The sequence below is a fragment of the Amblyomma mixtum genome, chromosome 3, assembly GCF_055824585.1.
Source record: "Amblyomma mixtum isolate Tamu chromosome 3, ASM5582458v1, whole genome shotgun sequence".
Taxonomy (NCBI): domain Eukaryota; kingdom Metazoa; phylum Arthropoda; class Arachnida; order Ixodida; family Ixodidae; genus Amblyomma; species Amblyomma mixtum.
Window position 1 is genome coordinate 310,432,440 of NC_143014.1, and position 112,469 is coordinate 310,544,908.

Below are 112,469 nucleotides of genomic sequence, written 5' to 3' on the forward strand. Positions count from 1 at the left end.
CTGTGTGGGCACTAAAACAAAAAGTTGTCGATAAGTTTACTGAAAAGCTTAGCATCACCTGCCAATCTATCGGAAGAATTCATAGGATTGGGAAACCAGGAAAACCAAGGCCGGTCATAATATTCTTCCAGAACTACAACGAAAAACAGGAAATTATGAAAAACGCATTCAAACTTAAAGGAACGGACATATCGGTTCAGAACGATTATTCGCGCGAGGCGCTCCGCAAAAGAAAGCTTCTTTGGGCTAGTGCTAAGCACGAAAAACTAGAAGAAAAGAAGGTCTCCCTGATAAACGATAAATAGAAAGTGAATAGTACAATTTATGCGTGGGACGACGCCACATGTGCAAGAGTTGAACTGTCCAGTCGTCAGTCGAGTTCAGGCACGGAGTGACGCCAGCCGCCCAACGATAAGAACCTACGGCTGCTGAACCTTAATGCCCGTAGTGTAGTAAATAAAAGCGATCAACTAGAAGCCCTAATCTTAGTTTATAGTCCGCATATTGTAGTAATCACTGAAACTTGGCTGAAAGAAGAAATAGATGATGCTGATGTTTTCCCCCTTCGTATAGCGTATACCGCTGCGATAGACAATCAAGAGGTGGTGGTGTTGCTGTCTTGGTGAAGCACAGTATTCAAGCTTTTGTGTTACCACATCTTCATGATCACGAGAGCGTCTCGTTAAAAGTATGCTGCTGGGGCCGGCCTTTATTTCTATTTGCGGTTTACCGACCACCTGATTCGTCACAGCGGTTCTTCTCTGATTTGGCTGATCACATGACCAAATTCACTCATGATAACATTATTCTTCCTGGAAATTTCAACCTGCCGGGAGTTGATTGGAATTGTCCTGTTTCTGTTTCCAGCCTAGGCACGCATGGCATTTTTGATATTATGTTACAACACAATCTTCAACAGGTGGTTACAAACCCAACGCGTGTCCAGGGCACTTGTGCCTCTATACTTTATCTTGTTTTCGTCACCCGCTCAACTGAAAATTTTTTCGTCTCGGTGGAAAATGACCTTTCTGACCACAGTATGGCGTATTTTTCATGTAAAGTTCAAAAACCCCACAACTCTTCCCATGCTAAGCTTGTTTGTGTGAAAGACTTTTCGCGTGCCAGGGACGAAAGCGTACTTGATTACCCTGATCTATGCCTGAGTGATTTTCAAGGAAATGACGTCTCTGTGCTATGGAATAAATTTAAAGAAATCTGCAAGTATTGTCTAAAAAATTTTATTCCCAACAAAGTAAAGAAAACACGCAAAAATAATCCCTGGATTACGCGTAAAGTCTTGCACAACTAAAGCGATTAAAACGAACACGTGCCTGCCGAAACGCTATTGAAGCTGCGAAAGGTGCTCTACGACAGGCTGTGGGGCAATCAAAACGACATTATTTTGAGCACACGCTACCCAGCTTCATTCAGAATGCTCCGCAGAAGTTTTGGAGACACTTGTGCAGGAAAAACAAACCTGTCGACCAAATTCTGCCCAATGGTGTTCTTATCACCGATAAAACAAGCATTGCTGGGCATTTTAACAGATATTTCCACAGTGTTTTCACGAAATAAAATTCCCTCTTATGTCAACCTGCTATGTCATGTCATCATGAACGAAGCATTGTATCTTCTGCAGGTGTGTTTTCAATGTTGTTTAATCTGAAAACAAAAGTGTCTCCTGGTCCGGACGGAATTCCAAATATGTTCTTGCGCCGTTATAGTGAACTTTTATCCCAATTTATAGCCATAATTTTTCGTGCCAGCCTGTTCCGTTGGATTTGAGTTGCGCGGATTGTGCCAATACTGAAAAAAGGTACAGCCTCATCTGTTACTGATTTTCGTCCGATATCACTTACATCTTCTTCTTGTAAACTAATCGAACACATTGTAGCCACTTATATAACTTCCTTTCTAAGTGACAAAGACATTCTATCGTCACACCAGCATGGATTTAGAAAGGGCTTTTCGACCGTCCCTCAATTAACTTCTGTTGTACATAGTTTTTCTGACATTCTAAACAAAGGAGGGCAGATGGACGTCATTTTTCTAGAATTTAAGATAGCGTTTGACCTTGTTTCTCATGCCAAACTAATATACATGCTTGAAAATATCGGTCTTCCTTCTTTCATAATTTCCTGGGTTTCTGCATACTTTTCTAACCGCGCCCAGTTCGTCAGTATTGATGCCCATTCTTCCAGTTACCTTCCGGCCACATCTGGCGTGCCGCAAGGAAGTGTGCTTGGACCATTACTGTTCTTGGTCTACATCAATGAAAATGTGGATGTAATTAGTGAACCAGTGCAAATCAGGCTTTTTGCCGATGATTGTGTTTTATTTCATGAAGTCAGATCCTACGAAGACCAAGTCATCAATTAATTCTAACCTTCACAACATTCACTCACGGTGCAGTCGATGGGAGATGGAGCTTAACAATGACAAAACAGTCTTTATGAAAGTGACCAATAAACAAAGTAGCCTATCATTTCCGTATGCCCTTCCAAATCATCCACTTGAGGAAGCTAACGAATACAAATACTTAGGTGTTACTATAACCAATAAGCTTAGCTGGAACAAACATATAACCAACATATGTACGTCATCCTTTCGGAAACTGTGCTTTCTTAGGCATAGATTAAAGGTGCCCCTTCTAGTGCAAAGCTTCTAGCCTACACATCCATCATCAGACCGAAACTTGAGTACGCATGCACCGTCTGGGACCCTTACACGAAACATAACATTGAGGCACTGGAAATGATCCAGCGAAAGTGTGTTAGATTCATCTTTAATAAATATCGTTCTACTCACTCTCCAACCACTCTTATGGCACAAAACAACACACAGACATTGCAAACACGAAGAAAAATTCAACGATTGGAATTTCTTTCCCTACTCAAAAATAACACACTCTCCATGAGCCCAGATTTATTTCTTAAACCGATCACAACGCGACTAACACGACATCGTCACACGGAATCACTGACACCTTACAGCGCTAGAATCAATGCTTTTAAATACTAATTTTTTGCTCACACAATAACTCAATGGAATGAACTCCCGCCTGAGGTTGTAAACAGCATCGATGCCATTAACAAAATTTCTTATTGATAATTGCTGAGTTGTTGTTGTTGTTTTTCCCCTTGTTCTTTAACCATGTTCTATTACTGTTATGTTAGTTTTGTGCTATGTAATCTGCCGCGCCTCTGTTTTTTTGTGCTTTTGCCCCTCCTGCTTGGACCCATCTTAGGGTCTGCAGTATTCTGTAAATAAATAAATAAATAAAATTTGGACAGCATCCTTAGCAATGGGCGTGTCCACTCCAGCAATCGTCAGCTGTAAGGTGCCTATCAATTGTTTCAGCATCACCCTGATTTGATCATCTATTGTAGACACATCCAGCGAACGCACACGCGGACGTGTCACAAAGCTTACAGTGCGCGATGGTAGAGGTGGCCACTCTGCGGAGTCCTCCTGGGTACGTTTAAATCTATCTTATCCCCCGCTCTACTCCAGTTTTTGATGTCCAATATTTATGTTAAATGTCTGCCAAAGTCATTCACGAAAAGTGACAGTGATTTAATTCCAAAGAGCGATGCTAAAATAACTCACCAATTTGTGGCCTACTACAGATCTGTGGCGTTCTTCAATTTAAATTGCAAAATTTTCGCTGCAGTTTACACTGCTTAGTATGTTGTAACTGTACAATAACAAAGGCGGCACGTCAAAGAACCCCAGGTGGCCGAAATTGCCGGAGCCATTCACTACGGCGTCCCGCGTAGCCTGAGTCGCTTTGGGACGTTAAACCCCCATAAACCTAAACCTAAAACCACATGTATGGCTTTGAGGGGTCGATGAATGCAATCTAACCTTCACTTATTGCGTACAGTTATGGAGTAAGTTGAAACTCTCGGAAGAAATTAGCATTCCTTCAAATCGACTTGACAACCGCGTTTGATCGTGTGTGGTATTATTTTCTTTGTGTTAGATGACGTCTTTGTGGGCTCAGTTGTATGCAAAGGAATACCTCTTGGTCATAAGTCCTCCGCACCCTTGATCGCTAATGATTGTTGTTACCAACCTGCGTCCATTAATTCCTATGCAAAGCAAGGTTGCCGGGGAACACTGTCATACAGTCACAGCACAGTCTGACCTCAGGACGAGAGACAAAGTGAACCCGATCCCAGGAAACATGCGTGTACCGAGTACCATGCAGAGAGAAGGCAGGCATTAGCAAAATTCTTTCATTAAAAATGCGGAAATCTCACACACTTGCAACACACAGACGGGGTGCAGCATGCCTCCCGACCTGCAATGGTCTACTGCGTCGTCCACCACACCCTTCAGATGGTAGATAGCAGTCACCACCATATACGAACCTCCAAAACCGTAGAGGCAAAGGAGACGGCCATCGCTCTCGCAACGGCCTCCAGCTGCGCGAAAGACAAAATCCACGGGATCTCAGACACCCAAGCGGCATGTCCAAATTACGCAAATGGCAGGTATCAGCAAATGCACACTGTATCTTAACACGAAAACGCCAACTTCCTGAAACTGTAATCATCTGGTCGCAAGGCTACGAGTCTTTATGCGGTAATAAACACGCGCGCGCCATAGCCCGAGATCTTACAAAGTGGTCTCAGAAAGAACAGTACATTGAGAGCATCATCACCATCATCATCATCAGCCTGACTACGTCCACTGCAAGGTAAAGGCCTCTCCCATGTCTTTCCAATTAACCCTGTCCTTTGCACGGTGCAGCCAGCGTATATCTACAAAACTTCACAATCTCCTCCGCCCACCTAACTTTCTGCCGCCCCCTGCTACGCTTGCCTTCTCTTGGAATCCACTCCGTTACCCTTAAGGACCAGAAGATATCTTTCCTTCGCATTACATGCCCTGCCCAGGCCCATTGCTTTGTCTTTATTTCGAATAGGATGTTATTAACCCGCGTTCGTTTTCTCTCACCCACTCCGCCCGCTTCTGATCTCTTAACGTTACACCTGCTACCCTGTGTACGCAACGCCTTAATGGGGTCATATAGTTACCATCGGAGTAAAAGCGTGATGAAAAGAAATGCGAACAGCGTAGGGCCTAGGCTCCGTTCTGAGCGCGTTTCTATCCATGCCCCTGTACTTACGTGCGCTTGTATTGAGAGTAGAGATGCTTGCAGTATGAAAGTTAACATAAAAGTTCGTAGCGCTGCTAGCCGCATGCGTGCCTTTGGCCGCTCTAAGAACGAAGGCAAATGCCATCGTTGGCACTTGTTGTCTACTGGACAATGCAGCACATCAGTACACGCCAAACGACTCGACTGAAGCGTAGTGTTGTTCATGGAATAGGAACCAATTTTTTAGATCTGAGGGAACCCCGTCGTGCTTATGACCAGCGTGCGGCCCGACTGCAGTGCCATGCTTTCGCGGGTAGACTCTCATATTCCCCACAGCTGGTGTCTGCTGACGCGTGCGCAACGATAGCACTGACACTGAAGCTGGAGTCCTCTAGTACCTCGGGCCGTTTCATGTCCTATACGGGTGTCGAGCATCGTAAACTCTTGGTATCCACGGTTCCGCCGAACTTACCCCATTCACCCACCACGCACCCATCTTCCCATTCAATAACCCTTTAACTTTTCTTATTCCCGCTACACACGCACACACACACGCACACACACACACACACACACACACACACACACACACACACACACACACACACACACACACACACACACACACACACACACACACACACACACACACGCACGCACGCGCGCGCGCGCACGCACGCACGCACGCAACACTTCAAGCCGGTCAATCCGCCAGAACAGCAAGAAACATCATGGCCTCGTTTTTGAGCAAAATGATTAAATAAAGAAACGGTAGTTACGGATATTGTGTTAATTGCCACATGAGCGATGCTATAAAAAAAGGGCCACAAGTGGCCTGTACCGCACAAGACGGATTTCAGTTGTGTGATGGTGGAACGAGTAACTGACCCTTCAACGCTACGGTTTGTTCCAGGACCCTTTTCCCGGGCACTTCACCCCTGGAAAGCCGAGCACCAGGCCGGGGAAAATCTTGCTGCCATCAGAAAACCACTGGGCACCCGGTAGCACTGGGAATCGAGTCTAGCAGCTTCCGAATGCGAGCGTAATTCTTTTAGGCGATTCTTCTGCGCGAGGACGCACAGACAGGGTCTCGAGCCAAGTCTTAGGAATAAAATGGTTTATTCTCACGTGATGTCGTGGCAGGGGGGTCAGGTGTCGTCGTGGCAGAAGGTCAGGGGGTCTCCGGGGCAGGAATCAAGAGGCTACCTCGGCGATCAGGCTCCCCCTTAAATAGGCTCCACCATGTAACCCGGTTCCCCCTGTCCCACTCAGGAGAGGAAGGGGGATCGAAGAAGGATGATCGAGAGGAGCGGGATTTGAGTGAGTGGCCCGCTATCGGGCCCTGCAGTCTTATTGGCCAGCATAGGCGCAGAGGCAGCACGGCATTGCCTTTTGAACGACGCTGGTCGGGTTCGAATCTGCGGTCGATCAAGAAAGGTACTGCTCGTCGCAGCTTGCGTAAGGCATCGGTCAGGAGCCACTGTCAACCAATACTTACATGGGCGCCTATTGGAGCCGGCCGGCCCTGCGAGTCGGGCTCCTTTTCGCTGGCAGGTTCGGGCCCGGGGGTTCCAAACACGCACTCGCCGGTCTAATGCTATCACGTTTTCTGGTAGAGGTTATGATAAGCGAAAAGATGGCAAAATAGGAAATTTTCTGACTGTTCCTCGAAACAATATTTCGAGGGCTACATTGCTCCATGGCAGATTGAAGCGTTCTGCATATATGTTTATGAATACTGCCCATTTCTAGACTCGAGGTATACTACGGACGACTTAATTTCATGTTTAGGAAAGTACACTTTTATTATGTTGACAACATGCTAATACCGCATATATTTTTTTCACTATTTGAAACATGATGACATGAGTGAAACAGCGCGAAAGAAGCGCGAAGGCGAAACAATGAACCAACTAGCCCAGCAAAAAGTTCTGCTTGAAACATGATGGAAGCATGCTTTAGGTGAAGTATTTCAACAAATTTTAAGAATATATTACGAATTCCGAGCAAGAAATTGCCGGAACATACTTCCTAGATATTGTTAGTTCAAAATATGCATAAAATATAATATGCCGCGTATATTCTAAACGTATAAATTGCGCTAAAGGTCCTCTCCAGCTTCAAGAAGCGGATTTTCCACAATTGGAACAAAGCCAAAAGACTCGTTGACTGGTAGGGAGTCGTCTTCAAAGTTTTGTGTCTTCAAAGTGAAAGCCGATTTTTTTCAGCACCGACGTGCGGAGCGCCAACGAGTGAAGCGCTAACGTGTGGAGCGGCGAACTGTGCATTGCCAAACTGCTCAGTGTCGACATGTCCAGTGCTGAACTTAGCAGTCCCAACGTGCTCAGCCGCAGCAGCATCAGCAGCAGCAGCAGCAACAGTGGCCGCAACAGCAGCAGCAGCAGCATCATCATCATCAGCAGCAGCAGTAGCAGTAGCCGCAGAAGCAGCAGCATCAGCAGCAGCAGCAGCATCAGCAGCAGCATCAGCAGCAGCAGCAGTAGCCGCAGCAGCATCGGCAGTAGCATCAGCAGCAGCAGTAGTCGCATCATCATCATCAGCAGCAGCAGCAGCAGCAGCAGCAGCAGTAGCAGCAGCAGCAGTAGGAGCAGTAGCAGCAGCAGCAGCAGCAGCAGCTGCAGTAGCGGCAGCAGCAGCCGGCCTCGGTACTGCCTTTTCTTTCTCAGGTGCCATCACCACAGCGACTCTGCTCAAATCTGCTCCTTGTGGCGGGCAATGTGGCCGAATCTTGGCTTCAGGAACCGTGTCCTCATAGCTGTCGGTAAGTGGCGCTCCATTCGGGTCTTCTTTATCCGACGTCTCCACACTCTCTGCAGGGTTTGGTGCTACAGCTGCAGGCGCTGGCTTATGTAGTGTGTCCTTGGCTTCTGGCTGAGCAGGCCCGGCGAAAGCCGAAATGGCTGCCGGGGGCGAGGGCAGGCACCTGGCAGCTTCTTGGATCAGGAACTCTGGCAGCAGCGCGTTGCTCTCTGGGCAAGATGTCTGACCAGCTCCCGGTCCCAGTGCCTTGTTCCCACCTATATCCCGGTCGGCATTACTGCGTTGCACACTGGGAGTCGGCTGCAGACTGGGACGAGGCTGCTTTGGCGTCGACTCTGGAGAGCTTGCCGGTCCCGGGGTGCTGTATTGCACATCAGTGCCAGAATTGTCACTGTCTCTGTCCTTGCGAGTCATGAACTGGCTGGATCGGTCACTGGAGATTTCTGTCTTCCTTGAATGCCTCGCCTCCTCTTCGTCACTTGCCCGCACCTCAGGCAGAGACTGCATGTAGTAGTCTTCTAGGGTCTGGCCAGTGGTGTGGAGGTCAGGGCTTGCTCTCGAACTGTCCGAGTGTGACATGGCAAATCTGAGCCTCCATATAGACAGATCTGCTGGCATTGGCTGGACGTCCTTGCAGAGTTCTGTGGACGTCGGAGAGGTGTGAGCACGTTCTTCACCGGAGCCGGTACGAAGAAGAACAGGCGTGGAAACAACAGGTGGGAAGTCCACGGGTCGCCACGTCAGGATGGAGGCAGGTGCGCTTGTTGATGGTTCCACCGCGGGTGTGGTCCGTCGTTGATGACTCTCCCACAAAGTGGCGGTAGACGTGCACAGAATCGATACCGCATCCTCCAGCAGACTTTGCGGGGTACAGTGGTTGACAGCCGGGGTAGACATTGAGGCACACGATTCACTCTCAGCCGCCCTATCGGGAGCAGATGCCGTAGCGGGGGGCTTTGAGGTATCTGCAGCATTCATGGTGATCCTAACAGCAGCCACCAGCGTTGTCAGGCGGACTGTGGTGCCCTTGTGAGGCACACGAGTGGGCACAATACCGAGGTATTGCACTGGTGCACCAGACTGGTTTCGTCCGCGTGCTGCTGTATTCAGCTGCGATGCTCGCAGTGGCATCGACCGCATGAAGTTCTGCACGAGCTCCAACGTGGTGGGCACGTTCTGCCGCACCTCGGAAGGGTATGACCGCTGCGTCCTCCCGTCCAGAAACAGGTCCAGAACGCAGCCGGTCAGTGGCAGAGCGGAATGGGGACGTCGGCATTGCAGAACGTGCAGCACCACGTGGCAAATCACGGTAGGCTCGGCCAGCTCCCGGAAGCAGCTGACCAGCTGCTCTTCCTCCGTGCCAGATAACGGCACTTGAAGAAGTAGCGCCACCTGCTCACGGGCTTCCCACAATTTCGATTTCGCGGTCAGTGCCATAATGCATCGCAGCAGCTGCTCCAGGCTGGAGAGGTGGCCTTGCGTGCGGACTGGCTCAAGTTGTTCGACGACTGGACAGTTGGCCAGCAGCACGTCCAGCTCCAGTGCCATCTGCTCGGGTGTGGAGGCCACCTGCAGGTAGTCGAGGCAGCGCATGGCCAGCGGGGGCTTGCTCTGGAGCAGCAGGTGCACGGTGGGGCCCCACAGGGCGCCCAAAAGCAGCCGCAGTTCAGCACTGGCTTCCTTCTGCGCCTGGAGCAGGCTCTTCCTCCCTTCCTCATAGAGTCCATGGTCGGGATGCCAGGTGACCTGGACAAGTCTCCCCGCGTCAATGCTGAGGTCAGACGCAGACGGGAAGCGCTTCACCTTTTCTGTGGCCGCTGAATAGTTCTGGAGGATGGGGGCGCAGATGTGCAGCAGGAGGTAGTAGGCGAGGACGTGCGCCGCCCAAGGCTCGAAACCACGTACGAGATAGATGTCAGTGGCCCTGTGAATACTTGGTAGTGGGCAGCCCAGTCGCAGGGAACTGCCGGGGCCGGCCGGATCTCCCAGGGCCGGCTCTACATGCGCGATGTCCACGAGCAGTTTCCTGCCCCGGTCACTCCTGGCCTTCTGGCACCAGGTCTGGAGGGCGGTGTACGGGTAGGCCAGGCAGCGCTCGCTCACCGTTTGGTCTGGCAGCTCCTCGAACTGCAGCAGAAAGAGCAGCACCGACAGCAGGCCCGCTACGTCGTGGCACGCTGCCACCAGCCCTGGGTTGGCCATCTGCTTCCCCTGGGCTTCCCCCAGCAGCCTGTGGAAGACGCGAAAATCCTCCAGGCGAGTCAGCATGCTCAGTTGTCGCCTCGTTCTGACCAAAACACTCAAGGAGCGGCCCAGAATGGTCCGTATCAGCGCCACGTCTGGACGATGGGATCGCGCGAGGAAGACGAAGCGACACGAGCTGCGTGACGGAAAGGCTCGTGCTCTGGCTTGGCTCGATGAGGTCAGAATTAAAAAAAACTCCTTTCATCCGACGGCCCCTTTGATACGGTCGAGGTCGACCTATTCGGACCACTTCCACTTGCCAAGGCCTCCGATACTTACTTACCTGCGTGGACGAGCGACGGCACACTCCTGCCAAAGGAATCTCGGAACTCTACTGCGCTGGTGCCCTGGCAGGAAGCACAGGGGAAATTTTTTCAGAATTCGAAGAACACTATTCGTCTTTTTCCCTACACTTCAAGGACTGCTGATGTCGATTCTGCAGCTCGCTTAATTCATCTCAGGAGAATTAGAGAATGCCTTTGATCAACTACCGCTTTAAAAACGCCTCGACCTGATGATGTTTAGGTGAAGTTTACAAGGGATTTGAGAGTGAAAGGAATTTGAATGAGAGGAAAAGAAGGAGAGGTCGGCCGATGGTAACATGGCTCAGGCCTTCTACTCCACATCGGGGAATGGGAATGTGTGAATGAAGGTTGATGATGGCATAATACAATAAGTTTCATTGGTGATGCCCACAAATACGCGCACACTGGCTGGCACTGTCATCGCGGTGAGTAGACGCTCGTGAAACATGTCTTGAACACACACACCGACACATATAATTAACACATACTGGAGCAGGGGCTCCATGAAAACACAAATGTAAACCGTGTAAACTGTGTAAACCGTAGGTAGTGCACGGGTGGTCACAAACTGGTATCCAGGCATGTTTCACACAAAAACTTGAGCACGGCCTTCGCCGCGCGCCATTAATCAGCACGTTTCGCCCTGGCGCCTAGAAGAGTTTCTTCAAAGAGAAGGTGAGAGTCCAGCTGTCTCACGGTCGCTTCCAATGTTCTCTCATCAGCGTAGTTCGGGCTCTCGCAAAGAAGGTGTCCAATAGTCTCTGGAGTGTGCACTGTACGCAGTTTGGGTTAGTTTCAATTCCGATCTTGTTGAGGTAGTGTTGGGTGTAGGCAACGCCAAGCCGTAAACGGTGGAATAGAGTCCCTTGACGTCGTATTACTCTAGATGGCATATGAAATCGTGCGCCGGCGTCAAGCTTACAGACGCGGTCCTGTCGATGGCTCGAATCGTCCCGGTGCAACTGCATTGCGGCTTGCATTAGATGCGCTAGCAAGGCTCCAATGTCAGATCCGGAAAAAGCTATTTCAATGAAAGCACCATCATCCTGTGCCAGCCGAGCCTCGGCATCAGCACGCTCGTTACCCGCTATGCCGCTATTGCTCGGTATCAACTGAAGCTCTATCATATGGCCGCGGTGAAAAGTCTCAGCTAGCAAAAGCACAATCTGTTGAACCAGCTGCTCGCATGCCCTTGCTCTTACATAAGTTTGTATGACCTGTAATGCCGATCTGTAATGCCGAGAATATAGTCCATTGGTGCGCTGACTGGTGACCAATATAACGGACGGCCTGTCGTATGGCTGTCAATTCGATGTCCGTAGATGACGCTTTATGTATTAGCCCGAAACGGGGACATAAGGCATTTCCTTGCACTGTTAGCCCTGCAGCTGAAGAGGTGGTCGTCACGGATCCGTCCACAAAAACTAGCTGGGAGTCACCATACATAGATGTAATGTATGACAGCGCCAGCTGTTCTAGACAGACTGTTGGGACGTGCGTCTTCTTTGTTATCCCTGGAATTGTACGTATATAGTGTTTCGGTATATACTGCCCAAAGTGGCACCTCTAGAATCTGGTGTGGCATGTAGTTCGAAGGCACCGCATTGCACTGCATCCAGAGGACTTTGTAAAAGGCTGAATCTTGACGCACAGCACTAATATTAGTCGGGGGTGACGACGATGCCTGGTCAGATGTCGAAAATGCTCACGAATTGGCTCCTGTTTAAAATAAATTCTTGCTGGGCAGGTGCGGGCCCCGTAAGATGTGCCCCATGTAGAAGTTTTGCGTGGCAAACCCAAGCATACTCTTAAAGCACGAGCCTGCGTGCTTTCAAGCGCACGCAGGCCTGATAGTCTTACCCCCCAGAAAACCGGTGCACTGTATCTGAGAAGACAGAGTACCAGCGCCTGGTACACGTGAAGTAAAGATCGCTCAGAGGGACCCCAGGATTTCCCTGCCATGCACCACAATGCTTGCAAAGGAGTCAGGCTTTTGTTGCGGAAGCAACACTACGCTAGGTGTGAGCGATTTCGCGGAGCCCCGGAGAGCTGCGCATGCGCGAGGAGAGAGTGTGAGAAAGTTACTGCGGAATTTCCTTTCCTCGAATACAATTTTCATTTTCTTCATTACGGTCCCTCTCTCTCGTTTTTCTTGCGCTAAGACTTCCTTCCTTCCTGTACGTTGCGGTTCAGGTGTCCACCGAGATGACAGAGAATTACTGCGTCATTTCTTTTTCTCAAAAAGCGTTGCGTTCAAATTTCAAAGCATCGCGCCGAACGGGTGGTGGCGTTCCGTGAACTCCCTGGCAGCGCTACAACACGCCATCGCTTTCCACTCCTAAAGGCGAAGCTTAAGCTTCATTAATTAGCAGTTAATTAGTATTAGTCATTAATCAGTCATTAGCCGTTAATTATCAATTTGTAATTACTTAGTAATTATTATATGATTTTGTGTGACGTCAGCCAGTGGTGACGTCATCAGTGCCACAGATGAAGTCAGAGTGGTGCGGAAAACGCTTTCGCCTCTACGCACTTTACACAGAAAGTGCCACCTGAGATGCCGCCGCCGCTGCGATTGCCACGCCCTTGCTTCCGCAGTTCTACTCGGGATGGCCATTGGTCAGACCACAGCCATTTTTTTCCTTGAGCAAAGAATTGTGCTTAGTCGAGGACAGGTCACGGTCTATCGTAACATCTAAGAATTTGTGATGCGTTACGTATGCAACAATTTGTCCGCCGCTTGTGACCGGATACCACGCCATTAACTTGCGTGTGAAAGCCAAATTTACGCTTTTAGTTGGTGAAAGTTCAAGCCCCTGACGGCGGAAGTACGCAGACGTAATGGAAACCAAACGTTGCAATCTTGCTTGCACTTGGGGACGCGTGACACTTGATGTCCATATGCAAATCTTGTCTGCGTAGGCGGATATCGAAACAGTGTTCGGTAGTTGTTTGAAAAGGCCGATAACATGAGATTAAACAACGTTGGACTGAGCACTGCTCGCTGAGGATCACCATGTGCAACATGGTGTTCCTCATGAGTCTCCGTGTAGACTGTTCGGTTGGTCAAATATTTTGCAATCCAATTGTGCAGATGTCCACCTATACCACATTCTACGAGTTCATTTAATACTGCATCGTGCTGAACATTATCGAATGCGCCCTTGATGTCGAGGAAAAGAGCAGCATTCAGCCTGTGACGGCGTATTTGATGTTCTATACTGTCGACACAAGATCAAATACACTCGATGGCAGACCGGCCTTTGCGGAAACCCGTCATTGTGGAAGGGTATAGTCCACATTTTTCAAGGAATCATTCTAGACGGGTTAACACCATACGCTCCATCGTCTTGCCAATACAACTTGGAAGAGCTACTGGTCTGTAGGATGTTAAGTCGAGTGGCGATATTCCTGGTTTAAGCAAGGCCACAATGAGGCTTCTTTCCCACTGTTGTGCAACTGTGGCAGGGGCCCAAGACTGGTGGAACAGTGTTAAGAGGGCTTCTATTACCTGTGGGCCCAGATGACGAAACGCGTTGTACGTGATTCCATCAGGTCCTGGGGACGCAGGATGCGTACAAGCAGAAAGCACTGCTTTCAGTTGTTGACTTGTGAAGGAAATGTGGAGGCGATCGTCCATTGTGGGAGAAACCATTCGATCCTGCCGAGGGGAAGAAGCGCTTCCTTCAATTCTGGAACAAAAATCCTCCAGGACCTCTATTCCTTGCCGTTTTTCATAAAGTGTCAGTGCACGGAAAGGGTGGTGCTTCTGGGGAAATTTCGGGAGTGCTCGGACGACGAGCCAGGTTTTGTAGAGTGGTTTGCGGGGATCCATTCTGTTGCAAAATGACCGCCACCGTTGTCTGCCTAGATTCTCCAAATAGCGCTGTATTTGCTTCTGGGCACGTCGAGAGGCCCGGAGCCTCTGAGACATCCTTTGTCCTTCGTTACTTTCTTTCTGCGCGCTGACGAATCGCCCGAAGCTGCGCGTAGATCACATCCACTGGAGCTGTGGAACTGAGCACTGAGATGTGCGTTGTGTCTTGCATGACCGCAATAATAGGCTGCTCTGCATCTGTTGGGTTAGCGAGGTTCTCACAGCTCTTTTCTAGAACAATGCGGAAAGCACTCCAGTCGGTGCAGCGTATTTTGGCATGGGGAAGACGGTGAAAACACCGTAGCTGCACATACGTTGGTATGTGGTCACTTCCATACGTTTCAATATCAGCACACCACGTTGCGGACGACGAGAGGAGCCTGGATTCAAATGACAGCCCCAGGCAGCTGCTGTAGGTAGTCCCGCTCGAATAGGCCGGCGTGCCATTATTGAGCGAGACAAGACCTGCACTGTCTGTGAACGTGGGGATATCCCGTCCTGGAACATTCGTAACGGCGCTTCCCCAGCAATGGTGATGCGCATTGAGAACACCTCCTACTACAATATGGGGCTCTGAAACCCTGTCGAGTAGCGATTTCAGTCGCAGGACGTCAAATAATAGAGGTTGTGCGCGCATTCAAAGTTACAGTGATTGCTCGTTGGTACTGCCCCCAGGAATTTGATTCCGAACGTAAGTGAGGTCGCGGCGGACGCATAGTAGTACCTTGCTCAAATGCCCAGCCGCTTCACAGAGGAAATTCTCATAAACGGACAGTCCAAAAGGGGATGTGATACTCGGGTCACATATTATAAGCACAGGAAGTCGGTACTTGAAAATCCTCTGCCGGAAATTCGCTCGGCGGCCTCGCAGACCTCGAGCATTCCATTGCATCAGCGCCGATCGAGAGATTCTCTCCTGTAGTAAGGGTGCTGTCGACAGTAGCGCCATAATTTCTGAGTGCTGTTAAGGAGTGTCGAGCACGGGCTCATTAGTGTTTAAGAGTGGACACGGCGGGCCAAGCACTAGCATTTGGCCTAACATGCGCTTCCTCTGCTTCATGCAGGTTTTTCTGGTTGGCTTTGCCGGAACGCCATCGCAGCAAGATGGACCAAAGTTTGGTGCATGCTCGGCTGCGTCGTCTGTATCAGCAATGCCCTGTTGCTCCTTTCTTGTACATCTTGACATCACAAGTTCAGCGCCGTCTACCAGCGGCGTGACGTCATCGAGCTCTTTTATAAAAAAGGATCTGCAAGCCTTCGAGTTCGGTGGGCACGGCGGGTCAAGCACTAGCATGTGGCTTAACATGCGCTTCCTCTGCTTCATGAAGGTCAGTGATTATTATGGCACTATTGAGAGTGATTGCGCCTGTTTCTTGGTTTTGCCGTGCCCACGTCAGTGCATTTCTATTGCTTGTGAAGTGTTTAGCGTGTGCAAGCTCATTCTGTGCGGGGATGTCGAGTTAAATCCCGGCCCAAATACGGGGGACCCCAGTGCCAAAGATCTTCTAAAACAACTGCTGGCTGGTCAGAATAAGCTAACAGATGATGTTGCAGCCCTTCGAGCACAGCAGGCAAATCTGGAAAAACTTATGTCTGACTTCACCTCCAAGTTCGCTGACTCAGAAAACAGCGTAGCACGAATCGCGAGCATTGAAGAGACACTAAACAAACTTCAAGCGAAAGTCACTGATTTGGAGGACAGGAGTAGGCGCGCAAACTTGATGGTTTTTGGGTTATCTGAAGACCCGGATGAAACTGTGTGGGCACTAAAACAAAAAGTTGTCTATAAGTTTACTGAAAAACTTAACATCACCTGCCAGTCTATCGGAAGAATTCATAAGATTGGGAAACCAGGAAAACCAAGGCCGGTCATAATATTCTTCCAGAACTACAACGAAAAACAGGAAATTATGAAAAACGCATTCAAACTTAAAGGAACGGACATATCGGTTCAGAACGATTATTCGCGCGAGGCGCTCCGCAAAAGAAAGCTTCTTCTTTGGGCTAGTGCTATGCACGAAAAACTAGAAGGAAAGAAGGTCTCCCCGATAAACGATAAATTGAAAGTGGATAGTACAATTTATGCGTGGGACGACGCCACATGTGCAAGAGTTGAACTGTCCAGTCGCCAGTCCAGTCGTCAGTCGAGTTCAGGCACGGAGTGACGCCAGCCGCCCAACGATAAGAACCTACGCCTGCTGAACCTTAATGCCCATAGTATAGTAAATAAAAGCGATCAACTAGAAGCTCTAATCTTAGTTTATAATCCGCATATTGTAGTAATCACTGAAACTTGGCTGAAAGAAGAAATAGATGATGCTGATGTTTTTCCCCCTTCGTATAGCGTATACCGCTGCGACAGACAATCAAGAGGTGGTGGTGTTGCTCTCTTGGTGAAGCACAGTATTCAAGCTTTTGTGTTACCACATCTTCATGATCACGAGAGCGTCTCGTTAAAACTATGCTGCTGGGGCCGGCCTTTATTTCTATTTGCGGTTTACCGACCACCTGATTCGTCACAGCTGTTCTTCTCTGATTTGGCTGATCACATGACCAAATTCACTCATGATAACATTATTCTTCCTGGAAATTTCAACCTGCCGGGAGTTGATTGGAATTGTCCTGTTTCTGTTTCCAGCCTAGGCACGCATGGCATTTTTGATATTATGTTACAACACAATCTTCAAGAAGGTGGTTACAAACCCAACGCGTGTCCAGGGCACTTGTGCCTCTATACTTGATCTTGTTTTTGTCAGCCGATCAATTGAAAATTTTTCCGTCTCGGTGAAAAACGGCCTTTCTGACCACAGTATGGTGTATTTTTCATGTAAAATTCAAAAACCCCAGAACTCTCCCCATGCTAAGCTTGTTTATGTGAAAGACTTTTCGCGTGCCAGGGACGAAAGCGTACTTGATTACCTTATTCTATGCCTGAATGATTTTGAAGGAAATGACGTCTCTGTGCTATGGAATAAATTTAAAGAAACCTGCAAGTATTGGCTAAAAAATTTTATTCCCAACAAAGTAAAGAAAACACGCAAAAATAATCCCTGGATTACGCGTAAAGTCTTGCACCTAAAACGAAAACTAAAGCGATTAAAACGAACACGTGCCTGCCGAAACGATGTTGAAGCTGCGCAAGGTGCTCTACGACAGGCTGTGGGGCAATCAAAACGACATTATTTTGAGCACACGCTACCCAGCTTCATTCAGAATGCTCCGCAGAAGTTTTGGAGACACTTGGGCAGGAAAGACAAACCTGTCGACCAAATTGTGCCCAATTGTGTTCTTATCACCGATAAAACAAGCATTGCTGGGCATTTTAACAGATATTTCCACAGTGTTTTCACGAAATCAAATTCCCTCTTATGTCAACCTGCTGTGTCATGTCATCCTGAACGAAGCATTGTATCTTCTGCAGGTGTGTTTTCAATGTTGTTGAATCTGAAAACAAATGTGTCTCCTGGTCCGGACGGAATTCCAGATATATTCTTGCGCCGTTATAGTGAACGTTTATCCCAATTTCTAGCCATAATTTTTCATGCCAGCCTATCAACCGGCACTGTTCCCTCGGATTGGAGAGTTGCGCGGGTTGTGCCAATACTGAAAAAAGGTACAACCTCATCTGTTACTAATTTTCGTCCGATATCACTTACATCTTGTTCTTGTAAACTAATCGAGCACATTGTAGCCGCTTATATAACTTCCTTTCTAAATCACAAAGACATTCTATCGTCGCACCAGCATGTATTTAGAAAGGGCTTTTCGACCGTCACTCAATTAACTTCTGTTGTACATAGTTTTGCTGACATTCTAAACAAAGCAGGGCAGATGGACGTCATTTTTCTAGATTTTAAGAAAGCGTTTGACCTTGTTTTTCATGCCAAACTAATATATATGCTTGAAAATACCGGTATTCCTTCTTTCATAATTTCCTGGGTTTCTGCTTACCTTTCTAACCGCGACCAGTTCGTCGGCATTGATGCCCATTGTTCCAGTTACCTTCCGGTCACATCTGGTGTGCCGCAAGGAAGTGTGCTTGGACCATTACAGTTTTTGGTCTACATCAATGACATTGTGGATGTAATTAGTGAACCAGTGGAAATCAGGCTTTTTGCCGATGATTGTGTTTTGTTTCATGAAGTCAGATCCTACGAAGACCAAGTCATCCTTAATTCTAACCTTCACAACATTCACTCATGGTGCAGTCGATGGGAGATGGAGCTTAACAATGACAAAACAGTCTTTATGAAAGTGACCAATAAACAAAGTAGCCTATCATTTCCGTATGCACTTCCAAATCATCCACTTGAGGAAGTTAACGAATACAAATACTTAGGTGTGACTATAACAAATAAATTTAGCTGGAACAAACATGTAACCAACATATGTACGCCATCCTTTCGGAAACTGTGCTTTCTTAGGCATAGATTAAAAGGTGCCCCTTCTAGTGCAAAGCTTCTAGCCTACACATCCATCATCAGACCGAAACTTGAGTACGCATGCACTGTCTGGGACCCTTACACGAAACATAACATTGAGGCACTGGAAATGATCCAGCGAAAGTGTGTTAGATTCATCTTTAATAAATATCGTTCTACTGACTCTCCAACCACTCTTATGGCACAAAACAACACACAGACATTGCAAACACGAAGAAAAATTCAACGATTGAAATTTCTTCTCCTACTCAAAAATAACAAACTCTCCATGAGCCCAGATTTACTTCTTAAACCGATCACAACGCGACTAACACGACATCGCCACACGGAATCACTAGCACCTTACAGCGCTAGAATCAATGCTTTTAAATACTCATTTTTCCCTCACACAATAACTCAATGCAAGGAACTCCCGCCTCAGGTTGTAAACAGCATCGATGCCATTAACAAAATTACTTATTGATCATTTTTGAGTTGTTGTTTTTCCCCTTGTTCTTTACTATGTTCTATTACTGTTATGTTAGTTTTGTGCTATGTAATCTGCCGCGCCTCTGGTTTTTTTTGTGCTTTTGCCCCTCCTGCTTGGACCCATCTTAGGGTCTGCATTATTCTGTAAATAAATAAATAAATAAATAAATAAATAAAATTTGGACAGCAGCCTTAGCAATGGGCGTGCCCACTCCAGAAATCATCAGCCGTAAGGTGCCGATCAATTGTTTCAGCATCGCCCTGATTTGATCATCTATTGTAGACACATCCAGCGAACACACACTCGGACGTGTTACAAACCTTGCAGTGCACGATGGTAGAGGTGGCCGCTCTGCGGAGTCCTCCTGGGTACGTTTAAATCTATCTTATCCCCCGCTCTACTCCAGTTTTTGATGTCCAATATTTATGTTAAATGTCTGCCAAAGTCATTCACGAAAAGTGACAGTGATTTAATTCCAAAGAGCGATGCTAAAATAACTCACCAATTTGTGGCCTACTACAGATCTGTGGCGTTCTTCAATTTAAATTGCAAAATTTTCGCTGCAGTTTACACTGCTTAGTATGTTGTAACTGTACAATAACAAATACGGCACGTCAAAGAACCCCAGGTGGCCGAAATTTCCGGAGCCCTTCACTACGGCGTCCCGCGTAGCCTGAGTCGCTTTGGGACGTTAAACCCCCATAAACCTAAACCTAAAACCACATGTATGGCTTGGAGAGGTCGATGAATGGAATATAACCTTCACTTATTGCGTACAGTTATGGAGTATGTTGAAACTCTCAGAAGAAATTAACATTCCTTCAAATCGACTTGACAAACGCGTTTGATCGTGTGTGGCATTCTTTTCTCTGTTTTAGATGACGTCTTTGTGGGCTCAGTTGTATGCAATGGAATACGTCTTGGTCATAAGTCCTCCGCACCCTTGATCGCTAATGATTGTTGTTACCAACCTGCGTCCATTAATTCCTATGCAAAGCAAGGTTGTCGGGGAGCACTGTCAAACAGTCACAACACAGTCTGACCTCAGCACGAGAGGCAAAGTGAACCCGATCCCAGGAAACATGCGTATACCGAGTACCATGCAGAGAGAAGGCAGGCAATAGCAAAATTCCTTCATTTACCCTTTAACCACCAACCCCGAGCTGTACTCGTCATGGGAGATCGTACCAAAATCGCCAATGACGAGCCACACTCGTCCGGCCCGATATTGCGGTGCTGCCAGCTCAAAAGACGAGTTACGGTCGTCAGTTGCATTGGTTGCGATTTTGAACACTAGAGGGCGGTAGTCGATCATAAAAAAACGCATTTTGCGCCATTGGCGCGTAATTGAAGGCTCAAAAGAGCCATTTCACAATGGCGTCATCCATGAGGAATGCCGGCGGGTGGCAGTGTCCCGAGAAATAAACTGCTTCTTCAAGCAGTTGTGACAGGAGCATTTCTGAGAATATGGAATTTGTTTCTTAAAGCGACTCGGACTTTGTACGTGCTGGAGTCGGCTTCAGATGACGACGAAAGCGGCGACGACGACGAGGGTGAGTCGCTGCACCTGTGTGGCAGCGTGAGAGCACGAAAAACCCGCCGCTCGCGCCTCCACGGTTTTATTTTTCTTCAGTGCCTGGGATCTTGCGCCAGCCCACTGACGAGCGCGATATTATCGGCTGGTTTTAGGTATTTTTTAGACTGGGACCACATTGACGTAATCGTCACAGAGACGAACCGCTACGCGGTAGAATACTTTGCTGCTCGGCGCTCTGCATGGAAACCGGCAGACCGCGGTGAGATCACGGTCTTCCTTGCTGTGATAATATTGCAGGGTATTATTGGTAAACCTCGAGTGGAAGTGTACTGGTCTACAAAACAAGTTTTCCAGACACCAGTGTTCAGGAAGGCCATGAGCAAGAACCGCCTCCATTTCACCATAATGAAAACCGTGGATGAAGCGACCCACCCGCAGCCCAGGCTTTGAAAGGTGTGGCCCGTGATCTAGAGGCTGAACGAGGCCTTCCTTTAAGGACAGAGCAATGTCTATGCACTTCTTTTGTGTCACAGCGTATAATATGAAATAAATACGCGGTATTTCAATGCGTTCTACCCATTACTACGGCATGCACTGTGGGAAAGCCACCCTCACAAACTGTTTTTCTTTTTAAAATTTTTGTGTCAATTTTGACCTGAAACCATTGAAGTAATATGTTTTCTGAAATAGAACTACAAGGAGAAAATTATGGTCACTTAAAAAAAAATTGGCGATTTTGGTACGTTTTTCGGAAAATAAATTGGCGGTTAAAGGGTTAAAAATGCGGAAATCTCACACGCTTGCAACACACAGGCGGGGTGCAGCATGCCTCCTGACCTGCAATGGTCTACTGCGTCGTCCACCACACCCTTCAGATGGTAGATAGCAGTCACCACCATATACGAACCTCCAAAACCGTAGAGGCAAAGGAGACGGCCATCGCTCTCGCAACGGCCTCCAGCGGCACGAAAGACAAACTCCACGTGATCTCAGACTCCCAAGCGGCATGTCGAAATTACACAAATGGCAGGTATCAGCAAATGCACACTGTATCTTAACACGAAAACGCCAACTTCCTGAAACTGTAATCATCTGGTCGCAAGGCTACGAGTCTTTATGCGGTAACAAACACGCGCGCGCCATAGCCCGAGATTTTACTAAGTGGTCTCCGAAAGAGCAGTACATTGAGAGCATCGTCATCATTATCATCAGCCTGACTACGTCCACTACAGGGCAAAGGCCTTTCCCATGTCTCTCCAAATAACCTGTCCTTTGCACGCTGCAGCCAGTGTATCTCAAAACTTCATAATCTCTTCCACCCACCTAACTTTCTGTTGCCCCCTGCTACGATTGCCTTCTCTTGGAATCCACTCCGTTACCCTTAAGGACCAGCGGATATCTTTCCTTCGCATTATATGCCCTGCCCAGGCCCATTGCTTCGTCCGTATTTCGAATAGGATGTTATTTACCCGCGTTTGTTCTCTCACCCACTCCGCCCGCTTCTGATCTCTTAACGTTACACCTGCTACCCTGTGTACGCAATGCCTTAATGGGGTCATATAGTTACCATCGAAGTAAAAGCGTGATGAAAAGAAATGCGAACAGCGGAGCGCCTAGGCTCCGTTCTGAGCGTGTTTCTATCCATGCCCCTGTACTTACGTGCGCTTGTATTGAGAGTAGAGATGCGTGCAGTATGAAAGTTAACATAAAAATGCGCAGCTAGCCGCATGCGTGCCTTTGGCCGCTCTAAGAACGCAGGCAAGTGCCGTCGCAGGCGCGTGTTGTCTACTGGACATTGCAGGACATCAGTACACGCCAAAGGACTCGACTGAAGCGTACTGTCGTTCGTGGAATATGAACCAGTTTTTTAGATCTCAGGGAACCCCGTCGTGCTTATGACTAGCGTGCGGCCGGCCCGCAGTGCCACGCTTTCGCGAGTAGACTTTCGTATTACCCACAGCTGGTGTCTGCTGACGCGTGCGCAACGATAGACCTAACACTGAATCTGAGGTCCTCTAGTACCTCGGGCCGTTTCATGTCCTATACCGGCGTCGAGCATCGTAAACTCTTGGTATCCACGGTTCCGCCGAACTTACCCCATCCACCCACCACGCACTCATCTTCCCATTCAATAACCCTTTAACTTTTCTTATTCCCGCTGCGCACACGCACACGCACGCACGCACGCACGCACGCACGCACGCACGCACACACACACACACACACACACACACACACACACACACACGCACGCACGCACACACACGCGCACACACACGCACGCACGCACGCACGCACATGCATGGACGCACGCACACGCACGGGCACGCACACACACCTCTTCAAGCCGGTCAATCCGCCCCAACAGCAAGAAACATCATGGCCTCGTTTTTGAGCAAAATGATTAAATAAAGAAATGGTAGTTACGGATATTGTGTTAATAGCCACATGAGTGATGCTATAAAAAAAGGGCCACAAGTAGCCTGTACCGCACAAGACGGATTTCAGTTGTGTGATGGTGGAACGAGTCACTGACCCTTCAGCGCTACGGTTTGTTCCAGGACCGTTTTCTCAAGCACTTCACCCCAGGAAAGCCGAGCCCAAGGCCGGGGGAATTCTTGCTCCCATTAGAAAACCACTGGGCCACATGGTGTTGCGGCAGGGGGAGGGGGGGTCAGGTGTCATCGTGGCAGAGGGTCAGGTGGTCTCTGGGGCAGGTGTCAAGAGGCTAGCTCGGCAATCGGGCCCTCCTTAAATAGGCTCCACCACGTAACCCGGTTGCCCTGTCCCACTCGGGAGAGGAAGGGTGATCGAAGAAGGGTGATCGAGAGGCGCGGGATTTGAGTGAGTGGCCCGCTAGCGGGCCCTGCAGTCTATTGGCCAGCATAGGCGCAGAGGTAGCACGGCATTGCCCTTTCAACGACGCTGGTCGGGTTCGAATCTGCGGGCGATCTAGAAAGGTACTGCTCGTCGCAGCTTGCATAAGGCATCGGTCAGGAGTCACTGTCAACCAATACTTACATGGGCGCCTATTGGAGCCGGCCGGCCCTGCGAGTCGAGCTCCTTTTCGCTGGCAGGTTCGGGCCCGGAGGTTCCAAACACGCACTCGCCGGTCTAATGCTAACACGTTCTCTACACGTAATGTAATTAGGTGGTTATTTCCCTGCTAGAAGTTATGATAAACGAAAAGCGGGCAGAAAAAGAAGTGTTTTGACGGTTCCCCGAAACAAGATTTCGAGGGCTAGATTGTTCCATGGCAGATTGAAGCGTTTTTCATATATGTTTACGAAGACTCCCCATTTTTTACAGTCGAGGTATACTTCGGATGACATAATTTCATATTTAGGAAAGTACACTTTTATTATATTGCCAACATGCTAAAAGCGGATATATATTTTTCGCGCATTTGAAACGTGGTGATGGACACATTCTTTAGGTGAAGTATTTTCAAGAAATTTTAACATATTTCGAATACCGAGCAAGAGATTTGCGGAACCTATTTGCTATATGGGCAAAATATTATTAAACTACAATATAAACATCCCGTCGTATATTCTGAACCTATTATTCCGCTAAAAGTCCTAGATTCAACAAGAGGACTGTCCACGATTGGAACAAAGCCAAAAAATTCGTTGACTGGTATAGATTTGTCTTCAAAGTGAGATTGTTTGCCGATGTCATCAGCGTGCCTTATGAGCGGACACAGATCTTTGGGACAGATCTCCCACTGCCACAGGGCAGAGAGCATCATTCGAAAGATGCTTCACTGACCGCGACGGCTGCATGTTACTGAGCTCATCTAGTGGTGCCTCAGTCTCTCTGGTGCTCGTGCCAGAGCTCATCGATGAGCTGACCCTTGGCCTTTACATGCGACTGGGCTGGAATTCCATAGACTATTACGAGCATATCGGCCAAAGTAACATAGTTCTCCTCCTCTTCTTCTTTGTCACATTCTGAGGCTTCAGAAACACTGATGATGACTGCGTGCTGCTCAATAAAAGGTTTGTTTTCTTCCTCGGGAGTGTGTTGTTCCCCACTGACTGCGAATGCTGGTAAATGCAGGGTGACTTGACGCCTGAGAACAGGCTCCGCTTGGGTGGTCTTCTACTAGGTAGGTACCGTCATTGTCGCCGAGGGGAATGGGCCCTTCCGCTTCACCAGTCATGCGAAACTGACCACAGCTGACCTGTGCAATGGGTACATGTGCAGTACCGAAGCTTGCAGTACCGACTTGTGGAGCACTGAGATGTGAAGTGCTAACGTGCGGAGTGCCGAACTGTGCACTGCCAAACTGGGCAATGCCGGCCTGTGCAGTGCTGAACTGCGCAGTCTCAACGTGCGTAGCAGCAGCAGCAGCAGCAGCAGCAGCAGCAACAGCAGCAGCAGCAGCAGTAGCAGCAGCAGCAGTAGAAGCCGACCTGAGTACTGCCTTCTCTTCCTCAGGTGCTGTCACCACCGGGCCTCTGCTCAAATCTGCTCCATGTGGCGGGCAATGTAGCCGAATCTTGGCTTCAGGAACCATGCCCTCATAGCTGTCCATAAGTGGTGTTCCATCCAGGTTCTCTTCATCCGACGTCTCCGCACTCTCTGCGGGGTCTGGTGCTACAGCTGCAGGCACTGGCTTAGATAGTGTGCAATTGGCTTCTGGCTGAGCAGGCCCGGCGACAGCTGAAATGGCTGCAGGGGGCGAGTGCAGGCACCTGGCAGCTTCTTGAATCAAGAACTCTGGCAGCAGCGCGTTGCTCTCGAGGGAAGATGTCTGATCAGCTCCCGGTCCCGGAGCCTTGTTCTCATCTGCATTCCGGTCGGCACTACTGGCACTGGGAGCAGGCTGCAGACTGGGACGAGGCTGCTTTGGCGTCGACTCTGGAGAGCTTGCTGGTCCCGGGGTGCTATATTGCATATCAGTGCCAAATTTGTCGCTGCCTCTGTCCTTGCGAGTCATTAACTGGCTGGATCGGTCACTGGACATTTCTGTCTCCTTTGAATGGCTTGTATCCTTACCGCCACAAGCCTGTTCCTCAGGCGGAGACAGCATGGAGGAGTCACCTAGGATCTGGCCAGTGGTGTGGAGGTGAGGGCTTGCTCTCGAACTGTCCGAGTCTGACATGTTAAATCTGAGCCTCCGGACTGATAGATTTGCTAGTGTTGGCTGAACGCGCCCTGCGAGTTCTGTGGGCGTCGGAGAGGTGTCAGCATGTACTTCTCTATATCTCTTACGTAGGACAACTGGCATGGCAACCACAGGAGGGAGGTCCACGGGTCGCTGCATCAGGAAGGAGGCAGGTATGCTTGTTGATGGCTGTGCGGCAGAGGTGGTCCGTCGTTTTTGGCACTCCCACAGAGTGGCAAGAAACGTGCACAAGATCGATACCGCACTCTCCTCCAGTCGACTTTGCGAGGTACACTGGCTGACAGTCGGAGTAGATATTGAGGCACACGAATCACTCTCAGCTACCCTGTTGGAAGCGGATGGTATAACGGGTGGCTTTAAGGTCTCGGCAACATCCATGGTCGCCCTCAAACCAGCCACCTGCGTTGTCAGGCGGGTCGTGGTGGCGTTTTGAGGGTCCTGAGTGGGCACAATCCCGAGGGACTGCGCTGGTGCACCAAACTGGTTTCGCCTGCGTGCTGCTGTATTCAGCTGCGATGCTGGCGATGGCAGCGGCCACATGAAATTCTGCATGGGCTCCAGCGTGGTGGACACCTGCCGCACCTCGGGAAGGCACGACCGCTGCGTCCTCTCCTCCCAAAATAGCTCCAGAAGGCAGCTGGGCAGTGGCACGGCGGCATGGAGACGTCTGCACTGCAGGAAGTGCAGCGCCACGTGGCACATGCAGGTGTTCTCTGCCCGCTCGCGGAAGCAGCTGACCAGCTGCTCCTCCTCCGTGGCAGACAACGGGACTTGCAGAAGCAGCACCAGCTGCTCGCGGGCTTCCTGCAATGTCGTTTTCCCGGTCAGTGCCATAATGCATCGCAGCAGCTGCTCCAGGCTGGAGAGGTAACCTTGCGTACGGACCACCTCAAGCTCTGCCATGACTGGACAGTTGGCCATCAGCACGCCCAGCTGCAGGGTGATCTGCTCGGACGTGGAAGGCATCTGCAGTTGGTCTAGACAGCGCAGGGCAAGCTGGAGGTGGCACTGGAGCAGGAGGCGCACGGCGGGGCCCCACATGGCGCCCAAAAGCGGCCGCAGTTCAGCACTGTCCTTATGATGTGCCTGCAGCAGGCTCTCCGCCCCTTCCTCATGATTGCCACGGTCGAGTTGCCAGATGTCCTGGACAATGCTGTGAACGTCAGTGATCAGGCCAAATGTAGACGGGAAGCGCTTCACCTTTTCTTTGACCGGTGGATAGCGGTGGAAGATGGTGGCGCAGATGTGCAGCATGAGGTAGTAGGTGAAGACGTGCGCCGCCGAAGGCTCGAAATCGCGCACGAGATAGATTTCGGTGCCCCTGTGAATGCTTGGTGTCGGGTAGCCCAGTCGCAGGGAACTGTCGGGGCTGGCCGCATCTCCCAGGGCCTGCTCTACACGCATGATGTCCACAAGCTGTTTCCTGCCCCGGTCACTCCTGGCCTTCTGGCGCCAGGTCTGGAGGGCGGTGTACGGGTAGGCCAGGCAACGCTCACTCACCCTTCGGTCTGGCAGCACCCCGGACTGCAGCAGAAAGACCAACACTGAGAGGTGGCCGAGCAGGAGGCCCACCAAATCGTGCCAGGTTGCCACCAGTCCTGGGCTGGCCATCTGCATGCTCTGGGCTTCCCCCAGCAGCCGGTGCAGGATGCGTAGCTCCTTGATGTGAGTCAGCATGCGCTGACCGGTCGTCGCCTCGTTCTGACCAGAGCAGTAAAGCAGCGGCCGAGAACGTTCTGCAGCAGCGCCACGTCTGGACGATGGGAGCGCGCGAGGAAGACGAAGCGACACGAGCGGCGTGACAGAAAGGCTCAGGCGCCGGGTCGCCTCGATGAGATCAGAATAACATAAAAACACTTCTTCAGTCCGACGGGTGCATTGGTAAGGTCCAGATTGACCTAGTCGGACCATTTCGAGCTTGCGAAGGCCATCGGTGCTTACTTACCTTCGTGAACGAGCGCCGGCACACGGCTGCCAAACGAAGCTCGAAACATTACTGTGCTGGCACCCTGGTCCGAAGCACAGGGGAAACTATTGCAGAATTCGATAAACTCTATACATCTTTTCGTCACCACTTCAAGGACGGCTGATGTGGGTAATGGAGCTCGCTTCGTCTCACGAGAATTAGAGAAAGCCTTTGATCGACTACCGCTTTCGAAAAAGCCTCGGCCTGATGATGTTTAGGTGATGTTGACAAGGCACTTAAATCTATCTTGTGCCCCGTCCTACTCCAGGTTTTGATGAGCAGTAGTTATGTTGAAATTTTACCACAGCCATTCACGAAACGTCAGAAAGATTTAATTTCAAACAGCGATGCTATAAACACCAATTTGTGGCCTACTACAGACCTAGTACGCTTTTCTATTTAAATTGCAAAATTTTCGCTGCAGTTTGCATTGTTTAGAATGTGTTATCGCTTAATAACATATGTTTTGCTTTGAGAGGTCGATCAATGCAGTCTATCCTTCACTTATTGCGTACAGTTACGCAGTATTCTCAAACTCTCGGGAGAAATTAGCAGCCCTTTAAATCGGCTTTGCAAACTCGTTTGATCGGTTGGGGCATTCTTTTCTCTCTCTTAGTTCCCGTCTTTATGGGTTCATTTGCATGCAATGCAATACGTTAAGCGGGTTTCCAATTGGGCTAGTTTTTTTTTATTAGAGATGTTTGCCATTAGGCATAATGTTAAAGGGAAAGAAAGTTATAAAAAGGAGTGTAAACAAGCCTCGTTTAAAAAGTGGCAAAAGTTGGTTGGTTGGCTAGTTGGTTGTTAACGTGGTCATGCATAATTGCGCTTTTGAAATGACAGGAACAACACAGAAACAACACCAACACTGGTGCGCTGTCAACTGAACTTTATTGCGGTGTGCGCACATATACACGCTTTTACAAGTAAAAAATAAATAAAAACACCGTTGAAGAGTTGAAATCTGGGTTAGTTGGTACATTATACTTAAGAAAAACCAGCCAAAAAGACGGGGACAAAGGAGAGACGAGGCACACACAACGACTGGACTATCAACTGTGCTTTATTGAAAAACAGCCAGTCTCCGAGAAAACAAAACAGAGCATGCGCAGCTCAACGGCACCGCAAAACCAGCACAAAAAACAACAACAGCGAGCTCGTAAGATAGTCAAGCTGCAGTGTCAACGGGACAAGTAACCTAATTCTTTCTGCATCAACGTGATAGAAGCCGTGCTAACACAGTTATCTCCATGATTGCTAATGTGAAATGCTTCGAGGATTTCCCGCTCAACCTTGCCCTTGCCTCTACCGAGAAAAGTGACATTCGAAAACAACGGGTAGCACCCGCAATCGCGGCAATGGCGAGGCAAGTTTGCTCCGTCAGCCGGAGTCAGAGAGTTATGGTGCTCTCGTAGCCTTTCATTTATACACCGGCCAGTTTGGCCGATGTAAACTTTTTCGCATGTCAGCGGAATCTTATAAACCACCCGTGTCGCACAAGGAACATAGCAGTTTTGATGCCGCGTCGAACAAACAGGTGGTCTAGTTCTGCCACGCGCGACACGTGAACAAAGGCTTGAAAGTTTGCAAGGAGCAGAAAAGACAACATTGACACCTTGTCTTGCAGCAACTTTTTTGATGTTGTGGGAAGCCCCATGCAGATAAGGCATCACATCAAATTTTCTTCTTTCAGCCCTAGTAGGGTCAGCCACCTTTTTGTCACGGCTCTTAATTCTTTGCAGCAACGACTCTGCCACAGCATTCAAAAGCGGTTTTGAGAAACCGGCCTCTTGCAAACGCTTAACCTGGTTGTCGAAACTTGACTTCATGCTATGGTGGCAACTCTTCTGCAGAGCATTGCGAAAGCAGCTCATGGCAATCCCTCTCTTGACGACTTTTGAGTGTGCAGACGAGTACGGTAATAAAGCCTTCTTACTCCTAGGTAAAAAACACCAGCATACATGGCCATCGTCACGAAAAGTTAGTTGAAGTTCTAAAAAACGAATCGACTGGTTAGCGGGTAGTTCAAAGGTAAAAGAAAGGGAGCTTGAGCAAGCTTTAAAATCTTCTAAGACATTTTCTACAACCTCATGCAAGGAGTCAGTCGGTGAAAGATTTAACATTATCAAGAAATCGTCAACATATCTAAAAACTTTGCACACTCGTTTGTCAAGAAAAGAGCCTAAAAGTGTGTTGTCAAACTTCGCTAAAAAAATTTGGCACAAGAAAGGAACAGTCAAAAGTGCACAGAGGCTCTGTTACCTATCTGGAAGGAACGTCAGTACCTAAGGCAATTGATGACCTACTACAGAATGGGCCCAAGTTCAGTATGGAGCCTCGTGTCAGCAGACATGAGCTCCTTGCTACTGTACATCGTGTGGCAGAGAAAGCCGAGAGAGACGAGAAGCAGAGGTGTTTGTCTGAAGGCATTGACGTCTTACGCAAGATAGACAGTAAACAACAAAGGCACATGGACCCTGCTCTTCACCAAGTGGTGGACCACTTCATCGAAAACAAATTGACACTTCTTCAAGCGGACAAGGAAGGAGGGTTTGTGCTTCTTCCTACGAGCACGTTTGGTGATAAGGCTTTGGCAGCCGTACACAAGAATTTCCTTCCTACGAAACGCAAGCCTTCAAAACTGAAGACCACAGCTGTGAGACTCCTAGAAGCCAACAACTTGGATAATCTGGCTCAGAGGGTGAAGAATTGCAAAGGTAATCGCCTCCAAATCTTTTTCTCCGCAAAAACGCACAAGACGGACTGCCCTTTGAGGGCCATTGTGACCGAGGCTGACACCTGGCAAAAGTTACTGGGCCAGTATTTGCAGCGACACCTGCAGTCCCTTGATGTGCAGGACCCCTGCTACGTTGCAAGCGCAGCTGCTGGGGTTGAAGTACTCAGCGACGGCATTCCCGGAGCCAACGCTGGGTTTTCTATTGACATCGAAGACTTGTTTTACAGCATCCCTCATGACGAACTATTTGTTGCAGTGCGTGAAGTGATTGAACAGAACGGACTAGTTGCCTTCCAAAATGCTTGTGGCATCTCCATCGATGCGTATCTTTCATCTACCCTTGTAGATTTTAAGGGCGGTCTGTTCATACAGAAAAAAGGAATCTAGCTGTATTGGTGCTAGCGTAGCTCCTAGCTATCTTGTGCCAAATTTTTTTAGCGAAGTTTGACAACACACTTTTAGGCTCTTTTCTTGACAAACGAGTGTGCAAAGTTTTTAGATATGTTGACGATTTCTTGATAATGTTAAATCTTTCACCGACTGACTCCTTGCATGAGGTTGTAGAAAATGTCTTAGAAGATTTTAAAGCTTGCTCAAGCTCCCTTTCTTTTACCTTTGAACTACCCGCTAACCAGTCGATTCGTTTTTTAGAACTTCAACTAACTTTTCGTGACGATGGCCATGTATGCTGGTGTTTTTTACCTAGGAGTAAGAAGGCTTTATTACCGTACTCGTCTGCACACTCAAAAGTCGTCAAGAGAGGGATTGCCATGAGCTGCTTTCGCAATGCTCTGCAGAAGAGTTGCCACCATAGCATGAAGTCAAGTTTCGACAACCAGGTTAAGCGTTTGCAAGAGGCCGGTTTCCCAAAACCGCTTTTGAATGCTGTGGCAGAGTCGTTGCTGCAAAGAATTAAGAGTCGTGACAAAAAGGTGGCTGACCCTACTAGGGCTGAAAGAAGAAAATTTGAGGTGATGCCTTATCTGCATGGGGCTTCCCACAACATCAAAAAAGTTGCTGCAAGACAAGGTGTCAATGTTGTCTTTTCTGCTCCTTGCAAACTTTCAAGCCTTTGTTCACGTGTCGCGCGTGGCAGAACTAGACCACCTGTTTGTTCGACGCGGCATCAAAACTGCTATGTTCCTTGTGCGACACGGGTGGTTTATAAGATTCCGCTGACATGCGAAAAAGTTTACATCGGCCAAACTGGCCGGTGTATAAATGAAAGGCTACGAGAGCACCATAACTCTCTGACTCCGGCTGACGGAGCAAACTTGCCTCGCCATTGCCGCGATTGCGGGTGCTACCCGTTGTTTTCCAATGTCACTTTTCTCGGTAGAGGCAAGGGTAAGGTTGAGCGAGAAATCCTCGAAGCATTTCACATTAGCAATCATGGAGATAACTGTGTTAGCACGGCTTCTATCACGTTGATGCAGAAAGAATTAGGTTACTTGTCCTGTTGACACTGCAGCTTGACTATCTTACGAGCTCGCTGTTGTTGTTTTTGTGCTGGTTTTGCGGTGCCGTTGAGCTGCGCATGCTCTGTTGGGTTTTCTCGGAGACTGGCTGTTTTTCAATAAAGCACAGTTGATAGTCCAGTCGTTGTGTGTGCCTCGTCTCTCCTTTGTCCCCGTCTTTTTGGCTGGTTTTTCTTAAGGAAAAACACCGTTGTAGCACCCACTTGCTATCATATCAACAAACATCAATAGTATGCTTTGTCCCAGCGGAGCAGTTTTCATTTGTTTTTACTTTTCTAATAATTGTTTTTCTTGTTTCGAAAGCAAAACAGATGGGCCACTTACAGAAGTCTCTTCGATTCCCGATTCCATACAATAAGCCTCCCACAGCTCCCTGATTAACTTATCTCTGGATTTCAGCGGATCTGTAGTCTGTTGGAAATGTATGTCTCGCACCTGGCGCAATGTGCCGACAGATTTCCAGGTGAATTAATCTGGCCACAGTTGCGGTTATGCTAAGTCTTTCATTTAGACACCTGCTGGTCTGGACCACATATGTTCGACCGCAAGACAGCGGTATCTTGTACACCACTCCTTCACAGCATTCGGGGAACCTATTTGTGTGCTGAGGCCACAAGACGCCTCTTCTCTAGGATTGCCTTCACCATTTACCTTCAGCAACATTCCTTTCGAGAGGACTACTTGTATCAGTAGCAGAAGAAGCGCTTAAAAGATTTGTAAAAGGAACGGACCAAGGCAAAACGAAAGAAAAGAAAAGGCCTGTGGTTCTACCGTACATTAACGCACTTTCCCGCAACTTGAAGAAAGTTGTTGAAAGGTCTGAGGCGCAAGAAGGTTTTTCTGCGCCAAGAAAATTGAAAGGAAAGCATTACCGCAACTGTGGCCAGGTTAATTCACCTGGAAATATGGCGGCACACAGCGCCAAGAGCTAGAGACGCAAACCTCGCTTCCAAAAGTCTAGAGTTCTGCTGAAATCCAGAGACAAGTTAATCAGGGAGCTGTTGTAAGCTCACTGCGTGGAATCGGGAAACGAAGGGACTTCTGTAAGCGACCCATCTGTTTCACTTTCGAAACAAGAAAAGCGGTTCTTAGAAAAGTAAAAAGAAAAGAGAACTGATCCTCTGGGACAAAGCATAATACTGATATTTCTTGATATGCTAGAAAAGTGTTTGCTCTAACTGTGCTTTACTGTTTTTTTTTTACTTTTAAAAGTGTATATGTGTGTGCACACCACAATAAGCTTCAGTTGACAGTTCACGCATCCGTGTTTGCGTCGTTACTGTGTTGTTCCTGTCATTTCAAAAGAGCCATTATGTATTACATATAAATACCAGCGCAAAACAGCAGGACACACGACGAAGAACGACGACACACAAGCGCTGCTTGTGTGTCCTCGTTCTTTGTCGTGTGTCTTGCTGTTTTGCGCTGGTATTTATATGTTATGGATCACCAACTAGCCCGCACCCTTGCCCTACTGAATTATGTATTAGCAATCGAATACGTTTTTGTTATAATAAGACATCCGCGCTCTATCGCTAATGGATGTTGTTACCAACCTGCGTCCATTAATTCCTATGCAAAGCAAGGTTGCCGGGGAACACTGCCATTGAGTCGCATTAGAGTCTGACCTCAGGACGAGAGCCAAAGTTAACCCGATCCCGCGAAACATGCGTATACCGAGTACCATGCATAAAGAAGCTACGCAAGAGCAAAATTCCTTCATTAAAAATGCTGAAACCTCACACACTTGTTACACACAGCCGGGGTGCAGTATGCATCCCGACCTGCAATGATTTCCTATGTCATCCATCATACCCTTCAGATGGTATCAGCCACCACCATCTACGAACCTCCAATACCACAGAAATAGTTCAGACAACCTACGCTCTCACATTGGCCTCCAGATGCGCGAAAGACAAAATCCACGTAACCTCAGGCTCCCTAGCGGCATGTCGAAATTATGCAATCGGCAAATGCACACTGCATCTTAACGCGAAAACGTCAACTTCCTGAACCTGTAATCACCTGGACACCAGGCCACGAGTCTCAAAACGCTAATCAACTACAGCCCGAGATCTTACTAATTGGCCTCCAAAGGAAGATTTAGCGGCCCCGGAGCCGGTCCCACAACAGTACATTGAGGCCCTTATCCACCACAAACTAAATAGGCGAGTCTACCGACCACCACAGATGAAGCTGACGCGAGAAGAAGCCGTAGCTTGGAGGCAGCTACAGGCGAAATAACACCCACACCTTAGGCTATTACACCACATACACCCCACGTTATACTCAAACATATTACCGCAAACATATTAACATATTACATATTACCGCGGTGGCTCAGTGGTTACGGCGCTCGGCTGCTGGCTCGAAAGACGCGGGTTCGATCCCGGCCGTGGCGGCCGAATTTCGAAGGCGAAATTCTAGAGGCCCGCGTGCTGTGCGATGTCAGTGCACGTTAAAGAACCCCATGTGGTCGAAATTTCCGGAGCCCCCCACTACGGCGTCTCTCATAGCCTGAGTCGCTTTGGGACGTTAAACCCCTATAAAGAAACAAACAAACATATTACCGCCATTCGGAGAACCCCCCACACTGTATCACACTACATGGGCTAGCCAAAGCATACGGGCTGCTTACAAAATCCCAAGTGAACAAGACGCCGTGCTGTCCGGCTCAAGCCTAGAAGACCAAAGACAACTGTAAAAAATATGTCAAATCGCAGATATTTCTCAGGAAATTTCGGTTGCCACATAGAAAACATCTGTTATTGACCCAATACCGAAACCTGTTAACGAATAAAACAGAAGTTTTCTTTCCTCACAGCAGCTGCACTCGGAGTACCAGTCACGTGGCCCTCCGCTTTAGAAAAAATTCCTGGGAAAATTCATGCAACTCATTGTAATTCAGTTTGTATATTTGCACACTAAAACAGCGAGCATATAGTAATTTTTCGCATGAATTAGCATGTATTGTGCGGTCGTTTGTTTTTATTTATTTATTTTCAATACTGCAGGCCCCTTTACGGGGCCCTAGCAGGTGGGCATACACAACAGTTACACTGAGGCAAGAACTACATCACACAACACAAGGAAATTTCACAATGCGGCAAGAACACATGCCAAGATAAATCTGGTAGAACAGTGGTTCATTTGCCTACCTGAGGACAAACTATGTTAAGTGGTGAGCAGCCTTGTCTAGAGCGCTCGGGCGGTGCACTTCCTTACAAACAAATCCAGATTTTGTGGCAGCCTCTAGGGTCCAGCTGCAACGCTTGCACGTAAGTAGCGCCAGATAGCCTCGTAAACAAAGCAGGCACGAAAACTTTGCCCTGTAATGAGGGGCTGCTCTCTAATTTCGGTTTTTGTTACCAAGTGCGCACTGCTCAAACGCTCTAGACAAGGCTGCTCACCACTGTACAATCGGCTCTAGACGAGGTTACCATATGAAGCGATCAAACACGGCTAACAGTGAACAACATGCACGTAGAAACGAAAACAAAAAATGAAAGAGAAAACCTTGGCGCTCAAGACAAGATACTTATATGATGGAAACAATAATAATACTGACATCTGTCCCCATAGTCATGCGCTGATGCGCTCAGACATCTGTCCCCATAGTCTTTCGATTTTGGTCAGAGCAGCGGCCTGTAAGCTGTTTCTGGCCGCTAAAATTTATTATGTTATGCAAATTATTCACTGTGCTCGACTTGATATACAGTGCTTTCACAGAGTGCTCGCAAATTTTGTATGGGATTTGCTTCTTCAATTCAATGAGACATGATTATCTTTTGTGGCCTGTCAGCGCTGGTGGCCTTGTTTTAGTCCATCCTTATGTCCGACAGATTGTTTCGCCTTTAATGTCCTTGAGAGATACTTCCCGTCCATAACTTCGTGCTTATTTCCAAGACAAAGTAGTGGATGTTTTGCCTACTCTCATTATGTCTTATGGTATTTGGGATAGTCCTTGTTTACAGGGCTTTATATATTATGTTTATTTTGCTGTAGTTTCTTACTAGTTGGTATTTCTGCCGAGTTCTTGTTTACGGTGTCGCGCAAACAGATGTATAAGGATTTGAGTTTTATGCTCACCCCTCCGCCTGTGTACCTTTCAATATTCGCCGCGAGATCTACCTAGGTGGAGGCTCCGTCGCTCCACTATATAGTGTGGATCGGCAGCCGGTGGCGCCCGATGAAGCGTACGCGGTGGCAGCTCTTTGCGGCGAGTTTTCTGCCGAAGAAAACGTGGCTTCTGCGATGAATGAGTGATATACTGCTTAAAATGTTTCGATTCTGTACGCAAAAGCGTAGAATTGGCAAACGCAACGTGGAAGCAGCACGGATTCCAGGAAAACAAGGAACTGGCCCGCAACAACACAACGCTTGTTTTGTGATTTGCTCACGTGGTTTGTCAAGCGTTTTCCTTGTACTGTGCTCACGAGCTTGATATAATTATTGTGTCACACATTCCTGAAGGCAGCTTTGTTTTTTCTTCGCCTTTTCACCAGTGCCCGCGCCACTGCCCGACGCTGCAGAAGTTATATATAGTTACACGAAGTACAGAAAGGCAAATTTTGTATCGCTTCCATCGGGTGCATTTCACCTCATAAGGTCTCACCGTAGCGACACAGTGCTATACACTGGGAAGAAATGTACCATTTGGACTGTACCATTTGGAATGTACTTTTTCCAACAACGTACAACGCATGGGCTTTCCCTCCCCTATTTTTCTAAAGTGAAGCCGTTATGCCTGTTTTCCACGACAGGCGCTTCGTTGGGCACAGATGCGGCGAACTGTGGGACGATACATTATCATAGTTGCTGGGCTATCATTGTCTAAACCCACGCAAAGGCTCACGTACTTTCCGCACCGACCTGCCTCAAGAAAGGAGACACGGTCTGGTTCTCTAAGGCTCCCTTGAGTCAAGGATTAAGGGGATTAAATGCAGCACAGAGCACTGCCAGGAAGGTGTGTCGACACATTTTGAGCGCACAAGTATGGTTTGGCTGAAGCTGGCACTTCGAATTATCTCCCCAAAATAGGATCGTGCCCGCAATTTGCAGGAATTGTCACTGCACAGGAAAGCTGACTGTTCATGTGTACAGAGTGAAGTGTTTCAGCCCAGTGGAGTGAGTTCGCCGAACTTACTACGAGGCTATAGCCTCACTGGATAAGGTTCCAGCGTTAAACGTTGCCAGGTTCCGTTTCCAATGGCGGCCTGTCCGGAGCTAGAGATTCTTAGCGCCCTCCGCTGCGTCACAGATCTGACCGCCGCCTTGGTCACTTGCTCCGCAGCCGCTAGGGACGGAGGGCCCAGGGTTAATTGGTTAATATTTGGGAGGAAAAGAAAATGACGGTTCTAACGTTGACAGATAAGAAGAGGGCAGAGTGGGTCAGGGAACTAACGCGGGTTAATGACATCCTAATCGAAAATCAAGAGGAAGAAATGGGCTTGGGCAGGGCATCTAATGCGAAGGCAAGACAACCGCTGGTCCTTAAGGGTAACGGAGTGAAGGCAAGCGTAGCCGGGGGCGGCAGAAAATTAGGTGGGCGGATGAGATTAAGAAGTTTGCGATGATAGGGTGGCGGCAACTGGCGAAGGACAGGGTTAATTGGAGAGACATGGGAGAGGCCTTTGCCCTGCAGTGGGAGTAGTCAGGCCGATGACGATGACTATATGAGACGATCACCTTTGCAGCCAATGTCAATGACGTTAATCGTGCGACGCTGTGCGAATAACTCTAACGCGAGTGTCACTTACTGAAAATTACAATTTGGCCGTGTGACAGGAGTATTACACACTGAGCAAAATTTTAGCTTCTGCAATTAATGTTTAATGCGTTGTAAGTGTAAGCTACTAATTAGTCACCGCTATGCCAGTGTTAATAACTGCGTGCGAGTGCGGTTAGGCGTGTGCTAGGAGTTTGGAGGGAATGGAGGTTTCTTTAGCGCTGTAATTATTGGACATTGCCAGTCTTAGGCAGAGCATAATTCGGGAGATATTTGCAAAACAGGTACGGGAAGAACTGAAGATTGGGCGAGTTGGTGTTCCATGGCGACAAGTACATATAAACAGCGCTATCTCGTCCTGTTGTTTAGCGCTGTTTATAGGTACGGGAAATAAAATTCTCACTGCTGACAGATGCGCAGTAGCCTTCAAGTTTAACAGCGATAAAGAATAGATAAACGCCTTGGATCTGCTTTTAAAAACCGATTTACGCAGCTAGAAGATAATACTCAAACAATTTTATCATGCAGAAAGAGGGCCCAGAGCAGCCCGTTCAAACAGCCCTCTGCTTGGCAGCAATCTTCAAGTGACTTGTGTGTCAGGCGTGCTCTACAATTCTGGACAAAAGCATTTTTGAGCGGGAAAGAGTTTATGAAGGCAATTTTTTATATATTGTGAGATTTCGCTATATAGCAATCAATATATCCGCAGATATACCGTCGACAGGCTTGCTTTTTTTGCTATTAACATTTTTGCTATCGTCAGAAGAGTTCCCCATTGGTTTTCTATGGCAGCCTTAACTGTTCGATGCGAGCGATAGAAAAAAAAATTAATAGAAAGATTTTGCTACATATCGGAAGAATGGACCGTTACCTCCAATATTTCTATTACAGCATTTTAAGATATTGCAGTATTCAAGATTTTTGTCCAAAAATGTTGGACACGTGCCTGTTGGATCCGAAACCTGATAGGAATAAACAGTGACTGTCACCTAAGATTTTGCACAAATTTTTAAAACTTTTTGAGTTAGAAGAGCGCTTTCTTCGGAATACTTTAGTACATCAGAATGCAGCTCAGATGTGCTAGCTAGCAGGCTGGTGAACTAATATTAAATAGTTAACTTTCTAACTGTCGCTATTAGGTTCCTTAATTATTGCGAGGTGTGTAGCCCACCTTAAGTAATATCGATATCAGTTTTTGGAATTTCGAAAACGCGGTTACCCCCAGCGCTGTGACCCAACAAGTTCTGGCTATTTCGACGAGTTACGTGCACTGGAGAGGTTTCTTTGACTGCAAGGTTCTCGTAAGCGCAGGCATTTTGGCGAAATGTAGCCGAAACTTGTTGGGCCACAGCGGCGGGGGTAGCTGCTTTTTCGAAATTCTAAAAACTGATATCGATATTACTTACGGTAGGCTACAAGCCTCTCAATAATTAATCAGCCTAGCAGTAATAGTTAAAAAGATAACTACTCAAAATTAGTCAACCATCCCGCTAGTCAGCACATCGTAGCTTTATTCCGATGTACTGCACCGCTGACAGTGATATGCTGAAAAAAGCGCTATTCTAACTGAAAAAGGCTATCATTAAAAATTGTGGAAAGTCTTAGGTGAAACACCTTGTATATAACAGCTGGGCGGCTGCATTCAGTTGTACGGACGGCAGCGACCTGCTCGATTTGCTTTCACACAACACATAACGCCGTCGTCGTATCAGCCGCACGAACGTGCACCACGCTTGAGCTTGTCATGAACAAGGGGAAGCTTCACTGTGACATCCGCTCATATACGCCCCCCCCCCCCCCCCCCTCTTCTTTACACACCAGTGTGGTTGTTAGTCTGCGCAGCCGCCGTCGCGGTTTCATGCGGAGATTACGCCACCATTTCAAACGCTAGCCCAAAAAGACTTCGCATGCTTCACCCCCTTAAATTCGTCGAATTGTAAAACCTCTTAAGTGGCACTGTATGCTTCTAAGTCCCAATAAAGCCACAGCGGATGTCATGAGAGATAGCGTGAAGCGGAAGACTTCATTTCGATGACCAGATATCTGTAGATGTAGCGGGCATCACGTTTGCTATATAGATGCTGCTATATAAGTCCTTCATCCTCACCGATATTTCAGCAGAGGATACTGACTTATCCGAAATGCGTGGCACCGAACTCAGCTGCAGGACACAGCAGCCGGTGCTGCGGGCAGAGACGCCACGGAGTTAGTGCGATTTGATGGACGTCGCTGTTCGCTCTCCGCAGGCGCGAGATTTTTGAATGACGCAAAAAATGGCCCAACTTTGTCGAGCCACGGCGGCAAAAGGGTAATGGCGTTTTCTAAATTCTAAAAACTGATATGGATGCCACTTACGGTGTGCTAAACGCCTCTGAATAAATAAGCAGCCTAAGGGTAATAGTTAAAAAGTTAACTATTCAATATTAGTTAATCAGCATGATAGTTAGCGTGTACGTCTTAGCTGCGTTCTGATGCAGTACACCCCTTACGGTAGTATGCTGAAAAAAGCGCTTTTATAACTGAAAAATTCTACCTTTAAAAACTGCAAGAAATCTTGGGTGAAACACTCTGGTTACCAGGTGTTTCAGCGAACTTTTCAAAAACTTTCAAAACTAGGCTTTTCTTCAGGTTAAAATATGGCTTTTTCAGCACAGTATTATTAGTCTTGGCGGGCACCAGAGAACGGTGAATTGTCTTAAGTAGTAAGCTGGTGAACTCAGTGGTTACGGCACTCGGCGGCTGGCCCGAAAGACGCGGGTTCGATCCCGGCTGCGGCGGCCGAATTTCGGTGAAGGCGAAATTCTAGAGGCCCATGTACTGTGCGATGTGAGTGCACGTTAGAGAACCCGAGGTGGTCGAAATCTCTGGAGCCCTTCACTACGGCGTCCCTCATAGCCTGAGTCGCTTTGGGACGTTAAACCCCAATAAACCAAAACAAACCTAATTTTAATAATTAACTTTTTAACTAGCAGAGTTATGCGCCTAGTTGCCATTAGAGATTTGTAGCCGGTCGCTAGTAATAGACATATCAGTTTTTAGAATTTTGAAAACGCAATTACCCTTGGCGCTGTAGCGCGACGAAATTTTCTTTTTTTTACTAGTTACATGCACAGGAAAGGTTGCGTTGGCAGCATGCTTTTCAAAACCGCATGTATTTTGGCACGATGCAGCCACATTTTGTGGAGCCGCAGCGGCAAGGCTCCACAAAATGACCACAAAAAACACTGATATGGCTATTACCAGGGGTGTAGCCAGGGGGAGAGTTTCGATGTCAGAACAGCGCCTGAAATTTTCTGAGCGCCGCTCCCCCCCCCGGGAAATTTACGGTAACGGAGGTGAACGGATGATCTTAAGCTTGTAGAGGAACTCACAGAAGTTGCATTCATTGCCGCGACCATATTTTAATACGCTATTTTTCCTCTCCCGACAGTTCCGCGTTGAATTGCAATTAGTGGCCCTTAGTGTTTCAGTAATTATTCAAGAATTTTCTGTGTTGTTTATTCTCGAAAAGATTTATGCACGTAGTCGGGGCTCTATAACATAAAGCGGAAGTTATTGCAGAAGAGAGTCACTCTTCCTCGCTATCTCAGGACGTATGACACTCCTTTTAATTGTAGGCACAGTTGACCCAATTAAACATTCCTTTTCACGTCAGGCTAGTTTGTCATCATTTGCATTGTCCTCAAATGATTATAAATTATCGCGAAAATAAAAAGTGCTTTTTTTTTCAAAGTGACTGTGCGGCCGGGCGCAGGTTCGCATGCATGGGGCAGAAGTTATGACAGATGCCATTCGTTCGCAGTGCTGACTTTGTTGTAGAGCAGAAGCTTTTGTGTTGTATATTATGCGAAAAATATTGTAAATAGCGGTGATTTTTCATACAAGTGTTTTTTTTTTGTGAAAGAATATATGTTCTTTACGAATCAAGTCCTCAGAATGCTGTGTGCACTCGTATTGTTATGTAAACATTGTCGCGTAGTGGTGTCTGCAGTCCGGCGAGCAGGAAAACAGCGAGAATGGCTTCTAAACGAAGCTCTTTATTTAGGCAAACTTGAGCCCACAAAGAACTGAATCACTCGGCGGTCGTCGAACAGAATGCCGGCCGCTCTCGGCCGTGCACTTTTTAAAGCTGATAGCGAACTTTCGAGATACGGAGTGGAAATTTACTACAACATTCTGGAACAACGTAGAATCGGCTCCGCCTGGATGCGATCCATCGAGATAAGTCTAGGCGCGTCTTGCATCACAAACAAAGCGATAAAGCGGCCTGCCGGGAGCTTTAAAGAATGAACAAACACTACAAACATTCGCTGCAATATCGGAGTGAACGAAACAACTAACCCTTCGGCTTTATTAAAGCAGAATAATGACTAAGATATTGTTTGGGTGTAAACTCTCTCTTTATTTTTATCTTTCTTTCTAATCACCGGCGTATAAACCCCCGAAAAATATTTCTGGCTACGCCACTGGCTATTACTAACGAGCGGCTAGAAATCTTTAATTGCAACTAGGCACCTATAGCTCTAATAGTTAAAAAGTTAATTAATAAAAATTAGTTAAACAGCTCACTACTAAGGACGGACGATTCACCGGTTTTCTGGCGTCTGCCAACGCTGGGAATACTACGCCGAAAAAGCCATATTTTTACCCCAAAAGGCCTATTTTTGAAAATTTTTGAAAGTGTTCGCTGAAACGCCCAGTCTAGTGAGTATAACCTTCGCTATACGGCGTGCCTCTACAGCGCTGCTTTGGCGCCATGCAATTATTGGATATCTTTATGAGCAAAAGAGAAAAAGAGACGCGACAACGACACAGCTGCAGGCACAAATTGTTCACCCCATTTTCGAACACGAATGCGGGGGCATCCCTTCCAGCAGGTGGGTGGCCGAATGTGAGGGCGTGCTCCTCGCAATAAAGCGATCATTCAAAGGATGCTGACGTCAGCGCCAATCAACACAGCTCGTGCATTGGTGCTTTGTCGCGAGGCTGTGCCGTGCGGGAGTCGCCTCTTACGCTCGTAGCTAATATTCGCACCGGCTGCCATTTCCAGTCAAATTTATAGCGTTCAGTTGTGTTTCGCGTGAAAGGGACACCTGCTGCTAATAACTTCAATTGGTTCACCCCTTATAAAAAGGGACTATAGATTTTCTATAGACTTTTATAGACCCTGTAGCCATCCCTTAGACTTTTCCTCTTGTGTATAGACAAACTATAGACCATCTTTAGACTAAAGTCTATAACACCCTTCATTTCCTTTTGTCTATTGACAATGTATAGACTATAAGTTTATAATAGCCTTAATTTGCGCTGATTTTCGCAAACGAATTAATTCAGCTCGTGCTGTGTTATTATGGATGCGCCTGTGCTTGGAGACGTTAATTGTTTCACTGAAATAGTTGCAATTTGGAACCCGTTTGTTCCGTTCGTCTGTACTTCTAGTAATTAGGTGCGGGTAGTTGCATGCAAGAACCACCTCTTTACTGCGCTGCTGAGGCTGCACTTGAAAGAAGAACTAAATTAATTTGAGACGGTGTTGCATCATGACGTTGCGTATGTGGTCTCAAGCTCACGTCTGCTTTTGAAACGACGGAAATGCAGTCTCTATGTGCTGGTTGCGTTTTTGTGGATAATGCGCGCGGCATGGAAGCGCTGCAGCCCGCTTGTTTCTAAGAGCGCGCGCTAATGTATGACAATGCTGTTCCCTCTTCGTGCTTCAAGTCGTGGGCGCGAACCTGTGGTGAACTGGTTCGCAGTCTGCCTGGTAGGTTTTGCATGCCTTGTGCCCGTCTGAGTATCGGCGTACGTGCCAGGATTCACGCAGCGCGCATTCTTGAAGGCGCTTGTTTAGTAGCGGGTATCGGAGTATTTTCCTGTTGGGATCCCTGTGTAAGGAATATTGAATTTGCATTTTATGTGGTGCTATTTTCCACAGCTCGTAGTGAGTCAGTGCTGGTATGGGGCACGATGATTAGCAGTCTTTTGTTCCAGTCTAAAAGGAAAGCCACACAGAGATCAGTATTGGCAGTAGGTATTCAGTGCAGAAGGAGGGTGCTCCAGGGATTATGGATCTTTGTTACAATATTTTATGAAAAGCATTTAGAATTTGGCATGCGTATTTCCTGATATGATGAACCCGGCGCGATAACTCAGTGGTTATCATGTTAGTCTGCTGACGCAAAAAGACGCAGGTTCGATCCCTTGGGGGTCGCATTTTGATGGAGGCGAAATGCTAGAGGCCCGTGTACTATGCAATGTCAGTGCATGTTAAAGTATCCCAGGTGGTCGAAATTATCAGCAGCCCTTCACTACAGCGTCCCTCATAGCCTGAGTCCCCGTGGGTGATTGAATTCTATAAACCAAAATGATCCAGATTACCTTTCTAGGACTGGATAACCAAGATATGACCTGTTGTAAACACCTGTACACAGATGCAGTAGAGATTTTGTTTTCAGTTACCATTGTATTATTTGCTTCTTTGTGCTGTACAGGTCAACATGCCCGTATGACTGACACAGACGACAGGCCGCAAAAATGCTTCTGAGGAAACTAGCCGGACCGTTGCTTTCAACTTTTAATTGTGCGATATGGTGCATTCCTGTGGTACATGTATTGCACATTCCCAGCTTGGATAGCTTAAAAAAAATGGCTGTGGCTTAGCTTGGTTAAGCCCGGTAATTGCGAAAGCAATATCCGTAGCTACACCATGGTTCACCATGGTGCTTGTGGTTAGAATTGTGGTGATGCATCAGTTATACAATCCAATCCAAACGAATCCAATCCAAATTAATCAAAACCAGAAGTACTTGTATTTGGGCGTGTTGGTTCATAACTTTTCAGGAGGACACAGGGGCGCAATAAAAGACACGGACATAGAAGTAGACAGGGACGAGCGCTTACTATCAACAAGCTTTATTCGACGTAGACCGTTAATATACCTTCGCTTACCCAAGCGAAGCAGATCGTCGCCGATCTGAAATGGTTTTCTTAGATAGATTTCTGTAATCGCCTACCTTTGGATTTCTTTTGGTGTTTTCTGGTACCCACGTGCTTGTGATTCGCTTCGGTAAGCGAAGGTATATTAACGGTCTACGTCGAATAAAGCTTGTTGATAGTAAGCGCTCGTCCCTGTCTACTTCTATGTCCGTGTCTTGCGCCCCTGTGTCCTCCTGAAAAATAGTCAAAACCAATCCAATCCAAACCAATCCAATCCAATATGCTAATTTGGTAGCTACCGGTTTCGCTACGCGACGAGCTGAAAGTGCAACTAGTATTGTTTTCGCAATAATAAACTAAATTTGCAAGTATATTGTTACGAAGAAGACGACGCTGGCAGTGGCTCGGGACGAAGTTCTCGCGCTAGGCCAGCGGCCATTAAAATCATCTCTTATCCATGGTTCACCACGCCTCATTCTTCGGCTGGCCGTCACGTTACATTTGGTGGAGGTGCTGGGGCCCCTTCGTCGCCATCCTGGTCACGGAGCTTTGTGGTGTTTGTCTTCTTTCAGTCCTCGTTTCATTCTCGTGCGCTCGGAAAATTTTTTTAGTTACTTTGCCGTTACTCCATGGCCATAAATTTTAATCGGTGCGTCTTCGCTGTAACTGTAACCTATAACTCGTCTTCTCTGCAAGGCTTGTTTTCCAACCAAAAGATCTCAAACCCTGACGATGCGCTCATATTCTTCAAGCGAATGGAAACTCCGGATGGTCGCACTCTGCTTGCAACAGTCTAGGCAGGAAAAGGAGGGAGGCCGTGCTGTGGGGAGTGCGTTGTTGCTTGTTCTGGCTAGGGGAGAAAGGGGGGTATGGCTATGACGGGAGAAAGTTGGAGCGACAGTATTGTTGAGCAAAAAATTTTTAGGAAGTTTAGTGTGAGGTAGCTCACTACCGCCGGCACAGGAATTAACAAGGGCCCATTTCCTTTTTTCCTCTACTTCGGTGCTACAGCCAGTTGACTGCAATCCCCTTTTCTGTGCTGTGCCATCGTACTCTTTCAACGGCTCTCTTGGGGCCATCTTGAAGTAAAGTGGCGACATTCCTGAGTTTACTAAAAGAAGAGGGAACTGCTTTCACAAACAATGCGAGAGTGTCGCCTGAAAACGAGACCTTTTGGTTGGAAAACAAGCTTACGCAGAAATTGACTTACAGATTTCTGCGGCATGCGTCCGCTCTTTAGAGAGTTGTGTGTGTGAGTGGTTTGGGGGTGAAGACAAGTGTGTGAGTGCGTGTCCGTGATTGTTTTTTAGTTTAGTGCGTCGTCAAGGGCAGGTGTTATTTGGCATGCATGCGAGCCGCAACAAGGGTCGTCGAGAACACCGGTAGATTTTGTTTATTAAGGCGAAAGCCTTTAATGTCTCATCGTTGTAAGCAGCAGTTGTCGACAGAGAATGTCACGCTTTTCAGTTGGTCGAAACGGTCGTGACGTCACAGTGCGCCAATTTCAAACGGGGCCAATTGTACTTTGGCTAGTAACCATGCAACCAATTGAAGGGACCATATAGTGATGCTCCAAGCAAGTGGGACTGAGCTTAGTTAATTGCTTAATTGCCTAATTAGCCTAATTAACTTCTCTAGTCAGGCCATATAAATAAGTAAAACCTAGTAAGAAATTGGTCGAGCTCAGGAATCGAACCCCGGTCTTCGGAGTGCGAGACGAGCATGCTATCCACTCCGCCATGCCAGCTCGATGGTTTGGAATGAACAAAGGCACGTCTAGTGAATACGGTGTCTTCGCTCACTGCCATCCTCCTCCCTTCCCTTCCGGTGATGTTTAGGTGTCCACCGAGATATGAGAGAGAAATACATTTCCTTTCTTCAAAAACCAATTTACCGACGAGCGAGGCGTAGAACCGAACGGGCGATGGCGTTCTATGGACTCCCTGGCAGCGTTGCAAGACGCTCTCGCGTTCCACTCTTAGAGGCGAAGCTTAACATCTTAACCACACATCAGTGACCACACTTTAGGTCAAAAAAGTGCACCCCCCCCCACCCCGCTGAATTTTTACGGGTGTCCACCGAGATATGTGAAACAGTTACTGCGTAATTTTCTTTCACTGCGTAATTTTCTTTCCTCAAATACAATTTTCATTTTCTTCATTACGGGCCATCTTCTTCTTTCTTCTTTCACTCCCACTTCCTCCGTTCCTCTACGGTGCGGTTCAGGTGTCCACCGAGATGACAGAGATTTACTGCGCCATTTCCTTTCCTCAAAAACCGTTGCGTTGAAACGGCAAGGCATCGCGCCGAACGGGTGGTGGCGTTCCGTGGACTCCCTGGCAGCGCTACAACACGCTGTCGCGTTCCACTCCTAAAGGCGAAGCTTATGCTTAAGCTTAATTAGCAGTTAATTAGTATTCAGGCATTAATCAGTAACTAACCATTAATTAGTGATTTGTCATCACTTAGTAATTAGTACTCAATTACATGTGACGCCACCAGTGCCACAGAAGCACTGAAAGTGGTGCGGAAAACGCTTTTGCCTCTACGCACTTTAGACAGTCAAAGTGCCCCCTGAATTTTTGCGACATCATTTTCGGCGTTTTTTTTCTGAAAAAGAGGCCGAGGGGGACAATCGAAATAAAAAGTAACTAGTAACGTGACACCTCACGTTACCGAAAAATGTTAACGTAAGTACGTTACCCGTTACAGTTCCGAAACGGTAACGAGTACGTTACGAAGTTACCGAAAAAAGTAACGCGTTACCGACAACACTGCTGAGCGATCATCCCAGTCGTTGACAAGGGGACGCGCGAAATGGTGATGTGCTTCAGATGATGCGAAAGTAGAGATGGCTATGTGGTGTAGTGCCGGCCGCCACGATGAAAGAGATGAGCGAATGAGTCCTGGTCCACGTAGCTTCCGAGTCACTCGTCGCCAGGAGCCGACGGCTATATAGGTCCTTGGATGCGCCGAATGGCATGGACAGGGGTACAGCGTATTCACTTGTCAGCGGCGTCCCGGGTCGGTAGGTCGGGTCGGGTCGGTCTTGGCGTCGGCTTCAGTTCGTCGTGTCGAGTGGTCGGGGCGGGGGAGCAACGGCGAGGTCGGTTCAGGTCTCATAGGGTCTGACAGGCTGGGGCGCGGCCGGGCGACGAAGGACAAGAACGCACGGCTGAAGACACGGCTGACGCAGGACGCCGAAGATCCAAGACCATGATGCCGATGATCACCCAGCACTTCCACCAATTGTTACGTGGTGGCCAGCAGAAGAATTAGGTGCGACGAACGATAGGCAAGAGATGATTTACTGGCCGCTTTACTAGCGCGAGCTCTCTGTCCCGCGCCACTGCCCAAAGTTTTTAGCCACTGCCAGCCTTGTCTTCTTTGTCGTAATATATTTAGGTGTTGACACTCCGCCCGACGGTGCAAACAGATCTTGTTCGCCGCTCCACGTGCTTCTTTTGAATACAGACAGGTGGCGCCAGGTGATGTAGGCTTGTGAAGTCGCCGAACTGCGGCGGCCGGACTGCAGGTGCTGCGGGATCCTACGACGCCGCAGCGTATACATGTGCTTGTTTAAGTGCGGCAAGGTCCAGAAGGATTTAAACTGCTATATAGAGCGAGTCATTTCACGACTTCTTGGTCTACTTGCTGAGACTGCATGAATGGGTGGAATACAGCGAGTACGCGACCCTGTGGTCCTTCGGAGGTCGTTACCGAAATACGTTGGAAGCAAGGTTGTTTCGCTCATCTGCACGACTGTCGATAGCGAGCATGGTTAACTATACTGCTTCTTAACGATAAACTGTCGGCCTCAACGCGCACACTCCCACAGTTGGTCTAAGGTTACGCGTACATTCAAACGTTGTTTGAGCAGTGTGATGCGACAACGCTGTGAAGAGAGGAGGCCTGCCGTGCAGGGAACATGGGTTCCTTGATGTGCACAGAAATCTCAACGGCGTTTCCGGATTTCGCCTTCGTCACAGTTACTGCCTCCGAATCTGGGAATCCAGCCGCACTCCTGAGCTCAGACCACCTCGCCGCCGCGAGCGATCGCCGGGACAAAAAGGAAACCGAGAGCACATTATGGACAGTTTAGTGGCTTTCATGCAGTGCACTTTTAGCTACGCGACGCGAATATGATTTACGAAATGGCCCCTGATGTTCCTCCCACCAAGCTCATTTTTTACGCCGACACCGAGGGTTCTTAGCGGTTGGCTATCTCAAGGAAAGACCGGCATGCGCGACAAAAGACAAGATACTTATGCGGCTCTATAGACTGGGTTTGGTGGATGTCAGTTGAGAAGAATTGCAGTTCGCTTGCTAAGGGACTACGTTACCCTCAATAATTTTGCGCCACGGAATTCTCCACCGAGTATTTGAAACTCTTGAAAATTATGCACCGGCATATTTGTATATGAACGTTGACGGCATATCTTCTTACTTTCATAGCACTATGTTTTGTGGCACGAAAATCTACAGCGGGGGCAAAATGCTGGAGGCTGCGAGATCGCCGCTCGAAATCAATTGCTGCACTACCATGGTGTCTCGCAACAAGCGTGTCTACGTAGATGCTTCTTACTACGGCGCTCGGAACTGCAATATTCTATCCACTCTGGGGATTGGCCGGTGCCAGTGTTCTAGGCGAGCAGGCTCCGACGGAGCCTCAAAAAGTTGCACTCGATCCGAGCAAGTTTGCTATCCCTACCTGCAGCTGGGTACGAAGCACTTCCTGCCCATTATGGCGTCGATGCGGCATCTGGATTCGGTTGTACTTTAAGGTATGCCGCAGCAACAACCAACAGGTCACATCCATCCAGGACACAGGCCACGATGACCGTCCACGGGGTCGGCCCGCGCCACACGTGAGTTTGCGCAAGGATAACCAGCGCTGGTACAAAACGGCAACATGAAAGGCTAGTTCTAGCAAACCTTATTCGTGCATGGTGCTTGCTGAAACTTAGAAGCACAGAACCTAACGTTAACATCGTGTGATACACTCTGGGAGCACAAAACACAAACACAGCTTGAAACGTCACCGAAAGCTAAATGATCGGGATATATCAGTCGTTGAAGACTTTTCACCAGCTACTAGGCGTAAGCGCAAAAAGCTAATAACTGGAGAAGAAGGGCAGATTGACCGACTAGGTAATTCATAACGAGCTTCTTACAACGGCGCTTGACAGCAGAACATTGTCCGTCCACGAGGAAGGTGGCACTTCACCGCTCTCCGGCCGCCGCCACGGCCCGGAGGGGCGTGGAAGAAGGTGCGCGCTGAAACTTAGCTGAAGGGCTTTGGCGGTGTCTCAGCCTCTGGCACGTTGTCATCTCGTCGTGGGGGTCGAGAGAGCGCATGGCACGGACTCTGGGGCCGCTGAGAGGTTCGGGCGGTGAGAGGCGATGCTGTAGTCGCCCTCGCCCTCTCTCTGACTTCCGTGCTTCAGTTGCTACAACTGATGTGTCCCACTGCAGCTAACGCTGCAAAAGAAGCGCCTTTTCCGTTCGGCAACGACAAGCAACCAAAGCGACCGTTGGGAAACATATTTTGCAGCTGCAGCCGATTACTCGAAAACACTGCATAACACTTAAGGTTACTCTTTTTTTTTTTTGCAGCACCACGCCTAGTACTGATTTTGGATTTTGGTTTTTGGACGGAAATGACGCAGTAACTGTCTCGCATATCTCAGTGGGCACCCTAACCGCGCCCTAAGGGAAGAGATAAAAGGAGGGAGTGAGAGAAGAACGGAAGAAAGAAGTGCCGTAGTGGAAGTATTCGCAATAATTTCGACCACCTGGGGATCTTTAACGTGCACTGACATCGCACAGCGCACGGGCGCCTTTTGCGTCTCGCCTCCATCGAAACGCGGCCGCCGCGGCCGGGTTCGAACCCGGGTACTCCGGCTCAGTAGCCTAGCGCCATAACCACTCAACAACCGCGGCGGGTCGCTAATATGTTATCGGGTAACCCAAAAAAGCTTTGGGATGTTGTTCATTGTTGCCTGACCGATCGCGTTCAGTTTACTGCTGCCGATAATAATCATTCGCTTATGACCAAAGTTCTTTTTGTTTTTAATCTTAATAAACGATCTTCCTGCTGGCATTTCATCGCCCATCGGTATTTTCGCAGATTACCGTGTTTTATACTGTCGCGTAACCACCAACAATGATCAGTTACTGCTTCAAAATGCAAACAACTGAAAACTGGTGTTCCGCTTGGCTAATGCAGCCCAACGTATCCAAGAGAAAATGTATGCAGGTAACACGCAAGTGCTCTAAATTCAGCTACGCATAGGCAACCCTGCAATGCAATGCTACCCGTGTCGCCACCTAGTGGCCGCAAGTATCAATGCTGAGTCGGCCAAGAAGTGCTGGGGCTATTAGTCGCTGCCACCGCTTTGCTTAGAAAATGTGCATTTGCGTCGAATTAGGCCGGTCTCAACTTCATTGGTCTGTTTGGGATCATGTGACGCTGCAACTGCCACAGTTCCAAAGCGGAAGAAGAATAGGCGCCGGTACTGCTGCGTAACAGACTGCTGCAGCATCAAGCCACAGTCGCGGAGGAGACTGTTATGCATGGAATGCTCTCCTGCCTAAGTGGATTAGCACGGACTCCCTCGACAGGGGTAACCATGGCGGCGGCGACAGCAAGCCCCTCTGCGAACAGTGCATGGCGAAGATGCCAAGGACAGCCGTAACTGACCCTCCCGAGAAAACCCGTGTGTCAGTCACCTCGTGTTATCCATAGTCAAAGGAGAAGTTGACGGCGAGCGGCTTCCCTACCCCGCGTGGTCTTGCACGTAGCCTTGGGAACAAGTGCGACCACCTGCAGACCCGGGGAACGCAAGTTCCATGTGCGGCTACCTGCAGATCGTGGGACCGCCACTCGCGCTGCCTGCGCGACATAGATGGCATCCCTCTTATCCTCAAGCAAGCTCATCACATGACGGGGGTGTGCCCACTCGTGAGAGAGTGCGTGATGAGTGCCGAGGAGAACGTTGCAGGACACGCCCTCCTCGGCAGGCCTGGCCTCCATTCATGGATTTTAGGGAACGAAGACGATATAAAAAAAAACCGAGAGACTCCCGTTTGCGAAGTTCCCACCTCACCGAGACTCCCGTCTCCTAGGATGCACTGAGAGGCACTCTCAGTTGCTCTTACTTGTACATAATATAAATACTTGTATAAAGTTTTCCTTGTTTTCTCTTTGTAACCCCGTCTCCGATCTTCCTCGCCCCTTCTCGGTCCCGACCACGCTACCCGATCACAATAAGACCCAGGCGAGAAAAGATCGCTGCCTGTCGAGACCGTGGGAAACTTCACCGGACGTTTACGCGTTCACCCTAGTGCAGATGCAATTTTCAGCAACAGCAGATGGATTGGCGCGTAGTGCTCATGCCTGTCAGAGTGTCATGTCACTCGATGGAGGGGTGTGCATCTGGGCTGCGTTTGTGCGCCTACACTCGCATTAGCGCGTACTTAAAAGGCCCGTGACCACCCTCTGATTTGATTTGAATTTTTGCAGGTTTTCGGGGCGCGCATGGCTCTAGTATTTTGCAGAGGTTATCTTCTATGCCTCATATATGCAGTGGGCTTGTTTTTCAAAAATGTCCGGACCCTGGTCAGTGGCCCTTTAAGCTAAAACATGCGTTTTGCTGAAAGAGTTGGAATAGACCGGTGCGTTTACCAGTCGTGTGGTATGGGGTGAGTAGCGGCAGTAGCGGTGCGCGGAACGGGGTTGCGCGGTCATGGACACCGACAACGTGGCCGGGATTCCAAGGAACGTGCTGGCGACGGGTGTACATCGCGGCTATGCATCGCCTTCCTGGTGGTCGACTTCTTTACTCACTCTACGCGCTGCGTTCGAACATAGCTGTGAGGGGACTCAATACCCTTACAGCGTTTAAGCACTTCACACGGCGAGAAATTCTTCTATTTTTTCTGTCAACGAATGGCATTGTTCTTCGCTAAAACCAAAAGCTGAAAACTGGTCATTAAGCAATGATACATAGCTTAATCTGCTATGGCGTGGCCTGTTTAACTTCCTCTATCGTGTGTCTGTTGTGAAGTTTAGCTGCGCAAGGTTTCGCAAGCACCTACGCTGATGGCGCCACGTGTGCAGCGAGCGGTCAGAGACTACTTAGATTTGATGGCAAGCCAATCATAACCCCGACATAAACGGACGGCTTGGTGCAGAATGAAAGCGCAGCATAGGAATGCTGCGCACAGCCGTGTCACAGCAGGTAAAATATCGCGGCGAGCGGTTGTGCGTTGCATCCTTAACGCATGTACACCATATCTTTAGAGTTAGTTTAGTTTATGGGGTTTAACGTCCCAAAGCGACTAAGGCTATGAGAGACGCCGTAGTGGAGGGCTCCGGAAATTTCGACCGCCTGGGGTTCCTTAACGTGCACTGACATCGCACAGTACACGGGCCTCTAGAATTTCTCCTCCAAAGAAATTCTAGCCGCCGCGGCCGGGATCGAACCCGCGTCTTTTCGGTCAGCAGCTGAGCACCATAGCCGCTGAGCCACCGCGGCGGCCCATATCTTTAGAGGTATCTGTTCTTGCTTACCAGCCGGCTTCACCCGCGCTTGCTCTGCGCTCGCTAAAGGCGTCCGCTCGGGCTTGTTAACGAAGCAGTGCGCTACTTCCAACCCGTGATTGCAGTCATCACAGCAGACGGGTCGGCAGTTGCACCTGCTTGCATCTGACCTTCGCGGCATTGTCGCGAGCTGCGAGCAGAAAACATAGGTATCAGGCATGGTGCGAAATAGCAGCACGGAATTACGAGAAACTCTCTATAGGCTGCCGCGAAAGATACCACAAAAAGAAGCAAGAGGTATCGTTACCACTTCGTTCTCGCTTTCAAAGTTTTCTGTGGCAAACATCACACGAGCCGATTTATTGAGGCTACAGACGTAAGGTGTGCAAGTAAGCAAACATAAATAAAATGCTTTGTTAAGTTCAACGTCGCACGCATCCTCATTTCGTTGCGACAGGCGCTTCGGCGTGAGGGCCTTGCCGTTCTTGCACGCTAAATTTATAGGTGTCTGTTTTTAAACAGTCATCGTCCTCGAGGCAATATCAGTGGCCGACAACAGTTGAAAGGACCCTTATTGGCCTTTACACCGCAAAAAAAAAGAACAATCACCACGTCCTTATGAAGCTCCTTGCTGAACTGCTCGACGGCTGCTTCGAAAGCAATCCGACCGCTCAAAGTTAGTCGTCGCCGCCATTAGTCATCGCCGAGCTCAGCCACCCTTAATCTATACTGCCATTAACCTTACACAGTCCAAGCACATCATGAAGCTTGCAGCTAAGGCTTCGCTATTTATCAGTTTTCCCTCTCCTTCCATGTGCCTAGAAAACTATCATCCAAACTAAACCTGAATTTTCCACCCTAATTTGGAACCCACACCAACATTGATTAATTGACTACGGCACCTACTCCAGCATTATCAGTATAAAATTATCTCTCGAGACCGAGCCTCTGGCGCAAAGGCTGCAAATCGCCCACTTATCTTTGTTTCATAAACTGTACCGTACCATTTTCCTTCACTTCGGGGCTCTATTCTTCTCACCCCTCAGAACGTCACCGCGTCGTGTCTTCCACTCCATGAGCATTTTACGACTCCATAGCTCCTCTAACATATTAAACAAATCATTTCTGCCTGTTTCCATAAAAGAATGGAACGCGGTCCATGTAAGCTATAATTGAAAACCTAATGTGGGTTACTCTTGCCTTGACGTTTTTCTTTCGTTTGCCATCCTGTGCATGGCCACACCTGTCTGCAGGGTTTATATACCTTTTTTTTCTTTTTGCATCCTGCCCGACTACGATTTTGATACTAATTGGGGCATATTATATCAGTCCGATGCTCTGCCCCCCCCCCCCCCCCCCCTTCCGCATGCATGTAATATCCCAGGGTCTTTCATCTTTAAGGGTCAATAAATTGCGATGATGGTGAAGAACCCTAACTAGAATACTGCAAGTTCACTTCAAGATGAGTCCGGTGAGCATCTCCGCTCTGCGGAATGACCCGTAGTGTTCCACAACGTTTTTTCCCCTCGGCTTTTCTTCATCTACTATGAATACAACATGCACTGTGCCGCGCATTAATTGTTGCTGCATGTTTTCCACGTTTATTGGTCTTTACGGTATTGTGAAATTAAATGATTCATTGAAATCTTGCTCATCGTGTGGAGTTGAAGATGTTAACTCGAAGCTCCTAAAGAAAAACAAGATATACATCTTTTTTAGAAAGAAACTCCGACAGTCACTAGAGAATGAAACGCTGCCCTGAGACTGAAAATTATATGGGAAGACGATTCCATTACACAAATCAGATAACAGACATTCACTTGTGAACTCTTACCCACCTCAAAAAGAACCATTCCTTGTAAACTAATGGAACATACTGTGTATTATAACATACAGGGTGTTTCACCTAAGACTTTACACAGTTTTTAAAAATAGGCTTTTTGAGTTAGAAGGGCGATTTATTGGGCATAGCATTGTCAGCGGTGTAGTACATCAGAATACAGCTAAGGCGTGGTAACTAGCAGGCTGGTTAACTAATAATCAATAGTTAACTTATGCCATTATGGTTAGGCTCCTTAATTATTAAGAGGCGCCTAGCCCGTCGTAAGTTATATCCATATCAGTTTTTAGAGGTTTGAAAACGCGGTTATCCTAAGCACTGAGGGCAAACAAATTTTGTCTACATCTCGCCAAAATACATGTGATTTCGAGAAGCTTACGTAACTCGTCGAAATAGCCAAAATTTGTTGGGCCACAGCGCCGAGGGTAACCGCAGTTTATAAATGCTAGAAATTGATATGTATATTAATTACGGTGGGCTATATGCCTCTCAATAATTAAGAGCCTAACAGTAATTATTAAAAGTTAATTTCAACGAGCCTACTAGTTTGCACATCTTAGCTGTACTCTGATGTACTACACCGCTTACAGTGCTATTCCGAAAAAAGCGCTCTTCTAACGCAGAAAGCCTATTTTTCAAAATTGTGCAACGTCTTAGGTGAAACACGCTGTATATTGTTACGCGGCGGCCAGACGAAGAATGAGGCGTGGTGAGCGATGGCTATGAGATGGTTTAATGGCGGCTGGCTTAGCGCGGGCGCTCCGTCCCGCGCCACTGCCAGCTTCGTCTTCGTCACACTACCCGGGGCCTCCGAGCGATCGTCCCGATCGGTGACGAACAGACGGCGAAATGGCGATGGTCTTGAGTGAAGGATCGAACAATATGTAGAAGATGGTGCAGTGCTGGCCGCCACGATGAGAAAACTGGAATAACCTCCCTGCTGAAGTGGCCACCATCATGATTCACCGACTTTTCAAGACCACCATCGAGGAAGCCCATTCATTAATGTAATTTTTGTCCATTTTCTTATTAATGTATAATATTTTTTTTTTGCCGTGTTATCCCACCCCTCATGTAATGTCCCGAAAGGGACCTTTGAGGAATAATAAATAAATAAATAAAAAAACTGGAGAAAGATGAGAGAATAAGTCCCGGTCCACGAAGCATCCGGGCCGGAGGGTGCCAGGAGCTGACGGCCGAGGTCCGTGGACGCACCGGACGGCTGGGGCAGGGGGGCGGTGTCTTCACGTGTGGGTCTTGGGTCGGTCGGGTCTCGGGTCGGTGGGGTCTCGGGTCGGTGGGGTCTTGGGTCGTCGTGTCTTGTGGTCCGGGCGGGGGACGGGGCTGGGGTGAGCGGCGAGGTCGGTTCAGGTCCGGCGGGCTGGGGCACGGCCGGGCGGCGCGGACCAGGCACTCACCGCCGACGTCCACGGCAGGCCCAGGACACCGAAGCTCCGGGACCAGGATGGCGATGAAGGGACCCCAGCACCTCACACCAAATGTTACGCGGCGGCCAGCCGAAGAATGAGGCGTGGTGAACGATGGCTATGAGATGGTTTAATGGCCGCTGGCCTAGCGCGGGCGCTCCGTCCCGCGCCACTGCCAGCTTCGTCTTCGTCACAATATTAATGATTTGCCTAATTGCGTTTCTTCTAGCATACATGTGAATGTCATGTGTTTTATATTGAGAAATTAAAAGCGACGAAGACAAACGCTGTCTTCAATCTGATCTGCAAACATCATCCTTTGGTGCGAAAAATGGCTAATACAACTAAATCCTCGCAAGTCGACACTGTTGAAAGTTCCCTTGCAAAGCGTTACTCTCTCTGAGTATACTCTGAATAATAATCCTGCTGAGTCCGCAACATCATACCGGTACTTCGGTGTGCTTATGTCTTCGTCACTAACCTGGAGACCATATATCGAACTATTTATTAGCAGTGCTAACCGTATTTTGTGATACATCAGAATTCCAACAAAGCCCCTGCTAGTTTAAAATTGGTACTTATAAAACACTTGTTCGTTCAAATTGGAACATGCCACCCCAATTTGGTACCTTCACTCATTACGCGGCATTGGAGCTAGTTCAGAGTAACGCAGTTCTTTTTATCCTCTCGAATTATGACCGGAGCGCGAGTGTTACACCAATGAAGAGTTACACCTTTCCCTTCCGTGTCTGGCACAACGCAGAAAGTTTTTACGCTTGTGCCTTTTTCATCAAGTTTATCTGCGCCAGTCATTGCACAAGTATTTAATTACTGCCAGCGCTTCCTCAATTTTCGCAATGAAAGCCGTCGGTACGCCTCATTTCAGCTGGTTGCCGCGCTGTGGCACTAGCCAGATAGTAGCACTGCTTGCGTCTACTACTACTCCAGGCGTCTGTCAGATTCTTGCTTCCTGCCCCTTCTTGTGTAGCTGTCGCTTCAACCGTGGTGCGGCGCTTTTTCTAACGACAATCGGCTGGAGGGAGCGGCAGCTTTGCTCGCCGTTTGCAGAGGTGGGCTGAGGCGTTCGCTCCGCTTATCCCTTGAGGATGGCGGCTGCATAACTGAGGCGCTGCTTGGGGTGTTTGCGCCACTTATTGCTCTTCCTTATTGCGTCGTAAGTTGTTAAGTTCGTTCGTTTCGTGGCACCACGGCTAATGAGAATTGTTTTGCGCGGGTAAAGGGCGTAGTCCGCGAAGCTGACGAGGTGTGTTTGCAGCATCAGAAAAACGGCACCGCTCAATTATGTGCAGTACGGCTGCTGGTTTCAGTTTTGTGTCAAGTCTGGGAGGTTTTAAGTTCATTTATGCGGAGCGGAGGAACTTCGCTGCACATACTGTAGAAAAGAAGGGGACGTTTACGCGCATTTATTTACATATATTTACACCTATTTACAGGAATAGCATATAAAGCATATTTTGCATGTATCTGCGACTATATAAACTGCAACTTTGTATTTATAGCCGTTTAACTTTATAAAATTTGTGTCTATTTGCTGGTATTTACACGTATATTTACAGTCATAACAAATTTGCATTGTAGCGCCACTTTTGCTCGCGCGAGGAGGACAAAGCATCTCGTGCGCGAGCTGAACACAACAACAAACGAAACAAAACACACCTAACGCCCGTGTGGAGACGCCAGTTCGTACGCCCTCGTGTGTTTGATCGCCCTCTTCTGCATGCGGCTGCGAGCGACAACGACGGCCATGAGACGCTGACGCGGCGCCAAAGAAACGCTGCCTTGTGATTCGGCCCAACGTTGTTCGGCCTTTACGGTGACTGCCCGTGCACACCTGCTGAAGCGAACTTGATTTCAGTTTTATCTTGCCTCCTTTTCTTCACGCGCATTTTTTTAGTTTAGCATCATTTTATTCGCGCATGGTTGTGCACGGCGCAGCAGCATCAGCTGCTGCGCCGTGCATTTGTGAATGGAGTTCACTTTTCTCTTCTTAAAACGATCGTAGCTGTAGGCTGCCACGGACAGAGAAAAATCCTTACCTAGTTGTCGCAACGATGACAGCTTACCCTGAAAAAAGTACAGCTACGACTTGAAAGCTATTGCTACCTGGTGGCTTCAAAAAATGCTCACTCGGGAATATTTACCGTGCCTTCTTTATTTCATTCTCCCATTTTTCTTAGTGAGCATGACTGAATCGCAAGCCAAAATAGCATAACTTATTACTGACTACATTTGCCATCTGGTTTTATATTTCCGCCAAGCGCTTTAAGTGCCTCTCCCGGAATGATTCAGCGTTGTAGCTAAAAGACCAACATGATTACATTAAGCCGCCACAGCCTTTCGTCGCAGTGTCAACGCCGCTGCGCCGCACTTTGTGGCTCCTTTTAAAACCAGCGCCTGCACTGGTTTCACGATGAGCAGCGACACGGTGAGCAGCACTACGAAGGGCGCGACCTATGACGCGCCCATACCTGAAAGGCAGCCTGACGATCATTAGTAATCATGAGAGATGCAGTGCGCCGCCTCACGAAGAAAGAAGGAACGTTTCAAAAATTGTCTTCGTCCGCTTTCCGTCGTTTGACGCCACTCAGGTGGTACTTTCCCTCACCGGAGTAGAGCAGGCCCCGAAGGCTAGCCGGTGGGGGAGAGTAGGAAAGGATGATAGGAGAGGGCCTTGGACGGTCGGATCGGCCGGGAAAATAGAGGAGGCGTTGTTACTCCGACTTTATGCTCTCTTGTCGGCCATCAGCGCAAGGCTGTATTCAGTTTTTGCCACACGGACACTTCGTTCAACTCTTTTTATCACTCGCACGCTGAGAGAGAGCAACAACCTTCCTGCATGCAGTCGTAGCTTGCGTACCTTTCTATATGAAGACTATCGTCGGGCCCTGATGAGGCTGCTTTGAGGCGACAGCACCAGTTAGTCATTCTTGCTTTGTCATTTTCGTTGTTTCATTCATTTTTAATTCCAGTGTTTTTTTATCTGTTGCGTAGAGAAAGAGAGAGAAAGCTTTTAATGAATAGAATTCTTGGCTGGGCCCTCATTCCAGGGGGCCATTGGCTTTTGCCGCCGCTCTTGCCTGGTTCACTAGCGAAAGCTGGTCTTCCGAATCTAAGCTGGACAGCGCTGCCTCCCAGTCCTCAGCTGTTGGGTCATTGATTCTTGGTGTAGCTGGGTTTTTCTGGTATGCCCATGCCATATGGTATAAGTGCAGAAGGCGCAATGCGGATGGTGCGAATTTAGAAACATGTTGCTGAATTTGTCGGGATTTATCTAAGTATTCGATTACAATTTCCTTAGGATGACCCTTTGCTCCTTGTTTATATTTTTGTGCGGTTCGGTGAATACTTTCCTCTCAAATATTGTAGCAAATCCCTAAAGCTTTCTGGCTGTTCTGAGCAGTTATCTTCCTGCGAATGTTGGGGACCCGGGGTAATAACGCGCAGGCAGCGGCGTGAGCGCCTTCGTTTCCAACATCCGCACAGTGTCCTGGATGACTATACATTTAAAGTCTTCATGTTCTGTAGTCAGACCCAACAATTCTGGACAGAAGCATTTTTGAGCAGGAAACCAATTATGAAAGCGATTTTTTCATGTAATGGAAGATTTCACTATAACAATCAATATATCCGCAGTTCACCCGACGGAAGTATTGCTTATTTTGTTCTATTAACGCTTTTGCTATCACCAAATGCGTTTCTCGTTGGTTTTTTAAAGTCAGTATTAACTGTTCGATGCCATCGATGGAAACACTTAAAAAAAATATTTTGCTACTCAGAAGAATGGACCATTACCTTCAATATTTGTTACAATTTCCAATTTTCAAAATTTTTCTCCAAGAATGTTGGACGTGTCTGAGTATAATGTTTGCCTGTTTGCCAATCCTTCCTCTGGTATACTTACGACATGCACTCTTGGAGTATGTAATTACACACGAGACCTTCCGGGACACCATCGCCAAAGCTATAGCCACCTCCTCCGCCTGGGCGACTGCCTAGCATCGAATTGATGCCCCGTCAACTAATTTCGCTTGCGCATCGTTCGGTTACTTTTTGTCATCCTTGTTGTATCATTTTATATATTTTTGCTTGGAAATATTTAGTAACTTCGTTCTCCTTTTGGTGCATACTGCACAATTTTATGCGTTTAATTTGTAGTTTTAGCTTTGCTGATTTCATGGCGTTATTTCCTTTTCTTTTTATGTTGTCGTATTACCTGACACATGTTCCTTTTCTAACTTTGCCTTTAACTATAGTTTTGTAGCTTATATTTGATTTTTGTTGTTTTCCCCACTCCCCTCTACAGCTCCATAGCGCTTGAGGGTATACGAAGAGCAAACAAATATGAATCGCTCGGAATGCATTCAACGAAAGTTTTGTGAACAGGATTTCTCCCATTCGGTCTCTGGTATAACAGGAACCGAAAAAATTAAAGTAGGAAATTGGATTTCCTCTCTCCTTTTAAAATTGTCCCCGTGCGTGTCTCGCCTCGAAGCTGCAGAAGGAAAAGTTGTTTTCTTTTTTAACGCTCTTCGTACGTTCGTTGAAAATGGCTGGGGGCATAATTTCTTTCTAAACTTGACATGCGGCCAAAAAACAACGCACGCGCCATCCAGGCAACTCATCCAGGCGTATATGTTTCTTTTTTTTTGCGTGTTTTCAGCGTGACGACACAAGCACACCTGGAATTAGAGCTAACGTTCATCAGTACCCGTGGGACAACAGCAAAGTGTTTTCGACGTCATCCACAAATGTCAGTGAAGGGGTCTGACGAAACCGCGGACATTCACGTGTCCCGCTCCAAAGGGTAGCAGTCGCTGCCCGCGTCCAGTGCACTGGTAGAAGACCGACGTCCACCGACTCCAGGCCCAGTATTGCTGCGCGGTGCACAGGCAGACAGGTAAGAACGTGTGACGCTTCTATCTGAGCCAGAGCCAAAATTTGTTTTAAAAAGGCTTTTGTGTAGGGTTCCGTTTGGGAGATAACCAGTCGAGCAAACTTGTTTCGCTTAGTAAAAAGTGGAGGGCTCAGTTTGGCCCATTTATTTCTGCTACAAACAGTGTCGAGGTGCGTGCTCTTAAGAAATCCAAGTGATTTTTTTCTGCTTACAGTTCTCCAAGTTCGACTGTGTCATGACTTACCTTACTTTTAGGTGTCGTCTAAAAGCATCAAACACAGAAGGCTGGGCGTTGTTGCGTGAAGTTGTGTCGGCTTTTAATATATTAATGGATAGATTCGCACTGGAATGCCTATGTTCTGTGACCGGAAAACGAGTCAGGAAAGACTTTCTTGATATCAGGTTACCAGTTCCTGTTTATTGCGTAATCCTGTTTACAGATTACAGAGACATTTTCCTTGACTGCTGGGATGCAGTATTTCTCTTGGACATCTTGCAGTGGACTTTAAAAAAAGGACCTGCCAGTTACATCACGTGGTATAAGGTTTCTGGCTGTCGGTAATGAAAGGGGTGCGCCATACGTCTTATTCATATGGCTCTGCCACCGCACTGTATGGAAAAGACACGCTGATGTGGATGCTTGCTCAACGAGGGAGTATTTCATCGAAGTATGGCTTATCAAAAAGAACTTTGCAATGCTCAGAGCGAACAACCTTAATGGATGCCAGTGTTGAGTGACCTGGCAAAACTTGGAACGCTTTTGAATCACACCGCAGCCTACTTTGATTGTTATTGTATTGTTGTTGTTACTTTTCTCTGCTACTGCTGTAATTTTTTTTTTACTCAGAACAAGAAATAAAGAAAAGAATGTGTGACCTGTGTGTCGCATGCTCCTCTCGCCATCTGAAAGTTCTGGGTTCAATTCCCCGGCACCTCCGGAAGTAACTTTATTTTTCTTTGCCTGGTCACGCGGGTTTTGGGACGCAACTATTTATGGACATTGGGTTTCGTTGCCGATGAGTCATATAATGCTTTCGTACTAAAATAAATACTGCCCTATACGACGCAGCGACCTTTAGTGTGTGCAATCTTTTCAGACGAATTGCGGCAGTCAAATGCTTCTCTCTCAAATCCCGAACGTTCTTAATTCGCACAGCAAGTGTTCAAGACCTGACATGCGGTTTCATCTTTTGTATACCTTCGGATAATTAAAAAAAATGTTTGTGTATTTTCGTTTTGCGTGTACCGTTGGTGTTATCTGTGCTGTGAATATTTAATTTCAATGCGAGATATGGCTCATCGGCAAAGAAACCCGCCGTCAGCGTTGACCAACAGCAGTGGTCCCAAAAATCCTAGATGACGTCACCGTCGTGTCAATGAGAAATATAATTTCTTCCGAAGGCGCGGGGGATCGCACCCAGGACTTACAGATTGCGAGGCCAGTGCACAAAACCGCGAAACCGCTTTGCATTTTGGCGAACAAGGTTGAGCCTAGTGCGTGCGTTGCCTTAAGACTGTATGCTATTGAGTAGGTGTGTCATTCGAAAGAACGAGAAAAATGTTTAAAATAAACAAAATAATGAAAAATAGAGAGTAAATAAAAATACAAAGAGTGCTTTCGTATTCAAAGCACGTAAGTAGTCTTGAATGTCCTCCGTAACTTTTGTTGGAAGAAAATTAGGCAATGTCTAGCTATGTGTACTAGCATTTTTTTTTTGTCCATGCTTCGTTACCGTCACCTTTCTATTGCGAAGGGGTTGCACTCCTTTGTCAAGCCAATCATTGGCTTTTTGGGTCCACCCCTAACATCACACATGATGTTTAAATAAAGGCATTTGTATTTATATTAGTGTTGTAAACGAGCTAGCTTTTCGCAGTGGCTCAGTTTGTCAACCCCCTCCCTCCTTTCTGCTTGCCTGCTGCTGATAGCCGAGCCGAAAGCAGCCGCTCGCCTTTTCTTGTTATGTCTACCGGAGCATCCGCCCAACCTTCTTCCCTCCCATACACTCTCAAGCCCAAAATAGGACTCTGTGGCCAGTGCCAGCGGTGCGGCCTCCGGTCATGAATTCTTAGCAATTAGCCTAGAGAGCGGGCCATCCAGGCTGAATTGTAAGCTCTAAAGGTGTCATTACAAATTCCGCGCACTTTGGAGGGAGCCTAAACTTGATCACGATGCTCTCTTGGCGCATCGTTCAACCAGGAACAGCGAGAGGGCATCAGTTGAATGTTTATGTATACACTTTCGTTTGCTTTGCGCGCAGACATGGACCAGCAATCTCTGGTGGACACAATACGAAGCGAGTTCTCCCCGGACAGCTACCCGGCCCACTCGATCAAGATACTGCCCATTCTGGATTTCATCCGCAGAGAACTGTACTCCATCTTCACGTCAGGTACTGCGCACCACTGTCGCGTGTGTTAAGACTAAACTCATAACGCTCGCTCTGCACGCAGGTGTCACGGAAAAATGGTAATTCACTCTGAAGTCACAAAAAATTTGCGATTTAGGCGGCCGGCGGCCAACAGCGCGTACGCTGACTACGAGAGTGAAGCAACGGTTAAAACAGGGCCGGTTGGTTACACTGATGCATTAATCCAAGTTCAGTTGACGGTACTAATTTCAGAGACAGCCACTCCTCGCATTTACTTTTGGTTTATGTGGTTTTAACGTCCCAAAGCGACCCAGGCCATGAGGGACGCCGTAGTGAAGGGCTCCGGGAATTTCGACCACATGGGGTTCATTAACGTGCACTGACATCGCACAGTACACGGGCCTCCAGAATCTCCCCTCCATCAAAATGCGACATCGGAAGTTTGTACCATAATATGATAATTTCAAAAAACAACGGAACAGGGGAAGGCACTTCTGTGGAACCTGTTTCTACGTAAAGCGTGCAGCAATATACATTAAGCATTGGGAAAGTTTGTGCGCACGCTGGAAAGTTATGAAAATAAAAATAGGTTTGGCAGACTTTTTGATCACGCCGGAACGGTCTTGTTTGAAAGAGCATCATCCCGCTGCTGTTAGTGCCGTTTTCTACCTGCAGAAACGCCCCAAGCTCTTGCTAGGCTTATTCGTGACTGAAACTTCGCGTCTTGAACGCACAGCGCTACAACTACATAGAGGTGCAAAATTTCAAGAAATTAGAATGCTAGAAAAAAAAACGCTTTTCTTTTTTCAGGTACTTTTCTTCAGAAAAATTAGAAAACGCAGCTCATTAAGGGTATTTCCTTTGTAACTCCGAAATAAGTAAAGAATCATGTTTATGAACCAAAACAAATGTGCTGCAGATCCTTTTCAGGAAAAGATGGTGGCATATTGCATAGACTACAAACGACGCAAAGTATTGCATCAGTGCAGCTCGTCACTACTGGGTAGGGAAATGCTTTCTTGCGCTCTCACTTTGAAATTCGAGTGCACGTACTCGAGATTTTGCACACGCTCGCCCGAAACCCTGTTGTCCAGCTCCGTATGCACATTACCGAACTGCGACCAGTTTCTTTGAAACGACACCGACGGTATTGGAATTCGGAGTTGGCGACATTCGACTGACACCACCGGTTGGTTGCTGCAAAGATCTTGCCACCATGTGGACAGGTCAGAATGCTTGGCAAACTCCTAAACCTCTGATTGAAAACACGTATTAGAGTGCGCAGCCTAGCGAGATTCTAGCGAGCGCAGCCTAGCGAGCCTAGCGAATAATTTCGTTTGGAAATTTTTTCGTCTTTTTCCCCTTCTTAAGAGCCATAAGAAAACAAAAAAAAACCGTTTTTTCCCACAATTTTGAAGGTTTTTTTTTTCAGGCATACACGTCTCTAATGAGCTGCACAATGCTCGAATTTCTTTTTTTTTCTTGTCGCACTACAGCCGCAGGACAATGGCAGTAATTTGGCGTTGGCAGTAGATAGCTTTAGCACCCTCATACGGTAAACACGCTAACCACGACCGTACGACAAATGCGGGCAAACACGTCGCATCTGTAGCAACGACCATGCGTTACCGCATTGGCCAGCCGCGTGGCTGTGCTGAAAGAGTCTAAAAGCATCAAAATCTGTAGGCACGCAAAACACAAGCTTTTATTATGAGGAAGCACAGCGGTGCTTTTACCGTCGGTGGCTTACATTTCTCTGTGATCTCAGGGGCGCCTGCCAACACTATAGCTCCTTCACACGATGGATCGTCTTTGCCAAAAGCAACCGGGAAAAGGTGGTTTGTTTCTTCTGGCAGCCCTTAAGCTCTGAATTTCTGCAAAGTAAGGTGAGCCCTTGGCCTCACGTTCTGACACCCTTCGGGCTTTAGGGGCGCCGAATAGGCTGCACTAAACGGCTGAGAAGCAAAAACCTGCTGCTCGGTTACCTTCGGCAAAGGGGGACGTGTTTTTATTCCAGAAAGCGCTGGCCCATTTTAAATGTTTCTACGAAAAATTAACTCCAAATTCGTCACTGGACCAGGCAGTGTTGTTGAAACAATTATCTGCACACTTTCCCTTGCGATGCCTTGAGTTTCTTGTTATGCTACTGAGCCTACTACGCCGACGCCGCCGGAGCTATCCTGCAGAACTCTCACCTCCTCTCGCTGGGTGGCGCTGGCTGCTAAGCGATCGCGGCGGCTCCTAGCGAAAGGCCCGTTGCATAGAGGCTATCACGTAGAAGACAGCCTGCATGACGAAGGACGACGAGTTCATGATCATGCCACCTGGCTTTGTTCGGGACCAGAAACTCTTCAACGAGTAATGGACACTAACAAGGCAGCAAATTGCTCACAGACATCCACCCGAGCGCAGCCATACGGCTACAAAGAAAAGTTGCACAGTTTCCACAGAAACTCCGTAGTTGAAGGAAAATTCGTCCTGGCCGGGGTTCGAACCTGGGACCACCGCTTCACCGGAACAGTCGCTCTACCAACTGAGCAAACCGGAGCGGCTAGCATATGTTAGGGCTGCAGCGAATTGATTGAGAGCTCGAGTGGCAAACTAGTCACGTGTATCTATGGGATGTTGTAGTGTTTTGCGACGCTCGTTCATAAGCTCTAGGCAGGGCTGGACGCTAGCGAGTCTCCAGGCATTACCGTGAAGCTTGAAAAGTGCCGCTTCGCCTACCAGCAGCTGCTGTTTCTCGGCCACATCATCAGCAGAGGCGGAGTACACCCCAACTCGTAGAAGACGGGCGCTGTTGCTCAGTTACTGCAGCCTGACGATGAGAACGCATATTGCAGACTGGGCGCTGCACCGTGTTCCACGCAAAAACACGTGGTGTGCGCCGTCGTCCGACCACCGATTCCATAACTGGAAACACAGCGCTGCGTGAGCGGAGGTCTGTCTGCGGTGATCACTGTGAAACTCGCCCACGCGTCACCCACGGGCTGCCTCCCGCGATCCCCCGATTAGCGAGGCAGCCGTTCGCCATGGACGCTCCGCTGCGTTTGCGGCGGCGACCGTGAAATGTGCGGCACGAGGCGAATGGGCCGCGCCGCCCACGCCACTGGCACCGTTCCTTTCCTAATATAACCCGTCTACGTGTATAATCATGATACAAAGTGGTCTCGGCAGTTCTTTCTAAGCAATGAGCAATGCAATCGGTGGAAGTGCTTCCTTTGCCGCTGCTGCTAAACGAGCTGCCCGAGCAGAGGCTCAGCGCCGCCGACCCTGCCGTTCGCGACCGCAGAGCAGCAGCTCATCGCTCATACCTCGGTATATCGCAAAAGTGTCGTAATCGTCCGTGAATTTGTTCAAAAACTTTTCACGCATCAGCGAACCTCTGACCCAGCTGACAAAGACACTGACATTCAAATTGGAAGCGTCGTAAGCAGAGGCATTCAAGAAACATAGCTTCGTTTACAGTCCCTTCCGGTCATTCTAACGAAGACGCCGAGGCCTATATTCATACCGACACAAGTAGCGTGGGCCCTCTTTGCGAAAAACGACGGCTATAGAGGATGTGTGTGTGTGTGTGTGTGTGTGTGTGTGCGTGTGTGTGTGTACACACACACACACACACACACACACACACACACACACACACACACACACACACACACACACACACACACACACACATATATATATATATATATATATATATATATATATATATATATCAAAAATTATTTCTTGGCAGCTGATTGATTAATATAAGATAAAGTCACCAGAACTTGAAAACATAACAAGATTTAATTCACGACGTTTCGGCTGGAGGACCAGCCTTTTTCGAGTGTATTACAGTATTTGAAACAAGCATCTTTTATAGCATCCGCGAGGTACAGGAAAAGTGTAAAACACAAATGCAAACAATGGTGAGGGGAGAGGTTTAAAAAAAAAGAAAAAAAAAAGTTGGTTACAACTTGAAAAGGCGGCTGGTGTTCGGAAGGTGGTAACGACAGAAAAGTCGATGACAAGCGCATCAACATGTCTTGGATAATTATTTGGTACTCTTACACCCTTAGAGTACCAAATAATTATCCAAGACATGTTGATGGCAGAGACTGACAGAACAGGCGGCAGAAAGCATAGCAAGCATTTCTTTCTTTTTTTTTTCATGTCACATGCATTGTCACGTATTTAGTGTTTGTTCCCCTTTTCTATATATTGTTTCTTTTTTGCTTTTAAGTATTTTTGTATTGTATTGTCATGCCTTGTATTGCATTGGCACGCATTTCTCTTCTGCGCGCGCTCACGCGCAGTGAAGAATTACATTTGTCTTAACACGGTACATTGTACTTGCCACTGACTGCAGTTCGTTTCTGGTATTGTGTGTGTGTGTTTGTTGTTAGCCTTGTGTCTTTTTCTTTTGTTGTGTATTGAGTGGTTGCGTAAGGATCCTTTTTTTGTGTATTGAGTGGTTCTGTAAGGATTCATTAGAAACTTGTGTTTTTTCCTAATGACCTATCGCGTATCGTGTTGTGCTGCCACAACCCTTCTCTGAGTGGGATTTTTCATATTCTTGTGCAGCAGCGTTTTTTTTTCTTTTATCGGAGGGTTTTTCTTTGACATTCCTGCGGACCCCCATGCCTAGAACTTTCTCCTGAAATGTTGCCTTCTCGCTGTGCGGCTGCCAGGCGCTTCGGGCTTGTCGCCGCAATACGTCATGAAAGCCATTTTGTAGTCTTGTGCAGTAAAGGTGTTTTTTTTTGTCACAACCCTGTGGCAGCTGTGCGCTGCAGAGCTTCGCGCTTGTCATCGACTTTTCTGTCGTTACCTCCTTCCGAACACCTGCCGCCTTTTCAAATTGTGACCAACTTTTTTTTTTGTTTTTTAAAAACCTCTCCCCTAACCATTGTTTGCATTTGTGTTTTACACTTTTTCCTGCACCTCGCGGATGCTATAAAAGCTGCTTGTTTCAAATACTAATACTCGAATAATACTCGAAATAATACACTCGAAAAAGGCTGGTCCTCCAGCCGAAACGTGGTGAATTAAATCTTGTTATGTTTTTTCAATTTCTGGTGACTTTATCTTTTGTATATATATATATATATATTGTTGCGGGAAAGAATATATTTACAGATATTTACAAATAGACAAGAACAGCTGCGAGCGGCACCGAAACACAGTCTGAACTTCGTTGTCCTCTTCTACTCTTCTCACTCGTGCCATCACTCTTTGTCGTCGTCGTCCACCCGCATCAGGACCCCCGGCTGCGGAAACGCCGTCTCGGCGTTAGGGCGGCGACGTATGAGCGTCGTGGTAAGGTTTAAGGCGACAGACGTGGACGATGTCGGTGGTGGCGCCAGATGACGAGGGCGAGGTTTCAAGGGGAGCAATTTCATAGTTCACGTCGGTAACACGGCGCACGACACGGTAAGGGCCACGGTAGTGCGAAAGAAGCTTCTCGGAGAGACCGACGCTGCGAGAGGGCGTCCAGAGAAGGACGAGTGATCCTGGGGTATATTCGACGTCCTGGTGACGGCGGTCGTAGGCTGACTTCTGGGAAACTTGAGAGGCTTGGAGCCTACTACGTGCTATTTGGCGCGCCTGCGTGGCCTGGGAGATGGCGTCCCGAGCGTAAGCAGTGGTGGGGGCTGAAGAAGGCGGCATGAGTGTGTCCAAAGGCAAGGTGGGATGTCTACCAAACAAAAGGTAGAAAGGAGAATAGCCTGTTCTGTCATGAAGGGAAGAGTTATATGCAAATGTCACATAGGGCAAGGCTGCGTCCCAATCTCGGTGGTCTGGCGATACGTACATGGCTAACATGTCGGTGAGCGTGCGGTTGAACCTTTCCGTAAGCCCATTGGTTTGTGGGTGGTAAGCTGTCGCGAGCTGGTGCTGCGTGTCACACGAACGAAGAATGTCGTGAACTACTCTGGATAGAAAATAACGACCGCGGTCGGTGAGCAGTTGACGAGGGGCGCCGTGGTGAAGGATGACGTCTTGCAGAAGAAAATCGGCAACATCGGTAGCGCAGCTGGACGGCAAAGCACGTGTGATGGCGTACCGAGTCGTATAATCAGTTGCGACAGCGATCCACTTGTTGCCGGAGAGGGACGTCGGAAAAGGGCCTAGAAGGTCGAGGCCAACACGGTGAAAAGGTTCCGGAGGTATGTCGATGGGTTGCAGAAGACCGGCAGGCAGAGTGGAGGGCCTTTTCCGACGTTGACACAGGTCGCAAGCGGCCACGTAACGCTTGACGGAACGATAGAGACCAGGCCAAAAGAAGCGATGCCGCACCCGAGCGTACGTGCGGGACACGCCAAGGTGACCGGCTGTCGGTAGATCGTGCAGTTCTGCAAGGACAGAAGAGCGTAGACGTTGGGGTATCACGAGCAGGAGCGGAGGGCCATCGGAGCGTAGGTTTCGGCGATACAAAATGCCGTTCTGGAGCACATAAAGGTTCAGAGACGGAGATCGGTTTGCAGAACGGATGCCATCAAAGATAGGTCGTAAAGATGAGTCGTGACGCTGTTCGTTGGCAATATCAGCAAGATCGGAGATAGCTAAGAGGCAGGGCAGGGTCTCAGCGTCCTCTAGGTCAGGTGGTTCCACAGGGTATCGGGATAAGCAGTCAGCGTCCTGGTGATGGCGCCCTGACTTGTACACGACGGAGTATGAGTATTCTTGGAGGCGCAATGCCCAGCGACCAAGGCGACCGGTGGGATCTTTTAGTGAAGACAACCAACAGAGAGCGTGGTGATCAGTGACAACAGCGAATGAACGGCCGAACAGGTAGGGTCTGAATTTAGCTACTGCCCAGACAAGGGCAAGACACTCGCGCTCAGTAATGGTGTAATTTTGCTCTGCGGCTGAAAGTAGGCGGCTGGCATAAGCGATGACTCGATCTTGACCCTGTTGACGTTGGGCTAGGACGGCGCCGATGCCATATCCGGAGGCGTCGGTGCGAACCTCAGTGGGAGACGACGGGTCAAAATGTGCTAAGATGGGCGGAGTGGTCAGCAAATGGACGAGGGAGGAAAATGAGTTCTGTTGAGCAGGGCCCCAGATAAAGGGCGTGTCGTTCTTCAGAAGATCGGTGAGGGGACGAGCGATGCCGGCGAAATCTTTGATAAAACGGCGAAAATATGAGCACAAGCCGACAAAGCTGCGCACATCTTTCGACGACCTTGGAAGAGGAAAGTCCTTCACAGCTTGAATTTTGATGGGATCTGGGCGTACACCAGAACCGTCAACGAGGTGTCCGAGAATAGTGAGTTGGCGGCGACCGAACTTGCATTTCGATGAGTTCAGCTGAAGTCCGGCGTTACGAAACACTGTCAGAATATTGGAGAGGCGCTCGAGGTGCGTGGCAAAAGTAGGCGAGAAAACCACAACATCGTCTAGGTAACAGAGGCAGGTGGACCATTTAAAGCCACGAAGAAGGGAGTCCATCATTCGTTCGAAGGTAGCCGGGGCGTTACAGAGGCCGAACGGCATGACTTTAAACTGGTATAAGCCATCAGGCGTCACGAAGGCGGTCTTCTCGCGGTCTTTGTCATCAACGGCAATTTGCCAGTACCCCGATCGAAGATCAATTGAAGAGAAATATTTGGCGCCGTGGAGGCAATCTAAGGCATCATCGATCCTTGGGAGTGGATATACGTCTTTTTTTGTGATGCGGTTGAGGTGCCGATAATCAACGCAGAAGCGCCAGCTGCCATCCTTCTTTTTCACCAGGACGACTGGTGAAGCCCAAGGACTTGACGAGGGCTCGATGATGTCTTTTGCGAGCATCTTGTCCACCTCGTGATTTATGACGGTGCGTTCGGCGCTGGACACTCGGTACGGACGTCTGCGGAGAGGAGCGGAATCACCGGTGTTTATGTGATGCGTCACCACAGAGGTCCGAGCCAAAACACGGCTATCAAAGTCGAAGATGTCGCGGAAAGATGATAAGAGGCACCGAAGATCGCGAGCTTCCATCGGCGGTAGGTCAGAAGCGATCATGTCTGCGTAGTCGTCCGTTGGGTTCGCTGTTGATGGGGCCGCAGGCAACCGGCATTGCTGAGTGGAAGGTAAGCAGCTGTCCACCACTGATATCACACATTCGGCAGCAGGGCACAGCGTGGCGAGTGAGATGCCTTGCGGGAGCGGTTGGATGGATGAACCGAAGTTCAGGACCGGAAGGCACGCTCGATTGGCCGACATTGTAAATACAATGTGTGGAAGCGCAATGCTGCGCGTCAGGGCGACGTCAAGTTCCGGAGTGACTACGTAGTGACCATCAGGTACAGGGGGAACAGATGAGAAAGAAATGTAAGTTGCGGCTTGAGGCGGTAGACGGACAAAGTCGACAGCACATAGACGGTGGATAACTGGGGACGGCGACTCAGCAGAAAGAGGAAGGTCAAGCTGAACAACATTAGTGGCGCAGTCAATGAGGGCTGAATGCTCAGACAGGAAGTCGAGGCCAAGAATGACTTCATGAGGGCACTGGTCCAGAACAGAGAACAGAACGGATGTATGGCGGCCGGATATGGTCACACGGGCTGTGCATAGTCCAACAACATGAGCAGTTCCGCCGTCGGCAACGCGGAGAACGGCTTTGGGTGCAGGGGTCAGTACTTTTCGGAGGCGGAGTCGTAGGGCTGAACTCATGACGGATACGTGCGCGCCTGTATCGATCAGGGCTCTCACAGGCACTCCATCGACATGAATGGCGAGCAAATTATGGTGTGCGCGAAGGGCTAATCGAGGATTTTGGGACTGGGGCTGTACTGCAGCATCACCTCCAGACACTGCAGCGTCTAGTTTTCCGCTTGCGAGCGTCCGTAGGGGCCAGGAGAGGAGCGACGGCGTTGGGGCGAACGAGACTGGCGACGCAGGGGGGACGGGGAGCGGCTGGAGCGGGGAATCTGGCCGTCGACTGTAGCACTGTGCTGAGCTGGAGGGGGCGTGTAGTGGCTGGGCTGTTCGTCGTCGCGGTGGGAGCTGAGAGGACGGTATGTGCTGCGACGGGACCAATAATTTCGACAGTGGCGGGAGATGTGGCCAATGCGGTGGCAATGGAAACAAATGGGCCTGTCGTCGGTTGTCCGCCAATCGTTAGGGTTTCGCCGACGTGGAGTGAAGTACGAAGGTCGTCCAGGAGCAATCGCAGTGATTTCGGGTGGTGGTGAAGACCGTACAGGGCTGACGGGCTGGAAACCAAGGTTCGCAAGCTCTTGGCGGACGACAGCCTGTACCAGAGAGATGGTAGGCAAGCGGTTCTCGCCATCATGTAGATGCAGGGGGGCAGGGGACATAGCTTCGAGCTCGCGTCGGATGATGCGGGTCACATTTTCTGGGGGCGCTGGAGTTTCCCGGTGTCGCAGGTCTTCACATGAAGAAGTCGCAGCCGTGTTGGGGAGGCGTGTGTACGGCTGGCTAATACGCCTGCTTTTGGCTTCCTCGAAGCGGCGACATTCCTTAATAATTCCGTCGACTGTAGTGCAGTTCTTGTAAATGAGCAAGTTGAAGGCATCGTCGGCGATTCCCTTCAACACGTGGCCGACTTTGTCAGACTCGGGCATGTTGGCGTCAACTTTGTGACAGAGGGCCAGCACATCTTGAATGTACGACACATAGGACTCCGTAGATGTTTGAGCTCGGGAGGCGAGGTCCTTCTTAGCGGCAAGCGTTCGACCGAGCGGCCGTCCGAACAATTCGCGGAGTTTCTCTTTGCACACGTCCCAGCTGGTGAGATGGTCTTCGTGTGTCTCATACCAGACCCGGGCGGTGTCTTTGAGATAGAATATGACATTTGCGAGCATAAGGGTCGGATCCCAGCGGTTGTAGGTACTCACTCGCTCGTACATGTTGATCCAGTCGTCGACGTCAGTGTTGTCGGTACCAGAAAATGTCCCAGGGTCACGAGGGGGAGAAAGAACGAGTGATGTCATGGCCGGGGCTGAGGTTTGCTGGGCGGCGTCGTGGGTCATGATGAGTGAAGGCAACTGGCGGCCGCTGCGGAGCTCCGTCGTCGGTAGACGTAGGGGAAATCCGCACCTCCACCAAATATGTTGCGGGAAAGAATATATTTACAGATATTTACAAATAGACAAGAACAGCTGCGAGCGGCACCGAGAACACAGTCTGAACTTCGTTGTCCTCTTCTACTCTTCTCACTCGTGCCATCACTCTTTGTCGTCGTCGTCCACCCGCATCAATATATATATATATATATATATATATATATATATATATATATATATATATATATATATATATATATATGCACACACACAGTATATAGGATATACTGTTCGACAACCTATAACAATTATTTTTTTCCCTTCTTTTTTCTCGTTTTAGAACGGTAGCACTTTTAGTGGCCATTCCCTTTCCTGCTCCCCCCCCCTTCTCAGCCTATGCAGCCCAACTTCGCAGCTCTTTCTTCATGACCTCCCGCCGCGGCTTATCCTCCTGTATGGCGTCCACCACGTCCCGTTTTTTTTTTTTTTACTACGGCATTCGTGGACATGTCGCCCGCGTCTGTCGCCGGCGAATGCCTGACGACCGTGTCAGTTACAGTGACCCCCAACACGTCGACATGTACCCGCAGTTTCCGTACCGCCCGACCTGTCACACGGCCAGTTTCAATGGCCATCGAGTCGAGGGCTATTGAGGTTTTCGATCGCCATCGAACTCGAGGGAGTTGTGGTCTTGCTACTCGGCAAATCTCAATGGCCATTGAAATCGTTCTCGCGTCTTACGCCAAGCTCGTGTGGCGCCACTGTCGATGCGTTCGGTTTCGCGCAAATAACAAAAATATATTGACGAAATTTAGCTAAATGTTGAAATACACTTTTTTGCAGTCATAAGGCGCGTTCACACTTGTTCAAAAATCCGGCAAGCGAAGCGGATTCGCTCGCCGCAAAAACTAGGACCTGGTCTCATCTGTTGACGCCCGGGCGAGTTGGAACGGCCGCGCCGCTGCTGCTTCTCGCTGTGCGCACCACGTCGCCGCTCGCGACGTACACAGATACAGTGAGAAAAGAGCATAAATTTATGCTGTCTACGTACCACGAGCGTATGCACGCTTACGTACGCTAAAATTCAGCGTATGCTAGCAGAGACGCAAAAATAAACTCAGCCTCTAGTGGCGCCATCTGGTTGTCAAAACTGGAACCATTACTGTCAACAAACCGACTCTCTTAGGCCTAGCAGCGCCAGAATCGTCACTCTAAATAAAAAATAAAGCAAATTTATCACTAGAGACCGGATTTTAGGCAAATGCCTATTTTTTTCAACGCTTCGTAGGCGCACCATTTTTACATATGAGCACGAATTAGGTGTTGACAATATGTTTAATACTCTTTTTATAGTGCCTATAAATGCCTATTTTGGGCGTGAGTGCCTATAAATGCCTATTTCCGACGTCGGTGCCTAAAAGTGCCCTATTTTACAGAAAAGGGGCCTGAAATACGCTGTGGTTTTGCTTTCAGATTCTATTTGCTTTCGAATCCATTTCGGTTTTAAAGGTGCCCTGCGACGTAGATAAAGCATGGGGTCTTTATTCTTTGTATGCAGAGTAAGGGACATTGTGAGTCTTGAACGCGCCATGAGATCACCGAAATCATAATATTTGATATTTTAATCTTCGCTAGAAATGCTTGTTTCGAGCCGATGGTGTCGCAACGCGGCGGCCCTTTGCGGCAGCGGAAATGAGGTGGCATCCAGATAGGGCGCTGCCTTTCTCATTGGTTGGGCGTCCAGTTTGCATATTGTTCCTTTATACTTGCGAAATGGATCCAAAATATTATGTCTCTGAGTACTGAAAGCTTTTCGGATGCCACAAAAACTGGAAATAAGCAGGGAAAGGGAACGAAAACTAACAAGAATACAGCTAGGGGCGACACTTTCCATTCTGCTTCAAACCTTCGTGGCGGCCAGCGCTGTTCAAAAAACGTTGGCTCAAACCAGAAAGCGCTCGCGTAGAGACCGGCTGTGACCATACCAAGACGGGAGAAAGGCCGGACAGGAGACGGGAGTCGAGTTTGGGGAAGAGGGGGGCTACTGCCGACAGCCTTCCAGTCCGACTAAAAAAGAAACTTCCGGGAGCTTCCTTTGTTATTAGTCACCCCTGCCCTGACTACGGCGCCGCGTACACGGGGGGCAGACGCCGTCAAAATGCGCGGCTGTCTACAGCCCCGACAAAGCAACAACTGCATGCACGCTTCCGCTGCGTGTGCGCTAGGCGCGGTTCTGATTGGTAGCGCCCAATCTCGGTACTGGGTGAGTGAAATGGGCGAGTGAAATGCGTTTTCGCCTGAGCTTTTCATTTTGAATTTTCAGAGTGGAATAACTTTCGTTTGCGTGCTCCGATTTCAATAATTCTTTTTGATCTGGTCTCTGGAAAGCATGGCGAATCTATTTAATGATATTAACCGGTACTGAGGAAATCATCGCGGTGCCCCTTTAAGTAAAACACACACTGGCAACATTAGATGACCTCGTCAGTCAGCTGTGGTGAACACTGCACCTACACCGGCTGTGTACACAATACCAACCACGTCAGCCGAAAATATCGAAGCAACCTTTTTCCTATTTTCTGCCATTTTATCGTGGCAGCTTGTTGATGACTTTGCCTGTTAAAGTGGTGGTCGACAAGATGGCACCACATTTCGGAAAGTATACGGAGAAAGTTATAGTTTCGTCCAAATAATTCCCAGTTGGTTCCAATTGAAACCAACTCTAAATTTTCCATAAACCTGCTGGAAACAGTTTAACTGATTAAAATTTCCACCTGGGTAACCTGCCTTGTTTTCGTTCCTTGTGCCCAGCCGCATGCCATCTTCATCAAATGGCATTTGGCGGTAATCTTGGTGGAGCAGGCCACACTAGACAGCTGGCAGTCATGCGTGCATACGAAAACGCATTCGTGCACTCAAACCATAGAGTAAATGACTCAAATAATAATGTTTATTTCTAAATACATGGCCTCCTGTTAAGGTGTTCACTGTTTCTACTTTTGTACACGACAGGTGATTTGTTTGTTTCGAGGTATGCCAAAGTGTTTTAAAAGGGTTGGTAACCGTCCCTTTCGCTCTGCTGAAGCATTTGTATTGTACGAAAAGTTGCGCGACAGCCTTTAAAAAAAAAACGGCTTCTAATGTTCGCACCTTGCTTAAGGTCCCAAATCATTCCTGCTGTGTTTTTGCGTTATTTTACGGCAGATATTGCGCGCTGAAGTTCGGAACTGTGTGCACTTTTGATAAAGTTTATAGTGCATATTTTTATCCGTTAGGTGCCTAAAATGCAATTTTAGCCGCCTATTTATGGCGCCTAAAATGTGGTTTTTAGTGCCTAAAAATCCGGCCTCTATTTATCACTTATACGTTTTCTTGTAGGCAAGATGAGACGAAGCGAAAGACCGGTGCCCCATTTATGACCAGTGAACGGACAGAAAAAGGCAGCAACAACGAGAATTCAGTCCGAAGCGAGGGGTCCGGCTTTGAAGGGCGCCGCCATGTTTGTTGTCGTTCGAAGCAATGCTAGCAACCTTGGGCACGCTCGAAGGCCCTCGAAATCTCGATAGAGTTCCGGGCTGCTCCGTCGACTCGATAGACTATTGACTCGATGCCCATTCAAACTGGCCGTGTAGCTGCGCTCGATCGCCTTCGAGTCGATAGACTATCGATTCGAGGGCCTTCGAAATGTCGTCGCTCCCCTTCTCCGTCGCCTCCTCGTGATGAAGCTTCGAACGTCCGTGCATCGCGCCGCCGACCCCGACACCTTTCCGTCGCTCTTCATCGCCTCTTCAGCACCTTCTCAGCCCTCGGACCGCCGCCCATAGAACTGACTAGTGCAGTTTCCGGAGGTAAAACTTCACCGCCGCAACACCGTAGAACTCCTCCCCCGGCGCCGTCCAATATGTTGTTCGTAGACGTCGAAGGAACTCTTGCGGAAGCATTAATTGATACGTAAATGGGCCGTCATTTTTTATTTTTTTTCTATCGCGATGCCCGCAAATGATTTCGCTTCTGAATCTGTTGCTCTTGTTGTAAGGGGGTAAGAGCCGTGTGAAATGCAGATGAAGTGCAGTTTTTTATAGTGAGACCCCGTTATGCAGAAAATCCGGCGTCGTAGGCTTAGGCGGTTTGTTGGCGGTGGACGCAGTATCGCAGATTGGTCTACTGGCGTGCCAACTTGGCGTAGTTGATTGGCGTAGTATAGCGCCGCGTTGTAAGTATAAATTAGAGGTCCTAGTCACTTTGTACTCGGGGCAGGCGTTTTGCAACGGCACAGGAAATGTAGAAAAGAAAGAGGGAAAGAACTGAAATATAGTATTGCTCCTGTTTTTGGGGCATCATCCTGTTCACTGTAGTTCTGTCGGGCAACTTCAAATTTCACTAAGCCAGGTTGCGCCAAGAGATGGCGCGCGAGATGCGGTCGCGCTGGCAACGCTATAGGGCCTGCGCTGCTAAGTGTTTGGGTCCCCGAAGTGATATGCAGAGGACTCCAGGCCTCTCAAGGGAGCGATAGAAGCTATCGCGTTATGCAGCGAAGGCGGAATTTAAATGTCCCATGAATTTGTTCTCTCCTTCCTCATGTCCTCATGATTGCATGGAATAAATTAGATAAGTGCCTCGCCATCATCTGGGCGATCTCTGAATTACACCCGTCTCTGTACCGACGACCATTCAAAGTTCACCGCGATCAACACGAACTGCGCTGGCTTGCCAATTTGAAGGATCCCTCCGATCGCCTCTCTCGATACAGCCTGCGTCTCCAAGAGTACGACGTAGTTCTGACGTAAACATTCTGATGCCGATTGCCTATCGCGAGCCCCTGCCGATGCACCTCCTCAAGAATACGGTTTAGACGCCTTCGTTGGACCAATCAGCGCAACTACTTTCGCGCAGCAACAACACTAGGAGCCTTGATCTTCAACGCCTCATCGATACTTAGAAGTCAAAGCTTCTTCGCCACCAGCTTCGTTGGGATTGACCTACTTCTGCGTACAGAAAAAAAAATGTGCGCTGATCTCAGAGGATACGCTACGCCGTCATTCGCTTCGAAATGGTGAGAACCAGCCCTTTTCAGTAAGGACGTCGCGGGTTTCAATAGACTGGCGAGAAGACATTTAAATCCAATTTTCTCGGCGTGTCATTTGCTCCCGGACAAACATCGATGCATGCCAAGAAAAAAAAACAAACAAACAATTTTTAATAAAATCAATATTTGCTTGAGGTTGCCCTTAGTTTCTCTTTACGGGCCAACAGCGCATCGACACCCGACGATACAATCTACGCCAACGCCACACGCGTAATGCAAGCCGGGTGGTGACCTCGTTGCCCAATAGCCGCCGCGGACTCAGCGAAAATTTTAGCGCCGCTATTTCGGCCTGTCCAGGATGCTTCGCCGACTTGGTCGCCGAATTGGACTATAAATTAGTTGTTCCTGACGGAGTGACAGCATCACAGCGACGCCATGCGTGGCCACAAGTAGCGCATGCCGTGCGTCTAGCGATTTTCTACACGCTAATGTATCGCGATCGGAATTTTGTGGGACATGAGAAAGCGTGGCGAAATTTCGTTATGCGCCATATAACGGTGCCCGCCCGCTCATTCGTCCCATAAAGGCATATCTGTACCCTTACTCTCTCCTTACGCGTGCCGTGTGTATACCCGCGCGGTTTCACTTTCGCCGTGTGCGGCCCTAAAATTCCTTGCGCTGCAGCGGTGATGAGAATGGTATTTTCTAAATTTAAAAAACTGGTACGGATATTGCTTACGCTGGGCTACAAGCCGGTCAGTAAATAAGTAGCCTAGCGGCAATAGTTGAAAAGTTAGCTATTCAGTATTAGTTAACCATAGTCTTAACTCTACTCTGATGCGCTACACCGCCGACAATGCTAAGCCGAGAAAAGCGGCCTTCTAACTAAAAACCCTACATTTTAAAAATTGCTGACAGCCTTAGGCGAAACACCGTCTGTAATGAGCCCGTATATGAACACCGACAGACTGCTTTCGGGGCACTGCATCTGACGTGGTGTTTTGAAGCGAAAAGTTTCACTACCCGCACCACAGCCGCGCTTCGCGTGAGCCGTCGGAGCCAAGATTTGCCACAGCTGCGCATGCGCGAAACCGAGTGACGTCACACGCGGCACAAATAAAAAATAAATAAAATACAAACAGTGCACCTGTCTCTCATATCTCGGTGGATACCCGAACCGCGCCGTAAGGGCCTTAATAAAACTGAAAGGAAATGAAAATTGCTCTTGAGGAAAGCAAATGCCTGTCTCACATATCTTGGTGTACACCCGAAAGCAATGAACACCACAGTACATGTCTCTAAAGAAACCTTCGAAGACAGCACTGCATTCACTACTCGCGCGTCTCCTGCTCCGCCTCCGCACAGGAAGTGTGTGGACGGCCGAACGCCTCCACCGTTATCGTGGTGCTCCCAGCGCATTGTGCGCCAACTGCGACAGCTATGACGTCAATCCAAGCACAACTGCAGCAATTCGCTTGTATATCCAGGCTTAACCAGAGCTAAGCCACTGCCTAATTTCTTTCGCTTCTCTCCGCAGAGATGGCGGCGGCGGGCGGCGATCTTTTGGAGGTCGGCTGCGGCCCCACCGTGTACACGGCGATGGCCGCCTCGCTGTCCTTTGGGCGCATCGTGATGGCCGACCTGGTGCCGGTGAACGTGCGCGAGGTGCGCAAGTGGATGGACCAGGCACCCGACGCCAAGGACTGGACGCTGTTCGCCGAGCGACAGGCCGCCCAAGAGGGAGCCCGGTACGACGCTCAGATGAGTTGCGCACCAGTTGTCATGCTGAAAGCATGACAACCGGTTAAAGCATGAAAGCATGAAAGCCGGCTCCGGATAGCTGCCGTTGCCCGTGTACAGTAAGCGGAGAGGGGCGCTGGCACGGGCGAGTCGGGACTTTGCAGCTCTTATAGCCATAACATTCGTTTCCACCATTTTTGATAGCCTCCTTTTCATTCCATGTCCAACACTCTTGCTCAAAAAGTTTGAATATTGCAAAATTGTAAGGCACTGCTATGGAAATATTGAAAATAATGGTCTATTCTTCCGATGTGTCGCAGAATCTTTCTATTAAATTCTTTCCAGCGCTCGCATCGAGCAGTTAAGGCTGCCATAGAAGACCAATGGGGAACGCTTTTGATTGAATAGCAAAGAAATGCAAGCCTCTGAAAGGGAGAGCTGCGGATATACTGATGGTTATACCCCATTCAAAGATGCTTTTGTCCAGAATTGTTGGGTATGTCTTTCTCTCTCCCGAGCGTCGTGAGCAGCGTCTGAATCTGGCCTTGAGAATCTGTAGCGTGGCTTTCTGGGCTTGTTGATACATATCTACATATTGAGCATCTCTTACCGTATTTAGGAACAAGAAAAAAAATTCAGGGGGGCACTTTGTTGACCTAAAGTGCGGTGAGGCGAAAGCCTCAAGCGCGGTGTTGCTGCTTGTCTCACAGATGTGTGGTTAAGATGTTAAGCTTCGCCTCTAAGAGTGGAAGACGACAGCGTCTTGCAACGCTACCAGGGAGTCCACAGACCGCCATCGCCCGTTCGGCTCTACGCCTTGCTCGTCGGTAAATTGGTTTTTGAGGAAAGGAAATGTATCTCTCTCGCATATCTACGTGGATACCTGAACCTCGCCGTAACGGGAAGGTAGAGAGAAGGGAGTGAACGAAGACGCCGTGTTAGCTAGACGGGCCTTTGTTCATTCCAAACCATTTAGCTGGCATGGCGGAGTGGTTAGCATACTCGTCTTGCACTCCGGAGACCCTGGTTCAATTCCCCAACTCTACTAATTTCCTACTCGATTTTATTTATTTATGTGATCTGACTAGAAAGGTTAATTAGGCTAATTGCTTTTTACCAATGTTCTAATGCCATCCATCATGTCCTGTCACTCACCTATCAAGTGATGGAACTCTCTAGAATGTTCAACACAACGTTTAGAAACGTCTAACTATTAATGATGGTTAATGATAGTGAAGCTTCACTTGCACATTTCGTGATACTAGATGGTTAGTGAGAGTTAACGTGACCTCAACTAGTAAACTGATTAAATAGTATTAGTTAAGGTACAGGCGCAGTGCACAGTCCCACTTCTTAACTACTAATAATTACCAATCAGTCATTTAGTCATTAAGAACAATGATATAATCATGAAATCCATTTATATCATGTTCCGATGCCTTTCGATTCCACCCGATTAAGTATCGATTGGCTATTGATTGGCATATGCCCCTATAAGGCATGCATCCGAAACGCGGACACATTTGCTAACACGTCTTGGTCACGACAGTATGAGGCATTAAAGACTTTCGCCGTAATAATTACTGCGGGCGAGGTCAGGACCAATAAGAAAGATGAGCCATAAGTTGTATATATAGCTTCGTTTGTTTCCAGGAAATGAATGGAGATGTTGACTGTGTGCGCGCACGGCATGTCACGCTGCAAAGTGCGCCAAATTTCCTCTTCGTTGCTGCCGTTCTTGCAGCTTATTGTGAAGCACTTGTGGTAGGCGTCCTGCTGTGCACCACTCTTCAGTAACACTATTTTATCCCAGTTGAGAAACTGCTGGGACAACGCCGCTTTTGGCGAAGAAAGTAGCCACCTTATCTCGTCGACACTTAGGGGCCGCTTCACCACTGCTGATGGATCTTCGTTGGAAAAAATTCAAAACGTCAGTTGACCTTTCCGATGAAACTGGTAGATTCGGGCCTGCTCACATGCTCCGATTTCAGCTAGCCTCGTCAAATGAGACGAGCTCTATTCAAAAGACGTGTCGATGATGGCGATGTTTATGTACAGGCAGGATTAGCTTTGTCGACAGCTGCTCCACCTGAGCCAAAAGGCAGGCCATCTCGCTCATTTCCCAAATAGTGAGCCACCCATCGGGATGAAACTCTCCTGATTTGAATAGGCTCGCGAAGAGCTTTCGTTGCTTACACAAATCCAATCTCAAGCGCCGGTAAGGCATTTTAGAGATTCACACCACTGCTTCAGAGCACAACTTTTTTTTTTTTGCCACGGCGTCGACATTAATTTCCTCGCTCGAACGAGGTCGGCGGACGTCCTCTATTCTCCCTGCCTTTCAGTGTTTCCACATCTAATTTACTGAAATCATCAATAAATTGCTCGTATTTGTTTAAGCCACTAAAAAGATCACGCAAATTAATTTGGAGCAAGAGTTCTCATGCCAGCTCCGCCGCAGGCGGCGACTGAGTGCCAAGAAGACAGTAAATGCAGCAGAGCAGACCACACGTGAGAACAGCAGTGAGCTTGTAAAGTCCGAAATTCCCTCGCGTGAATCAAAATGGTTTTGGTTTGGTTTGGTTTATTGGGGTTTCAATAAAACGGAGAGTTGAGCTAGTTGGCACATACTGCTGGGAAAAAGCGCTGAGACAAGGGACAAAGAAAGAAGACAACAGGACCGGCGCTGACTATCAACTGAAAGTTTACCAAAAACAACACGCAATATACATACTCCATCGACAACCAAGAGCGCATGGCAACACCAACGCCATAGTGATACGTCGATCACCTGGATCGAGATACTTTAGTTCACAGTCATGAACTGTTAGAGAGGGGATGCTCACGCACGAGTCACTGTTTTTGTGGATATGAAGCGCTTCACTGACCTCCCTTGTTCGTTTCTCTTCGTGCTTGTACAGGATCCTAGTTTCATTAAAAATCGAGGTTCATGATTTTGCAGAAGAATCGTGTTGGTTATTCCGGGACAGTTCCTGTAATGCAAGGCCAAGTTTGACGACGGAGCCCCTTTCAAAGAAGTGTTGTGGACTCTTAGGCGGCTGTTCACGCACCTTCCTATTTGACCTATATAGGTCTTCCCGCACGTGAACTGCACTTTATACACAACCCCTTCAGCACAAGGGACAAACCTCAGGTCATGCTTAATATTGCATTTTTTTTCTTCGTTTCTTTTCCTCTTCCCTGGCCCTTCTATCTACAATGGCGCACAATTTGCCGAGCTTGTTTGGTGCAGAAAAAAGAACATCAATGCTATATCTGCTGCCTACTTGCTTCAAACGGTGTGACATTTGTCGAATGTACGGTAGAACACTAATTTCTTTTTTAAGGCGAAAGCCTTTAATGTCTCATCGTTGTAAGCAGCAGTTGTCGACAGAAATGTCACGCTTTTCAGTTGGTCGAAACTGTCGTGACGTCACCGTGCGCGAATTTCAAACGGGGCCAATTGTACTTTGGCTAGTAACCATGCAACCGATTGAAGGGATCGTATAGTGATGCTCCAAGTGCGACTGAGCTTAGTTAATAGCTTAATTATCCAATTAGCCTAATTAACTTTTCTAGTCAGGCCATATAAATAAATAAAAACGAATAGGAAATTGGTCTAGCTCGGGAATCGAACCCCGGTCTTCGGCGTGCGAGACGAGCATGCATGCTATCCACTCCGCCATGCCAGCGCGATGGTTTGGAATGAACAAAGGCGCGTCAAGTGAACACGGTGTCTTCGCTCACTCCCATCCTCCTCCCTTTCCTCCTGGCGAGGTTTAGGTGTCCACCGAGGTATGAGAGACAGATACATTTCCTTTCCCCAAAAACCAATTTACCGACGAGCGAGGCGTAGAACCGAATAGGCGATGGCGTTCTATGGACTCCCTGGCAGCGTTGCAAGACGCTGTCGCGTTCCACTCTTAGAGGCGAAGCTTAACATCTTAACCACACATCAGTGACCCCACTTTAGGTCAAAAAAGTGCCCCCTGAATTTTGACGGCTGTCCATCGAGATATGCGAGACAGTTACTGCGTAATTTCCTTTCCTCAAATACAATTTTCATTTTCTTCATTACGGGGCCTCTTTGTCTTCTTTCACTCCCACTTCCGCCCTTCCTGTACGGTGCGATTCAGGTGTCCATCGAGATGACAGAGAATTACTGCGCCATTTGCTTTCCTCAAAAAGCGTTGCGTTCAAAGGGCATAAGGCATCGCGCCGAACGGGTGGTGGCGTTCCGTGGACTCCCTGGCAGCGCTACAACATGCTGTCGCGTTCCACTCGTAAAGGCGAAACTTAAGCGCCATTAATTAGCAGTGAATTAGCATTCAGGCATTAATCAGTAATTAAGCATTAATTAGTGATTTGTCATCACTTAGTAATTAGTACTCGGTTATATGTGACGCCACCAGTGCCACAGAAGCAGCGAAAGTGGTGCGGAAAACGCTTTCGCCTCTACGCGCTTTAGACAGTCAAAGTGTCCCCTGAATTTTTTTTTCTTTTTTTGATGGTTCCTGTGGTTCTTGCCTTTTGACCTTTTTAATTATCTTACTGCAAGCAAGTAATAAGACATCATCTGGGAAGCCCGTACTTCTTAGCCTCTGAACCTGCTGATTAAAACTTGTACTGATAGCATGCACGCACGATTTGGCAATGGCAGCACCTTGCCATTGCCAAATCATGCGTGCATGCTATGCAATGCAAGGCAATGGCAGCACCTTGCACCTTGGCAGCAGCTTATTGGGGTTTAACGACCCAAAGCGGCTCAGACTATGAGGGACGCTGTAGTGAAGGTCTCCGAAAGTTTTTACCACCTGGGGTTCTTTAACGTGCACTGACATCGCACAGTACACGGGCCTCTGGAATTTCGCCTTCATCGAAATTCGACCGCCGCGGCCGCGATCGAATCCGCCTATTTCGAGTCAGCAGCCGAGCGCTGTAACCACTGAGCCACCACGGCGGGGCGAAACAAAATTGGCGCCGCCCACGACCGTGCTTAATGTGAGTCGCTAATCATGGACTCGAAATATGGGGGCGGCTTAAGGTGGGGTGAAACTTTGTTTGGTCAAAAAATTCAGTTGTGAGATTTTTCAATCATCTGATAGAGAATTTCTTTATTTTCAGAATATATATTACACTTGGGTATTCGCTCTTTCAAAAACATTTTTTTGTCCTTTTTCTTCGACACGTTCACAGGAAAAGTGGGTGTATCTCGACCACTAATAGACTATATGCGAAATTGCTTGGCGGTCTGGCAACACCGCGCCCACAACTTCCGGTTTCCATCTTGGCTCAGTCGAGCTCGTCGAGCTGGTGCATCATGTGGTGCATCGTTTGCTATGCGTACTTTCTTCTTGCGAGTGGAATTTCAACAGGCAAGCTTCAGCTGCTGCGTTGTTTTCACAGCTGATCTTTGACCAAATGTAGGTGCTCTCAATAAGCGCCAGCTTACTCCTACCGCGTCCTCAGCTTCGCTTGAAGTCTGGCGCTGATGATCGCAATAATCGGCACTCGAAAGTGGGTTGGAAAGTCGAACCGTGACCGTGTGCTGTTGTCGTTTTAATGCTCGCATTAAAGCACCAGTTCAAGCATCACGCATTATCAAGGCTATTTTATTCCCAGGTGGACGCGAATTCATCTGGTAGGGTAGCGAGCGGTTATTTTGCGGTGAGTGCGCACGTGTGTTGACAAACTTCTGTGACAGTGCGAACTTTCGTTCGCGCCGACGCCAGGAGCTTCGTGCATTGCAATATAATCGCACAAGACCCTCGACCAGCTGCGTAATTCGATTCCTTTACTGTAATGTGCAATGCGCATCCGCGGTTTTCAACGTCACCGTTTCAGAGCCCGGCGTCGGTTGATTTTCGCCACAATTCTTTGAAACCGCGTCCTGCTTAAGACGCAGTCAGTCGACATTAACAGGTGGAAAGTAGGCACGCACATATAATTCAAAATATTGTAAGCAAAGACGCAGCTTTTTTTTTTTCAGATAAGCACTGAGCCACCGCGGCGGCTTGATTAGAGAAAGATACAACAGCTGTAGGTGCACGCACGGACTCGATACGCTGGTCAAGCTGTGTGTGCAGGGGCGAAATTAGCATGTTCGGTTGCTTCCGAAACTAAATTAGCTTACTCCCAAACTTGGACAAATGGCTTTGTTGCGAAGCAATATAAGCTGTTGGAGCTTGCCATAACGATAATAAAATCTGATGGCCTGAAGCGTTTTCAGAACACTGTTGCACGTGATCTCGACACTGTGATCTCGACGTAACCTCTTCGTTTCCGATACGTGCAAAAAGTCAATGCTCTGAAGGTTTCGGTTTCGGTTTTGAATTTATTCTTGTGAGTAGTTCATTTGTAAGCCACTAGGGCTCGTTCTGTTGCTCTTCTGTTTATTGATGCGCGCTAATCTTTGACGTTGTCCCCTTGTGCTGTCGATGCAGTAACAATTATTCTGGGTGAGGTGTCCTGAAACCATCTTTGCCAGTCTCAAGACAGTTGAGACAGCTGTCGATGATGCAATTACATGCTTTAATGATGGAAATGTAGCACGAGTAAGGGTGCTGAAACATTTGGGAGCCACCGTGTCAACGCTAGCATCTATAGACAGACGGAGGGTAAAAAAAATGATTTCAAGCTGAGATCTTAAGCGAAACAGGAAGGAAAGGACCGAAGAAACAAAAAGAAAGGGTATGGCGATGCTGCTACTTCAAAAGACTACAGCCCAGGGAATTTTTGAATAATAAGAATGTTTTCAGACTTTACCAGCATTTTTCTCAAAACATTTCTGGATGTTTGTGTACCTTTTTCTCGGGAACTATAGGGCACAAGCAAACAAAATTTCTCTGAGGTGTTAATTGTTGCCAGTTACATAACTGGAACTAGGATCAATAGCCTAGGTGCATTTTTATTTTTTCTAGCATAAAAAGACCGGTCATAAGTGGCAGTTTTCATGCATCGTCAAAAGCAAAAAAACGAAAAAGTCTAGTTTTTGTTGTCGGAACATAATTCTAGTTCCACATCTGTGAAACATTTGTTGCTACCTTTGTACAAAATTGGAACACCCTGTGGGTAGTAGATGTTAAATAAAAGGTACAAACGTATAAAGAAGTAAAAACAAAAATAAAAAAAAACTGCTTCAAAATTTAAAACTAATTTTTGACTGTAGTGCAAGCTCCGTCTATCTTTAATATTCCTTTCAAATTTTATGACCATAGCTTTTATTGCTACTTCTGTACAGCCAAATTTTGAAACTCGTTAATTCATTTTGAAGCAAAAAACAGCGCAGTTATACAGGGCAAGCATACGCCACGCACAAGATAGGATGGGTACCGTCTTGTGGATGCCTTATCCCTGTTTAATTGCGCTCTTTTATCGTTTCTTAAGTGAGTCGTTACATCATCGGACTAAGCTTTCGTATATAGCAACCCCGTAGACGGGCTTGCCATCGTTTCAGCAAAACCTGAAATCGCGGGGAACATGCTCCAAGCCAAATCGACAAACCCTCTCGTACGAAACATACGCTCGCGGTTGGCTGCCTACATGTCAGCTATAACGAGCCCTCTGGCGTTTTCCAGACGCGAACCGAACTTAGGTGATGTTAAAAAAAAAATGGATCATTTGTCCGGTCTCTAGCGGTGACTGCTCTTTTCTTCTCTGTAAAGTTTGATGGAAGCTCCAGCAGCTACGATGGCCCCTTGTGACTTGGTTGTATTGATATAGCATTGCCTGAGGCTACGTTCAGTCAAGTCAGAATGAAGCGCGAACAGCGCCTGTGAACAAGACAAAATATTTTACCAGCCTGCTTCCCGCTGCAGCGTACAACTAGAGCCTGATTCATGTTTCTGTGTTAAAGGTGCACTGAAGAGGAATCTGAACTTGTCTTTTTGCCGCGGGAACTCGATCTACACGTTCCTAGCATTCTTAGAAACCTCGATTTATTGCCCTGTGTGGCCGATTTCCGTAATTAAATCGAATTAGCATCCGGCTCCCGCCTTTTTTTTTTTTCAATTCTCCCGCGTACGGTGGGCGGAGTCGACCAACGCGTGGAGCGCCTTTCACCCAGTCCCGTGGCGGCTTGCCGCTCTGCCATCGGCGGAGTAATACGTAGTAGTCCGTAGTAGCAAATAGTCCGCGCGTATTTTTATTTCTGCGGGCTTATTTTGCGGCTATATTATCTGCGAATGGAACTATTTATTCATGGAAACCTAAAAAACAAAATAAAGTGAAATCAAAGCCTCCACGGAGCTGGCTGAAAGGCATTTCACGCGTTGGTCGACTCCGCCCACCGTACGCGGAGAATTAAAAAAATAAAGGTGGGAGCCGGACGTTAATTCGATTTAATTAAGGAAATCGGCCACAGAGGGCAATAAGTCGCAGTTTCTAAGAATGCTCAGAACGTGTAGATCGAGTTCCCGCGGCAAAAAGACAAGTTCAGAATCCTCTTCAGTGCACCTTTAAAGGCATGCGGAAGTGTGTACCCATAAACCGTTGGAAAGGAATATCTGTCTGAAAAGTACAGCAAATGCATGCTCGCGTTTCATTCCGGCCTGACTTTTCTCTCACTTCCTGTGTGTGTGTGTGTGTGTGTGTGTGTGTGTGTGTGTGTGTGTGTGTGTGTGTGTGTGTGTGTGTGTGCGTGTGCGCGTGCGCGTGCGCGTGTGCGTGTGTGTGCGTGTGCGTGTGTGTGTGTGTGTGTGTGTGTGTGTGTGTGTGTGTGTGTGTGTGTGTGTGTGTGTGTGTGTGTGTGTGGTTCCATGCTGCACTAACTTTGCTGTTGCTGGTGCAAGCTTACCTAGTGCAATGAGAGATATAGCATTTTAGTATTTAAAGAATCAGTTCCTCCATTGAAAACCTCGTATTGTTGTTGCAATATAGCAGTGTCGTTTGCCGCGTGTTTGCAACTGGATGCATGCAGTGGGACGCGATATGCTTGGATTCTGGTATAGGTGAAAATATTTCATGCTCCGTGACTGTGCCATGCCAACTGGTGTAGAGCCTAGCCTTTGTTGTAATTTGCTCTGCTGAACGTTCAGTTGCCAGATTTCTGCATAATTTCACCGGTGGGCACTTTTCCAAAGGTTGAATTTTATAAGGGAATGAATTTTATGACGTGGTGTCCCTAAAACCAGTTATTGGGGCATGCCTACTTGACGACAGGCTACTTTTAACACGTACACTGCGTTATGGGTCATCGTTGGGTTACAGCGTGTACTCATCCTGTGCGGTGACGAATACCGAGTTATGCGATGAAGAAGCCACTGTGGTGGCTCAGTGGTTATGATGCTCGGCTGCTGACCCGAAAGACGCGGGTTGAATCACAGCCGCGGCGGTATCATTTCGATGGAGGCGAAATTCTAGAGGCCCTTGTACTGTGCGATGTCAGTGTACGTTAAAGAACCCCAGGTGGTTGAAATTATCCGGAGCCCGCCACTGCGGCGCCCCTCATGGCATGAGTCGCAATTGGACGTTAAACCCCATAAGCAGACTTTTGTATAGGACAGTTGCGATAAGTGAGTTCTGTTTTCTGCTTCTCGTTTCTTTTTTCCCGTAGGTTTCGAGGTAAGTATACGCTTCTGTACTGTCTGCCCGATCACGACAAACTCCAGGGGTTGCTGGTCAACCCACAGCGTTTCTGTGATCTTGGAAGGTCACCGGGGCGCCTGAGGCAGCCTTGATTGCTGTTCTCGCCTCGTCTTCTCTGTCAACGCCAGAAATTTGCAGGAGGGCGCGTACGCGGTGAGCGCGAGGACGCGGAGAGCGGTCCGCGACGTCACCCTCTGCAACTTCGCGGAGCCCGGCGTGTTCCTGGACGGACGCCGGGGCCAGCAGTTCGACGCCGTGGTCGCATGCCTCTGCCTGGACAGCGGCTCGGTGGACCAGGAGGCCCATCGGCACGCCATCCGCAACCTGGCGGCGCTGCTCAAGCCTGGCGGGATGCTGGTGGTGTGCGGCGTGACGGGAAACCCGTATTACACGCTGTCCTCCAAGCGCTTTCCTTCGCTGGTGTCGTGCGAGGACACCATCAAGGACTCGCTCCTTCGGGCCGGTCTGACGGTGCGCCACTGGGCGGCCGAGAAATCGCCTGCGTTAATGCGGCCGTACGTCGAATACGATTCAACGTACGTCACGGTGGCCAGTAAAGCCGCAGTGGACAGCACTCGGTCGAGCCACCGATGATCGTCTCTGGCGCCAACTGATTTTGTCTTTTGTGTGAAGTATCTTTGCTGGCAATTACCGCGTTCAGTAAAATTTGTGTTCGAAGAGTGCGTCTGCATGCTTTCCTTTCGGGAGTAACGACAGCCGTTATAGTTCCCCGAGACACAGTTTGGCCAGCGAAAAGGCTAACTGTGGGACGAGGCAGTACTGTACAGATTTCAAGGACTAAATGTAAGCGCTCGGAAGCAAATAGACGAGCGGAGGGAAAACTGCCATTTTTTTCAGTCCGTGCTTTCTTGCTCTCCTCCGCTGTAAATCAATAACTTTGGTGGCGTGTTTGCTGCTTATGAAATTTTATCCTTTACAGCTGTACGCTTTTGTAATCGAAGTCCTCAATTGTAAGCAACAAATTAAAAAGAATAATGAGATGAGGTTAGGAACAAGAGAACCGTCGCAATGCGTGGAGAGGCCAAGATTGTTGCTTCAGGAGAGGCTTAGTGACATGGCGGAGCAAACGGTAGCTGAGAATGCGGAGAACGGCCAACACCGGCGCCGACGGGAGCGCCACTCGCGGCGACGAGCGCAACTGCTGCAGGATAAGCTCGCCGCCGCGTGGGTTCCAGCAGCTGCAATCCGATCGCGGCTGCGGGTCCTGCTGCGTGCTCGGTTTGCCAAGACTCCTGGTTTTAGACAAACTGCTGAGTTGTCGCACCTTTGTTTATTGCACAGGCTTGCACGTGCGATGTTAAGGCCTTTAATGCCTGTCAAGGGTTCGGTGACTACGCGACGTCATCACCGAATCCTGACAACGACAGGAGGGGGTGGCCATGCCCGGCGTAGCCGGTAAGCAAACGTAGTGAATGAGACCGAGGCGTGTTAAGAGGTAACAACAACAAAACAACGTTTATAGCTTCGATTGAAGAAGGCGACAGCTTTCACAGACTCGTAATGTACATTCTACAAAACAATTGCGGAAATCCCATAGCAGTAAATACACTGAATTAAGTTGTACATTGAATATCTCTACACAGGTCAGAACACAAGTGAGGCCAATTAGCTACAGTCGATAAAAGTTCAGAAGGGGAACAAACATACAGTCAACCGGGAAGCGCGGCTGCTGTCCATCCACAAACACGCAGTCAGTGCGGCCCCCAAAGGCGACGTCCGTCCAGAGCAGCTTGCGGTTTCGAGGATGCGGTGTGGCGGCTCGGAGACCCGGGAGTTCGCGGCGGCAGCGTCTCCACCGACGAGTGGACTGAAGTTCATGTCCATACGGCCCCCTTTTAAAGTCCTCGGGCGCTAGCGGGCGAGGCACTCGCGGCGCCACAGAGTCGGCGTCGAAAAAAAACACTTTGACACTGCATGGCCGCCATCTTGAAGGAGAAAAAAATTAACACACAACTAAAAAGAAGCCCTAGGCTTCGACTCTGGATTCGGTGACCTTGAAACCGCAAAAAAGTAAAACACAACCAAAAAGGCAGTCACGCACGCCGCAACTTCTTTCCTGCTAATGGTCGGCTCAAGACTTCGGCAGTATAGGGGCCGACCTTGAGCCGCCTCCGCTTTCGCAATGCGAGGGGGTTGTCTAAATAACTGAAAAAGCGTGCATGCATTCTTGCTCTTCCCGAGACACATGCAAAGAAACGTGGACGCATCAGTTTTATACAAACAAAAGTAATTTACAGGCTGCCCGCCACTTTTGTGACAATGCCTCATCGTTGTCGACAGAAGGTTGTCAGCAGAAGGTGTCACGCTTTTCGGTTGGTCGAGTTGGTTATGCCGTCAGAGTGCGCGGATTCGGAGTAATGAGGTCACCCATGGAAATAAAAAATAAAAACTAAAAATAATAGAGTAAAAATCTAAATAAACAAAAATTAAAACAAACAACAAAAATAAAAAATAAAAGATCAAGAACAACAAAAAATAAAAATAATAACAATTTAAGAAATCAATGCCAAACAGTGCGCCAGGAAAGGCTTTCGCCTTGCAGCACTTTGAGAGCCAAAGTGCCCCCTGAATTTTTCCCCAAGAAGTCGACTTGACAGCTTCAGTCACTCGATCGCGCTTGTCCTGCTGCAAACATTTCATTACACACACTACCATTTGTCGGTTAACGAATAATGATGCTATGAATGCAAACTGCATGCAAGAATAATTGAGATTGGTTCCCCACACGTCCCACGAGAATATGTCGCAAGATTTTTTACTGGCGGTGCGAAAGAAAATGCGACCCATCCAGCTTACTTCCGCTCGGCACTGTTGTAGAAGCGACACTTTGACCTCTCGCTATAGGAGATCGATATATATCAGTGCAAATTTTTCTGGGAGAACAATTTCTTCAGAACTAAATTGTTTTGAGTACAAACTCTCATAGGTCTGTTGAACACCTGACCCTTTTGAAACCAATATATGATTATTTCAAAAAACAATGGCACACAAGGAAGGCGCTTCTGAGGACCCTGTTTCTACATAAACCATGCAGCAGTACATGAATCACTAGGAAATTTTGGCCGCGCTGGCAAATAATGAAAATAAAAATATCTTTAGAGGATTTTCTTATCATGCAGTAACAGTTTCTTTCGACTTGCTTGAAAGGGCATCATTATTTTACCACTGGATCGGTACAGCTCGTTGCAAATATGTGTCACCCTCCTTGTCCCATGTGAAAATTTGTTAAGTGGTCAGATTGCTTTAGGTAACTTTTGTCCAACCGGTGTCAACTAGTCTCAGCTTTAATCAACTGTTTGATCACTTGATCCTTGGGATCTTTTTACCTCAGTCGGATATTAATTATTAATTACTCAATTCACTGCTGTCCTTATGTGTACCCACTACTGACCCCTTTCAGTACCGTTTTCTGCCCGCACAAACGCCCTAAGCTCGTGCTCGGCTGAGACACTGCGTCTTGAGCGCACAGCGCGACAGCTGCACCGTGCTCGCAATTTTTTTTTATTGCCGCACTACAGCCGCCGGACAACGGGAGTATTTTGGCGTCGGCAGTAGAGAGTTTTAGCACTCGATTGCGGTAAAGACGCAAACCACGGCACCTGTACGACCATATGGCAAATGCGGGCAAGCACGGCGCGACGGTAACGGGCACGCATTACCGTATTGGTCGGCCGCTCGAATGCGCCAAAGCAGCCTAAAGGCTGCTTTGGCGCATTCGCCTAAAGGCACCGAAATCTGTAGGCACGCTAAATACAAGCGTTTGTTACGAAGAAGTCTAGCGGCGCGTTGGTCGCCGATGGCGCGTGCATTTCGCTGCGATCTCAGAGGCATCTGACAACGCTAGCTCCTTCACGTGATGCACGTGTCCCTAATCAAGAAAGCGCGGTCATAGTTTCAAATTTTTTTAGCGAAAAAAACAACTTCTAATTCAACCCTCTACGCCGTGCAGTGCTGTCGAAACTATTATCCGCACGCCTTGTCTTGCGGGGCCTTCGGTTTCGCGCTATGCTACTCAGTCTGCTAGGCCGGCTGCCCCGGAGCGTTCCTGCAGAACTCTTGCCGCCGCTCGCTGGGTGGCGCTGGCTGTTAAGCGATCGCGCAACTCTGCAACTGTAACCGGTTTGTCATTATGCTTGGTGATTTAATGATGCGAGTACAGCTGTACTGAGAAACTTGATAGTAGGTGTGGTTTAGAGGACCTCGGGGACGGCATTAACAAAAGTCGAAGTGCCTACACAAACTTTCAGGGCACAGGTCATGATCGATTAGATAGAGCATAGGTCTCATTAGAGCATAGGTAAATGACTTTTGTTTATGTATTTACGAAAACTGAATATAAACATTTCAGGTGATATTTATAAAGAAAGTGTTCAAGAGCTAGTTAAAGAATCAGAAACAACTATAGCGAACGGAACGGAGGTAGATAGGGGCATTTCTAACAGAATACTACGAGATGAAGGCGCTGCAAAGATCCAGCACAATGAAGTACGATAAAAACACGCGGGAAAGCCTCCTTGGGTGGAGCCTGAAGGCGCTGGTAGACCAAGAGGCTACCGAACCAGGAAAGTGTCATCATCATCAACCGGACTACGCCCACTGCAGGGCAAAGGCCTCTCCCATGTCTCTCCAATTAACCCTGTCCTTTGTCAGTTGCGACCATTTTAATCCCGCAAAATTATTAATCTCATCCGCCTACCTAACATTCTGCCGTCCCCTGCTACGCTTGCCTTTTCTTGGAATCCATTCCGTTACTCTTAACCCTTTATAAGGCATGAGGTCACACGCAAAAAAATTGTTTTTTTGATCCAAGGACACTTTATTGAGGCTAAGAAAAGGCGGTCAGACCAGTTTTCGTCACTCTCCGTACAATGGTTTTAGCACAAAAGGTGGGACAACATGTGTCCCGCTGCACACGACAAGGAATAAAGGGAGGTGGGACAGCATGTGTCCCAATGCTCACGAGGGGGTACCACAAAAGAAAGTTGCATCGTGATTTTAGGTTCACTTTGATGAGTGAAAGGGAGAAAAGCACTGCATACATAATGGCACGTTACAACCTGTGCATATGAGCTTGGTGCGCACTTCGGCGCGCTTGGTTGAACACCAGCGGCATCTCCTTCTTGTGCCAGATGATTGTGGGAAGTGGTTGTTTCCTTGAAAACGCGTCGCATGCGCTGCAGTCTGCCTTTAGTTTTTGTGAGTATGTCGGCGAATTTTCTGCGATGCTCACTGGAATGTCGCAAGGCTGCCCGGCTATCCATCCTGCTGATAGGGAATCGTCTTCTTCCTCTTCATGGTCACTGTCATGATGAATGGGCTTAGCGCGCGCGTTCTTAGTTTTCTTTTTGCGTGTGTATGCCTTCTTGGGTCTTTTCTTGCGCGGCTGCTCGATGTTTTCGTCGCATTCCGACGACTCTATCGGAGCGAAAGCCGAGGTCGATGGTAGGGTAAACTCGTCACCCGAATCACTTGACACATCACTTTCCGAACCGTCAGGCAGGCTAAAAAACACCTCTAATGCCTCTTCAGCGGTGAGACTCCGTTCCCCTGCAAGGACGAATGAATCTTGATCTTGAAAAATTTAGCGCGACACACAAGGACAGAAAGAGTAGACGACACGAGCGCTGACTAACAACTGGAAGTTTATTCGAAAACACGTAGAATTATAAAGGAAGAAAGTGCGATAAAATCGTTGGTCAAAAACCAAAAGAAGAAAACTAAACACAACAGTCACCGCCAGCTCCTGCTATCAAGGCGCAAAGCACTTGTCCAGATAAGCTACCTCTTTTTCCCGTATAGTAACGGACGGTTTGGCCACGCACGTGTTATGAGCCTTGGCGATACTATATGCCTCGTAAATTTCCCTACACAACACGTTGTCATTCTTGTACACAATCGTAGTGTTGTCAAGGTTCGGCGAGCACTTGCTGGTCCCGAGATCCTTGCACTCACGGCAGTGCAAAACAAGGTTCGAAGACACCGGTTTCCTGCAGTCCAGTGAATTCTTGTGCTCCTGCAGCCGCACATTGATGCACCTGCCCGTTTGGCCGTAATACACCTTCCCGCAGGCCAATGGCACCTTGTACACAACCCCCTTTTCGCAGGCGGTGAAATCGCTGGCATGACTGGCAGTACACTTCCGCGGGTATTTTCGAGGCAGTGTCTTGTCTAGCCTGTTCCGAACTGCCGCGCACACTCTCCCGACCTTGTTATCAGCTGAAAAGACCAGCTGCACATCATGCTTAGCTGCGATCTTCCGTAGTCGATGAGACAGCCCGTGTATGTATGGCATACATGCAACCTTCTGGCGTGGCCGGTCCGCTGGTTCCTGAACCGAGGGGAAAGCCTCGCGCTTCAGTTTTAGCAATAGTCGCTCCGTAAGCCGGGCAAGATGCTTTTGAGGGTAACCAGCTTCTTGTAGTCTGGCCACTTGCCTCAAAAAACCTTCCTCAAGTCGGTGGGGACACGACTGCCTCAGGGCTGTGGTCATACCGGACATGGCTATGCCGTCCTTGACAAGTCTTGAATGCTGGGACTGGAAGTTTAGAAGGGGCTTACCCGCCTTTGGAGCATACACCCAGCAAACATGCTGATTGGTTAACTTCAACTCCAGGTCCAAAAACCGGATACAACCCTCTCTTGGCACTTCAAAAGTGAAGTTGAGGCCCTGACCTCTATCCTTGAAGATCTTGAGAATATCAGGCGTCGTTCGGATGCTACTGGCCCCTTTGATGAAGACAAGGTAGTCGTCTACATACCTGAAAATTCGTCTTGTGACGTCCTTCAAATCAGCTTCCAGATTCCTGTCTACCTTCGATAGAAAAATATCACTGAGAATTGGAGCAACCCGAGAGCCGATACACACTCCCGAACGTTGAACGTACACCTTGTTTTCCCACATGATGAAGGTCGATTCTAGGTAGGCTGAAAGTAGCTCGAGGAAACTCTCCACCGTCATGCTGCAGGCGTTTCTGAAGGCGATCTCATCATTGTCTTCGACGATGCATTCATGGACGCACTTCATTAAGGTAGCATGGGGAAGGGAATAGAAAAGATCCTCAACGTCAACGCTAAGTACATTACAATTTCCAGGGTTCTGCTGCGACAGGTACTGCACCACCGACATAGAATTTGGGACAAGGAAAGGATCGTTAATCCTGAGGGGTCTCAAATTTTTCAGGAGGAAACTCGACACTTCGTGCTGCCAAGTTGCTCGTTCAGACACCACGGACCGAAAAGGAATATCCGGCTTATGCGTCTTCGCAGTGAAGAACAGGTCAAGATGGATCTGCGTTGCCTTTTTTACCTTCTCGCACAAACCATCAAGCTTCTTGCCTTTTAACCAGGCAATGATTTTTCGCTTGGAAACGGCTGGCTTCAGACCCACTTCTTTGAAGTTTTTTAGCAGAGCCGATTTCGCTTTTTCCTGATACACCTCATCAGGGACGATGACGAAGAACCCTTCCTTGTCGGACACCAAAGGCCTCAAATTACTTTTTACCAAATGGTCCACAACCCTTTGGAACTTGCGATGGGACCCTGACGAAAACCTGCCTTTCCCGATAACAGCCTCAGAAGCATCAGTCACAAACTTGTCCTTGTCCTTCTCTGGTACATGTCGAGCGATCATCCGCGGAATCGCCAACAGTTCGACTGGCTTCAAATCTGGCTTAAGACAAAACTTCGGACCAAGTTCCAGAATATGCCGATGCCTCTCCTCCACAGAACGGTCACCAAGGGTCAGAAGCTTCCCCTGGGGTCTATGGGCCTCCCTCTTCCTAGGCAAAGTTGGTAGAATCGTCCTCCAGAGGAACTCCGTAAGTTGATCGGCGGTCCTCATCCACTCAGAAAGCAGCCGATGATGCCGTTGGCCTCCGTGACTACCACAAAAGACCCGCAAATGATCCTTGTAAAAACGAGTTTGTCGCCACAACTCCGACGATAAGATGCGGCAGATCCTAGACGAATGGCCGGGAGAGGGCTGCAACCAGCCACAGAGGGCCTGGACATCACAAGGGCATAGGTGGTGTCGCGCATACCAAGAGGCCGTTCTAGCTCTGCATATACAAATAGCGATGAGAGCACACAGTACCGCTGGGTTATTAAAGTCGAAAGGTAAACATGAAACAGAGCCCAAGGAACTAGAAATGTAATTTAACAATACTGCAGATTGGGCAAGTTGGTTAACATACATCTTGAAAAATTTAGCGCGACACACAAGGACAGAAAGAGTAGACGACACGAGCGCTGACTAACAACTGGAAGTTTATTGGAAAACACGTAGAATTATAAAGGAAGAAAGTGCGATAAAATCGTTGGTCAAAAACCAAAAGAAGAAAACTAAACACAACAGTCACCGCCAGCTCCTGCTATCAAGGCGCAAAGCACTTGTCCAGATAAGCTACCTCTTTTTCCCGTATAGTAACGGACGGTTTGGCCACGCACGTGTTATGAGCCTTGGCGATACTATATGCCTCGTAAATTTCCCTACACAACACGTTGTCATTCTTGTACACAATCGTAGTGTTGTCAAGGTTCGGCGAGCACTTGCTGGTCCCGAGATCCTTGCACTCACGGCAGTGCAAAACAAGGTTCGAAGACACCGGTTTCCTGCAGTTTCCTGCATGAATACATAATAAATTTATACGTTTCATTCGAGAACGAACGACACACGACGCCATGCTTCTAGAGCCTAAGCCTAATGAACTTCCATATGCATGGAGACTTTCGAACACTGAATTCTTTACAACATTGTACGAACTGTACAATTTTACTCATATGAGCCTGACATATGTAGAAGCACGGAGAACATAATGGGCGTCTTACCTGGCATTTTTGAAGAAAAATGTTGCTCTTCGAAAATCGTGTGTGCACAGCTCCGTCCTTCGAAAAAAAGCAACAAACTACAACACACACGGGACGCTTGCGCCACCCAGCAGAAAAAAAGAAAGCATAAAATAGTTAAACACATCTCTCTTAGATGGCGCCAGTTGTCTCAAGCAAACCCAGCTCTCTCGCAGTTTTCACAATCGTCGTTTTGCTACAGCCTTGCAGGTGGGACAAGGGTTGTCCCGATGTCGCAAAAAGGGTTAAGAACCATCGGTTACCTTGCCTTCACATTATATGCCCTGCCCACGCCCATGTCTGCCTCTCTGCCCTCTTCCTGTTTCTCAACGTTGCACCTATCATTTTTTTTCGGTGCTGACGGCCGTCTAGCGCGACCAAGAACTCACCTTGAACCACTTTCTGCCGGTGAATAAATGTTTTCAATCCAATCCAATTCCGTAGCTCGCTGCGTTGTCCTTAATTTAAGCCGATCCCTTTTCGTTAGCCTCCACGTTTCTGCCCCATAGGTGAGTATATACCGGTAAGATACACCTGTTGTATACTTTTCTCTTGAGGGATATTGGTAAACTGCCATTCATGATCTGAGAGAACCTGCCATATGCGCTCCACCCCATTCTTATTCTTCTAGTTATTTCCCTCTCATGATCCGGATCTGCGGTCACTACCTGCCCTATGTAGATGTATTCCCTTACCACTTCCAGCACTTCGCTACCAATTGTGCACTGCTGCTTTCTTCCGAGATTGCGGAACATTAGTTTGGTTTTCTGCATGTTAATTTTTAGACCCACTTGCTCTGCCTGTCTAACTCATCGATCATGCTTTGCAGTTCATCTCCTGAGTAACTTAGCAAGGCAGTATCACTAGCGAATCGCTAATTACTGAACCACTCTCCATTGGCTCTTATCTCCAATGATTCCCAATCCAGGCCTCGAAACACCTCCTATAAATACGCGGTGAATAGCATTGGCGGTATCGTGTCTCCCTGCCTGACACCCGTGCTTACTGGATTTCTATTTCTGACTTTATGGACGACTTTGGTAGCTGTACAGCCGTTATAGATATCCTCCAGTATTTTTACATAAGGCTCTTCTACACCCTGATTCGGCAATGCCTGCATGACTGCTGAGGTTTCTGCTGTGTCAAATGGTTTCTCGTAATCAATGAAGGCTATATATAGGGGTTGCTTATATCGCACAAATTTCTTAACCCCTTGATAGTGTAAATATGGTTGAAGTATAAGGTTTTCCTTACTCCATTAGGGATTACCACAGAAAATACCTTACGAGCCATCCTACCGCCTACCTCTGCTGCGCACTCCGTAGTGATAGCTGTGAGATTATCGTTAATTGTTTGTGCATTAAGGGCGTCTGGAAAGTGTGCGGTTGTGATGTTTGCTTCGTGAAGTTCCAGGTGCTAGATGAAGAGAATTGTCGAGGTTCACTGATCAGAGCTGGGGCAGAAAGAGTAACAGCGGGCGAGGCAGCGACTAAGCGCGCGCTTGGCTTTGATAGTAGAAATGCGCAAACGAAATAGGACCAGCTAAACAGAACATAATGGATCACTCACAAGCGACGCCGCCTGTGTTGCAAATGCATTTCATGAATTTTACTGCGGGTTCTTCGTCCGTCACCCTGTAAACAATCACGTGTTTAAGACAGAATACTTCCTCTAATGCCAGAAGTGGATAATGACATGATAGAAGCTTCTGAATAACCGATCTCTGTTCCCTAAGTCGCCAAAGCCTTAGTTTCGGAAGAACCTGAAGCGCGAAACAGCCTGTTGGACATAAAGATGTACTAAAACAAGGTTACCAGCGCTGACAAGCCGAAAATGTAATCACGTCCCATAGATTCAAGGCGAATTCCCTCATAAAAATGAAAATTCTGCTTATAGAGTCTAGCACGATAAATAATTTGCAGAACATAATATATTTGAGTGGTCAAGAACAGATTTTAGGCTGTCGCACTGCCAAAAATCGAGAGACTATGGGGGACAGAAGTGTGCTCGTAGCGCTGTCTTTCCAATAACGGGCACTATACTTATGGCCATTTGATCGGATGCCAAGAGTCCATGCAGCAGCAGCATAATCAGCAGGTATAGATCCCCACGTACCAGACCACACACCACAACTCTTAGAACGTGGTGATCCAAATTATAAAAACCACGAATGACTACACTATTCAGAATACGCATAGAAAGCGGTTCTGAGTGCAAAGTGATTAGTGATTCTGAGTATACTTATTAAAGCCACGGGGCTGTAGAGTGCATACCACTATGCACGTCCACCAGTATGCGCGTCACTCGGAGGCACACGTGTCACATGACCTTCTCTGTCCAGTTCAGTTGGGGACTGGAACAGCGAGCAGAAACAAACCCTTGTATTATACGGTTCGTCACTAACACTACTTTTTATGCCGCGCGGCACACTCAGCGTCACAAATAAATCAAATGCGAGTGTGCAGCAACGCTTCCGGTGGGACCGTTCTTTCTTTCTCTTTGTTCGTGGCGGCAAGTGAGACCTTTCACGAATCTTCAATTTCACGCGCACCCGTCCTTTTCGCTCGATGCGAGGTCCGCATCTACCCGGCCTTTTGATTTTCCGCCTACAAAATGGCGTCGTCTCAACTCGCGGCTGTCCATCGCGATAACTATGTTTGGCAGACGCTTCCTTCTGGCCAGTTAGCTTGTTACCTCTGTCACTACGGCCCCGTACAATCTTTCGCTTCATGAGCCACACACACGTTTTCACTGCGCGCGCGTGCCGTGTTCTGTGGGACCGTGGTTTCTCCCGTGACCGCAGCGGAAAATGACAGCCTGCATGACAGCCTGTGCCCTCGCACATTTCTTCAGCTCCGATTCTAACGATAGTTTCTGGGTTGACAAAGTGACGGACTTTGCTGCCGACATTTTGCCGGAGACGCTGGTGCTTCCGATGGCGGCAGCGCGTTTCTGCGCGCATGCCCTTTCTCTCTTTTCGGAGGCACCACTCTTTCTTATGCCTGCCTTTCATCTTTCGGTGGCAACTCTCTTTCTTGTGCTTGCCTTTCCTCTCCTTTCGGCAGCACCACTGTTCCTCCTGTTTGTCTACCACCTTGTGGTGATAGTTCACTTTCCTTAACTGGCGGTTCCTTTCCTCCAGGTTGCAGCTTTCTATTTTGAGCTTTCCTTTAATTTTCTCTTGTGGAAGCGCATGCTGCTTCGGTCGCCTAGGTTGCTTCTCTCTGATAATCTCACACTGGTTGTCAGCGGATCCACGTGCGCTACCTGGCTCATGTCTGTCTTTGCCGCCTTTACTAAATTCTTCAAACCTGCGCTCTTCCTCCTCAGCGTCCCTGAGTGCACCCGCGTCCTCATCTTCCTCGGATGGAATGGCGTCTACAACCCCCATGGCGTCTGGAATGTTCTGAAGTCCACTGCCATCCAGCACTTTAGCTACTTCAGGCGCACATGAACTAGCGTTCTCTCCCGACATGAGTGCTGGCACGCAGCTCTCGTCATGCTCCTGACGTGTTCCAGCCGATTGCAGATGACGGTCTGCCTTGCAATCAGATGCGGCGTTTCCGCTACTGCGGCTGCTTTCCGGAGTGTGACTAAGCTCACAGCGCTGCGAACGCTCGAGACTCGTTTTGCATCGATCGCCGTAAACAGCGTCCAACTTAGCGTCCGCAAACTCTATATGCGTCCGAATCCGTTGACCGAAAGTGTCACGTTTCTGCGTTTCTGCCGAACGCGATGCACGCGAGTTGGAAGTAGCGCTCGTCCTTGTCTGTTCCTTCTTCGTCCTTGTTGTCTTAGCGCTTGAAAAATGTCAAATCTGCACCAACTAGCCCGATCCGCTACCCTTCTGAACAACACAGTGTGTCATCCTGTTTGACTTCGCTAGAACTGGCACTGGCCTGCGTTTCTGCCGAACGCGATGCACAACACAGTGCTTCATCCTCTTTGACTTCGCTAGAACTGGCACTGGCCTGCGTTTCTGCCGAACGCGATGCACAACACAGTGCTTCATCCTCTTTGACTTCGCTAGAACTGGCACTGGCCTGCGTTTCTGCCGAACGCGATGCACAACACAGTGCTTCATCCTCTTTGACTTCGCTAGAACTGGCACTGGCCTGCGTTTCTGCCGAACGCGATGCACAACACAGTGCTTCATCCTCTTTGACTTCGCTAGAACTGGCACTGGCCTGCGTTTCTGCCGAACGCGATGCACAACACAGTGCTTCATCCTCTTTGACTTCGCTAGAACTGGCACTGGCCTGCGTTTCTGCCGAACGCGATGCACAACACAGTGCTTCATCCTCTTTGACTTCGCTAGAACTGGCACTGGCCTGCGTTTCTGCCGAACGTGATGCACAACACAGTGCTTCATCCTCTTTGACTTCGCTAGAACTGGCACTGGCCTGCGTTTCTGCCGAACGCGATGCACAACACAGTGCTTCATCCTCTTTGACTTCGCTAGAACTGGCACTGGCCTGCGTTTCTGCCGAACGCGATGCACAACACAGTGCTTCATCCTCTTTGACTTCGCTAGAACTGGCACTGGCCTGCGTTTCTGCCGAACGCGATGCACAACACAGTGCTTCATCCTCTTTGACTTCGCTAGAACTGGCACTGGCCTGCGTTTCTGCCGAACGCGATGCACAACACAGTGTTTCATCCTCTTTGACTTCGCTAGAACTGGCACGGGCCTTTTCATTAAAGGGTCAGTCTACTGAATTTTATCGACCATATTTTCTTTGCGGCAACCGATAGCTCTTTACTCAAATTACCGTTTAGACAGCTGTGGTGCCAAGGAGTGCGGTAGAACATTTTAAAATAGAATTTATTAATGTGGGAACACATATGTATGAGATGGTAGTCTCATCTGGCAACCATCTGGATTTCCGCCGCGCGGAGAGTCGGTTTGTTTACAGCAATGGTTCTCGTCCTGACGACCAGATGGCGCCACTATAGGCTGAGTTTATTTTTGCGTCTCTGCTAGCATACGCTTAACGAAAAGTGGGAATGTGCCTGCGTTTTGCGTACGTGTAACTATAAATATTCATGTGATTTACAGAAAAAGCGAGCGGTACGCCTTCTACAGTTTACTAGAACAAAACGTGCGTTTCTCTGACATTGGGGCATACAAATGGTACGTAGTATATTCACTTATGCTTCTACAAAAAAAGACTACCACTTTCTTGAACAAAATGAACGTTTGGGGTCGCCACCGTGCTTTTTTACGCGACTTTTAACGCCGAAATAAAATATAAATTCCTGCCTAAACCGGGCGCAGACCCCTCGTTATTGATGTTATAGGGTGCCAACTACCAGAATATGTCATTATTTATACACTCATCTCGGTGAGTAGACTGACCCTTTAATGTCCAGCCGAACATCCTCTCTGCCATTCCCTACAACTCCTGCTTTTGACTCGCTAGGAGATCCAATTTCCTTCAACTCTGCTCCACTCTCAATGGGCGAGACGTCTGTAACTGCGTCGTCCGGTGCGGTGGCTACCTTATCCGAAGATAGAGAGGTTTCCTCAGTTCGCGAATGCGGGGCATCTACCACTGTTATAGCAGCAGTTACATCTGCCACGTACGGACTACCTTCCTCTGTGCCGCACTGGCAGGACTACTCCACAGCTATGCACTCCACCTCTGTGTCACGATCGTCCGAACCTTCCGCATTTTCCAGCCATTCTAAAATGTCGGCTGTTAGCTGGTAGGGAAAATTGTAAAACGATTTGGTACTATTTTCCTCTCGCTGGTACCGTTGACGAAGGTCCGCCGGTGACAGGTCATATCTCATCAGCAAAAAGCCTTTCAGCTCATCGTAGTCCGCCAAGCCGCCGTCCAACAGGCGCTTGATAACTTCATACGCTTCGCTGGAAAGAAGGGCTACGAACTCCTGTGCCCAACTATTCCGCTCAACGCGCTTTCTCTCGCAGACGCGCTCAAACTCCGCCAAATACTTCTCCATATCTTCTGCGATCACGAAGGGCCGTGGCCTGTCTCTCGGCTGCCGGCCGTTGGACTCATGCAGAACGGACAATGCTTCATTCTCTCGCAACTTATCCGATGCGCTTCAAGCTCTAGGTCCATAAGTTTCCTAACGCGAGCACGCCGTTTTATCTCAAGTTGCTTCCGTTTTTCTGCCTCTTCGCGCCAACAGCTTTCTTTGCCCTCGCTAACAAAGCGTCCCTTGGCCTCGCGTTCCACGCGTCCTTTGGCCTCGCGATCACGGCGTTCTTTGATCTCATCCCAGGCCTCGTTGGCTTCCTCAGCCGTTACTTCCTGTGCCCGCATGATCTCAAGGATCGCATGTTTTCGTTTCGTGGGGCCCAAATCAATGCCCAACTCTTCGCAAATTTCGATGAGTTCCTTCACTTTAAGGTTCTCCATCGCACACAATAGCCTCTTGCTGTTCGCCCTTTGCTTACAATTCCCTTGCCGTTCACTACTATAGCACTACTAGTATGAAACGCGCAAGCAATTCTTTACACCAAAGCCTTGTTAATACCCTCAGCACCCGCTTTCGTTTCAAAGCACTCCTACTTGGCTCGAAACAGCAAAGCTCCCTACAGTGCTACACACAGCCCTACTCTAGACTACAATCACGTGTGCTAGAGCAGTCTGGCGAAATGAGGGGAAAACATCAGGCACTCACCGCCCCGAGGTAGCTGACGCCGGTCGATCCCACCGCTGCCACCACTGTTGGGACGCGACATCCCACCGCTGCCACCACTGTTACGGTTTGAGCGCGTCTGTCTGCTGCCTCTGTTGAGCAGACCTGGGCGATGAACGGTCGATGCGACGGTGAGTGAACTGACGTTTATGTACAATATTTACAAGGCTTGTTATAAAATATATGTACAAGGGCCATGAGCACAACGGGCTTGGACGAGGCCCTGCGGAGAGCGTCTCTCTGGCACGATGGCGTGTCTGCTGCCCGTCTGCTGCTGCGTCTCAGCGCGGCTCTCCTCTTATAGCCGCCGGTGACCGCTGCGTTCCTCTGCACCAGGCGTTCCTCTGCCCCGATAAGGTCACGCCACAGGCCACCTCTCGGATTGGCTCGATCCGACTCTAGTGAGGAGGAGGAGGAGGAGGAAGGGTCTGCGCCGGCCAGCCAGGATGACGCCGTGCCATGGCGGCGAGTCCGGGCCTGCTTTGCGCGTCGGCGGGCGCACAGCTCTGGTTTCCAGACAGGCCAGCGGAATGAGGGTTCAGGCACAACACCGTCCATGTGTCATCCTTCAGTCCTCGTCCAAGTTCACGCTGTTATTCAGGAGCAACTTGGGTCGCACAAGCCCCACCGGTGGCAGCACCTGCCACCGCAGTGCAGTGGCGCATCGCTTAACCGCTGCGCCACTGCGCCAGGAGTGGTATATGAGTACTCCCTGGGAACTATGAATGTAAAAATGGCCGATTCATAAGATAAGGGCATAAACCCATTTAGCTATCGCGTCATACCCTGAAGTTGGAGCTTAAGTTTCCCCTCCAGTTTTGTTGTTTTATCAGTGGTACTTCCTTGAGTATCCATGACATGTAACACCATAGAGTTTCTTACTATTACCTAGAGGGAAAGCTGGTGGCGCTGCACTTCAGCCACCATGGACGCTCAAAGCATCATGGGGCGGTGAGCTACTTGTTGCGGAACAGTCGTAGTTTTTCGGGAACACAGAGTGGCACTACTAAGAAGTTTCATTCCGAAAACGTTGTTCGTGTGTGCGCAGACGACTTTCGCGCGAACGCAGTGTGCAAAAGTCATAGTAGTGAAAACGCTTAGACACACGACGCCAATAAAAGGTTTCACTTTTCCGAAATGCCATTAAAAAACTTCTTAAAGTATCTAAGCAACAACATTTTTTTTTAAAACATATTTGCTTTTAAAAATGCGCTTGTTAATTACGAAATATTAGTTTTTATAGTGTTCATTACTTGGCCAATAGGAGAGCGAGTCGTCTCTTATTTTGGGCAAACTTTGCACTTAAATGCTTTTCTGCTCGTTTGTAGCAATCACTAGACAAGATATTGAATGTTAGGACGTTTGTAGTTATCGAACAGCTTTATTTTTCTATTATTTTTTGGCCAAAAGTTGCAGTTCCGCAACAAGTAGCTCACCGCCCCATGATGCTTTAGCGCCCATGGTGGCTGAAGTGGTCTCGAGGGGTCGCCATGCAAACTCCCATAGAGGGGTCGCCAGCTTTCCCTCTAGGTAATAGTAAGAAACTCTATGTGTAACACTAAAACATCACTGAAATGTTGTTGGACTATTGTTGTGCTGTTGAGATATTGAATTGCTGTTCTGATGAAAACAGTTTTATCACTTGATAAAAGTAATATGCGCCATCTGCATTTTATTTCTAGCAATACCAGGACTTACGCATCAAAGCACGAATGCTGCCTGATGTTTTTCTTTCTGACAAACGACTTGACGCAAACGACATTTGCGCTGAAAAACATTATCTCGGGAAGAAAAAACATATGGCCATTTGTATCTCTCCTTAATCCTTCCTTGTGAAGGAAGTCAATCAGTCACAGAAACCAAGGAGAGCGTAGGAGTATGCTTTTGTTTGAATTTGTGCGGTTAAGAAATGAGAATTCAATAGGGTAATTAGTTTATGCTACAAGATAGACATAAAAGAAACGACTGTAACCTTTTTATTGCAAGAAAATGCCTCCACGAAATGAACACTGTGGAATTTAAATAATTCTTGAATGTCACAAGTAGGCAGAATCGCCTGATATGTTTTTCAGCATAAGTGTGGCTTGTACCAAGTTGTTTGTGACAAACACATTATACAGCGTTCGTGCTTTGATGTTTAAGTCCTTAGATTGCCAGAAATAAAACACAGATGCTGGATATTACTGCAATGCGAATAATAAAGGCGGCAATTCCAAGACATTTCAATATTTCAGCCGCATGACAGTAAGTAGTTGAACAACATTTCAATGACGTTTAAAATATAAATTATAAAATGAACGAATGGTTGTTCTATAGACAAATCTCAATTCAGGAAAAAATTACATTTGTTACACCGGAAAGGAGTCCACTACAAAAAATGAGATAAAAAAAATGATGGAGCTCACTGTGTTTGCGGCATTCCAGTGTGCATTCAGGCAGGTACAAAAACACGAACCAACATGAATATGCCTCCAGCACCAGCGCTTAAAGCGATTTAATTGTCCGTGACAAAGGAAATATCATCACATTGAGCTGTGTTTTAGACCTCTTGGAAGGAATATCGCCGGGCTGCTTTCAATGTGACGAACACTGGAGCCCGGGAAATCCTTGTATATGTAGCCTGTGAGAAGAAAACACAAATGGGGACAAATATAATGCCTATACACGCTTAAATCTCCAGAAAGCAGCTCCCCCCCCCCCCCCCCCCTCAACCAAAAAACAAACACTATACTTCTATCATTAGAACAAACGCGGGCTGAAACACACCAGGGTGGTGAAAAAGAGGACACATACGCCAGCCGACACTTTAGTGCCTATATTCTGCACATTTCTTTAGCTTCCATTTTCCAGTTCACAGAATAAATGCTCGGGTTTAAGTTATCCAGCCCCTGGGTTGTTGTTTCTTTCATCCTGTCCGGTTTCAGCAGTGTTTTTGGCACAGAATATTGCTTTTTCCAGGGGATTGCTTTTGCAAAACAATAATATTTCAGAATAAAGAGGTGCCGGACGAAAAACAGTGGAAGTTCCACATGCACGTACTTTATACAATTCAAGCTGAAAATAACGTTTCACTTACTTTTCCCAAAAGCGTATTCGTATATACAGTGGTAGTCTACTAATACAATCCCCGTTAATATGGGCGCCTCGAATGATGGACAGCTGTTCCTGATGACCGAGATTTTCAAGGTGTTTATGTCGCAGCAGGGGCAATGGAGTGGGTGGAAAAGCACTCCGCTCATTTCAGCTCATACAGTGTTGTTCAGTATTTAATATGGGAACCATGCGAACAAAAAATTGACAGCCGAAACCTGACGCCACATGTAGACATAAAGGACTGTTTATTCTGTCTGTAACGAAAGCATTTCATTTTGTTCTTACTCTACAACGCGCATCGCTCCACTAGTGGCATTTATACGCACGCGGAATATTCCGACATCCTGCAGCGCCAGGCACCGACTTCTCCTGCTGTTCTCACGCTTTCTCAATTCTAGGACGCTTCCTTTTCCGGTGTCTGATTCGCCGCCAGCGCGGCGCCTCCGAACGGCTCGGAAATTCCAGTTGTTGGCGCGTGGTCACGTGATAAATAGGGAACGAAGCCCCGAAGATGGTACCGCATGTATGCATCATCACCTCTCATTTGACTCAATAACAAAAAAAAAAGTTTCCCCAACGCGGACGATCACAAATGCAGAACGTGAGACGCCGACACGCGAGGCCGGATTGTTAGCACCTTTCATTCTAGTGGCCGTTCTCTGTGGCGAAGCAGTTGCATACAGATGCGATGTGCAGCTAAATTAGTATTAGCGGTACACGCGCTTCCGCGAGAAAGACGGTCAACCAGCTGATGTGTATGTTCGTCTAGATTATGCGCATTTTTCCCGCCGGCAGACTACAGAAGGGCGGAACGTGCCCTGATTCTTTTCCGCTTACAACCCTCAGAAAGCAGTCCACGAACGTAGAAGCAGCAACGACCTGAACTGAGTCAATCACAAGGGTCGTTTCGAACCACACTGCGTATTTAGCCAACAAACGCGCTATAATCGACAACAGCACGCCGTTTGATGCACAATGCGAGTGCAGTTTTTCACTCAGATTTGGTGCTGAATTAAAGGCGTTAGAACGTGACGGCAGCTGGCATCTTTTTGAGGATCCCTTCAAGCTTGCTTACGTGTACACTTCGCGACAGCCTACAACGCACCGGAAGCCACACGCTCATGTCGTCGCTGCGACTATAGCGTTGTCCGGCGTAGTGGTTTGTACACTTGCCACCACTTGCCATGGGTGGCAGGTGGCAAAGTGGAAAGGGAGAAATCCCCATATTCACTCGTAGGGGAGAGGAGGATGAGACCAGAATGGGGTGCCCAGTGAAGACCCTCCCCAACCAAAGTCAAGCGCAGAATCTTTATTGAATACGAGACACACTATATAACAAAATAAGAGCAGGTAAAAAGTAGAAGAGAACCAATTTAAACCAAGGAGAAGACCTAATGCTAACGAAATTTTACCGCATAATCATAATTACGCGCCCCGTAGTGTTTTCGCGAGCGATTTGAATATGGAAGGGTTCCGGGACTTTCATTCTCGATTTCCTTACCACCGCAGCCACCTTTCTACGCAGAAAAAAACGTCGGCAGTGTTCGCGAAGAACAACCTAACCGTCTTGATTTTGTTCGGTATTTCCCTCTTGTGTCCCTTTAACATTTTTGCTTGCTTTCTCACATCCGCTACTGGCAGCATTCCTATACCGGCGAAGCCATGTTTTTTTTTTTTAAATTAAAGTATATTTTTAAAAATAGTCACAGCACGATTACGATACTCGGTTATGCGCTGTTGGGGTTGATTTTTGCTTTTTAATGCAGGTGTTTCGCTGTTATTTATTTATTTTTTAACTGCAAGTTAAACACCTGGAGAGGCTTTCGCAGCGGGGCCTTTGCAGGCGTCGGCGCTGTGCTTCCGCTTCGACAGGGTGCACATGTGGAACTCGGCCGCGCCAGGGCATGTTGCGCGTTGACGATGATTACGCTTACCTAGTCTCGTAATCATCTTGAGAGTTTAAAACAGCAGCCCTGTAATTACGCATTACCCAGTGTCGTAATCGTGCCCCTTTCACCCTTTCCTTAATTCCTTCATTCACGCAGTACTTTTCAGATGTCCACTTGTTGCGTGGCTGCTTTCCTAACAAGAAAGTGCCGATAAGCGAGTGACTGCAAACAAGATCTTGATTTAGTGCGGTTAGCCTTCGTGTTCGCGCAGTTTCGCATACACTGGAACATCAAAACATTGCAAGAATTAGAATTATCCAGTGTTGTAGGCGTTACCGAAAAAAAGTAACGAAATACATTACTCGTTACGCTGAGAAAAAAGAACGCGTTACCGCCCTACGTTACCTACAAAAAAAAGGTAACGCGTTACCGTTACCGTTACCAAAAAAAGTATCGCACGTTACTTTGCCGTTACTCCATGGCCATAAATTTTAATCAGTGCGTCTTCGCTGTAACTGTAACCTATAACTCGTCTTCTCTGCAAGGCTTGTTTTCCAACCAAAAGATCTCAAACTCAGACGACGCTCATATTCTTCAAGCGAATGGTAACTCCGGATGGTCGCACTCTGCTTGCAACAGAGTCTAGGCAGGAAAATGAGGGAGGCCGTCCTTAGTCACAGTGCTGTGGGGAGTGCGTTGTTCCTTGTTCTGGCTAGAGGAGAAGGGGGGGGGGGGGGGGGTTGTGACTATGACGGGAGAAAGTTGGAGCGACAGTGTTGTTCAGCAGAAAATTTTTAGAAAGTTTAGTGTGAGGTAGCTCACTATTGCGGGCACAGGAATTAACAAAGGCCCATTTCCTTTTTCCCTCTACTTCGGTGCTAAAGCCGGTTGACTGCAATCCCCTTTTCTGTGCTGTACCATTGTACTCTTTCGACGGCTCTCTTGGGGCCATCTAGAGGTAAAGTGGTGACATTCCTGAGTACTCAGAAGAGGGAACTGCTTCCACAAGGAATACGAGAGTGTCGCCTGGGAACGAGACCTTTTGGCTGGAAACCAAGCTTACAGAGAAACTGACTTACAGATTTCTGCGAATGGTTCGTTGGTGGCTCGGCAAGCGTCCACTCTTTAGAGAGTTGTGTGTGTGAGTGGTTTGGTGGTGAAGACAAGTGTATGAATGCGTGTTTGTGCTTTTTTTTAGTTGAGTGCGTTGTCAAGGGCAGGTGTTTTCTGGCACGCATGCGAGCCGCAACAAGGGTCGTCGTGAGCACCCGTAGGTTTTGTTTATTTGCAACATTACTTTCGGCGTTTTTTTTTTTTCTGAAAAAGAGGCGGAGGGGGACAATTGAAATAAAAAGTAACTAGTAACGTGACACCTCACGTTACAGGAAAACGTTAACGCAAGTACGTTACCCGTTACAGTTCCGAAATGGTAACGAGTACGTTACTAAGTTACCGAAAAAAGTAACGCGTTACCGGTAACGCCGTTACTTGTAACATCTCGCGTCTTCGCTATCACTCGAAGAAGCGAATGACGTGAATCGCTTGATGCTCGGTGCGCGACAAGCGACCGACTGTCGATGGCGTAGCACGGAGTCAGCTGGGTGCATAGTTTTACCCGCATGCTTTTTACTGCACACGCTGAGAGTAGTACGCGTGCCTTGCTGTGTAGTGAGTTGCTGTGTACGTCTCCTGTTGCAGAGGTACGTGCTGACGTCATTCGAAGGCGGCGGATTTGAAAGTCGGCGTCTTCCCAAT

General features: G+C 48.1%; 2 pseudogenes across 1 annotated transcript; one reads left to right on the plus strand and one right to left on the minus strand.

The window, feature by feature from the left end:
- Window positions 1-4,358: 4,358 nt before the first annotated feature.
- On the minus strand, window positions 4,359-30,836 carry LOC149355580 (uncharacterized; annotated as a pseudogene).
- On the plus strand, window positions 15,385-90,878 carry LOC149355581 (nicotinamide N-methyltransferase-like; annotated as a pseudogene). The gene is made up of 5 exons (XR_016289728.1): window positions 15,385-15,642; window positions 61,232-61,468; window positions 63,727-63,858; window positions 80,408-80,618; window positions 90,324-90,878. The product of XR_016289728.1 is annotated as a nicotinamide N-methyltransferase-like (transcript).
- Window positions 90,879-112,469: the final 21,591 nt, after the last annotated feature.